A 138,374-nucleotide genomic window follows, 5' to 3' on the forward strand; every position below is an offset into this window, starting at 1 on the left:
GAGTAACCATATCTGCATTTCACTTGCCCTAAATTGCATTATTTGTGAACAAATGTGCATATGGCAGAACAGCACTACTGTCATCCCTAAATATGACTGCTTTATCTGTTAATTATTTTATCTGTTAATTAACGAGCAAAACCATCGGTTAATATCACTCCGGAGCTCTCTCAGGTCTCCAACTCTCTCTCAATATCCCCCCAACTCTCCAATCCTTCCTCAAAAAGATTTAGGAACCAGGAGTTCATTCTGAGCTTTTTAAAAGGCCAAAAGGTTAAAATCCTGTAGCCCTTCCAAAGCTCTCCGTAACGCTGTACTGTCCAGTGAATCAGGAGGGATAAAGCAATCCTGTCACCTAGAACAACGCCAGGAGGGAGGTCCCAGCTATCACCAGAGCTTCGCCGCATCCTTTCCCCGGGCTGTCGCTGGAGCAGGGACCGCCGGAGCACCTCCGGTGGGTGCCAAACCCCCCGGCCCCGCACGGCAGCATCTCCCGCGGCCAAGAGCCGCCCGAGGGTTCCGCCGCCCCCGAGCCCGAGCGGGGAGGCGGTGGCGGGAGCGGCCGCGCTGTGTCGGCCCGGGCCGGGCTGCCCCTCCCCTGCTCCCCGCCCGGAGAACCTGGGGAACCCGTCCGGCCGGTCTGGCGGCGGCTCCCGGGGAGCAGGGGCGGCGCGGGGCCGGCGGGGCGCGGGAGGCGCTGAGCGAGCGGAGACCCGCGGGCACAGGTGGGGACAGGGCTGGGACCGGGGGGCTCCCTTTCGGCGGCGGCTGCGGGGCGAGGGCTGCCGGAGAGGGGCTGCGGGCTGCCAGAGAGGGGCTGCGGGCTGCGGGGCGGGGGACGCGGTGCATCCATCACCGCCAGCTCCGTCCAGCGCCACCTCCGCAGGTGTCGTGCCCGCTGCGGGCCGGGGGTCGGGGCAGAGCTGTGTCCCGGCCCGCCCCGCCGCACAGGAGGGGCCAGCGCTGAACCCGGGCGCACCCGGAACGCCTTCCCTTCCTTTCTCTTCCCTTCTCAGAACATCACCTGCTCCGAGCGGGGAGCCCGACGCGTTGTTTTGGGGGGTTTAAAGCCCGGCGGGACAGCGCGTCCGGCAGCGCCGACCCGAACCCGGCCGGGATCAACGCCCTACTCGCTCCCACCCGCGGGATACGCTGCCAGTGATCGTCGCACTTAGCACAGAGTCCCTCCAGTCTGGAAGTTTAAGGAAAGCGCAGGAGTTTGCCGGGAGGTGAGGTAAGGCAGCCAGCGCAGCTCGGCTGTCTCCTGTCTCCTCGACCCCCCGGGCACTGACTAACTCCCGTGGCCCTGGGCTGGTTGCCCTGCTCTCGGCTTTCCCCCTCGCCCATATCTATAAATGATGAAAACAGCCTTCAGGGCTGCGGGGTGATTATTCCTTAGTCAGTGTTTATACAGCCTTCAGAGCAGCAATAGCTTTCTGCATTAAACAACAATAATTCTGCAACAGAAAATACTGGAAAATTTTCTGAGGCCAGTGACTTGCTTGGAAAACATATTTTGACCTCCAAAAAAAACAAACGGCGTCTCAGTCCTGTTACCTGGTGCTTCATGCCTATAGCTTAAATAGCATCCCTTCTTTGGAGTGGGGATGGAGCTGTGCTAAATGGAGCAGGTAATGGAGCATTTCACCGCTGGCTCGGGTGTCAGCAGGAACGGTTTGAAACCGAAGAGGCCAAACTGCACAGGCAGCTCTGGCAGGGAACGGTGCTGGTAATGAGTAACAGTGCAGGTGTTTGAGCTCCGGGGTGAGGGGGATCTGGGTGCATGGCTGTGGAGAACCAGGGCCGGTGGGACTTGGGGTGGCAGCCTGGCCCTCGAGCAGTCCCCACCTGTGTGGCTGCTGCTGGAGTCCCTGGATTTAACTCCCTGTAAGTGTCTGCTGGCTCAGGCTTGCCCACTGTTTTCTGTTTGGCTGTGGGTTTTTATTTGTCTTTCTCCTCAAAGCCTGGTTCAGAAGTTGAGTGGTATTTGGCCATTTTAAGGTTTTCCTTGTCAGCTCCTGCAGTGGTGTTCATATTAGAGTGTGGTCGCTTTCATACCTGTCCCAGGCCTGTGTTCATCTCTGTGTTAGCTTGTAGGTATTGTAGAGATTATTTTCCGTAACTTCCAAGCTGTTGTCACTTAATTCTGCCATGTGAGACAGCCTGTGAATGTTCTGGACCTTTTCTTTGCAGTTTGGGATGGTGAATTCCAAAAGCCACTTGCACTGAGGCTGTTTTAAAATGAGCTGCAATTTATTTCCCTGCTCTGTTGTCGGTGTAGCTGTTGTTTGAGGGCCGAGTAATGACGTCGGCCTGGGTGTGAAGCGCTGCCTGCTGTTAAACGAGAGGAGGGGATTGGTTGGTGTTTCAGATCTGAGGGGTTTTGATGTTCTTCCTCTGCCATCTGCTTTGTCAGGCCTCTGTTAAATGAGATGCTTTGTGCAGCTGTAATAGAATGCAGGACCTTGGCCAGGAGCTTCTGAAACCCAACCCTGGCTCTGTCAGTGACTTACCCAGTGGCCTTGGGCAAATCACTTAACCTCTCTGTTTCTGTGCTTGTCGGGGTGCAGGGCATGATTCTCATTTGAGACTGATGGTGCAGGAGCTCTGAGCCCTGCTCGGCAGGTGCCGAGCTCTGTGACAGCACTGCTTTTTGGCAAGCTTACAGAACCCCTCAGGAAGATGTGCTGGGTTTTCCCCACGTGTTCTGACATAAACTTGAAATATGTTTTTCATTTGACAATTTGACAATTGATGGTGATAAGAAAGATGTGTTATCATATCTTTATGAGCAATTTGATGGGTGAGGGTATAGGTGTTGATGTCTTTGAAGCCTCAAGTTCATCATGGAGCCCAGACAGTTTGAACTTAAGGGTCATAGGCAAATCAGGCTGCTCAAAGTCTATCGCCTGAGCTTCTGAACCCAGGGGTGAAATGATGTGTTCAAGGTGGTAGGTGCCTGGGGAAGGGTGTACCTTCCTAGTACCTCAGCAGAAGGGGAAAGGAAGAGGGCAACATGCAGCCGGGAGTTTGGGATAAAAGCAGACTTCCTTCTCCAAAACCTCGAGAGAGAAAACCCCACAGGGATATGCCCCAGTGCCATGCCCCCTTTATTTGATTAAAGTTGCAGGACTCCTTTGACTCCTTGGTGGACGTTGGCTTCTCATAGTGTGATTTCTCCTCACAATGGGCAATTTCAGCAAGTTCATGGTGCTCTTTGTTACAAAATGCTGCACAGTGATGCACAGGGAGATGTAGAACAAAAGCATTAAAAGAAAACAGAGGGGTGAGGAAGAGCAGCATAAGGAAAACAGGAACCAAATCAAGGGAAGAACCATTTGCCAAAGCGACTTTGTCCCTGAGAGGAGGGAGAGTAGCAGCATGGAAAGGTTTAGAGAACTAACCAGAAATCTCTCTTTTTCATAAGAAACTTTGCAAGATGAATTAATTCCATGGTTTGCCTAAAGAATATTTTTTTGTTATTGCGTGCACACGAGGTGGAAGTCAGCCAAGAAACCATTTTGTGCATTGTTTCCTTGCAGATGGAGCCTGATTCAAAGCTGAACACAGCGGAGCCTCAGTGAGCAGCAGCTGCCAGCGTCTGTGATGCAGTCTGGGCTTCAGTCACACACCACACTGGATAAAGGTCAGTTCCGGGAAATGGCTTCAGCATCCATTGTAGATGCTGCCAGGAGAGGTGTATTCCTGGAATCTCCAACCTGGGTAGCAGGAAGTAACCTTTATTTTGCCTGCTTAAAAGCACCTGCTGGTTTTGGTTGTGGGGATATCTAGGAAGAGAACTCTCTATAAAGTTCCAAAAGTCTTCTATGCCAAACAATGCGGTTTAAACGTGCACAAAAGTAATTCGTTTCTCCTCTACTAACCCTAAGATGGGCTGACATATAACAGGAACCTTGAGAGCAAGGTAACAGTGTCTAAAAGGCAGGTTGAAACCCCTTCAGATTGCACTGAAACCTGCAGCTTGGGCAAAGGTTACCAGCCCTCTTATCTTCTGCAAAGATAGCTTGCCCTGCCTTGGACTTTAAATGATGGAACTCTGCAGATCTGTTAATGAGAAATCCTAGGGCAGATAATGGGGATGATTTTGTTTCTGCAAGGGCCCGTCTTCAACCATTTTTGCATAGCCTCAGGCAGCTGGGCCTGTAGACTGTGAGTCTCTCTTTCTTGGGGTGATTTTCTGTTAAATTCTTGGTGTCTAGTTAATCTCTTCCTTGTGTCAAAATCCTGTTGGCTCATCGGGATAAATAAATTATATTGGAATGTCCTTCATACTTATTTTCATACAAGTTTTAATAACTAGCTATACTGGGGAGAACACAATAGTCTCTGCTTTTTTTTTTTTTCCCCAAGATGGGACTTGAACATTTGTCAGCAACACAAAACTGTACTCCCTCTCCTCTCTCCAGAGGATTTCAGCTTGCTTTGGTGTCTCAGCTTGCTTGAACAGGCCTGCAGTGTGTTCAGGGGAGGAACAGTCACCTCCCTGCAGCCAGGTTTGGCAAGAGCAGCTTTTATAAGATTTTTGGAGCTTGGTGGTGCCACAGTGTTACAGTTTTACAGGGCTGTTTGCCTCCTGGTGGTGCAGGTAATCGGGTCATTATGGCATCAGAGGAAGCACTGGGGTTGGTTGCTTGCAAAAGAAAGATCTGTGGGTGTTACAAGGTTGGCTGCGCACAATAGCAATTAAAAAGTCTCTTGGAGGTGGAATTAGTCCTTAATCCTCACAGTTTGTAAAACCTCCAGAGCAGTAGTGGGTGTCTGTGTTAAGGTGAGTCGAACTAGGTACACTTTGTATTTAAAAAAGTGTGTGTAAAACATGTGTCAAACAGGCTGGGTGCACGGCAGCACTCGAATGTGCAGCCAGGCTGACTCACCTGGGACCTGTTGTTTGTGTAACAGGATCCCCAGAGATTTCTCACTGGAATCTTTGGTGGTTCTGGTGTGTGGAGATCTCGGGTGTGACATGTGGTGTCCTGAGATGTGTGGGTGCATGACTCCCCCGTGAGCATTTTAGCTGCAGCCCTACTGGAATTACTCTGATTTGAACCTTTTGGGGATGATTCTGAGTCACCTCATGTTAGGCATGTGTTGGCAGGTTCCAGTGGGAACTTCTGCCAGGGTCACAGTGCAGGGAAGGTGTGTAGGGTCAAGAGCTGGGTTTGATTACCTTACACTCTGGAGACTCAGCTGGCTCAAAGTAGACACCTGAACTCCTGAGGTTGCCTTTCTCTGGGGCATTCTAGGAGCTGGGCTTTACCTCTCTTAGGGTGCAAGCCAGTGTGTTTCAGAACAAATGGCTGAGGGGAATCATCCCCTTCAAGGTATAATTTTGGGTGTTCAATTACTGTAAAGTAGTCTTTCAGGGAAGTGACTTGAGCTGTTGTGTGTGAAGTAGCTCTATAAATTGATCTGTTTTAAGCATGTAATTTGCATGGCAATCTACCTGAAGCTCTGTAGTGTTTGGAGTGAAGGTTATTTCCTTGGCCTGTTCCTGCTGATTCATGCTATTTTGAGCAACTGCTGTTTTCTTTTCCTCTCCAAATGTCATAAAGATTAGCTGGAAGCTTTGAGTTGTTCAGAAGATCTTTCTATCTGCCTGTCCAAGCACTTTTTACCAGTAATGTTTCATATCTGCTTTGAGTAATCAGTGATCCATCTCTTCTACTGGAAGCAAATCCAGTTTATGATTTGCCCATTTCCCTGCAGCAGCTCTGGTTGCAGTGAGATCAGTTGCTGAATACATTTTTAATGGAGGCCAATACTCTGTGAAAGCCTTTGGTTGGGATCCCTGAGTGGGGAGCAGAATGCAATATCCTGCTGCCAAAGGCCTTGGCTTCCAACTGTGCTTTGAGAGGGTTAAAAATAGTTGTGGGAACATTAATTGGTACCAATTGGGTGATTATTGGACTGGAGGGTGGATCATGACCCAAGAGTGGATCCTTGCAATTCCAAACTTCGGGTCTCAAGTGCTGTTAGAGCCTTTCCTTAAACCTGTGCCCATGGATGAACAATCACTCTGAAACCTCTCAGGGTCTGAGCTGGGGTGTGGACTTGATCCCCTTGGATACAGGGGTCTGGTCTGGTGGAGCTGCCCGAGTGCTCTGTGGGCTCTGATTTCTCCTTTGGGTGCAGCCTGGCAGCATCTGCTTGGTTGCTGTTCCCCACCAGGCTGTCTTTGTCTGCTCTCCCTTTTTGCCTCAGCCTCTCCGTTACTGGTGAGGTGAGCAGTGTGTCACAGCTAAAGATGGCAGAATAATTACTGCTGTCTCTGAGGGAAAACATAATTGGAGTGATCATGCATCAGCCAGCAGGTCCTTGTGGGATCCCCACCCCAGAGGCTGAGGTCAGACATGGTTTTCTAGTGCACTTTTGAGAGTGTGTGTTCAGCCCTCCTGTAAGCAGGTTTTGTTTTGCAATGCTGGATGCTCCAGTAACATGTAGTAAAGAAATAAATCTCATATGTATGAGGATCAGGCTTCGCACTTAAGGATTTTTTTTAATGGCAAGTTAAATTGGTGAAACATCTTGCTGTAGCCTTTTTTGTCCTATTATAACTCCAGAGACTTGAAGTAGTTCAGAAGGGCCTCTCTGAGTTACTTTTTGTACTATTGGAGTTTGCTTTATGACTTAAAATACTGATGTTGTTGTGTTCTGAAAGAGCAGTGTGTGGCCAGGTTTGAGCAGCTGTGGAACTTGGCACTGCCAGAGGGTGTGAGGTTGTGCAGAACAGGGTGCCAAGGACAGGAACATGCAGGATGTGAGCTGTGCACAGGCTGTGGTGGCCAGCAGGTGTGTAATGGGGAGGCTTGTTGTGCTTCACATCGTAGGTCTTTATATCCACAATAAACACAAATGACAGCTTTAGTGGCATTTTAATCCTTTAGCTGTACATGTCCCTTGTTCTAGATGGATCTGTTAACTTTCAGGGCACTTTTGAGTGATGATCTGATTTGCAGGAAGTGACCCTGGGTTCTTGCAGCAGTGTCACATGCAGTGACTCTCCAGAGAAGAATTTACAGTAAGATTGGTTTTGGTTGTTGTTTACTGCCTCGAAAGAAGTGCAGTAAGTGGTGGTTTTTACAAGGTTTTAATTTATTCCAAATTATCTGGTGCTTGCCGTGAGGTAGGAGTAGACACAAGACCTGGGTGACTGAAGCACTGTGCAATTTGCCCTTTTAGTAAATAAACTGGGGGAGATATACTTAAACCTGTGCATAATACAATCTTGATCTCCTTTCCTCTCCATCTATCCATACTGCTGTTGGATCAGCAGGATTTTCCGAGGTAGGAGGCAGAGCTGGAGCTGGATGTTGCTCCCCACCAGCCTGGGCAGCGTGAGCTGATGCTTCCTCTAGAGTGAAGGGGTTAATGTAAGGTTTTCTGCTGTGTTACTGATCTGAAATGGGGTGAAAGCCCCTGTTGTCAAGTCAGGAACTAGAAAATGAGGACCATGCACCCAAGAACCTTTTTTTTTTTTTAACGTGTTCTCTGTTCTCTGAGTATTTTATCCAGCAGTATTTAACAGCTGTGTTGTTCCATCTCAGGCCCTCTATGAACTGTTTCCACAGTCCTCAGAATAGTGACCACATCAGAGGCAGCACTGGCCACCTCTCTTCTTGCCATGTTTGCTCTTTAGTTTCTGCAGTGTGCTTCCTGCATCCAGGTGCTGCTGGGTGTGTGGTCACCTCTCCTGCTGCCTCAGGATTAGCTAGCAGGATTATTTGGAGTTCTGCTGCTCCGTGCTATTGGTTCCTCCCATCTCCCCTTTCACACCGTGATCACTCCCCACCTTCCTCTGAACTCCTGACACGGCTCTGCCATCCCAGGCAGCCCTTTTCTTCCAGACTAGGTGTCAAGAAACTTAATTCTAAACCAATTTGTCAGCCTGTCACTGGAGGACTCCTTTGCCCTGGGTCCCACAGCAGCTGTGGGCTCTCTCCTGACTGCAGGATCTTTTCCACGGGCTCCCAGCCAGCCCCATGGGCACGATCCCATTGCCTCCTGCAGAATGCTAATGGTGTGCCCGCAGCACAGAGCTCTTGTGCTGCCTGCAGGGGTAACACTTAAACCTCTCTTAACAAGGTTTTCCAGTTTGCAGTTTTCCCTCTTTGAGGAGGGAAAGTGACTACAGCTAATTTAACCTTACCCTGGCAGTCCGCTGCACTGGTGTCCATTCCCAGTCTGTTCCCAGTCTGTTCCCAGTGGCATTGTAGGAATTTCCATGTAGCCATGCATCTGTAATGGAAAACAAAAGCAGTATGTTTTTGACATCTCATCTAACCCTTTGCATGACTAATTAGTTCATTAATCATTAAGCAGTTAATCAGTAAAGATTAATAGACTAACAGCTGAATCTCTGTGTGCCAGGAATATGAGCTTGTTTTAGTTGTCGTAGACTGAGAGTCAGTCAGAGATCTGGTGGCATTTTGTGTTCTAGGGACTGTGTGTGTGAGGAATTTGAACTCATCCCCCCAGCAGACCCCACATGAGGACAGAAAGAACTGTAGCACCAAAAAGAGGAGAAATAAACCATAATATCACAGTGAGGTATTTGGAGCTTGAGGTGTATTCCCTAACTCCAAGGCTGTTTAGGAAAACATGATCTTTCACAGAAGTCTCAGGTTCCACATCTGTGACAGTGACCAGCTGTCACATTCCTGGCTCATGCCATTGGGGAGCAGCCTTGGACAGCTTGGGTGGGTCTTGGGGGAAGTTGTGTTGATTCTTGTTAACCCATCCTGGCAGGTTTGGTGTATTTTGTGGACTGGCAGTCTGTGCTGAGCCCTGCAGTGCTGCAGCTCCAGAGCATGGCCTGCCTTGGGCTCCCTGCCAGCAGCCTGTCACTGGAGTAGCACAGTCAGTGCTCATGGAATATTTATCTTACTCTTCTAGGAGAAATTTGGGAGGGGAGATGATTCAGCTTTGCAAAACCAGAAGCTGAGGGGGCTGTCAGCAGGTTTGGTGTTGGCTACGCTGGCTGCTGGGTTTGTTGACAAAGGCAATGCCATGGTGGTGAAGCAGTCCAGGGGAAAGCTGGGAAGCTGATGTGTAGCTCAGGACTAGGATCACACCCAGCAATGGCTGCAGACATCCAGAGATGAAGGGGACATGGGCATGGCCACAGCTCAGCTGGACCAGCCCTCCTCTAATACAGCTGAGGGCTGAGCTGAAATGTGTCCCATGGTGTCCTCAGGTGTTTGGACACCAAGATGTGGGATCTTGCAGTGAAAACACTGACGTTCAGCCCATGGGAAGAGAGAGGAAGTGAGGCTGGTTTGTGTGAGGCTGGGCAGGCTGGGATGGAGCACCAGCTCTGTGACCCAAACCCTGGATGTCTGACCTGGCACTTGGTGCCTGGTTGTGTCCCACTGTGGCCAAGCAGGGCTCCAGCTCCTGTGGCTCCTCAGGGCACGATGTAATGGCCACTGTGTAATGGCCCACGTGTTTGTGGGTTCCCCAATTCCTATGTCCTGCATCGGGAGCACAGGGTGTTCCTGAGGCTGCTGTGTGTCATTACACATAGCAGAACAGTAATGAAGGGCTGGCTGGAACAAGAACTGCCCTCTGACTCTGGTCTGTGCTGGAAAACAGAGCCCATACCCGGCGCTGTTCCAAGGAAACTAGTTTCAGGTGTGGGGTTTGGTGACAAGCACCAGCAGACTAAAATTAGAGATGTGGTTTCCAGCACTTGCTAGGTGAGCTCCTTTCTCTAACTTGTCCAAAATGCTGGCAGGGTGCTAGCAGCATGATCTCGGAACGGGATTCAGAGACCACCTTCGAGGAGGATTCGCAGCCCAACGATGAGGTGGTGCCGTACAGTGACGATGAAACGGAGGATGAGTTGGACAGTCGGCAGCCTGGGGCTGAGCCAGGACCAAACCAAACCGGCAGGGATGCTGAGGAGAGCCGAGATCCCGGAAAAAAAGGTAACATCATGAATGTTAGAACATAGCTACACAATCCTGGATGCAGAGGCTGAGCCTCAGGGACCAGTTGGATTTCTGTGCTTATTTGTAAGGTAGGGTTTGGAATGGCTTATCTAACTCTGGAGGAGTAATTGACTGCAATTCAGTTTAACAAATGTCAGAACGAAACTCAGCTTCATTCCAACCTGCAGCCCAGTTCTGTGCCACAGCTCCTTGCGTAAAGATAATGAGCTGCTTGGTGACCTCCTCTTAATTAAGGCAGGCCCTGGATGTCCATGGTCTGTGCTCTGGGAAATGTTCAGACAGACCTTCAGATACTTTTCCGAATCCGCTGGTAATGGGCTCCAGCATAAGCTCCAGCATGTGCTCAGTCAGTGCTCTCCCTGAATTTCTGCTTGTGCATAGCAGATTTCCACCTCACTGCTCCTTTTGTAGCCTCATGAGCTTCCTGAAAGGTAAAAGGTGAGTAGGAGGAGTTCAAAGGAGCCGGCAGGTACAGCCTGTGGCTGCTGCCAGCATAGGAACATCAGTGGGAGGAACCTTTCTGGTATCCCTTTCTGAACCTCTGCCCAAGGCACATCTGTAGCTCCCCTAAATTCCCTTTTCTCAGTGCTGTAAGGCAAGTATTTTCAATTTAACCAAAGCCTGTTTAATTTATACAGGTTTCTTCCTGTTTGTGTGGGGACAGCTGATCACCTCTCATTTCATAGCCACCTGTTATGTGTTTTCATTTTACAAGCACCTATCACATGTTTGGTTTGGGATTTTTTTTTTTTTATGATGACATCCTTTAAAGTTGATGAATTACCAAAGCAGCTTGCCAAATATTAGGTGTTAGTACCAAAGTTTAAAGTAATTTTTGAGGAGCTTCCTTCCTGCAGGTTTTACTTCAGACCTAATTTGCCAGTTTTCCATCATCTTTGGAATGTCAGAAAGAAATGTTTATGGTTTTCTTCAGTCCTGTCGTGACAAAATTTGGTAACTTTCTCAATTCATGCTTATAATCCTCTAACTCAAAACCTGGTCCTTTAAGATAAATATTTCTCTATTATCTTCTGGGCTTGTAGCCAAGTTGCTGGAAATGAAAGTTGTGTAGTCACAGGAAAAGTCCAGATATGTCAGTCCAGATTTTGCTGTATGGTGGGTGGAAAAGAAAGGAGTCTTTGTGCTTGGATTTGGGTTTTGAAGTGTTAGTCACAGCCATGCCAGGCCCCACGCCTCTGCCGCTGGGAGTTTCACCCCATCCATGGGTGAAGAGGATCCCATGAAACCAGGAAGAGCTCCCTTTAAGGACAGTCACTGTGGGCTGAAGGAAAGGGGGGGATGCTTGGCCGATGAGTCAGGAAAGCTGCATTTCAAAATCCTGCCTGCGTCATCCTTCCCAGGCAGGCAGGTCACTGGAGTCAGCTTCAGAACCTGGGGAATGAGTTCCCTTGATGTGGGCAGAGCAAGGTGTGTGGCTGAGGGTAGCAAGGTGTCTGTGCTGCAGGCACAGGGAATGGGAGCTGAAGGATCTGGGAGGGAAAGGGGTGGCCTGTGAAAGAAAATTACTTGATGTAATTCCTGTTCTTGAGTTTTCAACACAATCAAACAAAACTGATGGCTGGAGAAATAAAATGAGCACTTCAGATTTGTACTTTTTAATGGGTGTAAATGAAAACCATGGCACAGTGTGGTTAAATTGAATAACTGCTTTCAAAAGGTGACCTGACCTCTTCATTTCTAGAAAGACAGACTCCTGGTTTGGAGTGCTTAGTGCTTCACAGGTGCCACAGAAGCAAATCAAAAGAGGGTAGAGTAGGGAATTCAGCATGAATAAATGTCACTCTGCAGGTTTCCCACAGAACTTTCAAATGTTAAGCAACACTTCTTCCTACCTCTGAATATACTTGAATTGCTAATAAAGACAAACAACCTGGAAATGTCTCAACAACTTTTTTATCATATGTACTATAAAGCAGATACCGGCCTTGCTTCAGTTGAAAGTACCTTTAAAAGATGGATTAGAAAAAAACCCTGAAAGTGGCAGATTTGTTCCCTCATGTTTATAACAATTTTTGATCCCTTTTGTCACTTCCAGACTGCAGCTGGCAAGTTAAAGCAAACGATCAACGCTTCTATGACCAGCCAAGCTTTAAGAGAACAATCTTTCTGTGCTTCAAAAAGAGCAAATATGCTGTAAGTTATTTTATCCCAATGAGGTGCTAATTGTCAGGTGAATGCTTCCTTAATCCCAGTAAGATCTTTGGAATGACTGGTGAGTGGAGTAAAAGCCACTGCTCACAATTCCTCAGTGTTTCCAGCAGAGAGGGGGAAGAATAACTGGGCTGGGGTTTGGGAATGGAAAATCAAGGTATCAAGAGACATATTTTAGGTGAGATGGAGAATTAGAAGCTTAAATATATGCACTGTACATTTATGTTGGAAGGAGAAGCTCTGCTGTGTGACTGATGTTTGGTTGCTTCCACAGGGAAATGCAATTAAGACATACAAGTACAACCCCATCACTTTTTTACCTCTGAATCTATTTGAACAATTTAAGAGAGCAGCCAACTTCTATTTCCTTGTTCTTCTCATATTGCAGGTAAGAAAGATGGAGAATACTCCCTGTGAAGGGAATTTGAGCTCAATAATATTTATGACACAATTCAGTGCTGTCCTGTCAGGGAATTGAGGAGCTCTGTCTGAGCTGCTGCAGAGACCAACCCCATCATAACAGAAACCTGCAACAAATCTGGACTAGCTGGGATGAGCCTTGGCAGAGCTCTGGGATGTGCTAGTTGCACAGTATTAGGATGAGCTACTTGCAGAGCTCATGAATTTCATGAGGAAAAGACGTTTCCTCATCTCATAAATCAACAGACTATATGAGCAAGTGCAATTGTTAAAGGGAAGCTGATTCCAAAGCAGGGTAACACAGCCAAACTCTTCCCACAGAGTTTTGTTTATTTTCACAACCTGACTTAAAATTCTCTCTGATGTGTTGGTTTTTGGGGCTTTTTTTAGTCAGATCACTGTGAAATATCTCTGAATTAAGTTTGATTAATGATCCTGTGCTGAAGTGATTTTATTGGTCTTTTGTAGTCGATTCCCCAAATATCTACCCTGTCATGGTACACAACACTGGTGCCCTTGCTCTTGGTGCTGGGAATAACTGCAGTCAAAGACCTGGTGGATGACATTGTAAGAACCATGTTCTGTTAATATAAAAAGCAAAACCCACCCAGTGTAGCTCATTTCCCCTGTTGTGGCACAGAGCAGGGAGTACATTCTTTGCTCTGGTTTCAGGCTCGTCACAGGATGGACAATGAGGTCAATAACAGGACATGTGAGGTCATCAAGGATGGAAGGTTTGTATGTTCCCTTCTGAGTTCTGTAAGTAATAATTGTTGCCCTGTTGCTAAGCCTTGTCACAGATCTGATGCTGTAGATGACAGGAAAGATTCAGCTCTGTTCTCTGCTGCCTCTCTGAAAATATAATTGAAGCTGGAAGAGAATTGCCCAAAGGAGTAATTTAAACTAAATTCTCTGGGACTCAATCTGTGCCAAGAGTAACTGCTTTGGAGAAAAGGACAGGAATTCATAACTAGGTGAAGTGGGAAGAAGAGAGGTACATTGACTTCTGAGCTGTAGACCCTCAACTAAATTTCAGTTCCTGAAAAGCAAACCCACAGCATACCAAGAGGTCATTTTTTTCTCCTAAGGAAAGTTCAGTATTTCAAGATTTTTAGAGTGCATAGTGCTCTAGATTAAAGAGTAATAATTATTAAACTATCTTGATATTAGGTTCAAAAACACAAAATGGAAAGATATTAAAGTTGGTGATATCATTCGTCTGAAGAAAAATACTTTCATTCCTGTAAGTGCTTCAGATACATTTCTTTTATGTTTCTAGAGAGTTCTGTGGGAATCTTGACTGGGTTTATTTGATGTCTATTCATTTGTTTTCTAGGCTGATATTTTGCTGCTGTCCAGCTCAGAACCAAACAGTCTGTGCTATGTGGAGACAGCTGAACTGGATGGGTAAGGCTCTACTTGAGGATGTCTGGAGTTAATTTGGGCTGAGGGGTAAAAGAGCAAGGAGTGTGTATATCAGAGTCTGCTTGTTAAGCCACACCCAGGGAGCTGTATCCAGCTGCTGATTCCCACAATTCAAGAATCATTAAAAATTGTCCACTGGAGTGCTGCAGAAACATCAAAAGTATTGGAGAATGTGACATAGGAAGAAAGGGGGAAGGACATGGATTTATTTTTTACTTTAGGAGAGGTTGCCCAGAGAAATAGTGGTACATTACTTTAATTGTGTAACTTCTCTCCTGTATCCATGGTTTTAAAAAACTCACCTTTTTATCCTTTCTTCTTAGTGAGACTAACTTAAAATTCAAAATGGCCCTAGAGGTGACACACAGATACCTTCAGGAAGAAAGTGCACTGGCAGACTTTGATGGTTGGTACAAGTTCTACCCTTAATGCTATTAAAATGTAGCTCAACTAGTTTGCAAGTCAATCAAAGTACAGTAAAGCCACTTCTATGGTTATGGTGGGTACCAATCAGTGCATCTGGATTTAACTTGTACATTAAACATATTCTCCTCCAAATTTTCTAGGTCTGGTTGAATGTGAAGAACCGAATAACCGACTGGATAAGTTTACAGGAACATTATCCTGGAGAAACTCAAATTATTCTCTGGATGCAGATAAGATTTTGTTGCGTGGATGTAAGATCAGGAATACAGACTTCTGCCACGGAATGGTCATATTTGCAGGTGTGCAATATTTCCTCACTAAAAGCACACCTGCAGAGTGAAAAAGAATCTTCATCCTGTAGACATCAACTATATTTCATTTTGTAAAGTTTGGTAAAACAGTAATACTGACATGTGTTTGCTTATTACAGCTTTCCCATTTTAAAATTTTTTACTCTTTATATTTAGGTGCTGACACAAAAATAATGAAGAATAGTGGAAAGACAAGATTTAAAAGGACAAAAATTGACTCCCTTATGAACTACATGGTTTATACTGTAAGCCTTTTTGTTTAAAATTCAGATTATACGTGAATAGTGAATGCAAAGTTAGGCAGCTTTTTCTTGTGTGTGTGTAATAAATATGTTTCCACTTGTTCTGGCCTGCTGAGCTGGGATGGAGTAGGAGGAAATCTAAAAAGTGCCTTTGTAGGAAAGGTTTGCTCCATTTCTCCTCACAAATACCTGTTATATTCCATTTGGAAGATGGGGATTTGGGATTTGAGTTGAGCAAATGTTTCTGAAGTGTGAGAAGCCTCTCTGTGCCCTGTAGATCATCGTGGTCCTTATCCTGCTGTCAGCTGGGCTGGCCATCGGACACACCTACTGGGAGCAGCAAATTGGCAACTCTTCCTGGTACCTCTACGACGCACAGGACTTCAGCCCTGCCTACCGGGGCTTCCTCAACTTCTGGGGATACATCATTGTCCTCAACACCATGGTTCCCATTTCCCTCTACGTGAGGTAGGGCAATACCTGAGCAGGTGTCGCTGTGTGGAAATGGGAGCTGCAGCTGGGAGTGAGAGCATTCCTTCTCTTTTGTGTAGCGTGGAAGTGATTCGCTTTGGCCAAAGCTATTTCATCAACTGGGACCTGCAGATGTACTACCCCGAGAAGGACACGGCTGCCAAGGCCAGGACCACCACGCTGAACGAGCAGCTGGGGCAGATCCAGTACATCTTCTCTGATAAGACTGGAACCCTGACACAGAACATCATGACCTTTAAAAAGTGTTGCATAAATGGGCAAAGATATGGTAAGCCTGTGCAAAGCCTGTGCAAAGCCTGTGCAAAGGAGGAGGAGTTTTAATGCCTGTTGGAGGTCAGGTGCATACAAGTTCTCCTAGTTCCAACTGAACTTCCACAGTTTATACCTGGCATTGGGTAAAGCATAAGGTTGAATTGTTGGGGTTTTCCCACTTACAAAGTGGAAATTGAGGAACTTCCTAACTTTCAGAAAACCAGAGAATTGGCAATTTGCACAATTAATTACTTTCACTAGAAATGCTTTGGGGGGCAAAATCTAGAAAGAGACAAGGAAATTTTAATAAGAGCAGCAGTTTATCCTTTTCCTTTCCTTCTAGTCCTAGGACAGTGCACGTTCTAGCTATGTTTTACTTTGTGGTGGGTTGTAAAAGCTTTGTTCCTTGCAGGAGACTGCCGGGACGCAGCGGGGCAGCTCCAGAGCCACCCAGAGGTAGGTTTGTGTGAGCCACCGCTGTATCCTGGTCTGTGAAATGGAAACACTCCCTTGCCAAAGCACAGATTGATGGAGGTGGGCACAAAGCAATGGCACCTATGGTAACTCAGACTCTCTTCCTCTGTTTTTTAAGCAGCAAGTGGATTTCAGCTGGAATGTGTATGCAGATGGAAAGTTCTTATTCTATGATCACTATCTGATAGAGCAAATAAAGTCTGGAAAGCAGCCAGAAATTCAGAAATTCTTTTTTCTGCTTGCTATATGTCACACAGTCATGGCTGACACTTCTGATGGTGAGTATGGCTTTTTGTTGGTTTGTTTTCCTTGTGTAGCAGGAAGCAATAATTCAAATCCACTTGCACAAGGGAGAGATCAACAACTAATGCTGATCCCATAAGGAAGGAGTGTTAGGCTGCCCTTTTAAATGAAAAAACTAAATGTAGAGGTGATCAGCTATTGAATTCGTGGATATGAAACACAGGGTTGGAAGATTCAATTAAAACCTGGACGATTAATATTACTTTACTCCCATCTTTGTGAAATCTCCATGAAACCAACAGTGTCCTGTCCTTTCTTGCTCCTAATGCTTTTGGGGTTGTTTCCACTCATTGTATTGGTGTCTGTGGCCAAGGATTTGCCTTTTGGAGCTCCTTTGGAAAATGTTTACGTGACTGCATTGAGAAATTAAGATATTGAGGCAGAAAACTTGGAGTTTCTGCTTTGATACTTAGCAGGAAGCAGGCTCAGGACTGATCACACTTGGGAAGAACATGTTCAGAATGCGGGGTTCCATGGTCCCTGTTCTCTGTGTGCACTGCTGTCAGGTGCTGCAGCATGTCCAGCTGTACCTCAGGTGTGTCCTGGCTTTCTCTCCCCTCTGCTGCAACGCTGCAGGTCAGCTCAATTACCAGGCAGCTTCCCCGGACGAGGGGGCGCTGGTGACAGCCGCCCGGAACTTCGGCTACGTTTTCCTCTCCCGAACACAGAACACCATCACCATCAGTGAGATGGGCGTCGAGAGGACCTACGACGTCCTGGCCATCCTGGATTTCAACAGCGACAGGAAGAGGATGTCTGTCATTGGTGAGCTGATTGCCACCAGCCTTCATGGAGGAGGTCACTTGTTTTTCATGGGTGAAAAGGGATGTGCAAGGGAAGCTGGGGTCAAGACCTAACAGCTGTGTGACAGTCCTGGGACACATTTGAGTCCACTGAAGAGGAAATGCCACCTTGTACTTTCAGTACTTGGCAGTAGGCTGAAAAATCCCATCTGAAACTATTGCTTTATGTAAGTGTGCCACCTGTGCTCTTTTCCTCCACAGTAAGAGAGTCCAGTGGGAATATCAGGCTGTATTGCAAAGGGGCTGATACAGTGATCTATGAGCGGCTGCACCCCAGGAATCTAAAAAGAGAAGCCACAGAAGAGGCACTCGATGTATGTTTGAATTTTATATGTTGTTTTTAAAACAAAAATGGTTTTTCTCTGACAATAGTGTTACTAATTTCCCTTTCCTAAGCTATTAACACAAATGAAGACCTGCAGTTGGTTCTGAAAGTTGGACTTGTTCTGTCAAACTTGTCAATTGCTCATGTTCTTACCCTCATGTTTGGATTGCAAATGAAGAGTTTTCTTTTGTGGATATATGTGGGTTTAATTATTTTCCAGGTCTTTGCAAATGAAACTCTCAGGACACTCTGCCTGTGCTATAGAGACATAAGCCAAGATGAATTTGAAGTGTGGAATAAAAAGTTTGTGGAGGCCAGTTTAGCTACAAGTCACCGAGATGAAGCTCTGGACAAAGTGTATGAGGAAATAGAAAAAAACTTGATTGTAAGGAGCTGTACATTTTTAGTATACTTCAATTCTTGTATATATTGAAACATATTTCAATTCTGCTAAAAACCTGTATTTCAAATCCCCTCCAGCTGCTTGGTGCGACAGCTATTGAAGACAAACTGCAGGATGGAGTTCCAGAAACTATCTCCAGACTCTCCAAAGCAGACATTAAAATCTGGGTGCTTACTGGTGACAAAAAAGGTGGGGTTGCTTACATCCAAACAGCTAAAAACAGGAGGAATTTTTCCTGTTCATCTTCACTGTGGCATTGAAAGGGAATTCTCATAAACTGAAATACAAATTAAAAATTACTTAAGAGCACTTCAGGTGCTTCTGGCTGCTACCAACAATTACTTGTGACAGAAAACTTTCAGTAAATGCTTTCCTCTCTTAATTATTTTTTTAGAAACTGCTGAAAATATTGGATTTTCTTGTGAACTCTTAACAGAGGAAACAGCCATCTGCTATGGAGAAGATACCAGGCAAGTGAAAACACAGAGGAGTTCTTTTTCAGGATTTTCAGTCTGGGACTGACCTAGCTTAAAGTTTATCTTTGACTTTTCTGTAATAGTTTCCCCCTCTCTTTCCAGTGCTCTCCTTCAGACGAGGCTGGAAAACCAGAAGAACAGGGCTGGATCCAGTCCACACTCCTCTCTCAGAATGAACGAGCCCTTCTTCCAGGGCAGTAGAGATCGGGCTCTAATCATCACTGGCTCCTGGCTGGTAGGTGCAAAGGCTGTTCTCCTGGGTGTTTGGGATTTTGGGGGCACCACAGTGTAACTCACCAAGGACTCTGTTCCTTTGTCTGCACCAGCAGTTCATTAACATGCCAGAAATGGATGCTGGGAGCATAATGACCTCAGGTGTGTTGTTAGGCAGTGCCTGGAGTGGGACTGGAAATGATGCAGAAAGGAACAGAATAAGCTTTATTGTTTTCACAGAATGAAATCCTGCTGGAGAAGAAAAAGAAGAAAAAGAAACTTAAACTGAAATTTCCCAGAACAGCAGAAGAGAAGAAAAACCAAACTGAGAAGAGGAGAAGGGCAGAGGTCTACAAGGAGCAGCAGCAGAAGAACTTTGTTGATCTGGCCTGTGAGTGCAGGGCTGTGATCTGCTGCCGTGTGACACCCAAGCAGAAGGCCATGGTGGTGGACCTGGTGAAGAAGTACAAGAAGGCCATCACCCTGGCCATCGGGGACGGGGCCAATGACGTGAACATGATCAAAAGTAAGGCAGCTGTCGAGCTCTCTCACTAGGACAGATCTCCTCTGGCCTGCTCCTGCGGTCTCTCCACTGTCCCTCTCTGTCAGAAGACTCTTCCATCTGTTTTGCTGCCATGGGGCTTTTAGCTTCTGTGCCTGTTTCCCTTTTTGAGGAAGCACTTTAGGAAATGGTTAGTGGTTTTTCCTGATCTATTTTATTTTTTTCTGTAGACATTCCCTGAGCAGACACTCAAATCTCATCTGTTCTGACTGTGGGTTTCAAAAGTGTAATATAAAGATCAAAGCAATAGTTTGGCTACCCCTTGCCTGGCAGCATTAGCCATCCCAGATTGTACCTTCTACTCTTTGAACAGTTTCCTGAGAGATCCCACTAAGAAAAAGACTTCTGGGATAGTGTTTTTGTCCCAAAGGTGTTTGTAAACTGCCTGCCCAGTTTGTTCAGCACTTTGCTCGCTCTCTCTCATTGCTTGGTTCTCCCTTGGTCAAATTTCCCAGGTACATTCTGACAGAACAAGCACTGAGAGAATCCAGGTGACAGTAGAGACGTCCCCCGGTCATGTTCCTGTCCTTTTGTCCAACCTAGTGTGTGGTGTTTGTCTCCTTCACCCAGCTGCCCACATTGGAGTTGGGATCAGTGGCCAGGAGGGGATGCAGGCTGTCATGTCAAGTGACTACTCCTTCGGACAGTTCCGCTACCTCCAGCGGCTGCTGCTGGTCCACGGGCGCTGGTCATACATCAGGATGTGCAAGTTTCTGAGATACTTCTTCTACAAAAACTTCGCTTTCACACTAGTCCACATCTGGTACTCGTTCTTCAATGGCTTCTCTGCCCAGGTAGGAAGGTGTGCTTGTGTGGGATAACAGCAAGCAGATGCTTTTGTCACTGTGGATCAGCAAAGGCTGAACCTGGGAACTGATGAGAATGGGAAGATCTCACCAGAGATTTCTGCAGGAGGATGTGATGAGTCCTGAGTGAGTTAGTTACAAGCAGTTGGGTATGATTCCAGAGCACAAGGTTGGACAAGCAGGAAGGTTTGGAAGGAGTGGGGCAGCTTAACACAGAGTAAAGAGTTTCAGCAGAGCCTTGAGCCTTTGTGTGAACACTGAGACAGGGAACTTCAAGCTGTAGCAGAGCACATGTGAGTTTTCTCAGGAACTGGGGGAGAAGGATGAAATAAAATGAAATCACTAAGTCCTGCAATTCCCCCTCTGTTGCAGACAGCCTATGAGGACTGGTTCATCACACTGTACAATGTGCTGTATTCCAGTCTCCCCGTCCTGCTCGTCGGCTTGCTCGACCAGGTATCCCCATGTTGTTACAACAGATGAATCCAAAAGCATTTACCATCAGGTCCTTAAGTTACACTGGTTGCCTTGTCCATAAAACAAGAGGGGTTTGTCTCTGCAGATCCCTGCTATTGGAAATAAAGGGATCTGCTGTCCCCTTTGGGACACAGTACAGTTCAGCTTCTCACTCTTCAAAGCTCATGCTGAGAACAACAACTCACAACAACTTTCTTTTTCTTTTTCCCCTTTATTAAGGACGTGAGTGACAAACTGAGCCTTCGGTTCCCCAAACTGTATATTTTGGGGCAGAGAGATTTACTTTTCAACTACAAGAAGTTCTTTTTAAGTTTGCTCCATGGAGCTGTAACTTCACTGATCATCTTCTTCATCCCATACGGAGCCTACCTTAAATCTATGGGACAAGACGGAGAAGCCCCTGCAGATTACCAGTCCTTTGCTGTCACAGCAGCATCCTCTCTGATATTTGTTGTCAATTTTCAGGCAAGTAAGCTTGGCTACCTGAGCTCTGGTGCTCTGAGAACACTTTCAGCTCAGTGTTCTAAATTTCTCTGCTGAAAAGGTAACAATATGCAAAAAGCAGTTGACATTATTTGGAATTAATAACCTCATTTGGCACTTCTTTGTTTTTGCTTTTAGATTGGCCTAGATACATCTTACTGGACTTTTGTTAATGCTTTTTCAGTATTTGGGAGTATTGCACTTTACTTTGGGATCACATTTGACTTGCACAGTGCTGGAATCCACGTTCTCTTCCCTTCTGCCTTTCAGTTCACAGGTCAGTCCTGGTGGTTTGTGGTTCTCAGTCCTGTCTTGTGTAGCTTTGTCCCAAACTAATTTTTACTCTTTTCATTCCCAGGAACTGCTCCTAATGCTCTGAGACAGCCATACCTCTGGCTTACCATGATTTTATCCATTGCTATTTGCTTACTGCCTGTAGTGGCACAGCGCTTCTTATCCATGACAGTCTGGCCTTCGGAAAGTGATAAAGTGAGTGAAATCTGTGTTATTTGGGTGTGTATGGCAGGTATTTACTTATGGGGCTGATGCTGGTGCTGAGGCATGAGCTAATGGAAGGTACCCCTGCCCATGGCAGGAGGTGGAATGAGATGGGCTTTAAGGTCCCTTCCAACCCAAGCCATTCTGGGATTCCGTGATAATATTAGCGATAAGTAAGTGATGATGCCCTCGGGGGAGCGACGCAAGCCTGCAGCTCCGGTCCCATAGGCAGGGGAGTGGCCACAGGGCTGGCCAGAGGCCAGCTCAGTGCAGGCTGGCTCCTCGTGTGCTTGGCTGAGACCTGGTGAGCCCACCGAGACCCCGTGAGGCTGCCGAGGTCCCCAGTTTGGGTTTAATTCAGGCTGGGCTGGGGGTGCCAGGGTTACATGTCAGAGCGTAGGAGGCAGGTTTGGCTGCTCCTGCTCTGCCTTGAGCCAGCACACAGCACAGAGGTAAGAAAACAGTTCAAGGTGCGGTGATGTTGTCCTAACCCATGAGCCGCCGTGTGTTTGCGTGCAGATCCAGAGGAACCGTCGGAAGTACCTGCTGGAAGAGCAGCAGTGGAAGCGGCGGCAGAGCGCGTTCCGCCGCGGTGTCTCCGCTCGCCGCTCTGCCTACGCCTTCTCCCACCAGCGCGGCTACGCTGACCTGATCGCCTCGGGGCGCAGCATCCGCAAACGGCGCGCCCCGCTGGACGCCGTGCTGGCCGGCAGCGGCACTGGCTCCGGGGACACGCGGGACACGAGCTGATGGACCGCGAGTATCCCAGTGATTGCACAAAACTGCTCTAAACCACCTCAGGATCTTTTTAGCCACGTGGCATAAGGATGTGAGGATTTTTATGTCTAATCACCGAAGTTTCTGGGTTTGGATTCCTGGGAACGCAGAATGGCCAGGAGTTCTCCATGGAGTTACTGATCTTTGTGTGACTGCTCTGTGTGACAGTGAAGGATACATGTGCTGGGAACGGAAACCCAGCAGTGTCAGTTTTTAGTGATGCCTGGAATTGCAGACTTTTCACTTTTTAATACTATGGTGGTATAAAACTGCCTCTACATTTCATATTTGTCTTTGAAAGCAATTTCTCTTGTGTGCTCCATTTCATTAACTGCTCAGACATCATGGCACATGGGGTGCTCAGCCCTGGAGAGGGCTCTGGATGCTCCCATTGGAGCTGGTGCAGCTGAGCTGAGGATATCTCTGGTGATAAACTTCAACCAGTGTCAGATTGGATTAGGAATTAGGATTCTGAGCTCTGGAAGCTGCCCCTGGATCTGGCACAAACTATTCATTTCAGTTCTGGATACAGCCAGTGATGGATAACTAGAAACCAGTCAGTTTAATTGGAATGTATTTCACTTGCTGATGCCTCAATTCTTACAGTATAAAAACTGTTTTTATGAGTCTCTTTGCATTTGCACATTCTTTACTCAAATTGAGATGTTTGAATGTTTCCACTTTTATCTACTTCCCCCTCCCGAACTAAAGTTAAGTACTGAAATAGTTTTATAGTAAAAATCATGACCTACAGCTCTCGCTCAATGGAATGTACATTTCAAACGTGTAATGCAAATAAATCTCCCAAAGTTTACGGCTTTCCTTGAACTGAGTGCGGCGCTAGACTCGAACGCGCCGGCGTATCAGCACCCTGTCACAGGGGGGAATTCCCCGGCGTGTCCCGCCCCGTGTGCGCGGAAGGGAAGGGGAGAGAAGGGGAGGGGAGGGAAGGAAGGGCGGGTTGGCTGACGCAAGGCGGCGGTGGGTTGGCTCAGCACGCCCGTGATGCAGTTCCTGCTTCGCGGCCATGGCGGCGGACGTGCTGGGCAGGACGGCGGCGCTGGCGCTCGGTGAGACCCGGGCAGCCCCGGTACCCGCACCCGACATTCCCCTCATCCCCGCACCCCCGGTCTGTGCCGGTGCTCCGGTGGGCCGTACGGGCAGGGTTGGGCCCGGCAGAGCCGCGGCTCGCACCGGGAGCGGCCGCAGCGCCGGGCCCGCCGGGCCGCTCCGTCCCTGGGCACGGCAGGGATCGCTACGCTTCTCTTTTCGGTTCGGCCGTGGCCGAGCCGAGCGCTGCCCTGGCTGATCCCCAGGCCCTTCTCCCTGCTTCCCTGCGCAAAGCTGTTCCCGGGAACCACATTTGGCTCCCGATGTGCAGCGTTTGGTACCTCGGGAGCCCTTAAGGCTTTAGTGAACACACTGCATGGATTGATTTTTTAAAAATGAAATGTATGAAATAATTCTTATCCTGACTGACCTGGTGGTGCCTTTGAAGGTTTATCACTGCTTATAACCATCAAGATCTGGTATAATAGAAAGGTTTGGGTTGGGAGGTTTGGAGGGGCTTTTAAAGGTCACCTCATCCAGCCCCCTGCAGTGAGCAGGGACACATCCGTGTGTGTCCAGTTTCTTTCTCATGATTTCTTTTGAGTAATTGCCCATATTTGTCATGTATCCCAGAAGAGTTGTATGTGTCTGAACGGGAGGGCAATGACTCCACCGGTGATGGGACGCAAAAGAAACCCTTCAAGACTGTGTTGAAGGTGAGTGTGAAAAACCCCTGCTTTGGTTGGAAGAGTGTGAAATGTGAGTTGGGGCAAGTGATGGCTCTTGTATTTTTAAATGTGAATTTCATACCTGTTTTTGCAACCTGAGCAGAAGCTAGGTGCCTGCTCACCTCTGTAAGGATGACTGTGGTTCACTTTGGTTATTTTCTCCCCCTTTCTAGGCATTGATGACAGCAGGAAAAGAGCCATTTCCTACAATTTATGTGGATTCCCAAAAAGAAAACGAGGTGCTGTGGCATTGAAGGGTTTTCTAGTGGGAATTATTTTACTGCTTTGGGATGTGAAGGGACACAATGTAATCTGCTGTCTTTTGCTCCCACCTTGAATTTAGAGATGGGCCATCATTTCCAAATCACAGATGAAGAATGTCAAAAAGCTGTGGCACAGGGAGCAGATGAAGAATGAAGCTAAGGAGAAGAAGGAGGTAGGCTGCAGAAAGAACAGAGCACCTTTGTTTTTTAAAAACCTTACAGTGTCATAATTCCTGTCCCTTCAAAAAAGCTGCACGTTTTTTCTCACTGGTGCCATTGTTTCACATGTTATTTACAACTGGCCTGGTTACAGCTATTTAATAAGTTAATTTTTTTCAAACCAGGCAGAAGATCTCTTGAGAAGAGAGAAGAACTTGGAGGAAGCCAAGAAGGTTGTTATCAAGAATGATCCCAGTCTTCCAGAGCCCAAATGTGTGAGTATGATCCTTTGCCTTGGCACATGGCCTGTGCTAGGGCATCTGGTCAGCACAGAGATTGTTTGTGCTGCTCTGATATGGGGGTCTGGGTGAGCCCTGTGTCTAAGAGGTGGTAAACCCTTCCCCTATTTGATGGCTTTTATTCCCTGCCTGACAGGTGAAGATCAATGCTCTGGAGGCTTACAGAGGGCAGAGAGTAAAGATTTTTGGCTGGATCCACAGGTTGCGGAGGCAAGGTAAAGCACAAGCATTGTTGAGCCTCTGCAGGGAGATAGAACAAGAGCAGTAGCCTTCAAATGTTGGACACAGAATGAGTCTGACAGCACCTGGTCTCAAATTTTTAAATCATCAGTTAGGTGCCCTCTTTGGTTTATTGCTATGGTCACTGCAACACTGACAATTCCCCCTGATGTGTGGGCATACAGACATTTCTTAGTTCAAATCGTACAGAATTGTCAGTTTGGAGGCTGGTCCTGCAGAATTTCCTCAAGACTTGTTCTGTGTTTTAAGCTAATCCTACCAAGGGAGGAGCTAACCAGCACCTGCTTAGTGAAACCAAATTTCTTCTCTTTTTAACTAGGGAAAAATCTGATGTTTATTGTCTTGAGGGATGGCACAGGGTTCCTTCAGTGTGTCCTTTCCGATGAGCTGGTAAGTTGTGATGCATCTATTCTGTCATTAATTGAAGAGTTCATACCTCACCTGTTGTTCTTTTATGTAGGTGTTATTAAGTTCTTCTCAACATACTGAGTCAATTGTGTTACTGCTAAATTTTATGTCCTACCACTGCAGTGTGTCAGTGTGAGAACTGTTTAGAAGTGAGAGTGAGCTAATCCACTTCCTACAGATGCTGTAGCAAGGTTAGGAATAAAAACTGGCTTACCTGTGCCTTTGTCTGTCTCGCTGCAGTGCCAGTGTTACAACGGGCTGGTGCTGTCCACGGAGAGCAGCGTGGTGGTGTACGGCACACTGAACCTTCTGCCCCAGGGCAAGCAGGTACAGGAGCTCCTTCAGCTTCTCCTCCTCCTCACAGGTCATTGGTGTCCTGAGGGAAGCACAGAGGTGGAAAAAATCAGAGGGAACTGGGGCTGGAGAATGAGCAAACCTCCCAAAGCTATGCTATCACCCACTGTTCAGTGTGAGACAGGTTAACTGTGTGACTGTTCTGCTTCTGCCTAAAATGATTTTCCACTGATAGATGATTCCTTGAGTATAGCAGTGGAGAACTATGTTAAATAAATGACATGGCATCATTTTCCCTAACAGGTTTATTCAGTTTTTATTTTGTGAGGCTAAGAATTTGGCCTGATCTCTTTTACTGAGATTGACCCGAGGTTAGGTTGTGTGAGCCCACAGTGTTGCATTTTGGTAAAAATCTGTGGGTTAGCCTTTGAAAATCTGCATTTCTACCCTGAAGATGCTGCGGTTGAATTAAAAATGCCATTTGTCTGGGACAGAAGGCGGCTGTGACCACACGGGGGAGCTGGTGAGAGCAGAACTCAGTCAGACTGGTTGGGTTGGAAGGACCTTAAGGCTCACCCAGTGCCACCCTCTGCCGAGGGCAGAGACACCTTCCACTGTCCCAGGTTGCTCCAAACCCCGTCCAACCTGGCCTTGGACACTGCCAGGGGTGAGGCAGCTACAGTTTCTTTGGACAGCCTGTGCCAGGGCCTCACCACCTCCACTGGGAAGAACTTCCCAATATCCCATTTAACCCTACCCTCTGTCCATGGGAAGCCTTTCCCCCTTGTCCCATCATTCCAGGCCCTTGTAAAAAGACATCCAAGGGGCAAACAGTGGATATTCTCCCCAGTGTTTGTTTCTCTCTGACTGGCAGGCTCCGGGAGGCCACGAGCTGAGCTGTGATTACTGGGAGCTCATTGGCCTGGCCCCAGCAGGAGGGGCTGACAATCTCCTCAATGAGGACTCGGAGGTTGATGTGCAGCTCAACAACAGGCACATGATGATTCGAGGCGAGAACATGTCCAAAATCTTCAAGGTGCGCTCCATGGTCGTGCAGGCCTTCAGGGATCACTTCTTTGCCAACGGATACTATGAAGTAAGTGCATGTTCCCTGGTCAGCAAGTGACTGCTCTAATGCCATGACTCTTATCCATGTCCTCAGTTCTTCACTTGAGCAGTGACAGCCCTGTTCTCCAACAGGTCACTCCACCAACCTTAGTGCAGACGCAGGTGGAAGGAGGCTCCACCCTGTTCAAGCTGGATTACTTTGGTGAAGAGGCATACTTGACCCAGTCATCCCAGCTCTACCTGGAGACCTGTCTGCCAGCTCTAGGAGATGTCTTTTGTATTGCTCAGTCCTACAGAGCTGAGCAGTCCAGGACCCGCAGGCACTTGGCAGAGTATGGACTGTTGTCCTCCTTTTATTTTTTTAAACAGCTTGATTTCCTTTACAGTGTGGGAGTAAAAGGGGGACAAAAGTGTGTGTTTGGATTGTAGGGTTTTCTATGAGTTTGTTTCATAGCTAAAGATGTACTGCTTGTATGTGACTTTGTAATGGTGTGACTCTGTTTCAGGTACACTCACATTGAAGCTGAATGTCCTTTTATAAGTTTTGAGGATTTGTTGGACCGTCTGGAGAACTTGGTGTGTGATGTTGTAGACAGAGTCTTGAAATCACCTGCAGCGAGCTTACTGTATGACCTCAACCCGGTAGGCAGCAATGGCAATAGCCAAGAAAATGGGATCTTAAGCCTTTCCTATTCAGCATATTACTTTGTGGTGCTTGAGTCTGGACAAGGTGATTACCTAGAAAAGTATCCCTTTTAATATGATGTTCCTCCACCTGTCTGCTCTCGTCCACAGGGTTTCCAGCCCCCTAAACGTCCCTTCCGACGCATGAACTACTCCGAAGCCATCGAGTGGCTGAGGGAACATGATGTGAAGAAGGAGGATGGCACTTACTATGAGTTTGGGGAGGTATGTCCTACTGGGAGGTGGAGTAATGTCATGTAGGAATGCAGGTGTGTGTTGGGAATTGACCCGGTATCGGTGAATGTTGGAATCAAAACCTGTGTTGTCACCTGTCATCAGTTCCCTGGCCACACTTCTCCAGCATGTGACAGATGTTTGAAGGAGCTCAAGAGAGCTTCACAGCATAGCCAGGATTTTTTCCCCCCAGTTTTCTGTCTGATATATTGGAAAGACTTAGATTTTAATTGAACAGATTTTTTTTTACCCCAAACATGAGTGTTTTTATATATAAATGTATTTCTTCTGGGATAAGTTTAAGAATTTAGGTACATTAGAATGAAAGTGTGGACACATGTGGTCTGAAACTGTCTTCATTTCATGCCTGATTCATGTGGGACTTATGTGGGGAATACTTGTGGTGCTGAATGTTAATAAAGCCTTCTCTAACCATAGGATATTCCCGAAGCTCCCGAGAGACTGATGACAGACACCATTAATGAGCCCATCCTGCTGTGCCGGTTTCCTGCAGAGATCAAGTCTTTCTACATGCAGCGCTGCAGTGATGACTCGCGCCTCACCGAGTCTGTGAGTTGTTTTACCTGCTGGGGTAGCTTTGAGCAGTGGGGATATCAGTGGGCATGAGTGCTGCAGGAAAATCCTTGGAGAATCCTTGCCAGGTTTTGTTCCACGTGCCTTGGCGTGGCTGGCTTGGGCTGTGGGAGCTCCCCTGCTCTAAGGGGGATGTGCTGTGGTGCCTTGCAGGTGGATGTGCTGATGCCCAACGTGGGTGAGATCGTCGGGGGCTCCATGCGCATCTGGGACAGCGAGGAGCTGCTTGAGGGCTACAAGAGGGAGGGCATCGATCCCACACCCTACTACTGGTACACAGATCAGGTCAGTACAGCACACAGTGTGTGCTGCTTGGCTGAGACCAGCGCTGGGGATTTTCCCCTCTTGGAAGGCTTGGTTAGTTTGTTTCTGGTGGTATTACTGCAGCTATAAATTAGAAGAAAGTGTGTAATATCCCCTCTCTGAATTTCACAGAGAAAATATGGTACATGCCCTCATGGAGGATACGGTTTGGGATTGGAGCGGTTCCTGACCTGGATTCTGAACAGACACCATATCCGAGATGTCTGTCTCTATCCACGCTTTGTCCAGCGCTGCAAACCTTAGCCATCCTTGGGAAAAACTCCTGGAAAACTGAGCAGCTTATGCTTGGGAAAGAACGATACACACTGCTGTACTACAGCCTGTCTGACAACAAGAGTTCCTGCAACCTGTTGCTAATTCAAATTCCAATTTAGGATGTGAAAAGGAAAAAAACCAACTGTCTTTTTTTTTTTTTTTTAAATACTAGTAATTAGCTGGAAGAAGCCTTAGCAAAATTGTTTAGGTGCATTTATTCTCTTGAGTCATCACAAAACAAAGGTCCCGATAAGTTGTCATTTGAAAACCAAGATACGCTTCTGCTTTTAATTTCTGTGACTTAAAATACGCTGGGCATTTGATTTTTTTGTTTTTAAATTTGCTTTAATCTCTTTTCTCTTGGGATTTCTTGTTGGGGAGGTCAGGAGTTCAAGCTCTTGAAATTCCCTAAGAGTTCCCTCTGAGAATTGTATGGAGAGATATGAACAGAGGATAAAAATGGGAATAGTTGAGCACTGTGCATTTTTAGTTCCTGCTGATTCTAATGGGGGTTCTCTGAGCTGATTCAGTAGCAAGGTGTGTAGTACAGTGCACAGAATTCCATTGCGAAAGGGGTGGGTTTGGCCTGGGGGTTTGGGGTTTTTTGTGGGTTATTTATTTCTCAGCAGTGCTGAGGCTGCTGGCGAGGCAGGCTTTGCTCCCTTTTCCCAAGAACTGTGGATGAAACGCTGCTGTGGGTCCCTGCACACCCAGCTGGATGTGTCTGATGGCTCCTGGGCACAGGAGAGTTGTGGTGCCTTTTGCTCCTTTCAAACCAAGACAGTTTCCAACCACAAATGACTGACTGAGACCCAAAGGAATGGTAACTGAAACACTTTGGATTTGCCAACACTAGTTCCAGCAGTGCTTTCTCATGTCATGCTGAGGTATGTTCATAGAGCAGCTCCCTGTTCCCTTGTGCTACTGCAGCTGAGCAGCTTCCTTGGCTGTAATCAACTTATCAAATAGGAATAATGAAATACTTCATGTGTTGTATGGTTTCTAGTCATAAACAAAGCAATTCCTTTTACCAGAGAGGAAAAAAAAAACAGTAGATGCATCATTTGCCACATGCATTGAGACTTGAGCTGGATTTACCATTCACTCCTGGAATTGCTGAGCTGTGGATATCCATATTTTTTGTAAAAAGTGATTGGTTTTCTTCATCTTGCATGTTATAGAAACTGGTCTAAATCAGCAACCAATAAATTATGGCAACAGCAGCTGGTGTGCAAGACAGTACTTGACATAAATGCCTGTTCCTTTTACTAAATCCTTGGAGTTTATTGCTTAATATGATGTGGACAAAAGTCCAGGAAAGGAATTTTCAAGTACACTAAACACATATCCCAAGAACTGGCATGAGCATTTTTTCCCTATCTAAACTATATCCCCATCAATTAGCCTTAACTAAAAGCATGATTTTTTGTAGTTTTGAGGGACCACCTCAGCTGCCCAGTGAAACATCCTAGAGAGAATAAATGTTCTTAGTAAGATATTGCTGGGTCAGCAGTGCTGGGGGGAGTAGCCTGGACTTCTGGCATGAGGTAAAAACTTTATAAAATACTTCCTTCTAGTGTCTGAAGTGAGGAGAAAGGAGAAGTGTCAGGAAAAGATGCTTCTAGAAAAACATCACTTGTTTGGGCTGAGTTTTCGGTCCTTAAACCTGACAGGGTTGAGCTGCTTTGTAAAGGTTAAAGGCCTCCTTATCAGGGGAGCTACTAGAGGAAGGACTGAGGACTTAAGTGCTCATGGAAGAGGCAGATCAGATAAGGAGCTTAAAAGGTGACTGGGATGAACGATGCTGTGGAACTTAGCAGAGACTGCTGTGCAATTCCCTCAGCAGCTGGTGGAGGGAGGTGGGATGGGATCTGGGAAAGATGCTGTAACTGCTTGGATCACAAGAGTACTTGGGTTTATTTTTATTAGAAAGGGAAAACAAGCCTGCAGATGAGAGAACTTGGATTTCTCATCCTCACTTTCATTTCCCTTCACAGTGTCTCCATGCATTTAGGTTGGTAATGGGATTGGGTACTGGTAAACTGGGCTGCCAGCACTGGCTCCAGGACTTTTCAGCCTTGCCCCTGGCAGCTTTGGGATGACTGTCCTGTTGCTTTGATTAGATTACCTCTCCTTACATGTACTATTTTATATTTATCTATGTTCAAGCTTACCTGGCTCCTCTTTGTTAGGCCCTTTTGAGGAGAACACGGTGCTGGCAGTCTGCAGCCCTGAGAGCTGGCTCTGCCCTTGGCCCTTCCATGAGCTGCCCAAAACCGCTGCTGAGGAGACACGGGATGCAAGCCACCCACATGTGCAGGATAGGTGCTGTGGTGTTCGTTCTGTTGTGTTTAAATTACAGAAACATTATCATTATCGTAGAATTATTATCATAGAATCATTAAGTCTAAACACCAACACAGCACTACCTCTGGAAGTCCTAAACCACTAAACCACATTACCCGATGCCAGATGCAGATACCTCCTAAACACCTCCGGTGATGGTGACTCCACCACCACCCTGGGCAAGCCTTAACAATGTCTGAATACCAGCGCCTGAATTTCTGCCGGGAAGGGAGGTTGCCTGGCGAGCTCTGTACTCCTGGACCAATGGGTCTGACAGGGTGCACAAGTCAAGCCCTCATCTCTCACGAGACACCCGCTGAGAAAGTCCCCCAGCACCCTTTTAAAAAGATTTTGCCCTTTTAAAACGTTTTGCGGTTTAGAGCGTCACTGTGCGAACCGGGGATCGCTCGCCCTCGCTCTGTGGGAGTCCACAGGGACTACGGAGGGGAGCCGGGGCAGCGCCGCTTGCGGGACAGCCGCCTCGGGCCCGCCGCCGCCTCTCCCCGGAGCGTCCCCGCTGTGCGCGGTACCGGGGCGGGGCCGGGGTGGTACCGGGGAGGTGCCGGGGGTGGTACCGGGGAGGTGCCGGGGGTGGTACCGGGGCGGTGCCGGGGCTGTGTGGGGCGGTACCGCGGAGATGCCGGGGGTGGTACCGGGGCGGTGTGGGGTGGTACCGGGGCGGTACCGGGGCGGTACCGGGGAGGTGCTACGCGAGGGGCGGTGCCGGGGCTGTCTGAGGGAATGCGGGCGGCCAAGATGGCTGCTGCCGCCGCCGCTGCCGGACGTCACCGTGAGTATGAGGGCGCCGTGCCGATGGCGGGAACGGGAGGCCGGGGGCTGTGGGCGGCCTGAGGGCTGCCCGGACGCCGCGGGCGCTGTGCGGGCGGGAGCGTGGCGGCACTGCCGGCACCGCGTTACACAACGCCCGAGAGGCGCCTTTCGTAACGCTGACCCGCGCTGGGGCCGGCGGGGCTGCTGCGGCTGCCGCCGCGGGGGCCGTGGGGCCGACTGGCTTACCGGGGCGTGCGGGAGGGGCTGGGCAGGATGATGGCTGTTTCCCGCCCAGTGGCCTGAGGGGGTCTCCTTACCTGAGGGGATCTCCTCACCGCGTGGTCTCCTCACCCGCAGGGTCTCCTCACACTCGGGGTCCCCTCACACTCGAGGTCTCCTCACACTCGAGGTCTCCTCACACTCGAGGTCTCCTCACACTCGGGGTCCCCTCACACTCGAGGTCTCCTCACACTCGGAGTCTCCTCACCTGAGGGGATCTACTCACTACGGGGTCTCCTCACCAGGGGTCTCCTCACTACGGGGTCTCCTCACCTGAGCAGATCTCACCAGGGGTCTCCCCGCCACGGGGTCTCCTCCCGGCGGGCCGCAGGGCGCAGGCGGGCCTTGGCTGCTGTCCGGCGCAGCTCCTCGCTGCAGGTGCGGCGCGGTGTGACCAGTGCGCTCCGGGCTGGCTCAGGTCACCGCTGTCCGGCGCAGCTCCTCGCTGCAGGTGCGGCGCGGTGTGACCAGTGCGCTCCGGGCTGGCTCAGGTCACCGCTGTCCGGCGCAGCTCCTCGCTGCAGGTGCGGCGCGGTGTGACCAGTGCGCTCCGGGCTGGCTCAGGTCACCGCTGTCCGGCGCAGCTCCTCGCTGCAGGTGCGGCGCGGTGTGACCAGTGCGCTCCGGGCTGGCTCAGGTCACCGCTGTCCGGCGCAGCTCCTCGCTGCAGGTGCGGCGCGGTGTGACCAGTGCGCTCCGGGCTGGCTCAGGTCACCGCTGTCCGGCGCAGCTCCTCGCTGCAGGTGCGGCGCGGTGTGACCAGTGCGCTCCGGGCTGGCTCAGGTCACCGCTGTCCGGCGCAGCTCCTCGCTGCAGGTGCGGCGCGGTGTGACCAGTGCGCTCCGGGCTGGCTCAGGTCACCGCTGTCCTCCCTGCCTGTGCAGCGCTCGCTTCGTGTCCCCACCGAGAGGCACCTGTGTGCTTACCCACCCCAGTTTTTGCTCCAGGGTTTAATACCGTAATGCCACTTCCAAAATATACGGAAGAACACTTTTACCAATATTCCATCAAGCTGGGATCATGCTCGGTGAGCATCCCGTTCTGTGCTGTGTCCATGATGCAGATGGAAAGGTGTGTAAACTTCACCTTAAATCAGACAGCTGCAGAATGTCCCGAGATGGAAGGGACTCCCAGTCGTTGATCCAACTCCTGGCTCTGCACAGACACCCCAGCAATCCCACCCTGTGCCTGAGAGCATTATCCAAATGCTCCTGGAGCTCTGGCAGCCTTCGGGCTGTGACCATTCCCTGGGGAGCCTGGGCAGTGCCCCTCTGGGGGAAGAACAAACGTGTTACAGTGTAGAAGGAGCAACACAGCCATTGAAACTTCTCTTTTTGTTGCTCTCTATAATTAGCATACAGTGTCAGCGCCCCGGAAAGTAGCAACCTAAGAACTGGAAGTAAAATAAAAATATTTGAAAAGACCTTTTCAGGCATCAGTGTTGCTTGAAGTTCTTTAGTGTGCAGCCTTTTGTATCAGTGCAGAGCCAGGCATCCACAGCTACGCACTCGTAATCCTGAGTAAGAGGCTGGATTTGCAGGATGTGTTTTGTTGCCATTGTTTTCAGCAGGTTTTGAGGCCGTTCAGCATCTGTTCAGGAGGTTATTAGGGAGCTGTGAGCTGTGAGATGCTCTTCCCAGCGGGTGGGTTGGCTCCCAATAGGAGCTCTGTGCTATTGGGGCTCAATTGCTGCTGAGCTCCTGTGGTCTGACAGGGGAAATGTCGTACCAAACAATTGCCAGAGAGACGGGCATGCAGAATTTAACCTTTTTTTTTCATCATGAGCAATTCACACTATTTTTGCACTAAAGGAATACCATGCAATGACTATGAATTCCCGTGGAGAATGAAGTGTGCCTTTTAAAAGGCAGGCTGTAACCAGCATGGAATTGTATGGAACAGGTTGGGAGGAACCTTGAAGATAATCTAGTTGTGTTCAGCTGCAGGGCCCTTGACATAAGAAGGACATGGAGCTGCTGGAGTGACTCCAGAGGAGGCTATGTAGATGCTCCGAGGGCTGGAGCCTCTCCTCTCTTGGCCAGGCTGGGAGAGCTGGGGGTGTCTAGAAGAGAGGGAAAAGAGGAGGATCCAGGGAGACCTTAGAGCCCTTTCCCGTGGCTAAAGGGGCTCCGGGAGAGCTGGAAAGGGAGGTGGATGTTTATCAGTGCTGTTGTCTCTCTGCAGTGCTGAGGAGCTGCAGCCAGCTGCGGGTGCCAGTGCGATGGAGAGGCCAAGCCACGGCCGCCGTGGTGACCCAGAGCACCAAGCCCCAGATCCAGCCCCAGGAGCGGTAGGTGTGCACGGTGGGGTGGGGGCTCTGTGCCCTCTGCCTCGCCCTGATACGTGTCCTGCTTCCCCCACAGGGGCTGGGTCTGCTTTGTGTGTGTGAGATTGTTTATCTGCCTGGCTGCACTCACCCGGCCTCGTGTTCTCTGTTCTACAGGGCAAGGACAGCCTTGTTCCTGCAGAGCTTGGTGAGCCTGGGGCCCACCTTCCATTGCAGGAGCAATGGAAGAATATTAATGATTATTCAAAGTTCTGGTTCCTGCTTCCTGAGTTTTATTCAGCAGCCTGCTGATAGGCACCCTAGCAGGAGGGGAATGGAAGCTGAGGTCCTGGACCACTGGGGCAGGCCTGGGCTCCTCTCAATGCCCTGCTGTAAGATTTTGGCTTTTTAAAGGAGGAGAGCAAATTGGGTGTGAGTTGTGATCAGCAGCTGTTCTGTAAATGCTGATATCACCATCTATGCTACTGTGCCATGTGGAATGTTATACATACAACAGTGTGCCAGACCTGCACCTGGATAGAAAATCCATTATGGAAAAACCCAACCCAAACTGAACTGGCCTTGCAATGAATTTATGTGTAGAAAGGCTCCTTGCTGCTGTCACTGCTGCAGGAGATGAGATGTGTCCCCACAGTAATGAAGACTTGTGTGAGTCGCTCATCTTTTTCCGGCAAAGCTGCCCCTTGGTTTGGTTGGAATCCACAGCTGGGAGCCTGGTTTAAAACCTCCCTTAGAGCCTGCAGCTTCTAGAAAGCTTTCTCAGTGTGTTTCCAGATAAAATCTGTGTTACAAAGTGGTTACTTTTTAAAAAGCAAAGATCGTGTAGATACTTGTGTCTGGCCATTCCTGCTGGTAGCCCAAGTGTTTACATAAGCCGGAGGAGCCTCTGAATAGGAGCTGCCCGTGCAGAAGGCAAATGCAGGAGGATAAACTGGTTGTTCTCTCATAGTAATAAAAATAAAAGCAGTAGGTCACTAGGATTTGACAGATCTCTTGCTTCCACAGGAAACCTAAAACAGGAATCTTGATGTTGAACATGGGAGGCCCAGAGCGACTGGATGATGTCCATGATTTCTTGCTGCGTCTCTTCCTGGACAGAGATCTAATGACACTTCCGGCTCAAAAGTGAGGAGCACTGGGATCTCCTGTGGTACAGGCGGTGTTGGGTGTTGCTGTCTGAGCTCTAGGCTCTGACATTTTCGTTCTGTAGAGAGCAGCATTTCCTAAGACTGTTTCATCCTGTGAGCAGTCTGTGCAAAAGACAGTGCTAGAAACCTCTGGAAGTAGGTGTGCCAAGGTCGTTCTCTTCTAATTGGAGATTGAGGTGTGGGAAGGGTGGTGGAACATCAAACAAACCATGCTGGTTTGCTGTAATTTGCGGAGATTGCCATGGAAAACCTGCTGCAGCAGAGCTCTGGGGAAGGGCTGGTGGTTTGGGTTGTGCTATTAACACATATCCCTCTCAAATACTCCAGTAAGTTAGCACCGCTCATCGCCAAGCGCCGCACCCCGAAAATCCAGGAGCAGTACAGCAGGATCGGCGGCGGCTCCCCCATCAAGAAGTGGACAGCAGTGCAGGGAGAGGGCATGGTGAAGCTGCTGGACAGCATGTCTCCTCGCACTGGTACTGCTCTGCTCAGCCTCCTATGGGCTGCTTTTGCTCTGTCTTGGAACTGTTTGCTTGCAAAGCAGCTTTGGCTTACTGGTTTTCATTATGGGGTTGTGTGGATCTCAGCCCTGCTGGGAAGTCATGGCAAAGATAGTGCAGAAGAGATTCAATTCTTCATAATGTTGTTATCAAAGACTGGGCTCAGGGAGTCACCTCTCTCTCTCCTGTGATCATGGGAAGATGACTGTGATAAAGTGTGTTATTTTCAGGTGTCCAAAGGCAGGTGCCAGGAGTCCCCCTTGGTGTGTGCCACTGCAAGGCATTGTACCTTGCCCTGTAAGCCCTGCTTGAGCTTGAGGAAGCCTGCACTGAAGACAAGTGGTTGAGGCTTAGATGGGAAGAAAGGAAAATGTATTTCATGTGAGCAACTAAGGCAAGTGTAGGAGGAGGGGTTCAGACTGGTGTTCTCAGCAGCTGTTTCAGTGCTGAAAGGAGGACAGTTGGAGAAGAGACAAGGCTTTGTAGATAAGCACTGCAGGGCCAGGCTGAGTGATAGCAGTGAGCCCTGCCTGGGAACCCAGCAGGAGATAGAGCTGGACGGTTTGATTGGGGTGGAAGTGCTCTCTTTGCCAGTCCTTCATGATGAGAAAGCTTCAAGCATGACTACAATCTCCCTTCCCTCTCTCTGGTTTACAGAATCCCTCTGAACCTCACTCCCTCCCAGCAAGAAGTGCTTACTGGTAATGGGATAGCCTGTGCCATGCTACCTGGTAGCATGAGTGTGATGGGAAATGGGTGCAGATGCTTCTGTGAATGTCCTTTCATGCAGGACTGTTTTGTAGCTCTTTGTGGCACCTTCCTCAGGCTTGGCTAGAAATTCAATCCTTGAATATCCTGGTGATATGCAATCCTTTTTTCCACAGATGTGACTCCCTAGCTTAATTCCAGCTGTGGTCCCTGCAAGTGCAGTCAGAGCCTGAGACCTGCTGTGTCATCTAAGGCAGGATTGTTCTTTGAGCAGAAGCCCCTGAAGGGTCAGGCTTGCAGCAGGTTCTGCAGATAAAGCTTGGAAGGCTTATCTGCTTTTCCCAGTGTCCCCCTCCTGCTTGCTTTTGTTTGGTGACCACTCTCTGTGCAGCCACACCCTACTCTGGGCACCTCTCCCACCTGATAAGTCCTTTGGAGACTCCTTTTTTTACTAGACAGCTGCTGCAGTTTAACAGCAGAATGTGCTGAGCACTGCCAACCATTTTCTTCAGCATCCCAAGTGACCTTGCAGAGCACTTGTGTTCCTTCAGAATAGCTTGGAACAGCTGGATGTGCTTCCAGACAGCATTTGGGAGTATGGTGTGCTTACAGGTAGCACTGTGGGAGTGCTGAGCCCTCGTAATGAGTAACTGGCAGGAGGTGAAACATGTGGCAAAAAAAGAAATACTTTTAGGGTCATTTTGCCTTGATCTGGTCTGGGCAACAGCTGAAACCTCAGTGTGTCAGCAGCACTGCTCTCATCCTAAATCCAGACACAGCACTGTACCAGCTGCTAGGAAGGGAGCTAGCTCTGTCCAAGCCCAAATCAGGACATGATGTCACTCTTATTTAACCTGGCAGTATCCAGACACCATCATCTCTCTTTTGCTGCCCATGGTCCTGAACAAAACCTGACACTGCCAGAGTATTGTTTCCAGGTTGGCCATGTTTCTTCCCAGAATGTCCTTTCCCAGGTTAAACTCCTACACTCCCTGCTGTGGTTAGTCAGACTTCTGTCTTTAATGCTATTCAAAGATGTTAATGAGGTTACTGGCTCAAGGGCTCCCCAAGTTGGGTCATTATCTGCTGCTGCTCCCAGCTGGGAGCTCTCCTGCCTCCTGCAGAGAACTGGGGCTGGCTAAACCTGTTTTCTGAATCCTGCATAAATGTATGGAGTGGAGCCCAAGCACGGGACATCTGCTTCCTTCAGAAAGCTGCTAAATGTTATTTCAGAGCCAGTGACCCGGAAATCCTGAAAAAGAAACTTTGCTTTTGTTCTCCTAAGAACCTCTGTCCTCCACTTAAAAAACCAAAACAGCAAACCTCCCCTGCCTGCCTCCCTTCCCCTAACCAAGCCATGCTCCCAAAGCTGACACCCAAAAGATTAGAAAATGAAGAAATCTGAGATGCCCTTTGGGAGAATCACATTGCCTCCAAAATTAGGTGTTAAAGCTATGAAGCTTTCTATGAACCCCCCCGAAGCCAGAATGGGAGAGCATGTGTCCCTGATTCACTGCTCTCCTGCCCCAGACAATGGTGCTGGTCCTTGGGGTTTTGGTGCCATTGGAGCAGGTGTGCTGGGCAGGGAAGGCAGCTGGAGCTGTGGGCTGTGAGGACATCAGTGTCCATTTAGCTTCTTGTAGTGACACTTTGTTTCCATTTACATTCTTAAAGTCGGGACTTGCCCAGTGAGACATCAGGGCTCTCTCTAGGCTGGGAACCATGCCTCTGCTAAATGCAGGAGAAGCAGGCAAGTGATGTTCCTGCAGAAGCAAACTGTAATGTAAGTCACTTTTAGATTCTAATCACAGCCAAGTGAGGCACCAGACCAAAGAAAGACGGTGCTTTAGAAAAGCAGCCAGAAAATTATCAGCAAGTTTGTTTCAGCTGTTTCAGCCTGCCTGTTCTTGTATATTTTACATACTAATGATGTGCTACTGTGAGTTCTCACTTTTCCCTGCAATTTGTCTCCCCGTGCTCGGGCTGGCAGCGCCTCACAAGTACTACATCGGTTTCCGGTACGTGCATCCCCTGACGGAGGAGGCGATCGAGGAGATGGAGAGGGATGGCATCGAGAGGGCTGTTGCCTTCACCCAGTACCCCCAGTACAGCTGCTCCACCACAGGTGAGCACCTGAGCAGGGCAGAGGCTGTGAACATGGATAAATCATGTGGACTTTGATCAGGCTGGTGCATGGTATGATCTTGGATATAATCGTTCCCTTTGGAGACTCTCCGCTCTGATTTATGGCTGCAGTTTCATTATGTAGCATTTTAAAATATGATAATAGGTTGCTGCCAAGCTGTTTGAATCTGACAGGTTGCTGATGGCCTGGCTGAACTTGTGCTGTTAATTCTCCCTGTTTCAGGAAGCAGTTTAAATGCCATTTATCGCTACTATAATGAGAAAGGGGAGAAGCCAAAGATGAAGTGGAGCATAATTGACCGATGGCCCACACATCCCCTTCTCATCCAGGTATGGCTTTGAAGCCTATAAGGTTTATATTTTTTTCTTTTAAAATACAGGAAAAAGTATTGAGGAAGGATAACTGGAAGGCATCAGTTTGAGGGTGTATTTTAGCTTAGGAGCTGCCTGTCTGGGTCACTCAGAGCAGGAATGCCTCCCAGTGTTCCTAATTCAGCTCTCTGTTTTTGTTTCTCTGAGCAGTGCTTTGCTGATCACATCCAGAAGGAGCTGAACCTCTTCCCACCAGACAAAAGGAAAGATGTGGTCATCCTCTTCTCGGCCCACTCACTGCCCATGTCTGTGAGTTACCTCAGGGAAGGCTGTGGGGACACAGCTGTGGAAGTGCCAGGCAGATCTGGTCCTTCCCCAGGGTGTTCACTGGGTGACAGAGGTGTGGGGTGTGTGTGGTGCAGGTGGTGAACCGTGGTGATCCATATCCTCAAGAAGTGGGAGCTACTGTCCAGAGAGTCATGGAGAAGCTCAACTACTCCAACCCTTACAGGCTCGTGTGGCAGTCCAAGGTATGTGCTCAGGGAAGCTGTGCATGTAAACCTTGTGCAGGGTTTTATTGAACTGAAAAAAATACATCTTTATTTACATTTGCAGTTATTTGAATCATCCTTGTCAAGGCTGGCCCAGGTTTTGTTCCTTTGAGATTTAATGTTGGGAAGTGTGTCTTTATTAAACATTCAGTGGAGAAAGTGAGAAGTACAACCTAAAGCAGGGAAATACAAATAGCTGTCTCTATCCCATCCCATCCATAATCTGGTCTGTGTCATCCTGCTTAAGGAAATGTGGGTGCTCTTTGTAAGAATGATTTAATGAGTGTTTTTCCCTTATTTCCCCTTTTTTGTTCCAGGTTGGACCAATGCCTTGGCTTGGTCCCCAGACAGATGAGACCATTAAAGGACTGTGCCAGCGAGGAAAGAAGAACATGTTGCTGGTCCCAATAGCATTTACAAGTGACCACATTGAAACACTCTATGAACTGGATATTGAGTATTCCCAGGTTTTAGCCAACGAGGTGAATTCTTTATGGGTTTGGTACCTGTTTGGGTAGTGCTGCTCCGAAGTTACTTCTCCTGGGTTCCAATTTGCTTTGTAGCTGCTTTCTGCAGTGTGATTTGGGATGAGCTTTATTTTCCTGTAAATTGAAAATTAATCTGAAAAACAGGTGGGAATTCATCTTTCTAGGTTTACATTTTTAAACCATTACTATTATTGCTAAAAAACAATGATTGATTTTTGCCAGCAAAGTGAAACCTTGCCCCATAGTTCTTTTTGCTGTACTAAAACCCATGATACTGCATTTAATTCTGTCATTTTGGGGCAACTTCTGAATGAAGCAGGAAGATTTTGAAGGCTACCCAGTGCAGTATCTAGCAGATTTAACCTTTTCCCTCCATTTTTTTTTGGTTCAGTGTGGAGTTGAAAACATCAGAAGAGCAGAGTCTCTCAATGGAAATCCACTGTTCTCCAAGGTATCTGCTTTGTTGCAGTGTCTGTGTAGGTTTGTGTCTGTATAGGCAGTTGTGTTTCCTGCTGGGTATGGATGTTTTCAGGTAGTTTTAATGTATTTTAAGAGCAGAAATGGAGCTCTGTGCACCTGATCTGTCTAGCACAGAGGGGTTTATTGTGTGGTTTTGTTAGAGGGGGGCACAGGGTTGCTCAGCCCCGTGCCAGGTGAGGGTGGGTGGGATCCCACCGCTGGATTTGCTCCCTCTGACCATTCCCCCCTGCCCTGCAGGCCTTGGCAGACCTGGTGTGCTCCCACCTGCAGTCCAACGAGGTGTGCTCCCGCCAGCTGACCCTGTGCTGCCCGCTCTGCGTCAACCCCGTGTGCAGGGAGAGCAAGGCGTTCTTCACCAGCCAGCCGCTGTGAGAGGGGAGCTGCCGCCTCCCACTGGGCCCTGCCGAGGGACAGCAGCCCCTCCCAACACTCCCACAGGCTGGTGAACTTGACTTTGGTTTCGTTTTTCTTTTGTTTTCTTTGTCTGAGGAGAGTTGTAGAAAGTAGGGGAATAAGGGCATTTATCCTGTCAGGTGTGAGGAGATCTCGTGTCATCCAATCCTGATTGGACTTAGCATGAGCCCAGCAGTATGCACTGAAAAACTAACGTAACTTTTTTACAATTAGCTTCTATTTCTATGCAGGGATTTATTTGTATGCAGGGTGGTCAAGAGTGTATTAACTTGTCAGGTCAAATGTACAGTTATTTTGATCTTGCTTAAGCTGCAGTCTGACCAGTACAGTCTGTTGTCTCTTCTGAGAGGGACTTTGCAGCTGGCTTTGGAGACTTTGGAGATCAAGTGGCTTCTAAATCTTTTTAATAATGTGTATATATACTTCTTTTTTTTTTTCTTTTTCTTTTTTTTTTTTTTGTTTTTTGGTTTTTTTTCTTTTTGTTGTTTAGAACATAAAGATAAGGCTTTGTTTTGTTCTGGTTTTCACCTGCCAGAAACTTCCGGTGAAAGCTTAGCTGGGATAGTAGAACGCACAAAACTTGTTTACATTTTCTAGAAAAACATTTTCATGATCTGCAGGAAAGTATTTGAAGAGCATAAATTGAAAGGAATTCGCCTGCTTGAGTGATACTGGAGAACTTGCTCCATTGAAACTGCTTGTTTCAAGTCTAACAGGAGCATGTGTGGAAACATGTTGGCTTATCTGTTAAGCAGAATGGCTTTTTAAATTCTTATTATTTTTATTAGAAAGGGCTTTCTCTGTTTGGTGAAGTAAATTTAGAAAGTCAGGCTTGTTCTCCAGGAGGTTTATAGATCCACTCCGTGCTTTCTACTGTGCCACAGTGCTGTGGTTTTGTGGGATACCTATGGAGTGCCATAGGTAGGATTGATCTGGTTTAATTGCTGTTACTTAAACAGAGATGATCAGTCAGGAGCAATTTACAGTTTCACATTGCAGATGCCTGAGAACAGGCAGCCCCGGGCTGGGGCTCTCCTGACAGGCTGCCAGCACCCAGCAGGGCCCCCAGCACTGAGTGTCCCCTGGAGGCACAGGGGCCCTCCTGCCACAGGGGGCAGGAGCTAAGCTGTGACTGTCCCATGGCACTGAGCCATCCCTGTGGTGGGCCAGCTGGCACCTCCTTCGGGCACATGTTTACTTGATGTCCTTAGCACTGAAATGCCAGGAGCTGGGCACTGCAGGCTGGTTCCTGGGAATGGCTGGTGGCTGGGAAGCAGATGCCATGCTGCTTGGCCAGGTTGGTCTGCTCAGGTAATAATGAGGCACGAGCAGTCCGGACCTCTGGTCTTTTGAAAACAGGGTATTTAAAGAGAGAAGAGGCCACTCGTGGTATGTCGGGTTTGTCCTGTTCTGTTTGGATGGAAGAATTAAAGATGAGGTACTCAAGGAACAGATGGATGCTTTGTTGAGCAGTCCAGGAGCCAAGTGCTGCCATGGAGTGGTATAAATCCCTAATACCTCTGGAGAGTTCTTGCTCCACTGCCATACCTGCTTCCCAGGGTGAGACAGACTGAGATTCCTTCAGTGCCAGAACCTCCTGCAGCACCCTGTCCCTTGCAGAAAGAAGTCTTCCTTGACCCTTCATGCCTGTGCCTGTTTCAGTGGCAGGGAGCCAGAAGCTTCTCTTCCCCCTCTCTTGCTCCACCCTTGGTCTCTGCTCGCTGCCTCGGCAGGATGAAGGAGCACAAATGTCCAGTATGTCTGGGAACACTGGCCTTATGTCTCTCGTTGGACAAAGAACTTTCTCTGCTCCACTTCTCTGGGTGACACTTAGGGGTCAGTGGAAAACAATCTGGTGTGTCAAATCTTCCTATTCACTGCTGTTTTCCCCCAGCTGGAGGGGACATGGACCTTCAGGTGGTCCAGGCTGCAGCCACCACATTTACAAGTGTGGAAAGCAAAGGTTAACTTCATATGAACCTTGTGGTACTATAAATACAGATGGCTTTTCATTTCCATACTGGAGAGAGTCCTGAAAATACTAGCTGGCACTGATTCTGAGGCATTACATTTGTCCCCAGTAATAAAAGGTACTTAAAATTTATTTTTGAGTGTTCTAACCACAAGTGGCATAATTAGTCTGTTGCTGCCATCAGACCATCATGTAGAAATCACTTAATTTCCCAGCTTTTAGCAGATGGGGCCTGCCTCTGGTGGTACTGCTTGCTGTCAAAGGGTAGTTCTCATAGAGGTTTTGGAGGAGTTCCTCATCTCTCCTGCCAGTGCCCAGCAGGTTGGGTGAGTCTCTGCCCTGAGGAGAGATGAATCCCATGGTGCCTTCCTGAGCCTCCTCAGTGCTGTGTCCAGCTGAGTTTGCAGCTCACTCCACGCCACGGGTGTTCTGAGTGCCCCTTGGGCAGGCAGGGAACCTCTGGTGCTACTGACTGGGGCTGGGAGCCTCTGGTGCCCAGACAGCAATCCAGCTGGATTGCTCTTATCGGTGACACTTCTGCAGCACTTCAGCCACGAGTGTTGCTGTATGTCCCTGACAAAAAGCAGGCAGTGGGAAGTCAGGGATGCAGGAGGCAGTGCTGCAACCCAAGGTTTCTTTGGTGAGAGCTGAGCCCTTGGACTGGGCTGGAGCAGTGGGGGGCTTTGGGGACAGCACGGGGTCACTGTCCCCCTGCCCCAGCTGGGGTGGCACCTGGCTGCAGGAGTGAGCTGGGCAGGGGATCTTCCCAGCAGAGCTCCCAGCATTGTGGAGGATATTGACTGGAAATTGAGGGGTTAGGAACAGCCCGTGTTGTCCTGAGGGGAGAAATGGGAAGTAGTGGGGATGAGGTTTTTTTCCTGCTTTCACACTCCACAGTTTGGCTCTTGTTTTCATTACTGAGTGAGTTTTTCCTCTTTCGAGTTTCTTTCTAACCTGTCACTCGGTCCTGGCTGCATTTCAGAGAAGGTGGAAGCTTCCAAAAGGTGCTGTGACACCAAAAGGTGTGTGGATGGTGTCTGAGCTGGCCTGCCCTTCCCTGGAGAAGAGGGTGGCACAGCTGAGTTCAGTGGGGCCAGGGTTTCCCTAGGAACCTAAAAGCTCAGTGAATTCTCCCTTTCCACCACCCCCAGAGAGCTGGGAATCACCATGAAGTGTAAGCTGCAAGAGAGTGCAGCTCCTTTGATTTTGTTAAAGCCAGATGTGTACAGATACTTGCTTTTAGCCCAACATATGCATTTCAGATTGACCAAGGACTTCCATTTGATGTAACACAGCAAATTTGGATAATCCTACTGTGTGTTGTTTGCTGTAAGGATGCAATTTCAATTAAAGTTTTTTTTTGAAGAAATAATGGAGCCATGTGTCTTTGTAAGAGCCCTTTATGCTGGTGTTTGGGTTCTCTCTGCACCTCTGGTGTCAGGCTGGGGTGAGTTACACTCCCCACAGAGGCTGGAGAAGACAGTGAATCAGGGATGTGCGCTGGTTTGGGATCCCACCTGTGATGGATAATTTATTCCATTCCCTGTTAGCTGTCTCTGGGCAGCTCCTTGCCGATGTTACAAATTAAGTGCTTGATTGATTATTTTCTAGAGCAGGGATTGGAGCTGTTGGATACTTAAGCTGATCCATTAGTGAGCTCTTGTGACTGGGTTGTGACAGGGGAGAGAGTGGGAGGGATGGAAGGTGGCAAAAATGAAGGAGAGCAGTGATGGTCCTTCTTTTCCTCTGGAATCTCAGTCCAAGCTTGGCTGTTTTACCTTTGACAGGGGATTTGGCTGTGTGAATGCAGCAGAACTTTAGCAATATCATATTTGAATCCAAAGCACTCTCTGACATTGTGGAGGCACTTCTCCTTCCCTCCTTTCCAAAAAGCTCACCCTCCACCTGCTCTCCTTCTTGGCCATGTTTTTTCTCATGTTTCCTTGACCAAATTCCCAAGCATGTATGGCCTGTGCTGTGTCTCTCATCCTGTGTGGATGTATTCGTCTCCAGCAGCACAAGCTGGGGTGTGCTGGGCAAGGGATTTATTTGTAAATCAGCATTTCGAGCCCTGAGGAACAGATTCTGCTTGTGCCCGTAGAGCACAGGGATTTGCAAATTTGAACCAGGTCTGAAACCTGCCTTTTGTCTTCCTGCTAAATTAGTGCTCAGCAGTGAGTGCCAGGAAAAGGTAATTTAATTTGGGTCCATTGGCCTTGCCTGATGGGCATCCTTTCCATGAGTGCAGGGAGATGGATTGTCTGTCCAGAGAGGCATCATCTCCAAGATGTGTGGCCTTTGATCCCCTGTGCTCAGAGGCTGCTCCAGGAGCTGTTGCCCGGTGACATCTGAGTCCCAAAGGCCAACAGAGGCCACAAAGTGAGGAGGAAGTGCTCCTTCCCGTCCCTGGAGCTGTTCAGGACCAGGCTGGAGGGGCTTGGAGCACTGATGTAGTGGAAAGTGTCCCTGCTGTGCAACTGGATGGTCTTTAGGCTCCTTTCCAACCTAAACCAGTCTGGAATTCTGTGATTCACTAAAGGTGTTGCCTGCAAATCCCATCGCTCACAGGGATGTGGCACTGAAGCCTGGCAGTTCCCGGAATGATGGAGAGGGAGCTGTCATGCGAAATCCAGAGCACTCCATTCTTCTCCTGTCATTTTTAAGGATGATCCATAACGTGTGAACATCACCCACAATCGAGGCCTAATTGCCTTTCTCCAGCGAGCGGGCAGCACTTCCAAGGAAGCTTAAACGAGCACTTAAAGGATAATGCTCGCAGTGAGGCCCGGGGGGGCTCTGTGCCCAGGCTGGGCTCCTCACAGCCAACTCCCCCAGCGCTTTTATCCCGGAGCTATTGGGCCATTATGGCCTATGGTTGTCTTTTACTGCCTTGGATTTCTTGTGCTGTCGGGCGGGAGGGAAGGGCTGTGTAACATGACCCAAAGTGGTCTTGTTTGTTTTAATCTGCTGGTTTAATATCTTATGGCTTCCTGCCATTATCCCTTTCTGAGCTGGACCCTGGAGTCACTCCCGGAGGTTTGCTGTGTGCAGAGGCTGAAGGCAGCTTCCAGTGGGTGCAGCTTGGAGCAGGCAGAGCTGGTCTTGGCTTGTTCTCGGTGTGTGGGGGCATTGGTGACAGCTGTTCCCACCTGATGATCCCACCGTGGTGTCCTGCCACACTGCTCATCCCAAGGTTTTTTCCTCCTGCTCGTTTTCCTTCAGCACCTCCATCCCACGTACTGAAAATCAGTGGCATTGGAAAAGCTGCTGCTGTTTTTCTCCGAAAGAAATCCACTTCCCTCACCCCGACTCTTGCTGTTGGTGTGCAGCTTTCCCTGCAGGCTGCCTCCCAGGCTGTTTCCCGAGGGAATTCTTGCAGGGTTTCAAGTGGTGCAGAGTTGTTTGGATCACAAGAGCTGCCAGCACTTCATCTGCAGTCAGGAGGGACTCGTGCCGCGATCACTGCGGGTCCCACACGGCACATCATTACTGTCAAGTTCATCCTGACGGATGCACTGCCGTTCCCAGCACTGCCGGAGGAGGAGGAGGAGGATGATGTCTGCTCCTTCAGCCTGCTTTGAGGGTGAGTGGTCCCTCCGGGGAGCAGGGACACCATCCAGCCTGGCTGCCACGGGGTGTCCCTGCATCCCTGGGATGGAAGGGCTGTTTCAGTGCTTTGGTTTTTATCATTGCTGACAAAACAGAAGGGTTTTTATACAGCATTTTAACCGGGAATAATTGTGTGTATGATTCCTGACAGGGTTAGGAAACAGTGAGTTGAGGGGAATTCACAGGAATGAGCTGCACAGGTACAAAGTCAACCCTGGACCCAAGCACAGGGGGCACAGTCTGGCACTGGGAAAAACTGCTGCTGATACAACATCCCAGCCCAGCTGCAATCCTGCCACACACCCAGCTCATCCTTCAGCTTTTCGGCAGCTTAATGAAATGGTCCCATTTCCTTCATCCAGCTGTGCCCACAGCTAAGTGCCTGGAAAATGCATTCTCAGGGGAACAATCCTGCAAGTGAAATGGGAATGACCTGCCGTGGGCTGCATTAGTCTCAGTGTCATCGCTTTTGCCTCTTTGCTGTTAAAGTGTTTTTACCCTTCCTGGGGCCAGCAGCCACCCTGGTGGCACTGGCTCCTGCTGTCCTCGCCACCTCCTTGCTTGGGAAAACACTCCTCACCCAGCGTGTTGCCATGGCTCAGCCCCATGCCCGGGGGTGCTCAGGGGGCACACAGGGCTCAGGGCTCCCCTCCTGTTCCGTGGGAGTCTCCTGCACACCCCAGCCAGAGGGAGAAGGGAAGGAGGCTGGAAGAGCCACGTTCTGGGCTCTGTGACACAAAGTGCTGAGGAGGCAGCTCTGCCTTTATCTGCACCCGTTGCCACTCAGCAAAGTGAAATGAAGCAGTGTAAATTTAATTAATGGCAGAATCTGGCTCAGTGTCGAGAGAGGGACACGAGGAGAATGAGCATGAAAACAAAATTTTCAGTGAGTTTATTAACCCCAAGGTTAGACACTGGTGCCAAGGTTAGATCCCAGACAATAAACCCTGTGGTGCTGGTTGCTGTTCTGGGGCTGGGACACAGCAGTGCTGGGGGCTCTGGGGTCCCTCCTGTGCCCTCCCCAGGCTGACCCTGCTCCACGTGGGCAGAGAGGGATGGCAGATGGAGAGAGTGAGGGCAGAAAGGGCTGGTTTTGTTTGGTTTTTTTAGAGAGAAGCACAGGAAAGTGCTTTTTCTTGTGCACTTTGTTTTGCCTTTTTTTTGAGGAGACAAAGCAAACCAGACTTGCCCTCAGCTGGGTAAGTGATTGAATGAATGAATGAAGACAAACCTGCTACATCCTCCTCGTCATGGAATTTCAGCTCCAGGAACCTCCTGCGTCCTCCTGTGGAGCTGCTTCAGGGAATGAATGCAATAAACTTACATAATTTTATGGTAATTAAATTGCATCACGTAATTCTATGACTTACATAAATATAAAGCAATTTCTCCTTTAATATCACTACACATACATAAGCTGTGCTTGTGGCAGAAGGTGCCAGAACTTTTACCAGGTACTTTTTGTTCACACTTAGCCAGGCCCTCCATCCCAAGTAGCATTTTTTGGGTGAGATCTTACACTGGGTGCTGCATTAGTCTGTCTGTGCTCAGCTCTCCTCACCCCTCCACATCCCCAGAGCTGTAGCAGCCAGAGCCCCTGTTTGGCTCCACTCCACCCCTTGGTATGGGATTGGGCTGTGGTGGAAAAAACCTGGGAAAAAAACCAGGAACTTTTGATCGCACAAGGAAGCAAAAACATTGTTTTCCTCCTTTATTGAACTTTGGCAAATAATATGTGTGTGGGGGTTTTACATCAATAGCTATAAATAAAGCTTTGAAAGCAATGTAATACTTGTCATTGAGATAAAGGACATCTATTGGCACAAATCAGTGAGTAAAAACCCTTTAATGATAAAATAACATTCACTCTTTAGCTACTTTATTTGTCTGAAAAACTCAGCTTACACTCAGTTCAACATATCACCTTCCACAAAGTTAAAAAATGACATAAAATGACATAATAAAATAGACCTTAAATTTCATAATACAAGTACCTTGGCAAATTCCAGCCAGCTGGAGCAGCTCGTGCCGACCCTGCTGTGCCCTTGCCATGGCCTCACCTACCCCTTGTTGCCTCTGGACTGAGGAATGCAGGTGTACTCAGAGCCTGGTTTTAGAACAACTGCGTGTTGGTGAGGAGTGGTGGCATCTGCCAGCAGGGCTCTGCCTAAACATCCCAGCTCTGCTTATTGCGGAAGAACGTGGAAAGCTTTCTGGAAGATTAACCACTGTTACAATCATCAACTGTCTTACAAAAACCCCTATTTAAAGTTCTTGTATCCATTACTGTCTTTGGCAGAGAAATCAGGAAAAAAATAACCCGATTATATTACACAGCTTTCATTCTTATCACAACCTACCGAGTAAGGCCAAATAAAAATGTCTCCTTGCACTAATGAAAGCACATCTCTAATATACCCTTAATGACAGACGATACCAACACTCTACTGACGGGACTCAGACGCCTCCTCAGAAGACTGTGACTCCCCCCTGCCCAACCACCTCTTCCACGCAGAGTAAAGGGTACGGAGCAGTTGGTTTGGCTTTATGTCCAGTACAACCCGGGGTCAGGGGGACAGCAGGGCTCCCCAGCTGGACCCGCAGAGAAAACACAACCCATTCTTAAATGGGGGGCTTGAGTGTGAATCTGGCTTGTGGCACGAGGGACAAACCAAAGGGGGGATAAAGCACCTTAACAAACCTGGCCCTGGGGCACGGGGTGGGCGAGGGGCTGCCAGAGCCAGGGGACACAGCTGGGGGACACAGATGGACCCCCCGGCCGGGTGACACAGCTGGGAGAGCACTGCTGACCCCAGGCTCGTGTGTCCTGCCCGTGGTGGCACAACAGCCGGGCTGGTTGGGTCGGGCAGGATCTCAGGTGCCACCCGCCCCGGCCGGTCCCTGCTGGGCCCACGGGCTGCCATAAAGCCAAAGAACTCCTGATCCTGGGAAAAAATGCACAGTTGGCTCTGCAGGGAGCAGGACGTGTATTGCCACGTGACTGAACGAATTGAACCACTGGGAAGAAGCTGCCAGTTGGCCAAACTTCTCCTCAAATGGCAATTTAATTGGAATTGAATTTGGGTCTGTTTAACACAGGGACAGACCAGAGCTGATCTGGACAGCTGCCCTGAGCGGTGCTGAGCTGCACGGGATGAAACTGGGTGTGATTTCACAGCGTAAATGCAAACACAACTGTGCCACGACTGCGAACAGCTAACAGGCTCCATGCATAAATAAATACCATCAAGCCAAAGAACTCGTCCCAAACCCAAAGGAAGAAGTTGCCATTAAGAACCACGATGCATCACACTGCTAAGGGTTTGCCTCATGCATAAACATGGGAGCGCTGATTGGCAGTTGCTAATTATAATACTACACCGTCACACAGGACAATCAGCTCTTCAGACCAAGTAGCACAAATGTAGAAAATAATCTTTTTTTTTCTCTTTTTTTTTCTTTTTTTTTTTTCTTTTTTTCCAACAGAGCAAATGAACACAGATTGTTTCTTCAGCAAAATATGAAACTGTAAACTTTGGGCTCATTCTGCAACTTTTCCCCAATCCATAAGAACAAAAAAAACCCAACAGGAAGAAAGACTGACGTACATTTTTAAGCGCACCTTCTCTGTCTAGTACAAAAGCACAACCTAAAACGTATAAAGCTTCTTCTTCTTCTTTTTTTTTCTTTTAAATCACAGTTACCAAAAAGAAACAGTGAATAATTTATTACATACGCTATAATAACATTACGCTAAACAGCTATTCTCTATGAGGTATATCTGAGAAAATTCAGTAAGGGATTGCACGGTCTGCGTTGCCAACATGCCCAGTTCGTAATAAAGCTTTGGAACCATGGAGAAAGAGAGACTGGGGAGAGGAGGAGAGGAGGAGGAGAAAGAGAGCCTTTGGTATTATCAGGAGTTTGTTCTTTGCAGGGCTGCATTGCAAAGCACCACAGTACAAAAGCCCACCAGGTACAACTCGGCAGCCCAGTCGAAGCTGAGGTATTCACAGGAAGAATAAAAAAAAGCACAGAGAGGTCTAGACTGGCAAAATCGTTGCTTTGGTTCAAGCAAGGCACTCGTCCCGTGGTAACGTCACTCTTTGCAAGTGAAGCAGGAGTCGGGGGGGCCGCGGGGACCCTGCCAGCTCTGGGGACTGTCTGTGTCCGAGGGCACAGGGACAATCGGCTCCCCCCGCCCGGAAGGCATCCTGAGAATTATTACAGCTTTGTGTTGAAGGAACACAGAGAGAGAGAGAGAGAGAGAAAAGCACACTTGTCAAGTCCTACCGTTTCCAACACGGACTTAAACCCCCAAAGAAATACAAAAGAAAAGGCAACGCTTAATTGAAGCGGAGCGTTTGTGCTGAGCTGTTGTCACCTCTGTGAATCCAAGGGCATGGCTCAGGCAGATTCCTCGGGGAAAGAAAGGGCTGGGCTCTGCAGCAGCTGTCCCAGGGGTGGATTCAGCTCCTCAGAGCATCGCTTCAGTCCTACAAACAGGGTTAAACAGCCTCAAAACCCAAGTGCCAAAGGGCGCTGCTAATTCCCCGACTGAACAACCTAACAACTCGGAAGTAATCACTCAGGAGCGCAATGCTAATGGAGCTTAATGTAGCCTCGCTTCATTGCTAACTTGAGAAAAGTAATTAATTGATTTGGATCTGAAAACTGTGATTGTAAACAACAACCAAAGGTGAGGAGGCCCCGGATCTGTGGGAGTTTGGCTGCACACGGGCAGGAGAACTCCTCCCTGGCCCCGCACCAAACCCTGGGCTCTGCTCAAGAATAATAATAATTAGCAATGCTAATTGCTGCTGCAAACAAACCCCATCCCGGCCCAGGCGGAGCCTTTCCCCAGGGAATCTGCGGATGGACAGACCTCGGATCCACCTCCAGGTCCTCACAACGGGACCTGGCTGGGGATTGGCTCCACATCTCCAGGCGGTTGTTGCTGGCAGGAAGGAGTAAGCAACACAGAAAAGGGCGTCACCAGAACTGGCAGCTTCCAGGGAAGCGTTTCTTTGGGAATCTGGGCTCTGCTGGGCGTTTCTGGGTGTAGGAAGGAGCGGTGGGAGTTACCAGAGAGCACAAGCAGAATGCAGACCGCACAGAGAAAGAAATCTTTGGTATCTTTGGTATCATCAACACGATTAAAATTACAAATGGAAAAGTCAGTGAGGTAGCCTCTTTGGTTCTCACTAGAAATAGAAAGGTTTTTTTCCTAGGTTTTTTTTTCCTTTTTTTTTTTTTCCTTTTTCTTTTTTTTTTTCCACACACAGAAGTTCATTCTTGGAAGCAGCTAGTTTAAGGGTTTCTCTCTTTTTGCTTGGCATGGATTATTTCCCCCCCAGTTTAAGTTTTAAGAAGCCACAAAGTTCAGGCAAAGTATCCCACTGTCTTTTTTTTTTTTTTTCCCATTTTTCTGAATGCACAGTTTTAGGTTGAATATTCATTGCTTGTCCTCAAAGTTCACTCTGCTGTTCTTACAGGAAATCAGCTGTAGTGCTTTATAGATAATTCTAAATAAAAAATAAAAACTCTATAAGGGCATCCCTGGGTGACGATGAATAAGTTAAATAAATAAGTTATATTATGAAGGCTTTATATGCCATAATAAAGGTACGTCGCACTTTTTAATCAGGTGGGAAGAGATTAACTTAAATAATTTAAACATTGATATTTAAAATTAATTAGAAGAAGGAATTAAAACTAGACCCCTGTTTTATGGAATGAGTTGTTCTTCCCTGTCTGACAGAACCTGGCTGCTCTACAAAGCAATACCAACTTTTAAGTGTATTTCCTAACAAGCTTCGCATCCCTGATGCACTACAACAGTCCTATGGATAAATAGGCAAAATCACTCCCAAATGAATTCATAAATGGCTGAATTAAATAGATACAAATAGCTAACATCGGAGCCTGACCCTGCAGTCTGCATTCAGGCACAACTCCCACTGAATTCAAAAACCGAACTGAAACACAATGGGATTCAGACTGAAGAGAGATCTCAGGACCTGCCCTAAGACTAAATTAAATAAATTACATTATCCATAGATAATATATCGCGTTAAAACCCACAAGTGTCTGGAAAAAAAATAAAACCATTTTAAGCTTTGCCTTCTTAAAAAATTTAAACAATAAAAATTCCCCATAATAAATATAAAGGAGGCCAAGTAGAAAGTTTCCCCATGTCTTAAAAATACTTTGGAATTGTGACAAGCAAGGGAAGCATTGGCCATGTCCAAAGCCAGCACACTCTTAGCAATACCATGTCATTCCCGTGCCTTCCTTTGGGAGAGGAGATTCCCTTCCTCCCGTGGGGCTCAGCAAGGTTTGCTGGTCAAGTCCTTTGCAGCTCTTTGGATTCAGCTGTAGGTAAGAGAGATCCACAATAAAGCTTTGCAACCGAAATCAGTGAGCACATTCTTTGTTCCTGCACGGGACACCCAGCAATATCCAAGGTTTCTTGAAAGTTGAATTCATCTCGGCTGTGCCCAAGGGTGTGACTCCAAGTTCCCGGTCCGGAAGATGCTGGGATACTCTCTGTACACATGAGTCTTTCGCAGCACAATAAATAAAGCGACAAGTTACGTTGCACAGGTCTGTAGATTCCTAAATGCAGGGTACAGAGGAGGAACACAGCTGTTTGGGTTTTGGGTGTGGGCAGAGCACAGCACACACTCTGCCCCTGTGGGCAAAGATCTCCACCACAGTCTTTGGCTCCCACGCTCCTCGTCTGAGGGAGCTGCTACATTAAAGCCAACAAGAGTGGACAGTGAAATGGAAGACGTCACACAGGGCCATGAGAGATGCAGGGATAAAAAATGCAGCAGGATTTTTGAGTGAAAATGGTTTGTGACCGTTGATAGATTTGAAGCCCCAGCCCAGAGAAGGCTGTAATGTTGTGTAACAAACACTTGCACAATTTGGAGAGAATTTCACTGAGGAGAAATTTGTAAGTAATTCAGTAGCTGATCTAAACTCCCTTTGTTGGGGCTATCGGATGAGCTCTGAGCAGGAGCAAAAAGCCTTTGCTCCCAGGCTTTGCCAGAAGCTGTGCTCAGCTCCCTTCTGCCTCTGAGGAAAGTGGAAGGCCAGAGCTGTGGGGCTCTGGATGTCCCTCAGGGGAGTGAGTGTCCCCCAGTGAGGTGTCCCTCAGTGAGGTGTCCCACAGCCAAGCTCAGCCTCAGAGGATGCCTGGGGCTCATTCCCTGTGGGATACAATGCTCTTCCCTGCCCTGGCACTGCAGGAAGGGGAGCTGAGCAATGAGCACTGGGGTTTCCACCAGTCCTATGTCACCCCCTGACACTGCAGATTGCAGGGAACACTTCCAGCATGAGACACCTCCCCTGAGGAGCTGGTTTGATGGACACTTGGGTGGGAATGAGAGTGAAATTTCAACATGAGCATACCACCTCAGCTGGGCTCTGCTCCACAGCCTGCTGGCTCCAAACTCCACACTCAACCACCTGGCATTTAGGCCTCAGAACATGTCAGCCCCGATCAGAACAATTTTTTGGCAGCTTTATTCTGTGTCTGGCTATGAGGATTCTCCAAATCTCTTTTGAATCTGCCTAGAAATCTCTGCTGTAGGATGCTTTGATGCCCACAGCAGGCACATCCTGTCAATTCAGCTGTGAGGATCTTGATTTTGCTTTCCAGAACCTTTTCCTGTCCTGAGCAGACAAGCCTTCTTGATTTTTTTTTTCTATTTTAAGTGAAGTCATTGGAAAATGACTGCAGCAGTTCTGTGAAGCAACTAAACAGAAGCCCTTGTTTAAAGGCAGAGAGGAGCAAGATGTGCTCTGGCTCTGAGGATAAATTTGGACATGTCATGATTTGGATCATACAACATTACAAGGCTAACAATTCAGAACCACCTCCTGAACTGCCCCAAGAACAGCTGAACACCTGGGTTTGGTTCAGGTAGAAGTTTGGAGCTGAGCTGTGGTGCTGCTCAGCACTCACACTGACACAGATGGGAACACACATATTGCAAGTTTTATCCCTGGGGAAGAGAAAGAAGGGTGGAGGTCACTCGACTGATGTCACGTGCAGGAAGGTGGCTGCTAACAGCTCCAGACACAAGGGACACCAACGCACAAGTCACACCCAACCCATGAGTGTTTCCTGGAGGGAGGAGATGTATCAGCACAGTATCCCAACATCTTGGAGTCTGTGCAGCTCTTGGAAAGATGCCATGTGGGGCAGAAACAGGGAAAACATAAATAAACCCACCCTTTTGGTCACTCAAGGACCCACGAGTGGTTACCTGCCCAGAGATCAGTGGGGTTATGTGCATTAGTCGTGCAAGAAGAGAAACAAACTGAAACACAAGTAGTGAGAATCCTCATCTTTGGTATTGTAGCTGTTGAGGTTTTGGTTGCTCTGTTCCTTGTTCTTTTGAAAAATCTGCATAGGCACAAATTAAAGACAATCTTCAACTTTAAGATGACTTGAGTTGTCAAATGAAGCAGCAATCGTACTGGCTTTGCTTTGTTCTTGTTCTTGTCAACCCTTTCTTTGAGATCTGCTTCCGAAAATGTCCAAGATGTCTGTAGAACACAGTGTGGTACTCGTTTGTTTCCTGACATGCTTCCTTGGTTTTGTTTTTTTTTTAATTTTTATTTTATCTTTCAATGGAACAGTTTGTTGCAGAAGAAGTAGGTGCAGAAAACGTTTCTTTGGTTTCGATTAAGTAGTACATAAAAAAAGTCTCAAGTGTCTCTAGCAGGTCACCAGCCAGGGGTGGCTCTGCTGCACGGAGCTGGAGAGAGGGCTCGGAGCTTGCCAGGCTTCCCCAGCGCTGGCCAACCACCCGCACCAGCCACGACCAAGAGAAATGGCAAGTTATAAATATCTTTGGCTTGCAGAAATCCTGTCTCTTTGGTGTGCTGTGTTCCTGCCGGCTCAGGGAGCCGGGGAGGAAAAGGAACTTAGGGATGCAATAGAGCTAAATGCGGCACGTCTGAAACAGTTGGTGGCATCTGAAGGGTTTGCTTCTGTTTCTTTTCCTGCTTGAAAGTACCATAAAATACTGAAAAAATGAACAAAAATACATTGAAAACCAAAAAGGTTTCGGTAACATGGCCATTGCCGAAGAGAAACCAGATTCCCGGAAACTAAAAAGGATGTAATAAAGTAAATAAACCTAGATCTTCCAAAAATTGTGTTTGCTCCATGAACTGTAGCAGTTCCATCAACCTCCTGAGTGTGCATTAGATACAAACACAGAGTTTGTGAGGAGCTGCCAGCTGTGCTTGAGGCTCGTGCTGTCTCCACGGTGTTCCTGGGATGTCAGGCTGCAGCTGGACAGCCCAGGGCTGGACCATGGCTGCAGCTACCGGCTTTGTGCTTGATACTTTGAGCTCAAGAGAACTGAACTTTTCCTATCCAATAACAAGCTGAGTAAATTAAACTGAAAAACCAAACGAAAAAAACCCTAAATCTGATTTCTTTGTTCCCCTAAAACACTTAACAAAACCATGCCTGAGTTTAAAAACGGGGTCTTGGGTTTTCAGCGTCCGACTTTGTGCTCCGTTGTCGTGTGGCTGCAGGGTGGTGTGGCCAGCACACAGCAGGCACCGGGCACGGGAGGCCACGGCAACCTGGGGCTCGGGAGAAACCTGCCTCAAGAAAAACTCCCCTGTGTTTCAGACCTCCTTTGCCTGTCCTGAGCATAGTATTGTTTGGAGAGAGGTTAAAGTGGAACCTGCGCCTGCTGAGACTGATGAGAAGCTGTAGGAAGGTCCTCGGGGACAGCTGGGCTGGGGTTGGTTGCGGGGGGATTGTGCTTTAGGTCACCAGCGAGGGGCCCTGCTGCCAAGCCGCTGTCCTGGCAGTGCCAGCCGTGCCCGCCGTGCCCACCACTCATGCCTTGGTGCAGCTGCTGGGCGCCGATGAGGAGCCCCCGGAGCTCAGGTCATCCTGCCACTTCTCCAGGCTGCGCCGGCGGGCGTTCATGAAGAAGTTGCTGACGGTGGTGAGCTCCAGGCCCAGCTGCTGGGAGATGGTGATCTGCATTTCTTTGGAGGGACGCTTGTTCTCCTTGAAGATGGCGAAAAGTGTTCGGCGCTGGAGGTCGGTGAAAACCAGGCGGGATTTCTTCTGGGAGTTGTTCCGCTCTTTGTTGGGCTCTTGCTCTTTGCGTTTGCAGGCTGGGAGGGGGTGGCAGAGACAGAGAGAAAGTGTCAGGGTGGTGCCCACAGACCCCGCCAGCTACCCTGACCATGGCACTGTCACATGTTGGGCACGAGTGTCACCGGCCAAACCAGCACCGCTCTGGCCTGTGGGATCCAGGGGCTCCCAGAGGAATCCAGCAGGCTGCACTTGTTCTCACATCCCCAGCATCTCTCACCAGCCAGGGATAACACTGTACAGAAGTTTCATCCCTCTGAACAGCCCAAAGCAAACTCCAGTCACAGCCCTGGTGGCAGCAGCTTTGTGTGACTGCCAAGGGGAAAAGCTGCCACGTTCCTGCCTGGCCTCCCAGCACAAGGCTCACCTGGTTCCTCCCCACTCATCCCCTCCAGCCTGACTCTTGTAGTGCCACCACCCCAGGGCACAGTTTCCATCATCTGTGCCCTTCCTGGGGCATGTCCCGAGGGTGAAACCAGGCAGAAGTGCCTGTCAGAGCTCAGGTCTGGCAGGGCAGCAGTGCAGGACCAGCACTGAGCGATGCTAATGGATCCTAAACCCATCCGTATTAATAGCTGCTCTGTATTTATTAGCAGAGAGAGAACAGCAAGTGCTGAAACCAATCCTGCTGCCGGAGCACACCCACACTTAAAAATAGCCTGCCCAGGCTGTCTGCTGGGCACAGGGAGAAAATCCATATGTTGACATGGTTAGGTAATGTGCTGGGACAAAATGAGCCCAGAGAATTGATAAGTGGGAGGGTTTTAAGCAGCCCTGTTAAATAATTCTGCAGGTCTGGAATGTGAAATGAAGCTGGCCCAAAAGTAAAAGTCAGACGGTGGAGATGTCTGTAATTAACCCAGTCAGGGCTGTAGCTGTGTGGAGCTTGGCTCAGCCGGTGTGGTACTGACTGCCTCTTCCTATGCCAGGGCAGCATCTCACAGCATTTCTGCAGGAAATTGGAGTATTCTGTGTGAGTGCCTCACCCTGACCCCTCCCAGCTGCCAAATTCCGATGGCTGCAGCAAAGCCGTCAAGGTCAGAGCTCCAAATATATCCAAAAATGAAGTCCCCAATGCTGGGGATGTGAAGAGCACCAGCATCTCTGCTGCAGCCTCTAATCGGTTCCGGGACACTGGGACGAGTGGAGTGTTTCCTACCATCACTAATTTATGTCCTGAGATACTCTGCGTTTTACTGTTATTGGTATCTGATAATAAATAATGCAGAGGTATGTGCTTTTCGATGCATTCAGTAAATACTTTCCTTGAACTGTTGAGTTTGCTCTTGAAAAGGCCCCACAAAGGCAAACGCTGCGCCTGACGAGCATCTCTCAGCAGAGAAAAATGGGGTGAGCACTCTAATAAAATCAAGTGATTTTCCAGGAAGAAAGAGAAAGGTTTTAACAGGGGAGGGAAGGGAAGAGACCATCTGGATTCTAAGCACAATTTGATTTATTAGCTGCGGTTAAACCTGAGCATATCCTATGGAAGAAAATGGACAACCGGCGAGAACCAAAAGCCATAACTATGGGGGGGGAAAGAAAAAAAGCTTCCTTTTTATTTTGCATTGGACTAAAGATGCTCTTCCACAGAAACAATATTGGAACTGTTCAGAAATGGGGTCAGTGCTGCCTCCCTATCATGGACCAAAGTGGAGCCCCACAACTTGAATAAGAGGGTGCAGGAGGGTCTTTGCTAATGGCAAAAGTGACTCTCCACCCATGAAACAAAAGGTGTTAAGAAGGAGTGAAGCAGAGACCAATATTCCCTTAATCCAGCAGTAAAGTCCTCACTCTCCATCGTTGCTGAGGACAAGCTGCGAATATTGATCCCACCTATGTGGTTTCTGTGGGTGCAGAGTCACCCAAACGCAGTTATCTGTCTGAGGGAACTGAAACTGCTCCTCAATTCGATTTTGAAGAGGACTCAATGTGAGGGAAATGTAATTACTCTGGTAATGCTGAACACAATGAAATGACTATCAAAACGTTTCCAAAGATTTAAAATGTTTTTCTTGCGCTGTGATTCACTTAAAGCAACCCCTTGTATATCCCTGTTACTACAATCTCTTAAAAACTAGGCCTCAGAAATCAATTTGATTACCTCTCTGAATTAAGTATGCACGAATGAGAGCGATTGAGATCAATACAAATTAGGTTAAGTACTCCGCTGTGTACAAAATCATTATGGAACAAGGAGCAATCGGAATGAAGATGCAAATAATCACATTGTCAGGATGGGCAGCCAGTGCTGCTCATCCTAGCTGCTGCACACACACACCAAACTCCTCATTTTTGGAACCCTAGGAATGCCCTTGATGGCATTTATCCAGAAGAACAGATTGAATGTGTAGCACAAAGTTAATTCTGCTTGCTCATCCATTGTAATAGTGAGATGTTCCCTGTTTGGAGAGCCACGGATTCCTACAATGCTCCAAAAAGCAGCTCACAGCCTGGCTGTTTTCAGCCAGCAAGATGTTTTCTTGGCACCCTCCCTGATTTTTCCCTTTAAATCCTGTCACAATCCCCAGGGAATGCCACCCCTCTCCAGGCTCTGCAACCTGCAGCTCTCTGAGAAGAGAAGATGTATGGTTTTGGGGACATGGCTCCTTTATGTTTCTTCCTGGCAAGCCACAGCTCTGAGGCTGTTTGTGTCCAGTCTCCTGTAAATCTGCAGGATGGCTGGAATTGGGCTGTAAATTCTGCTTCCTCCCTGCAGTGCTGCAGCACCCACCTCAGCACAGGAGCCTCTGAGTATCATGGAACCTTCCAGCACAGCACAATTCTGGATCCCTCCAGCTGCACTCAGAGTCCTTCACATTTAACACCCAGGAGATTTACGCTTCCTCTTTTTCTGGAAATTCCTCCTTTTGAACCTGCAATTTCCAGCTGAATTATAACACTTTTCATTGACAAAGACTTATATTGCCCTGGTCAGAGCCCAGGGATGAAGCCAGGCCTTCCCCATGCCTGTCAGAGCAGCATCTCCAGGTGATGTGCCAGCACTTCCCTGGAAGTACCAGAGCACCTGTGGAGAAAGGGAAGGGCTTCAGGCACCTTTTCCAAGAAATCTGGGAATTTAAAGCTGAGGTGGGTAAGAAAGAGCTGAATAAGAGCCTGAGTGCTTACTGCAAGGGATCTAGGCAGATCTAGTGAGACCTTGCTGTGTGCTTCTGTTTTCAGGAATTCTGACCCATGGGAGATTCTAGCAGGACATGAGTATTTCCTTTTCCTGCCTGTTACAGATAGGCTGGGATTAGGAAGAACAGGAGAGGACAGGAGCAAAGCTCTGCCATCTTATGTGGGAAAGCCAGACCTGTGCTGCTCTCCGAGGAAGACTTCCTCCTGCTCTTCCTTCACCTCCTGCAGCTGAGTGCAGCTTGCCAAAGCTTAATGCCTCGGCTCCCATCCTATTATGAGGGGATGAGAACTGCTGGAAAATCACCACTGCTCATAAATATGTTCCCTGCTTACTGAGAGATATTTTGGTCTTGGAGACAATTTGCGTTTTGGGAACCTGCCAGCCTCTATCGCCTGGCTAATAATTCCTCTGTGCAGCATTTACCAGTGGTTTGAGTCCCTTTTTTCACAATGGAGCAGTTTGATTTTATAGCTCAAAAACCCCAAACAACCCCAAAACACTCCAATTTCTTTTTTGATTGCATTTCTCTCTGCCATCAGTGAGTTGCCTGGCTGATGTTATCACCAAACCCATTTCAGATTAGTCTGTTTGGTATGATTTCTGCGTGCAAAACCCTCTGTAAATCAGAGAGCCTTTTATGCAAAAGTCTGCAAGATTGATAGAGCTGGATACAAAATCTTTTACCTTGGAAAAAGAGATGTATTATCTGTCCTGTTGGATACAGTGCTTTCCCTGCATATTCATTGCCCAAGTATGATGGGCTTTTCCCAGAGCAGAGAGAAGACAAGATGGGAGCCTTAAATACCAACAGATTGCTATCAGAAGGAAGGGATTGCTTTTTTTTGCTGTGTCTAGCGGGGATAAGATGAGAAGCAAAGGATTTAAAAGACAAAAAGTGAGATTAAGGCCAGTCATTAAGGATTTTTTTGTACCTGTAAGCCCTGGAAGCAATCGCCTAGGTAAAAAAACCCCTCTGGAGATCCCTGAAAAAAGGGGCAGACTGTCAGGACAAGTGATGCCTGCAGTCCTTTTCAGCTCCGCTTTCCCTCTCAGAGCCATTCTCCACACACCTGCAGAGCTCCAGGGGAGCTGCTCTGATGAGAGGAGTCTGCTGCCTTTAGTGCTCGGAGGCTCGGCACAGCCAGCAGTGTTGGCTCCTGCAGGAAGCTTGTCATCTCCCAGAAATGGCTAATTGGAAGGGAAGGAAGAGCCCCTGCAGCTGCTGGATGGCAGCAACATCCAGGACAAGGTTTAGTGAATAATATCAGGGAAGAGCACTGAGCGCAAGCAGCCGGAGTCACAGCGCGGAGCCAAAATGCCCTACAAAGTGTGGGAAGAACCAACACCAGTTACTGGGAAATAATCCTGTTAGCAAAAATGTTCTTCCCTTTATGCATTCTGAGCCACAAATAAATGGTGGCAGTTCTCAGCTACAGAGAACTTGAATTTGGGATATTTCAGTTCAAATAGTGATGGGGAAGAGATACAGGAATAGAAAAAAATGCTGGGGAAAAAATCTTGAAAGGAAATAGTGAAGAACAGCTTCAGAATGAGTAACACATGGTGATCAATTAATAGTTCCTTTAAAAAAGTGAGGGAGAAATATAGAAATGTATTTAATCACAAATGTGCTCAGATTTAACTTTATCAAATAACCAAGAAACTGATAAAACTCATCTGCTTCACAAAAACAGGATTCAGATCTCTGCGTGGCAGAAAAGCCTTCAGAAATGATGTGGAACAAAGAGCTGGGGCAGGATATTATTTCAGAAAGTTGGTACACGAGAAATATAATTTATCAGCCAGCACCACAATTTACCGCATGGATTGTTCAAACACAACCACTAATCTATAGCTGAAGAGAGCACCAATATTTCAAGCCGCTAAGCACCTTTCAAAGAACCTTTATGCACCTGTATATTTAGCTCAACGCTAAGAAATGGTTTTATATATAGATATATATATAGATAACAGGCTTGATACAGATGTTCCCATGCCTTAATTTTTAACTGGAGATACAGACAAGAGAATCGTCTCCAAGCCCAGTGAAGGAGCATTTAGTGGGGCACAAAAGGCAGAGGACGGGCGGCTGACTGCCTCTGCTCGGCCAGGGGCACTCGGGGTGTCACCGCCAGCCCCGCGGGTCTCATCTCGCTCCTGCTGCCTTCCCTCCTCCTCCTCCCTTCGCTCCATCCCTGCTCATCGCTCCCCGCCGCTCTCCGTGGTGCTTACGGCTCTGAGCACCGAGCGGGGCTCGGGCTGCTCTGCACCAATGAATCATTGATGGTGTTTAGGTACACAAGAGTTTAATCATCGATACGGCGATCCGGCGCCGGGGAAGGTAAACAGGAGGCGGAGCGCTCTTCTAACCTCACAGAAATTTAGGGACTGGCCACCGGGGCCGTTTATTCTATCATAACAATAAAAAAATACTAAGCACACCCACTCTGCTACTACTTCCACAGGGAGAGAGGGATTTCCCTCCAAGGATGGCAGATTTTCGTCCCATTTGGGAAAAAAATCCAGGATTATGGGGCAAATAGCTTATGGGGTTTTCTTTGTTTGTTTTTAAAAATCTGAAATACTTGTGGCTTTTCCCCCATGCTCAAAGGGATTTAAGCAAGCGAGTGAAGGGGGCGAAGGAAGCACTGAGGCAATGGGGCCACATATTCACACGTGGTAATAAAAGAAAATTAAAATAATCGATTTAGTGAAGGGAAAGGTAATTTGCAAAGGTCTTTCCCGCTCCATGGGGAATCCATACCCACTCAGCACCTGAGCTCTCTCCAAACTTTACTCCTGGATGGAGAGGCATTCAGGGGGACTGCAAAAGCAGAGATCCAGAATTATGCAGGCATAACTCTGCATGCAGCTGTGATTCCTGATTTTCTGCTCTGTATGTAGGGCTCCACGGGGAAACCCACCCGGGCCCGGTGCTGGGAAGGAAAAGCACCAGCCACATTACTGGAAACGAGCTGGCTCAGGTTCCAGATCAATGAAAACTGGGTCCACGCGTTGATGCTCCTGTTGCCAGCATTAATGCTCTTTTAATCTTCTCAACATTATCAGCATCGATTTCCCTCCCGATACACGTTTGTTTGTGAAGGCGACATCACCGCGTGCTCGGCGAAAACCCCAAACCCCTTCAGCCCCTCTGTCTCAGGCAGACCTCGGCACCTTCCTTTGGCTGCAAACAGAGAGCAGCCGGATGCCCGCGGGTGCTGGAAGGGACGGGAGGAGCTGGCGGTCGCCGTTCGAGCCTAGGAGGGGATCAGCATCCCTCTCCCGACGGGCAGAACAGCCGGGACAGCCCCGCGCCTCAGCAAAGCCCGAGTGGGGATTCTGCAGAGCCCAGGCCGTGGGTGTTTAACCCTCAGCACCTCTCGTAGGGGTCGGGCAGGGATTACGGCCATCGATCACCCACGGCTCCTCTCTGCCCCGCTCGGCAGCTGCCCCTCGTGCGGGGACGCTCTGCAAACATCTCCCCAGCGCAGAGACCGCCGTGTCCCCTCAGCCCCGCTCCGGGTGTACCAGCAGAGCAGGCAGCCCTGGGGACAGCTCGCTGTGTCTCTGCCCGCTGGGGACCGACCTGGGATCAATCGAAATAACAGAAGGACTGTGCCGGCGGCACAAACATCCCCGGATTTTCGTCGCTGTCAGAGCAGAGAGCCCCGGACTCGGCCCCCGCCCCACGCTGCGGTCTGTCCCACGCGCGCCTGCCCGCGCCACAGCCCCCGTGTCCTTCTGCACCCACATGCTCGGCCGCGCGGCTCCCGGGGAGGCAGCCCCGGGGGTCGGTACCGGCGGTCGGTACCGGGGGTCTGTACCGGGGGTCTGTACCGGGGTCAGTACCGGGGGTCAGTACCGGGGGTCGGTACCGGGGGTCAGTACCGGCGGTCGGTACCGGGGTCATTACCGGGGTCAGTACCGGGGGCCGCTGCCCGCCCCCCCCCGCGGCCCCCGCAGAACAATGGGGGCTGCGGAGCTCCGCGGCCGCGCCAGGGGGCGCTGGCGCGCTCTCCGCGGACAATGCGGCCGGGCCGGGGCTGCGGGGCTGTCGGGCTGCGGAGGCTGAGCGGGTTCGGCCCCCGCCCGCTCCCACCGATCCCCGCCTGTCCCGGGACGCGGGGCTCCCGCAGGGCCCCTCCCGCTGCGCTCGGTAGCGCCGGCAGGGATGCTCGCAGAGAGCGCAGTGCGGTGCGGTGAGCGCACCTTCAGCACCCTGGAGGCCCTGGAGAGCAGCTCCGCAAAACCCCGCCGCCCGGCAGAGGAGCGCGCCCCTCCGCCGGCCCCGAGCCCCGCATAGCCCCACACAACCCCGCCGGACCGAGCTGGGCTGCGCGGTGCCAGCGCTGAGAGAGGCGGGCACCGGCCGGCCCCGCAAAGCCCTGGGGTTCACGGCGGAGAGGGGAAGCGGCCGGGACAGGCCGGCAGACGAACGCACCGCGGGGCCGGCCGGGCGCCTCTGGGCTCCGGGGGTCGCGCTCAGGCACTTACCTGCCAGCCGCAGGGCCGACATCCTCTGGAACTCCGGCTCCTGCAGCCACTTCCACATCCTGCGGAACGTCTCCCGGCCGGACTTGAGTTTACTCCAAGGCTTGGGGTTCCGCAGCAAGTCCGAAAGGGTCCCCTGGGAGCGGCACAGCACCCGCTGGGCGAAGATGGCCTGTGGGATGCTGTAGCGCTTCAGCTCCGCCGTGATCCTTTGTGCCACCTCCTTGGTGTTGATCTCCTCCAGCTGCCCCGCGCCGCTCCCCTGCGGGCCGGAGGCGGGGGGCGGCCGCTCCCGGCCGGCGGGCAGCGCGGGGCCGTGAGGCGGCGGCGGCCCGGGGGGCGCGGGGTGGTGCGCGCCGTTCAGGGGCGGCAGCATGGCTGGCGGCGTCCCTAGCCCCCGGGGCAGGTGCTGCTCTCCTCGCGCCAGCATCGCAGCGTGCGCCTCGAAGTTGGGGCTCAGCATCTTGTCGTGGCCGGGCGGCCCGTAGCCGTGCAGGCCCTGCTGGGCGCCAGGGAGCGGGCCCAGCCCGTTGCCCAGCGGCGAGAGGCTCTGCCCCACGGCCGGCACCTCCTTGTAGGGCCCGTAGAGGCTGTTCACGGCCGGCAACCCGCGCTCGTCCCGCATGAGCGCGAAGCCGCCGCCGGCGCTGCCCGGCAGGCGCTGGTGGTGGTGGTGATGGTGGTGGTGGGCGTGCGGGTGGGCGTGCGGGTGGTGGAACTTGTCGGAGACGGCGGAGATGGGCGGCAGGGGCTGGAGCGGCGTCAGCGTGGTGTAGGTGCCACTCATGCCCATGCCGGGCGGCGAGGCCTCGCAGGGCACGCTCATGGCGTGGTGCAGCGGGATGGAGAGCTCGGGCCGGTACTCGGCGGCGCCGTCCAGCAGCGAGGCCATGCTGGGTACCATGGCGGGCCGGGCGGCGGGGGGCAGCTCCTGGTGAGGCGGCGGCGGCGGCGGCGGCGGCGGCGGGGGGGGCGGCACCCGGAGCGGCCCCGCGCCTCGGCCGCCGTGGTGCGGGCTGGGGCTGCCCATCAGCTCCGGTTCGTGCCCCGCCGCCCCGTGCAGGCTGCCCAGCGGCTCCATCGCAAGCTCGGGGTTCATGGCGCACGCAGCCGGCTCCCCGCCCAGGCACCGCCGGCCGCCGCTCCCGCTCCTCATCCGGTCATCGGGGCGGCGGCCGCCGCGGCCCGGGGCCGCCCGCTCCGCCGGCCCCGCGGGCAGCGGCGGCTCAGCCGGGTCCGCCGCGCCGGCCCCGCGCCATGTCCTCGCCTCGCCGCCGCCGCCGCCGTCTGAGGGCGGTGGGAGCTGTCCGGGGCCGCCCCGCCCCTGCCGCGCCCGCGGGGCCGGGCCTGCGCCTCGAGCGGGCGCGCGGGCGGCGTGAGGGCTGAGGGGTGGACGGCGCGCGCCGGGGAATCCAATGGCGAAGCGGCGCGAGCCGAGGGGTGGGAAAGCCGTGAGGGGAGCGCGAGGCGGGAAAGCCGTGAGGGGAGCGCGAGGCGGGAAAGCCGTGAGGGGAGCGCGAGGCGGGAAAGCCGTGAGGGGAGCGCGGGGCTCTCAAAGATGCCGCGGCTTTTGTAGCGCGCGGAGCTGCCGAGAACGGCACCGGAACCGGCCAGGGAGCGGCCCCGGGAGCGGCCGGTGCTCCTCCCGCACAGCCGCACCGGGATCCGCGGCTCTCCGCCCGGGAGGCGGTTCCGCAGCCCAGCCCCGCTGCCCCGGGTCCCTCAGCCCACAGCCAGCGCTGCTGCCTCCCTATTGTCGGCTGCAAACCGAGGCACAGCACTGATCTGTGCCGGTGGTTATCGGTTATTAGCAGCTAATAAAGGTTGAATTCCGGCTCGTTAACAAGGTGTGATGGATGCACGTCACCCGGGGCTGGATGGTGCAGCCCCAGGAACCCTGAGACCCCGCGTCCCGCCCAGCGCTGCACTCACGGACAGGCGTTCCCTCCTCTTCCCCAGGCCGTCCCTGAGCCCCGCGGCTGGCAGGGGCAGCGTTGGCACGGAGCTGCCGAGGGCGGACTTGCCTGCTGTGGCACAGGGCACCCGCGCCAGCACACATCTGGTCGGGCCGTGCCAGCTGCTCCCAGCCGTGCAGCTCAGCACTTCTCCCCGCTCCTTCAATCAGTAACTCAGCAGCCGCGTCCTTGCTGCTTGTGTCGTCCTTACCTGGGCCCTGATAACCATCTCTGTGTTTGTGAATGCCCCGCTGGGTCTTTCCAGTAACTAAACGGGGGAAAATGGGGAGAAATGTCACTTCTTGGACCCTCCATTATCAGGCCACTGTCCAGAATACCTGGAACCTTCTTGCAAACAGGCTGTGTATGGGAGCACCCAGTTTCCTACAGATTGGATCCCAAAGGATAGCGATTAATTTCTCTCCGTGCCTCTGGAGCTCACAGTGTTTTCCGAGCTGCTTTTTGGCACTAATCAGGCTGGTAGAAAATGGAACTCCCCCCGCCCCAGCTACTCCTGCCGCTGTCAGCTTGTGGTGAAGAAGGAAAAAGAAGGGAAGATGGCAAAGAAAGCCATGGCGTGAGGTACCTTTGTTCAGGGCAAGTTATGCGTGAAATCTTTTTGTCCTTCCTAAAGGAAGGCAAAAGTTGCAGTTGATTTGGGGAAAAGAGAGGCGAGTGCAGCGCTCCGGAGACGGAGGTGCCGCTGTGGGCAGGCAGGAGGGGGGCGTGGGCAGACCCTGATGGGAATCTGGTGCCGCAGATGTGCTGTGTCCACGTCCTCCTTTTTCCTCCCTTTTGCTCTCTTTTCCTCTTTCTTTTCCTTGCCTTGCCTTACCTTGTCCTTCTCCAACAAATTCATCAGGCCTGACTGACTTTTTCTTTCCAAGCCTGCACCTGATGGCTGCAGGATGTTTTGTTACACACCATAGTGCCTAATTCTGCTGTCTTTCCAAACCGATGTCAACCTGCCAAGGTGTAAATACCCACTTAGTAATCAGGTGTAAATATCCACCGAAGCAGAGGGTCCACCCTGATGGGGCTGTGGCTGTCCCCGGAGGCAGCAGGGTTCTGGGTGTCCCTTGTCACCCACGCAGGACAATGTCCAGCCGAGCTGGGCACGGTGGGCAGGAGCAGTGCCGGGAGCAGGGCGGCTGCTGCCGCTTCCAGCTCAGCGAGCTTCGGCTGCCCAGCGGGACGGCGTTCTCTGCCTGCATGGCTGCCTTCGCCAGAGGCTTTCTCTCTGCTCTTGGGGGAGGGAGGAGGCAGCTTCTTTGTTAGCTTTCGTCCTCCCGCCTGCCTGCAGCCGGGGCTCCCCGTGCCGAGGCCAGGTGCCCTCGCTGTTCCCAAAGAGGCAGTGGTGGGGTGGCCAGGGATGGCAGAGTGGCATGGAACTGGGGGCTGACCTGGCCTGGCTGAGCTTTCTCGCCCAGCATCCTTCTGGTTTGGGCTGTGACTCCCTCGGGAGTATGAGATTTAATTCCCCACCTCTTTTGTTCTCCACGGGTTCATCTCTGTAGTGTCCTGCAGCACCCACAGCTGGCACCTGACCCAAGCCATGCGGGAAAGGGTGGCTCCAGGGTGACATCTCAGTGCAGGAAATGCAGTTCTCTCAAACAGCCATCCCCAGCTGGCCAGGGCCTGCACGTGTCATATTCACCTGCTTTTAAACAAACATTGCAAGTGTTTTCCTTGGCATTTTGAAACTGCTGTCGCAAGCCTGTTCTCTGCAGCTCTGGCCCCTCGGGACACTTTCCCAGGGATGGAGGCACAGCTGGGCACAGGGCTGGGGGGTTCAACCCACACTGGCACCCTCCAGGCCTGGCACCAATGGCCAGCAGAGCCTTCCTCATCTTTACCAGTGGGAGAGGAAGGAAAGGATTTTTCCTATCCCATCCCTGTATAAACTGGGCTCTGGGACAATAAATCCCTACCTCGCTGCCAGGATGATGTCAAGGATAAATACATGAGCTGTAGTGGATATCAGTGGTGGGAAACATGCAGGTAGAACAGAGAGAGCATCTGGAATGGCTCTGCTCCTGCCCCTGCCAGCCTGAGGGACTCAGTCCTGGGAGTTCAAAACACATGGCATAATTCCTGCTTGGAGCTACCGGGGACACTGCCCGGTGCTGGAGCAAGCAGCAACTCACCTGGATGAGTTGGGTTGTAAGATGTTCAGGGGGATGTAATTCACCTTAATGAGCAAATTCCCTGAGCCAGTCAGTGTCCAGATTCCCATGCTTTTTATCTCCACGTTTTCCAGCGGAGTGCAGAATTTGATCCATTGCACCAAGCTTGTTGCACTGCATAATGAAAGAGAGGCAGTATTAAGCAACACCTTTGGCAACTCCTCTGGTGGAGTTTTCCAGTAAAACCTATCAGTGGCTCTGAGCAGTTCGGGAAACAATAATAAGGAAGAAGCCAAGGCAGCAGAGTTTTACAGACTCCCAATGCACAAGAAACCATTTTATTTAAAAACAATGCATTCAATATTGGGGTATGGCACATGAGTCAATGCTGCAGGCACATCACACTGCAGGATCACACTGAGAGCTCCTGACGCTCCCAACGAGGACACCGCACTGTCACAAGGGGAGCCAGGGCACAATGTGCTGGGGACATGCCTGGTGCCAACCCCCAGGGCCAGTCCCGAGACTCTCTGTGGCTCTCTTCCTTCCCACAGCTTTGCTGCTCACCTGAGACATGCCCTGGCCCTTTTGGAACATTGGCCGTTGAATAATATACAATCCTTTTAGCATGGCCCTTAGCAATGAAACCTTTATTACAATCATGGCATTATTTTCTTTTTTTTTTTTTTAATGTTTATCTTTTTTTATCGAAAACAACTCTATCAGGCATTGAACTGTAGAGCCATTGGAATAGACACATTCATTTACCGAAAACCTGCTTTTTCCTCTTTGCCCTGTTTTTGCAGCCTCTCTTCACAGTCAGTTCTGTTTCACAAATACTTGCTTTTTGTGGAATTACTCCACAATTCAACCCAGCAGCCAAATGCCTGTTTTCACGTGCCTTGTTACCATTCACCAAGGAGATGCAAGCAACGAAAATACAGACCCCAGATGTATAAAAGAAGAAAGGAACCACATATTCCCAATGCTATGTACACCCCCAGCACCTCGGCACCCACCCTGTTGGCAGAGGGGCTGGAGTGGGATGTAGCTGACACTGGACACTGTCCTGGCAGCCCAGGGCTGAGCAGGAGGAGCTGCTTGGGAGGATTTCTCTGGGTTTTGGAACCTAAAATGCTTCGTACTTACAGCCCCCAGCACCTTCTAAATAACAAATAAATAATTAAAAGTCTCGCTCATTAAAGCAAAGGCTGCCGAGGAGAGGCAGCCCCAGAGAGCCTCTCTGTCTTCTCCATTCCCTGCCATCCTCACCTCTCCCTCAGACCCCACCAGGCAAAATGAAAGCTGCACACTTTGAGATGGTTTTCCACATTACAAGAGCTTGGGCAAAAAAATATTGATACGAAGAAGCAATTTAGTTTGGGCTGTGCTGTGCCATTGATTGCGGGGCAGAACTCCCCATTAAAATCAATGATTCTGAAATGTTCAATGTGGGTCTGGAGCATCGATGGGGAGTTTTGCTTAAAAATCAATGATGTAATATGGAGCTCTGTCAATAATTTTTCTGTATTCCCATTTCCAAATCTTGCTGTTTTCTGCTTCCTTCTCTGCATTTGGTGTCTCTTTGTGCCTCTGGAAAGTTCTGGTGGTGATGGCAGGGCTGTCCCCAGGACTGACAGGGGGTTCTGTCCCTCTTCAAGACCATGAGAGGTTCAAGAAACTGTATGGAGTACATTGCCAATATAATGATAAAAGCTCACATTTCTTTAATTTGCTAATGAGAAATTATGAGTCCCTACAGGAAATTGATAAAATGCCTCTTGATAAAAATACCTGGCATTAAAACAATCCCACAAGTGTCACTTGGGGTTTGGGGTGACCCTTCTGCCTCACTGGGCTCTTTGCCATTAGGATTAGGGTCGCTGGGCACCCCTTTATCAGGGACCCCAGAGACCAGCAGAACTGCTGTACAGCTCCATAGGTAACAAAATCAGAAATTATCCATTCCTGCACTTCATTAATTACCTGTGCAGAGCTCTTCCTTCCCTGTGCAATTTCTAAGGGCTGGACAAGCCTCAGGCTGCTCGGGTTGTGTGTTATACTCAAGATCTCCTTCCTCACCTCCTACATCTGCTTGTAGGTAAAGAGGCTGAGAAAAATCAACATGTGCCATTTTAAATATTGGATTTTACATCTTCTTTGAGTGTAGGGTCAGTTCTCACCCAGAATAGTAAAAAATGGTTAAATACTTGTCAACATACTCAGAAGAAACACAGTTATTTCCCAGGCTTCTTTCTCCTGAGGCAGAATGGCCAACACTTCCCAGCTCTAGGTGACCCTATGGTTTGTCCTGTCCCCTAACAGCCACATTTCCCATGGTGCCAAGGAAGCCTCTGCCCTGTCTGCCTCAGAGTGCTGCTGGTGACCAGAAAATGGGGTCACTGCTGCAGCTGTCTGGCTGGGGAGTTAGAGACACAGATGGGGAGATCTGGTAATGGCATTTCCTCTTCCCTGCACTCCTGGCCTGCTCACTTCCCTACCAAAACCAGTTTGAAAAATCCTAGTGCCTGGCTTCCATTGCTGTCCCCTGCCCAAGCAGAGGGATGAGGTTTGGGGCTCTTCTCACCCAACATGTCTCCAGAGGAGCCTAGTTCCATTTATGGTGGTGGTTTAACTTTGGAATCAAATGATGGAATAGTACTGGATGGATGGGAATGAACATGCTTCAGCCTGTCTGGTCTGGGCTAGGATCTGTCCCCAATGGAATTAAAACACTTAAGTATTCCAAGAGTGATATGAACACCTAGCTAAGGTATGAGCCACTTTGTGACCTTTTTCTTGTTGTTCTTTAAAAAATGTAAAATTCAGTAAATATGAAAACACCCAAGCAGTGGAAATCAGGATCCACACCGAGGAGCTTGTGCGTGACGATGCACTGGAATTCTGAGTGGCTTCCTCCACCTGCCACGGCAAGCTGAGCTAGCGAGAGCAACAGATACAAAAGAAGCAAAACCTTTTAAAAGTAGCATTTCTAGATCTAATGGGAAGGAACAATAAAATGAAGAGCTTTAGGGCATTTATGAAATATGAAGAGATATTAAAACATACTGAGTGGCTTATCTAGAAATGCAAAATGTTTCAACTTTGCAGCTGCACAAATCACATCCACAGAACGTGATAAAAGCTTCTGCACTGCTAAATATGCTGACACCCTTGGATGGGCAGTGGCTAAAAAGCATCTTTAAGTTATGGAAAAGATTTTAGGGTGGGTTGGTTTCCTTTTTTAGAATTCTATCTGAAGAATGTTTAATTTGGTTTTGGGCACTTTTTTTTAGACAATTGTTTGGCACTTCAAGATTGAGGTTCTTAGGCACAATGCGACAAGGTGAGTTTGGCCAGTCCTTCACCGTGCATCCTGTAGAGCAGCTGGAACTCCGCAGGCAGCTGGTGGGACTCCTGCCACTTGGTGGTGAACTTGGTTCCCTTCTTGTCGTAGTAGTGGTACGGGAGGTCCTCCCGTGTGTTGGGGTCGAAGCCGAAGGGCCAGAAGCCGTACAGGTGGATCTCATCGCATATGGCTGAAGCCAGGGTGTACATGAGGATGCCTGTGCTCAGCCGCTTCGGGGACAAGTGCTTGTTCCTCCAGTACCTGGGGACACAAAGGGTGTGTCACAATCAACCAAGGCACACATAACCCGAGGAGCAACCACAAAACTGCAGTGGCTCCAAAAACAAGCACTCCTACCACATCAGGCATGAGGGGAAAAATCAGTGAAGAAATTGTACAAAGAGATGTATTTGGCAGGTTAAATGCGAGGCAAACCCACCCACCTGTTCACATGCTGCATGATATTTCCAGGCCAAGCCAGCTGGACCTTCAGCTGCCCTCTGTGCTCAACAAAGAAGTCAACCAGTGTTCTCGTGACCGTCGCTGATGTGTGGAAGAAAAAAGCAGGGATCCAAAGAATGGCCCCGTCGAGCTTTTTCAAACTTAAAAAGAAGTTGTTGCGATCCTGAATGGTCAGGAGGTTGTTGTAATACTTCTCCAGGATGCTGGGGTTGAAGGTGGTAAGGTTGGTTTTCCTTCCAACATCTTTCTGGAAAGCCTCAGTCGGAGCAAAATTGCACCGAAAGACAAAATCTGATTTATCAATTTCCTGGCCACACTGGCTCCCAGTCAGGATGCCGCTGTTGCCCACCACGGCACAGATGTTGTAGTGCTTGTTCAGGATGGGAGACACGTCGGGAAGCAGAGACCTGAAGTTGTTGCTGATGGAGAAAACATACTTATGGCTGGAATAATCGTAATGCATCAGCTGCCCAATCCGAACACTGCTCTTGGTCAGAGAAAAGTTTTTGATGACATCGACATGCTGAAGGATTTCTTGCCTAAAACAAAAGCAGAACAGAAAACATGGAGTTCTGTTTCCCCTCTTTTTGCAGTGGATTTGCTTTCCACCTAGATTTATATTTTTCTTTTTTAAAAAAAGTATAATAAAGTAGTTTCCTGAGCAACATGGTGCAATGGCTTTCAAATTAATATAAATAGGAATATAAATAGCTGGCTCCTCACCTAGACCTCTTCTTGGCTTTACCAGCTGGTCCCTACTGACACCAGCTAAGGCTGTGCCTGTGCCTCTTGCACATGAAGCAAATCCAGAATATCAAATAGAATTAACAGGAGACAATTTATAAATATATGAGAACATATATATATATATGTTCTCATTAACAAGCTTAGAATCAAAAACCCAAGCGACAGCTGCTGTCTCCATCTATGCAAATATAATTCCTTGATTCATATTTGGGCAAGCACAGCAGCACTTTTACCAGGGTTATTAGGGAAACTTACAAAGCAAACAAAACCAACCCTGCTTGGGAATTTCCCTTGCAGGGCATAAAATTAGAAACCCGATAGGACTTTATTTGCTTATGTTTATGGAAAACAAACAACCATTCCTCCAGCTCACATCCTCCAATGTCTGAGCATTAATGGAGTCCCACTGGGTGCCCTAATTATGGGTTCTGGCTGACAGACAAGTGCAAAGGCAGCTCCTGAGGCATCAGCTAAAACCATCAGAGGGGTGGCACAGGGACAGGCTTATGGGGCTGCTGGTGCCAGGGATGGAGGGTGGCCACTGTCACATAGCCTGGCAGGTCATGGGGAAAGGATGGGACAAAGAGCCACCTCCTCTCTGTAGCCGTGGCTCCTGAGGGCAGCATGTGGCAGCACTGGAAGGGAATTACTTGTCCTGCTGTCCTTGGCCAGAGGCCTGAAGGGAGGAGAGAAGCCCAAACCCTGCACCCCTCAGGGTGCAGCAGCCCCATCTTGCCTGGCTGCAGAGCCAAATTCCTGCTCCCCAGGTGGGATGTGAGCAGAGCCACGAGGCAGTCCCTATACCAGCAGGACAAAATTTGTCAGGACAAAATTACAGTCCAAGATGACAGTAACTGTCTTAAACGGCTACATGGTTTCATTTTCTTTCACAGCAATGTTCAATATATGTAACCAGCAGACAGATGTATGGATAAAGAGCACAAAGCTCTGCTCTGCCCCCGCAGCCGGAGCAGAGCAGGAGGCAGGAGGCAGGAGCAGCACTGCACTTGCTCAGAACTGCCGGCAGCTGGGAAGTTTCTCTGGGTGTGCTTTAGCCTCCATGAACACGGCGTTTCATGGCTGGTATAGCCCTATGTGTTTGCAGTCTGAAACCACACTATTTATCCCGGAGTAAGGACAATTCCATTTGCACACCAGGAAACTGGGTCACATTCTGGTACAATAATGTGTGCTGCAGCCTGGTGTCCTGCTCTGAAATAATCAAGTCTTCCAGGAGAGCTGCAACTGTCTGGGGAAAAGCTCTGATTCAGCCTTTGTCTCTCGCCGCTGGCAAATTCCTCAGAACTCAGAGTACTTAGCAGAGTACTGCATTCCCTTAACTCCCGGTGGGAAGGGGCACAGACTGGGCTGAGCCCAGGTGCTTGCTCACCTCTGGTGGGCAAAGGCCGTCCGGTTGAACACCCACTTGGAGGGCTTTTCCTGCAGCTCCTGGCCCAGGGAGTTGGTGATGGGGACGAAGGAGGGGTCCAGGAACTTCAGTGCAAACTGGGACCTGGAGATGGGCACAGACACCGAACCACACACCCATGGAGCCACATGGAGCCACATGGACATACATGGAGACACATGGAGGCATGTGGAGACACATGGAGACACCCACACAGCACACATGGAGACACCCAGAAAACACATATGGAGGCACATGGAGACACCCACACAGCACACATGGAGACACCCATGCACACCCATGGAGACATATAGAAATCCAGAGACAGCCATGTACACGCATGGAGACACCCATATAACACACATGGAGACACATGAAGACACCCACGCAGCACACATGGGGACACATGGAGACACACGGAGACAGCCATGCAGCACACATAGGGACACCCACGCACACACCCCACACACACACACCCCCCACACCCCCCACGCGCACCCACGCCCGCCGCTCGTTACCGGCCGTGCCCGAGCCTTCCCCGCAGCCGCCGCCATCAGCACCAAGGAGAGCGGCCGGCCCTGCCGTGCCAACCCCGCCCGCCCCTCCGCAGCCCGGCCGATGCTCTGCCGGCGCCGCTGCCGCTGCCGGTGCCGCTACCGGTGCCGCTGCCGGTGCCGCTGCCGGTTCCTCTCCCTCCCCGCCGTTGCCCCGGCAGCCCGGCCCTGTCCTGCCGCCATGGCGGGCCCGGCTCACCTGAAGCCCGCGTGGAACATGTACATGCGGGGCCCGGCGGCGCCGGCGGCGCGGGGCGCCCCGAAGATGTTGTCCTTCTTGAGCGACACGTAGCTGATGAGGGACAGGATGAGCAGCGCCACGCTGAGCATGACGAGCCCCAGCACGCTGGCCACCCGCACCATCTTGCAGCTCCGCATGCCGAGGCGGCCCGGCGGCTGGGCGGTGCGGCGCTACATCGGGGGCGGTGTGGGGCCGGGGCCGGGCCGGCTCCGCCGCTCTCGCTCGCTCGCTCTCTCTCTCGCAGGAAAATGGAGGGACGGGGCGGTGAAATGGCAGCCGGGAGCTCCCGCACGGCTCCGCACGGCCCCGCACCGCCCCCCGCACCCGCGGCAGGCAGCCCGGGCGGCACGGCTCCGGGCTCGGCCCAGCGCTCCCAGCAGCACCGGCGAGCCCCCTCGGCGTCTGTGCCACCCCGGCAGCGCCAGGGTGCCCCAAACATCCCCAGCGTGCCCCAAAAAGCCCCGGGCTCTCCTCCACAGCACTCCACTCCCCACTGTGCCCACCTGACGTCCCCCCTGAGGGGCCCAGGTGCCCTGCCGCTGCCTTAGGGTGCCCAAGTGATCCCCCTAAAAGCCTGGCGTGGCCCACCCTGGCAGCCCCCGGAGACCTGGGTACACTTTGGGGGCTGAGTGTGGCTCAGCCACGGGGCCCAAGCTGCTGGGGACCCTGTGCCTCTGCTGGGGACCTCTGTCTGGTGGGTGCACAGTGTCCCCAGCTCCCGTTTCCCTGTGACACCGTATATCATGGTGGCACTGCGCTGGCTCAGAAGACCCCTCGCTCTTTAAAAGCCTGCTGTTTGGAGCACGGGTCATTAAACTGCCCCCTAAACCATAAAGCAAACCCCACGTGAACTCCGAGAGAGCTTTCTGCACTCCCAGGGATGTCTGTCATGAGCAAGACCCTGCATCACTTGCAGTGCTTCTTCAAACTCCATTTTTCCCCTCACAAGGCTCCCCCCAGCCCACTCTGCCTCCGAGCCCCGAGTTCACTGAAATGCCTCATAAATAATAGATCCTGTCTTTGTAGCCCCGTCCTTGCTCTGGGCTATTTCCTACCCTCTCTCCATGCACGGAGCTCTCTTTGAAGAGCAGGAGCATGAGGAGCTCACAGGGCTGGGGTTTGCAGCACAGTGTGGCTCTTCAGCCTGCAGTGGGAGTTGGGCTGGAGCACAGCCTGAGGTCTATATCCCACTCCTGTGGCTTTGGTGGAGAGAGAGAAAAGGCTAGAAATGTAGGAAACAGCAGTGCTTTGGTGCAGGACATATTATGCAGGACATTTCCACCTGATGTTTGTTAATGTCCACCCAGAGCATGGTGTCCCCAGCTTCAACACAGATAGTGTTGTCCCAGTGAAATCCTGGGCTTCCCAGGATAAAACAACAGCAGAATTTTGCTTTAAATATTTTAGAAATCAGTTCTATTACATTTAACATTGTCTCCTGTAGTTTCTGACCTTGAGTCCTGGGGCTGGGAATAAATCCCGGAGTGAGACTGTGCAGCCCTGGTGTCACAGTCCTGTCCCCTCTCCTGGCTCTCCTCTAGTAGGAGAGCTCCCAGCTGCCAGACTGGAAAAGACCATTCAGTTCCAAGCCCTGCCATGGACACCTTCCACTGGACCAGGTTGCTCCAAGCTCCATCCAACCCGACTAGCAGCAGAAGTAGCCCTCCTGCAGTGTCACTTCTTTTGGGGACAGCTCAGCTAGAGCAGCCTGGAGCTGGAGCAAAGACAATGACGGCACTCTGGTCCCATGTTTGGACCCATTTTCCCCCTGATTCTGCCCATGAAAAAGAGATTTGGGTTGCCCTTGGGAAGGTGCTTTGGTAAAAAATGTTTAAACCCTGCCGTGTACTACAGCCTCTCCCCTGACCCTCTGTGAGCCCCAACCCCTCCAACAAGTTGCAGTGGAAACAAAGGCAGTTCTTGCTTCAGATTCTTCAGAGATAGCAATATGTCAGGAGCCCCTGGAGAGACTGAAAGTAAATGAATCAGTGCTAGAAAGTGAAGGATATCATCCGTGCTGAATGGTGAAAAGGAGTCCTGAACAGTATCTTCATTGATTTTCCTGTAATTGACACCGAGCTCGGCTCGCCGGAGGCTGCGGCAGGAGTGGGGAGGCCCAGGTAGCTCTCCTGCCTCAATTAGGCAGCTCGGGGCTGTGGGCTGCGAGTTTCACTGCTCACAGGGTGCTCGGCAAGCTGCCTTGGGCACAAGGGGTAGCTTGGGAGGATGTGTCCCAGGCTGCCAGCAGCTTCCCGCCGTCCCTGGGACAGCCCCGGGTGCACCGAGCCCTCAGCCGGTGACAAACCAGCCCTGCAGGCAGGAAAATGCAGCTCTTAAATCAGGAAAGGTGCTTAGCTGAGATCTGAGGCTGTCCGAGGAGGAATGTGCCTTCTGTGTGGAAGCTCTCAGCTGGGCAGTGTGACAGAGCCCTTGGACAGCCTGCCCTGCAGGAATCACCTGTCAGGCTGGCTGTGCACCTAGGAAAGGTTCCTACTTTTTGACTTATTCATGGAAATGGCATACAGTGTTTATAGCAGCACAGGAAAGCTGCGCTTTGAAGATTTGCCCCCACTGAATTCCACTTGTCCAGGCTACCTTTGCAATTTCCCTCCCTCCTTTGAAGCTATGTTTGGGGTCTCCAGGCATAAGGGGGTCTCAGGCTGCCTCACCATGCTCCAAGCAGTTTTAAAGTCTCTTTAAAACCAGGTGCTTGTCAGCCCGCTGGGGTGTGAAGATCCATGAATTTATTACCCCAAACCATGAATTTATTCTCCCTCAGAGGCTGCTGGATTGCAGCTGCTCTGCTCGGGCTGCACAGGCATTCCCGGGGGAAGGCTGGGCAGGATTCGGACTGGAACCAGGTGGGATCCCAAAAATGCACGGGCAGGTGTGACCCCAGTGGGATCCAGACAGGATCCAGGCGGGACCCGGGTGGAATCCCGGCCGCCCCCGGTGGGACCTCATCCGCCCGGTTTCCCTGAGTCACTCCCAGCCCGGAGCCCCGCGTTCCTGCTGATGCAGCGCCGGGGTCACTAAATGCTTTGTTGAACGCCTGCCCGCGTGTGCCTAAGTGCTTTCAGCCTGGGTGGCTGCTGAATCGGGTTTCCTGGGACAATTATTTTGAACATAAGTACCCAAAGTCTGCTCGAGTCCTTTTTCTAAGTGCTTACGTTATTTTGTTTTTAAAACCTGGCATTGCTTCCTCATCCCTGTGGTCAGAGCGGTCCCAGAGATGTACTTATTTTAATTATATTTGGAAAAATGCTTGCTGGGCACAACGGGCACGTCTCTCCTCCTGACTCTAAAACGTGCAGTGTTTTGTCTACGGGGTCACAACCCATCAGGAATATTTGGGAATTCAGTCCCAAGCCTCAGCGGGAAACAATGGGAATTATCCTGATGTGCCCATAAGGAGTGTGTGTTGTTACCTCCTCTGTTTGCTGCTGTTCCCAGTGCAGGACCAGGCTTAGTTAAGCCAGGCTTGGCAAGGCTGGCAGCTGCCCCTGGAATGGGGAAATTGCCAGTTCCCAGATTATTATTCACTCTTCACCTAGTTAAACCACCAGGAATTTACTAAAAGCTTCAGAACTTAAGCTCATCATCTCTTTTAACAGTTTATTAAGTTTTAAAACCATCCCACCAGCTGCATTAGATATTTCCTGTGCCAATTGCTTCACCTCCTTCCCAAGGAAAGTGGAGAGATCCCAGAGTGAAGAGTTGTGTCCCTGGCACTGCAGTGGCACCACAGGGATGCATGGCACTGCAGGGATTCACGGCACCACAGAGATTCACGGCACTGAAGGGATTCATGGCACCACAGGGATTCATGGCACCACAGAGATTCACGGCACTGAAGGGATTCACGGCACTGAAGGGATGCATGGCACTGAAGGGATTCACGGCACTGAAGGGATGCATGGCACTGAAGGGATTCACGGCACTGAAGGGATTCATGGCACCACAGAGATTCACGGCACTGAAGGGATGCATGGCACTGAAGGGATTCACGGCACTGAAGGGATGCATGGCACTGCAGGGGTTCATGGCACCACAGGGATTCATGGCACCACAGGGATTCATGGCACCACAGAGATTCACGGCACTGAAGGGATTCATGGCACCACAGGGATTCATGGCATTGCAGGGATTTGTGGCACTGCAGGGATCCATGGCACTGCCACTCACCCAAGCTGCTGCTGTGGCCCCCAGTGGGTTGGCACAAGGCCGGATCCCTCGGGATGTGTCTGCCTGTCTGTCAGCAAGGACAGCCAACCCCACTGTGGAAAATCCTAATGAAAGGGCTAAAGCTGGGAAGAATATGGAGCGATTAGTGGTGTGCATGCAGCTGAGCTTCCTGCAGATTACTTGTCTTTAGACCTAATCCTCTGCACTGGAAAAAATCCCAAATCTCTTCATTTTTTTATGGAGTGATTATCATAGGCTGTGGAATGATTGTGTAAAAATTAATCCTGGGGGACGAGATCAGGTTTGGAGCAGCAGCGTGGTGCTGGCCAGGAGCTGGTAAACAAACCTTTCCTGGAGTGAGGGAATTAAACTCCAGTGGGCTGAGGGGGCTTTACCCAGTGCTCCAGCCGGGATGCCCACACAGGTCCCAAAAGGCTTTCAGAGCTCCAGGTGCTCCTCCCTCCTCAGGGTTTGGGTTCAAAAAGGTGCTCAAGCCCCACAGCAGGAGCCAAGCCCATCCCGCTGCCAAGTGTGATGGATCTGTAACTATTCTGAAGCCACCCATGAATATTGCATGTGGATCCACTTATCAGAGCCTCCCCTGTGCTGCTGCCTGGATCTGGGTTGATGTTGAGCTGTCAGGAAATGCAAGGCAGGGAGGAATATTTGGGGATCAGCCCTTTCAGTGCCAGACCCTAGGGTGTGGGGGAGAGGCAGGGAGTGAGCCGGGGAGGCTCTTGGCTGGTTTAAATCCTCCTCCTCCCCACAGTGCTTGATCCCTGGAGGGAGAGGTGACAGTGATTGGAGCCTTGCTGCCAATCTCTGCCATGTTTCCAACGCCTAAAAGCAGAGCCAGGGCGCCCAGGACCTGCTGGGTGGCAAAGCCCTGCTGGAATGCACAGGGGACAAGCAAGGTCTGAACTGCCCCTGGAAAAGCCACCCCGAGAGGGAGCTCTGCAGTGATTACCTCAGTCAGGAGTTGGAGATGAGGCCTGGGTTAATTTTATGCATTAATCAACAAGAGAGGGAACATTTTATTTTTACTGGACGTCCCTCCCTTTTACACCGCACGGCTCCATTGATTTCATTAGGATCTGCCAGGCAGCAAGGAGAGCGGAACTTGGCCCCCTTAATTAAGACAACTGTTGCTAAAGGCAGAATGATGGAAAATAATTAACCCTGTGAAAAAAACCCACACGATGCTGAGAAGGAGAAATACATAATTTAGGAATCAGGAGGCCATTATGCAATATTAATTGCAGACAGCATGTCTGAACAGCACGACACACCGTGAGTCGTGGAGCTGCTGGAGAGACAAATCTGGCTCTTGATGTTCAACCAAGAGCCCCAAACTTGCATCTCTGCAATAAATGTCCTCCCCGCCAGGGCCTGGGTGCATTCTGGGGGCTCAGGAGAGCTGGTAGCACAGGGAGCTGCTTCCTCCACTCCCAGAGCTCCACAAATATGCCACTCTTGCTGCTGGAGGCTCCACCAATTCCATTAATTAAAGTTCTAACTGTGCTAAGGGAGCTTTGACCTCCTAGGAGGACCCTTGCCCTTCTTGGCCAAGAAAATTGGATTATTTCTCCTAGTGCTGATTGGGAGAGCCTTCTCTGCTGCTAAAGTATTCTCCCCATTTCCTAATCAAATGACTTAAAAAGGCCAAACACAAAACTTCCAACAGCAATGGCAAACACACTCATTTAGTGAAACAGACACAAGAAATGGGAATTCTGTGGGCAATTTCTGGGGAAGGCTATAAATGGATGCACAGGGAAGGTCCACATGTCCCTGCTGACGATTTAGGGGTAAATACTAGTCTGTGAAGCTCCTTTTTAACACCAAAGCATTGCTCAGGAAGCAGAGAAATGTCCTGGAGATTAGGATGTTGGTCACCCCCAGGCTGGGATAGCAGCTGGAACAGCTGGATCGTTTCAGGATGAGGACATTGCCACAGCTGCATTTTATTTCACCAGAGGTAAACTTTTTTACCCCACTGATCCCAGTATTTTGTACTCAAAGGCGGCTCCATAATCATGGCAGGGAAAGATGGTGGTGAAAAATCAATTAATGCTCATTTCCTGTATAACTGTCATTAGTGGCAAAGCTGATCAGACCCATCTTGTTTAACTCTTGGCAGGAGAATATGATTTTCCAGGGATCCCAGTTGCCTCCTGCTTGCAGGGGAATGGTGGAGCTTGTGGGTAGTGCATACAAACCAGCAAGAAAATTTTGTTTGGCTCCAGATCTCACCCCTGTTTACAAAACTAAGTATTTTTCTTTATCTCTGTTATTTTGATACTTTCCATTTTTCATTCAACCTTCTCCTTCCAGGTCATCCTCCTTGGTCCTCACTGCAGAACAGACCCCCCCAAGCCCCCTCCTCTGCCCTTCAGTCTCCTCTCCTCACGCACTCAATCAAGGAATTATTTCCTAACTGACTGTAATTTTATTTTGGAGCCCTCGCTAATGAGCTCTTTGTGTAATGCATCATAAATTACTTACAGCAAGATTTTTCTTTTACTTAGAATGGGTAAAAAATCAGCGTTGCCCACACCACACTGGATTTTTCCAGCCGAAGCTCAGCTATGCTCAAGCCCTAATTTTGCAGATAAACAGCTTCTATTTCATTAAATGAGCTCTGCGCAGAATGTTTGTCTTAGTTATTTCCAGAAAATTAATTCATAGGGTTTAATCTGTTTAGCATCTGATTAATGGGATTTTTAATCACCCATAATAATGATAATAAAAGGCTTAAAGTAATAACCGAGGCAAAGGTGTGTATTTGTCTTTGCTCTCGGCATCGTCCTGACAGCCATCAGTGCTGCACAATAACTCCAGATATTTGGCATCGTTCCTCTCAGAGCTATTGATCAGGTGGGAAAAGCAGTCCGAGTTGGACTCCACCTCATTTAACAATGTTGTAAAAGCACCTGTTGGCAGAGAGGGAGCTTGGGAAGCAGCAAGGGACGCTCCTGATGCATCCAAACCACTCCTTCCCGGGACGTGAATGTCATTAAACCCCTATCTCTGATAATGAAACACCTGCTGCGTGGCACCTAAAACCAGATTTGTTACCTGGCATGCTGCAGGGCACAACAGGGATGAGATGGGAGTGTGGATTTAGTGACTGTGCTGTGGAAAAAACGTTTAGCTCTACAGTGTTTCATGGTGGTGTCTGAATTTTGTTTTTTATCCAAGTGCCACATTCCTCCCAGCTACCCCCTGGGTCCCACAGAGCTGCACAGAGCAAACACAACTCCTTTCGGGATTTATCCCCAACTCCTTCCTGTGCTGCTGCAGAACTGCTGCTGTCCTGCCTGGGATAACCTTTACCTTTTTGAGGGGAAAAACTCCATTTTCTGCCTGGCAGAGCTCTGGAGCTGAGTGGTTTTGGCTCTGGCAGGTGAGCAGGAGGTCAGGGAGGAGGCACAGGCTGCAGCACTTCCCAGGCAGGGATCAATAGCCAGCCAGCCAGCTCCAAACAGGGAGGAACACGGACAGACACGTGCTGGGAGAGGCCAAAGCCATCCTCTGCCTCTCCCCGGGCTCATTCCCTCTCCCCGGGCTCATTCCCTCTCCCCGGCTGAAATTGGAAAGAAACGGATCGATCTGTGACTCTTTTCGGGGCGAGGGGAAATTGCGGAATGAAGATGACTTGAAAGAATGAGATGGATGGGAGTAACTGGAGCTCATCCTCCACGGGGGAGGAAAATGCAGCACAAATGATGATGTTAGCCATCCATCCATCCATCCATTGGTCAGTCAGGGGTTTTATCCTGAGGTCCATCGTGGAAGGGTTGGAGTATGGGGTCAGTTCACCAGCTGGGCTTTAAGGTCCCTTCCAAACCAGGCCACTCTGGGATTCTGTGGTTTGCCACACCTGGAAATCCTCCTTCAGCACCGGAGGCAAAGCCCAGGGGTGAAGCAAACCCTCTCTCCCTTTCCCCTGCTTTTTTCCATGAGAATTCCCTCCTGCCCACCAAGCCAGGTGTGAATATTCCTAACAGAGATGCCCAGCTGTGCACAGATGTGTCTCCCTGTCACCATTTCCCTCTCCACAGTTCTCAGAGGGGCATGTTGGGCAATGTTCCCTGTGGGGTTCCCTGTGGGAGTAAAACTCCAATTCCTGGGGCTCCTGAGGTGGGGAGGATGAGCTCTCCGTGGCAGAGCAGTTATAAATTCCCAGCACAGCAGGTTCTGGGCTGATTGCCTTTCCTGACGGAGTCCCTCTGTAAATGAGGCTTTTCACAGATGACAGATAGAGCTGCTTCTCTGCAGCATAAATCCTGGAGGCCCCAAGTGCCGCCACAGCCTGTTTAACAGCCCTGCTCCCCCAGCCCCGAGCGCAGCTCCTGGGATGACACAGCGCTCCGGGGGCAATTCCTCATCAATTAGCCCTGTCGGCACCGCTGAGCCGGGAACTGACCCTGCCCCGGGATAAACCTCGGGAATAAACCTCCTCCGAGCATGGCCTGATGCCCTGGGGCAGGAATCAGCACAGGGATCAGGAACCAGGAATCAGCACAGGGATCAGGAATCAGCACAGGGATCAAGAATACACAACAAACCACAACACACAACCCACAAACAACAACAAAAAAACACACAAGAATCAGCACAGGGATGTCCCGGCGCAGGAATCAGCACAGGAATCAGGAATCACGAATCAGCAGGAATGCTCCATGGAGAAACTCAAAGTTTCCAAAGGAAGACAAACATTGAGGCGATCCTGTCCCTTTTCCAAGGCAATCCTGTCCCTTTCCCAAGGCAATCCTGTCCCTTTTCCAAGGCAGTGGCTCCACTGGTGAGCCATTGGCATTCGGACCGAGGCAGGAGCCGCAGCCCGGTGCTCATTACTCCACTCCCAGATGAACAGTAAGTCTCTGGAACAGTACTTACAGCCTGTAATAATATTACTGCTCGCTCTGCTACATGGTCCCTCAGTCATTTTTTCAATTAAAAAAGGCCCAATGCTCTATTAACCTTTTGCCTGCTCCTCCATCCTTCATCCGCCGGCGGCGGCGATTGCAGCCGTGTGGTAAAGAAGGCATAGATTACTGTAAAGCAGCACCGAGCCCTCTGTCATGGCCACGATGAAGTGTCATTTGTTCATTTAAAAATATGAGCCGGTTTATCAAATTCCCCACCTCTGAACTGGCGCTGGAATCTCTTTGTTACCCGGGCGGGAGGCAGGCAGAGCGAAGCCAGCTGGGCTGGAGAGCTGGGAGTTGGGGTTGGCAGAGCTCCTGACCTCCCTGCTGCCACAGACAGGTGTGCTCTGCCCCCAAATCCTGGCAGCTCGGGGAAATATCAGAAATAAATACAACTATTTTCATGTATTTGATGGCAGGGAGGAGCTGCAGTTCCCAGCTGTGGCAGTGTGTCCCATCCCACCTGGAAACCCAGAAACACCAGGTTTCGTTTTATTCCCATTTATTTCTCATTTGTTGCACTTATTCCTCTCTCAAGCCACCAGCCCCTGGCTGTAGCTGCAGGGACTTGTTAGACAAGAGCCCGGGATGCTCCAGTTGGATTTCCAGGATCCACAAATAGCAGTGTACAACACGTTATTTGCTAGAAATTACCTGAAGCTCAGCCTTTGGAGCTCAGTGTGCAGTGCAGAAAAGAGACTCTGCTCCAATCAATATCCTCTCCACGCTCCCTGCCTGTCCACTGGCCATTATTTCGCTGGGTTTATTTTGCTTACAGTCCCAGCTGCATCAATAGAAGTGTTCCAAGTGGTTGGGAGGTGGGTTTGGAGGTCTAACCCTCTCCCCGGCAAGGTTGCAGGTGCTGGAAAAAGATATCTGAAAACTGCTTCAGAAAGGCCCAGCAAAATGCCTGTTTGTCCCAGCAGTGGAGAGAGCAAAGGAGCAGAGGGTTTGCAGCATCACCTGCAGTTTGGGCAGCGTCCATCCCCTGCCAAGGATGTGGGAAATGGCTCGGATTAGCTGGGAGTCAAACCAGTCAGTGTAAATGGGGACATAACTCCATATGAATATTGTTACAGAGCCTTTATCCTACACTGATTCACAGATTGCTCATTTACCAAAGGCCTCGGAATTTCACTCATTAATGCCACTTTGGCTTTTGCAGGTAATTTCCATGGCTATCTTCCTTCCTCCCCCCAGCTCCCAGCATCCTCTTGAGCCCCGAGTACCACACTATCTCCCCTCTGCCTCCCCCACATTTACCCAGAGTTTCCATTATTCCATTTCCCCACACCAGCTTTTTAGGCCTTGCGTTCCATTATTGGAGGATAAACACCTAAAAGCTGGATGTTTTTCAGAGCTGGATCTGCTCCTCCACTCTCTCCTGCTCCTCCTACTGCTGATCCAGATGTCCCTCCTGTCTCTGGGACAGCCTGGCAGATCTTTTCCCTCTTCCCATGTTGATTGCCCTCCTTCCCCCTCTTGGCCCCCAGATTTATTATCCTACAGCGATTGTGTTGAATTGCATTTGAAATCAATTAGCACAGGTACTCGGAGATGAATGTCTGCGCTCAGAAAAAAGGTGATGAAAACATACCATTTAAATAGAAATCAATTTCCCTTTCATGTATTTCTTCCTAGCTGCTGCCCGAAATTAATAGTTTTTAGATATTTGCGCTCGGAGAGGAGAGGCTCCCCTCATAAAGCACTTCCCTCTCCTCCTCCTCCTCCTCCTCCTCCTCCTCCTCCCAGGATCTCTCCAGGGCTGAGCTGGGTGACTCCACACCTCCTGCCCTTCCAGCTGCTCCACTAGGATGTCCCCAAAACTCTGTCCCACTAAAATGTCACAACTTTCCCAAACAGTGCATGAGACAGGCAGAAAGAAGGAAAAAATGGCATTTTTTTGGCTAAACTTTCCTGGAAAGTTGTGACCAAAGGATCCCCCGAAGAAGGAATTTTCCCTGGGCTAAAGCAGCTCTCGGAAAGCAGGGGATGACCTTTGACAGGGTGCCCCAAAACTGACCTGTCCCCCCATCCCTGCCTCTTAATGCCAAGCCTCTTCCCAACCTGCTTGTCCCCAGGGAGCAGCGCTTTAATGCCATAATCATTTCATTTATTATATTCTTGAGGCTACACACTCTAATCCCCAAATTTAGGCAAGCATCTGTCCTCCTCGTTTCCCACAAGGCACCAAATTATTGCTACGCCCTGATCCCTTCGATCTGGTTTCCTATCGGTGCCATTATTAATCTCCTCCTCCAATCATTTTTCCTTGCCATCTGTTTTCCAGCAGGGGAAGAACCCTGAACCCCCCTGGCTCTAATCCTGGAGGATCCCAAACCACTCCCTTGACCTCCTCGTGTCCCAGATGGAGCTGCTGTGGAAATAGGGCAGCAGGAAAGCTGAGGTGCTGAGCTGCTGGGCTCTCGTGGGGAAATCTGAATGAGGTGAGTATTTTTAGGAAACGGAGGGAGTTTTCTGGTGAAGTGTCCTGGAGAGGCTGTGAGGCTCTAGAAGCAGCTCAGAAGGGCTAAAGGACACCTTGCACTCCATGCCCTCATTTGCACCTTTCATTTTTAGACATTTTTTAACTACACCCATGATTTCTCTGACAGAAATCAGGTTTTCAGCTCAGTCCCTGCTCGCACAGGTTGGGAATAAAAACTGTTCACATCCTCTGTGTTTCTGGTCTCCAGGTATTGATCGCTGTCTCCATTTTCCCCACTCTCGCCTTGATTCCTGCCACTGCCTATTTTTGGTTGATGCTTCCTGCCAGCAGATCCTTCTGGAGCTTTTCTCAGGCTCCTGCTTTGCCTCCCACCAGCACTGCAGCATCTCCAGCCCTTCCCAGGCCCTCCTGCCTGCCTCCCAGCCCTGCTCTGTGCCCGTGGAGTGGCTTTGGGAGGTCGGCCTGGGCTTTGTAATTACAGCACATGTTCATTTTTCATTCTGAGATCTGATTCACCTTCCAGCTGACCCCTCCGTGCTGCTAGGATTTGTATCCCCCTTTTATTTTTAGGTCTAGACATTTGCAGAAAGTATGGATTTTCACCTTTCTCCCGGACTGGCAATCCCTCTGTGTGGCTAGGACTGCAAATCCGAGTTATTAAACCTTTATATATCCATGACACCATGCTGGAGGTTTATTTTGGGCACTCAGCCAGGTTCTGTTTGGGTGTAAATCCAGTGTGGGGTACCCAAATCCCTGCCCTCCTGCGCTCGATCCATTTTGCTGCGATCTATTTGATTCCCCAATTTTTCCCTCCCTGAGTTATTTGTTCTTCACTCCAGCCGAGCTCAGGCTGGCAGGCTCAGAAATCAATTCAGTGCTGGAGTTTCAGTCTCACAAGAGCCGTGTGGGGACGGCTGCCACCTTGCCGGGATGGTTGGTGACAGAAGATAAATCGCCACGGATTTTTTGCCAACGTGCCATATTTCAAACTCATAATCAGCCCAGCATCACCCTCGGCTTCCTTCAGCATCTCCTGGTGATTTATGGCCCCAGGGAACGACACCAATTGGACATTTCTAATCCTCTCTTGTATAATTTCTCTTTGCTGCATTTCCTTAATTACCCTCTTTCTGACCTTCCCTTTCCTTCCTCACCCCTCCTTCCAGCTCTGGGATGCTGGAACATGGAAGGCATGGAAGAATCATGGAATCTCCAGGGCTGGAAAAGTCCTGCAAGTCCATTGAGACCAAATGTTCCCCCAGCACTGCCAAGGCCACCACTGCCCCATGTCCCCAAGTGCCACATCTTTAGATCCCTCCAGGGCTGGGGACTTCACTCTGTGGGGCACAGGGAAAGCACAACACTTAACTTTCAGGAATCACTGGGATATCTTCTTCATAATTAATAAATGGGCAACGTTCCTGCAGCTAATCAATAAAGTTGTTAGAAGGAATTGATCGCGGGGGGGAACTCTTTTTGTGGGTACGATTTTTCACCTCTGCGGAACAAAGGGCTCCCCGGGGTGCTCTCACCGCGCCCAACCCAACAGCCAGCAAGGGAGAGACAATTAATTAATTAATTCGTTAATACCCCATGAGAGAGCGACACCCCGGAGAGCCGGGAGTTTATAGGGTGATAATTGGCAGCAAAAAACCCTGGGACTGAGGCTTGGCATTAAAGGATTTACCTTGGGAGAGGAAAATTTAGAGTTTGCTCGGGGTTTTTAATTTGTTTGGGTTTTCTTAAGTGGTTTGTTTAGCACTTGGAGAAGTTGTTTGGCTCCTGCCGTGCTTGGGTCCCAAACAAATCAATTTCAGGGGCCTGGGAAAAGCAGGGACACCCTGGCAATGCTGCCCCGGCCAGGGCAGAGGGTGGATTTGATCACCCAGGGAAGCCATGAGGCAGTTTTTTCCCTTTTTGCCTCCCTTTTCCAGGGCAGGGAGAACTCCCAGGCTCTGCAGGGACCAGGGATGGGACACTGATCAAATCAAGGCGATTTTTGCTGGCTTTTTCTGCCTCAAATAGCAGATCCCAAACCACGGACACATCCAGGATGTCCCTGGAGCAGCAGCGAGGCTTCCCGCGCAGCTGGTTATTGCTTGTAATTAACTCCAGCGAGCAAATCTCCTCTAAATCAATCACGGCTTGGCTAATAAATAAATCTTGGCTCAAGCACTACCTGCAGAATGTGTCTCTGATTTGCCACTTCCTTGTGTTGAACTGGGGATCATGGATTGCCGGCAGGAGGGACACCGGCATCCGAATGGGATGCATTATTTAAAACTTGAGGGATAATAAAACTTTGGAGGATGCTGCCCCATTAGCTCCGTGTCCCCACCGACATTTAGGAGCTGCGTTAATGATTTTATATTCCCTGCTGGCTCCCCACTCATTTTTCTTTGTCTTTTTGTCATTTTAACGGGGAAGAGGGACAATTTTGTGGCCCCTTGGAGCAGAGCACCCAGCCCTGGTTTGACTCAGCTCCTCTGGACCCCTCAATTCAGCATCACACCTTTGTGATGTAATTTGCTAATTCCAGGGGCACGTGCCTTAATCTAATGACAAATTCCAGGAATCTGCCCCTCCCTGTGCCCTCCTGGGATGAGCCAGGGAGGCTGTGCTGGGTCTGACAGGCAGAGCAGGGAGGATCCTGGGGGGTCTCAGATGAAACTGGCTAGAATTCCCTCATTAGCTCGTTAATTCACTAATTGTGGGGTATTTGTCAAACGCAGAGAATTGCCTAGGAAATGGATGAAAAGGAGGGAGCAGCCCAGCCAGCAGCAGCGACATCCAACGGGAGGTGGCACTTGGTACCCAAACCCATGGATCTGCTGCTATCTTTCCTCCCAGGCAGGGATGCTGGCAGTGCCATCCTCCAAATTGCCTTGCCTGGGCTGCCGGATGCTCCTGGAGGGATAAATCCTTGTTTTCCCCATCCAGGGAATGCCAGGGCTCGGCTGGCACAGGGCGGGAGGGCAGAGAGCCGTTGGAAGGCTCTGTCCCCCCTCCGAACAATGCAGCCTCGGCTCATATATTTTTCATCCCAGCCAAGGGTACAGTGTCAGCCGATGACCTTTGTCACACCCCAGCGCTTTCTGCGATGTAAATTAGGGCCTTTTTTCCCCCCCATCTGGACAGATAAGACGGACTCTGCCTTGCCCGTCTTGCAAGCCGATATTTATTGTGAGCCCACCGCTCCTCTCAGCAGGTGGACAAAGATAATACTGTCATTATGTGCTCAGAAAATGCTTTGTAAAATTTGGTAAAGTCCGCGAGATAACATCTGCCTCGAGCACCGGCTCGGCTGTAAACAGGGGCTTGAAAAAAAATAGCACCCACTGCTTCTCCCCGGGAATATCGATTTTTTTGGCGCTGGAAAGGGTCAAATTCAAATCGGCGGCACAAAGAGCTCCCGCTTTTCACAAAGAACAAAGTGCTGCGGCGGGGACAGGGACAGGGACAGCGACAGGGACAGGGACAGCGACAGGGACAGGGCTGGCAGTTCCCACGGGAGCCGCCAGCTGCTGCCCGCGGGGATCGCCCGTCCTGCCGGGAGCGTCCTGCCGGGAGCTCGCAGGGAACGCCAGAGCCACACCTGAGCCTCCAGCCGGACACACCGAGCTCCGCTCCCGGGGCGGGAAGGGATGGCATGGGATAATGGGACGGGATGGGAAGGACGAGGGAGATCTGCCCCAGCTGCTCCTGCAGGTGACAGCGACATTTGGCAGCGAGGGGCTTTCCCTGTCCGTGCAGGGCGAGGAGTTCAGCACTGCAGGGAACGTGAGAGTGATGTGTCCCAGATGTGCCCCAACCTCTGGCACCCGGATTGGACACAGTTATCCATCCCAAGCAGCACCCCTGGTGCATCCCAGGTGCAAATCTCAAAATCTCTGCTTGCTGGCTGCAAACCCCACAGCAGCCCCACCCCTCAGCAAAGGGTCCTGCGGCGCTGGCAGCATCCTGTCAGCCCTGGAAATTCACCGTCCAAGTTCTCATCCCGCAGGAATGCCTTGGACACGATTCCCGGGCTGACGGGAAGCAAAAGCCTCGGCAGCAGAAAAGAGAATGCAGAAGTGGCACAGGCGACGGCTGCTGGTTAAAGGAAAGGATTTCACCCCAAGAGCTCCAAATCCCCTCCATCCCCGCGGCATTATTTATTCATATTGTACAGGCTGGGGGCTCGCAGCAGCCGCAATCGATCGCTCCTGCTCCGAGTACAAAAAAGGGAACCTGGGCTGGGAACGGAGGGGAAAACGGCGGAGGGGTCTGGCAGAGAAGGATGTGGGAACATCCAGCAGGGCAGGGATGGCATGGCCAGCAGGGCAAGTGGCATGGCACTTTGTGGTTACACACTGGGGGGAGCTGGCATCTCTGCAGGGAAAAATAAATGCCTTTCCCACTCAATTAAATGTAGCCCAAGGCTTTGGAAAAGCCAGTGGGCTCCAATTATGGCTTTGGGATGGCAGGAGGGCGAGGCTTGGACAACCAAATTGTGCTGGGAGCCCATTTGGGGGAGAGCTGTTTGTTCAGCACACAGCTGAACAAAGAGCTTGTTAATTGTGAGAGCAATTAACACTCAGAGCCCACGTTTTCAAGAGCAAACTGCCCCGGGTGATGTTTTCCAGGGATGGAAAGACATGAAGGCAGGATGAGGACAGTGAGGACATGGCAGGGTGTGCTCTGTCCCCAGTGGATTTAGCTTTCACCTCCAAATCTGCCCCAGAGTCTGAGGAAAGAGTTTCAGCTCCTCCAAAATCCATCTCCTGGCTCATTATTATGCCGGGCAATTTTTCATTCATCGGGAATCTACGGCAGCATTTTAATGTGAGAAGCTCCCTGCTCTGTTTCTCTTCCCCTGAAGAAAAATAGCTTAATTTCTGCAGTTTGATAGATTTTCCTGAGCCTTCAAAAGGTAGAGAAAGACTCTTGAAAATCGGTCGTTGAACTATCCACAGGCATTTTATAATGGCCGTAAATAGGCCTGGACTGAATAGCTCTCCAGGCATCAGCCTGAATGGTGTCCTTGACACTGTTATTATTATCCCCACGGAGAGAAAAAGGGAAAAAAGAAAGGGAAAGAAAGTCTGGGAGCCTCTCCACACTGCGGTTGGTGTGTCTCGAGGCTGGAAGAGCTAAATTCCCCCCAACTGGATCTACAACCTCAGAGATGCACCAGTTTTCTCTCCCCAGAATTGTCATAAATTTCGTGGAATTTCTTGCACAAAAATAAAATTATGAACTTGAGAGATTTTGCAAACTCTGAAGCAAATGAAGCACAGGAAGTTTGGGGGAATTTATTTCCTGTTTTTCTGCCCCTTTGCCCACCTAAATCTGTGGTTGTTTTCCATCCGGGAATTACTTTTGCAACTTCCAAGCTGCTCTTGGCTGAGGAGTGAAGTTTTTTTTGGGTTTATTTTTCAGGGTAATCATTTCCAGCACCCCAACACATCACCACGGAGCAGCACCAGAGGTTTCCAGCTCCAACCCCCCTTGGATCCTCCACCACTGCATAGTCCAGGACTAAACCAGTCCTTTTCACCCGAGATCCTGTCACCAGAGATAAAGCTCGAGGTTAATCAGCAAGAACAATTTTCTCAGCTTAAATAAGGTGCTTTCATTTCTTGAAAACTACTCTGATTTTTTTCTCCAGCCCCCTCACAAGGCAAAAATAGCATGCCCTAGAAATGTCACCAGCGTATGGATTTCTCCCTGTGGAAAACGAGTGCAACCATCAGCCGTGTCTCTCCTGGATGTGGAGAGATGTCTCAGCCAGGCTGTGAGCTGAGCTAAAAGTCAGACAATTCCAGCTTTGGGGTCAGAAAAGATCATCCAGTGGATGCCACCATGGGCAGGGACACTTTGCACTGCCCCAGGGTGCTCCAAGCTCCATCCAACCTGACCTTGGGCACTTCCAGGGCTTCCCCACCCTCACTGTAAGGAATTTCTTCCCCAATATCCAAGGGGAAATCACTGAGCACTGCTGGCTCCGCCTTCCTCCACCCCTCAGCACCCTCTGGGAGCTTCAGGATGCTGTCGGGGTCACAGCATTGCTTCCCTCTCCCGAAAAACTGCGGGCACTTGGCAGAGCTCTGCCGCCCTTCCCGGCATTGCCAGCGCTAATTGCTCGGGCTCGTTAGCGAGTGACAGCCTCCCTGCCTGCCTCCCCTCGCTCCCCAGGGGCTCCAGGGCTGATTTTCCTGGAAGTGTTTCCTCCCCGGGCCGCTGCAGTTCCGCCCCGATCCATAATTGATGCCGGGCTGGGATTTCTCACCCCACTGGAGGGATTTGGGGCCGGAAAGTTGGATGGTGTTGGTTTTAGGGGTTCATTTGGGTGGAAATCTGCTCTCTGCCCTCTCTCAGAGCTGTCTGTCAGCACTGGAGCTTCCCTCCCCTTCCCAAATCCATTGGCTGTCCCTGGAAGGTGGCTTGGGACAGATTTTCAGTGCTGCCAACCCCCTGGCTCACTCGGAAACCTAAAATCCCTGACCCAAAGTCGGTATTTAACACCCCCGGCCCACCCAGCAGTTACATAACTCCCAGCTCCGGGCTTGGTGCAGTAATGAGCACTCGCAGTTTTTAACTCTCAGTTAATTGTCTCCCTCCTCCCCAGCAGTGCAGGAGAACAGAGAGCAGGCACAAAACGAATCCCACAAAACCGCAGCTGACAGGTTTAAAAATCTATTTTCCTGCGAGGAGCTACGGGAAGGACGGGTGATTAATGAGGACTATGAAGAAAAGGTTTTATCCAGCAGACTAATTCCTACGGGTGTTTAAATCCTTAGTGGAGTCGGACAAGATGCTCCAAGGAAGAGCTGGGGGGGCTGGCTGGGCACTCGGTATTCCCAATCAGCCAAAATTCCTGTATCCCAAAACTCCTTTCCCCCTCCAGCAATGGCTGCTGGCCCTTGTGCCCCTCAGGCACCTGTGGCCACTCCAAGCTGTTTGGAAAAAAATAGTAGGAATTCTTCAAGCATTGATTCACCTGGAAAACTGAGTAAGGGCAATTAGGAATGGAGTTGTTCTGAATAATGCTGTGTTTTACCAAAAAAGGGAGTATCTGTTACCCTCCATGGGTGTTTTCCCCTGCAGAGACAATCACGCAGAGCAGGAGAAGGAATCTGGTGTGGATGGAGGGTGACCATTGTTAATGGCAATTATCCAGTTTGGGAGAAGAAGATACAGAATCTCTTTTAATCCCTCAGGAATTGGAATCCACTCTGCATCCTGCTGAGTCCCTGCAGGGTTTGGCTTGGAAAGGACCTTAAAGACATCAAAGCCAGGGAGGTCTGGAGCTGGAGCTCCACAGAGAATAATTCCCAGGAGCTGCAGAGGGAATGAATCTGGAGAATGAATTCAGGTCTCTTGCAAGCCAAACCACTCCAGGACTCAAGGATTCCATAAGCTCCCCCCAGGAGCAGGTGCATGGCTGTGGGAAATGGAAAACTAGGGCAAATTGCCACTGCAAGGAGCAATCACAGCTCTCCCCATTTCCCATGGCCAAGCTTCCCCCGGGATTGTGTGCTCCTGACCCCAAACCTTCCCCATTTTCCAAGCCAGTGCACTTGATGGGAACTCATCCCTGTGCTCCCCGTGGATCCCCAGGCTGGGACATGGATTTTAACTCATTTTCTGCCCAAATCCATTGTTTTATAAAAAAGGCCTTGCAAGTTGTGCAGATTCCAGCATCACTTCCCCGCTGAAAGCATCATTTCACTGTGTTGTAAACTGTGAGTAGCTCTGCAGGAGTGAGTAAATGCCTGTTTAAGGTTATTTACATCAATAAATAAATATTTACCCCTTTTTAAGCGACTCGAGTCCTCTGCAAACAGGTTTCCAATTTACAAAAATCAATTAAAATCTGATATTAGAATGCACCAGCCCACGGTGATGTTCCCGGAGATGTCACTCAGCCTCCCTTCCAAGCCCCACATCAGCATTCCAAAAGCTCTGCTGCTGAAAGAGCAGAAAGTTTCACCTTTTAATTTTTCATAGCAGATTAATTTTTAATTTTCAGACATCAGAGAGAGGGGGAAGTTCCCCAGGAGTCTCTCCTGCTTCAAAGCGCGCTCCAGGCAACCGCTGGATCGAGTGTCAATTTATCACACTGGAGGCTCTGATCCAGATTTTTCCCAATTTTTTTTTGTTGTTGTTCAGACAAAAGTATGGATGCTGGTGAAGTTTTTCAAAAGCTGGGAACAGCCTGGACAGCAGCAAAACCTCTTTTCCTGCCTGCTCAGCTCCCTGACTACAGTTGGTTTGTTCACTGCAATTAATTCCTTGGGGGATTCAGTTCTGCTCAGAGCCAGGCTGGGAGAACTGGGATTGTTCACCTGGAGAAGGACTTGGGAGAAGGCAGGGAATGACATGATCCTTAATATCCTCCCAACCCAAACCATTCCAGGGTTCGGCTGTCACTCCAAAGGGAAAGGGAGGAATTTCTGCTGCCTGGGCAATGAATCAGCAGCAGGGAGTCACAGCCAGCCACGAAAACCAACACATTTCAGTCCAGTTTTATTCCACAAGCATATTTACACCAGGAATTCGAGTCCACAGAGGGCAGAGAGGAGTGGAGAAGCAGCTACTGGAAGCACCACACGGAGACTTCCATCATCCAGGTGTCCCACTGTGCCACTGGGAAGCCACAGACACTAGCAGGGATAAGCCAAACACAGCGGCAGGGATACACTGGGATTGGGAATAACCACCGGGAAAGAACTTCCCAGCAGCTTGTGTTCAACATTCCTAATGCTCTGAGCTTCCTGCTTATGAACTGAATTGGAACAGCACATAGATATGGAGCTCCTGGGCTGCAAGTCCCACCTGGGCACTACACAGATAACCCAAATTGGGATAAAAGAAATGCGTTTTCTAGTTAGGAGCCGTGGGAGAAATTAATTCCTTCATTTTTTGGTCTCCAAGTACCATTGTTAGCTTAGCAGGTAGCGCCGGCCTCAGGTCTGAGCTCTGCAGCCAAGGAAAGCTGGACAAACCGAGATATTGAAACAAAGGAGGATTTGAGAGATTTTTTTTTTTTCTCTCTCCCGTGAGCAGAAACCAGCAAATTTCACACAAAATATTCCACAAAATTAGATATGTAAGAAGGAAACACAGTCACAGAGAGTGTCACACAGGAATATTCCTACTGAAGGAAATATTTCAGTACATCCAGTCAATAATTCATTTTTCCCACAGTTTTGATCATTTTTCCATTCAAAACATTTCCCCTTTGTCCTTTATTTAAATAAATACCCGCACTGGTGGCAAAAACCACCTTTCTATACAAATACTGCTTTCTTCCAAGTTTGCCATTTCCCACGATTTTTTAAATTATTTACTTACACGTGGACTGTCACTTTTCCTTCCGACCTGGGCACAGCGGCACTTCCAATCCTCTTCAGGAATGAAGGCTTTATCCCCTCAGGATCAGCTGTGCCCCCCACATTCCAGCCCCCCATTCCCAGGAGGGTACCTGACATTCCATGGTCCATGTAAACACGAGCCTTTTTTGGTAAACACACATCCTGGGAGGCTGCAGAGGGAAAAGGGGTTGGGATCAGGCTGGGATCACCATGAGGTGCTCCTGATCCTGCTCTGCCAGGCCACATGTGGAGCAGCTCCCTGGGCCGGAGCCTTCTTCCTCCTGGATGCAAGGAAAAGCTGTTAGAGATGGGATGAGTCCCTCAGATCCCAGGAGGATCCTCTCAGATCCCAGCTGAGCTCCCCAGTACCACTCCCTGCATTGTTCCCCCACGGTGCCCACAGAATTCCCGGGAATCCCGCAGCCTCACCTAGACCATGAAGCAGAATTCCCTCAGCCTCACCTATCCCACAAAGCCCAATTCCCAGGAATCCCAGCACACTCACCTAGACCATGAAGCGATGCTCCTTGCCGTCGTGGGCCATGAGGATGACGTTGCGGTTGGAGGTCCAGATGAGCCTGGCCAGCCGCAGGGCATTGTGGGACCCAGGGGACGCCGGCTGCACCGGTGGCACCTGGTAGGTCTTGACACAGCGGAGCTGAGGAGCCGAGTTGAGCATTCCGATGCTTCCCAGGAGGGAGGTGTTCATCTGTGGGGATGTCCTGCTCAGCCTGGGGCTCCTGAACTCCCACATGGCTGAGAGCAGTGGGAGCCTCAGCCAGTCCCACCCATCTATTCCCGCTCCCCTCTGGGCTCTCCAAGCCTGTCCAACCAGGCCTTGGACACTTCCCGGCATCTGCTGGGCTCTGCTCTCCAGAAAACAGGCTGTAAACACCCAGCTCCAAATTCTGAAACCCGAGATTCCTCAACCCAACCCACTGGGATATTACTCTGCTCCCAGGATTTCTGTCCCTGGGAAACCTTGGCAAAGCCAGGGATATTTTATTGCTGTTGCCACGTCCTGAATTCTGAGCAGCTCGATGTTCAAGCCATCCCTTCTTCCGGCTCACCTCGGCAGCAGAGAGGTGTCAGGGGTGTAAATCACGGCATCCGGAGCCGGGAGCGCACCAGCCCCACTGACATTTTCACAATTTAAATCATCTTGAGTAATAACCCTTTTAGGATGACTAATGTCCCTGATTTTCCTGCATTAATAATTGTGCCAAACGGGACACGGAAGGGAAAAATCACCAGCGCAACGAGGTCACATTTGAGAGCTCCATGTTTAACTCCTTATGTTTGGGGTGGGAGGGATTTTGAGGATCATCTCATTCCACACATTTTAGGGACATCCTAGTGGCACTGAGGGAGGGCAGGAATGTGTCCTTACCTGCCAGAAGCACAGGTGGCTGTCCGAGTTGGAATACGTGGCCAGGTAACGGCCATCAGGGGCAAACGCCACGGCTGTGATGGGTCCTTTATGGCCATGGATAGTCTGGGAAAAGAGAAGACAACAGGAATGAGGGAGATCCATGACCTGGAATCCCATAAAAATGCCTCACCAGCTGGGATTTAAGGACAGACCAGCACAATTCCTTTGAAGTGTCCATAAAACTGAATGAAATCATCCCAGGAATGCATTCTCTGCCAAATCCTGTTTCTCAGCCAAAGGAATATTCCCAAGTCTCTGAACAATTAATGGGAATTTTTAAAACACAGAAGCCTTGCACTGCCCAGTGAGCTCCTCTCCCATAGCAGTACCCCCAAAAAAGATCAAAAATGTACTAAATCCAAGATGCCACATGAGTTTCTCCTGGAAAATCCCATTTCCTACTGTATCAGCATTAGGAAAACCCTGTGCCCCAGGTTCTTAAAAGCCCTGCTCAGTGTGGTGCACCTGGAACGAGCCTGCTACATTAAGAAGCCATGAATACATTCATTTATTCCTCGTGGAAAAGGTGAGTGAACCCCAAATCTCTCTTTAATGGGATCCCCACAGTTCATTAGATGATCCCACTCTTTAGCACTTAACAAGCACAGAATCCTTGTCAATAAAACATGTTTTGGTGAGACAAAGGTAGAAAATCAATAGGAGCAGCACACTTGTTGCTCTTTTTACTCCTGGAATACGTTCCAAGAAGTACAAATCCTTCAGGGAATCCAGCTGCTTTGTTATTTAAAGGAAGTGCTTCTCTAATTGATGCTAATCCTCTCCAGCCAGGATTTTTGTGCTGTTTAGCTGTGAAGCAAACCCAGATCAGTGCTACTCATCCCAAATATTCCACATTAACCCACAGAATGTTCAGCTTTGGGAGCTCACTGTGCCTCTGTACCATTCAAGCTATTCCAACAGCCTAATTCCAGGTCTAATATTTGGGAAAATCTCCACTGAAAGGCAATATTCCACTGAAGGTGACATAAAAAAGAAATGCCTGTTTTTGCAGCAATTTAATGGAAATCTCTATTTAAACTCACACCAGTTTCAGCACTTTTAATCATTTCATTTAATACAGAAATTAATAAAATCTCTGAACTCTGTAATTGGGCATGTTTAGAAAATGCCTTTGGCCTATCCAATGAAGGTTATAGTCAATAATTACCTTTTCTCTGAAATTTAGAGATGTGGGTTTCCAGTGTCAGGTTTTCCTGCCTCACCTGGATTTGGAAATGCAGGTGTGGATTGCAGGAGAAACCTTTAAAACACTGTTTTAGAGAAAAGCAGCTTTTCCTCTGTAATTAATTAAGCTAAGCCACGATTCATTCCAAATGGAATATTAAATCCTTTTCTGCCTTCCATATAAATCAAACTTTGCCAAGGCATCCAGGACTGAAATAAAATCAGCCCTGCACAATCCAATTAATGCTCAGATTCCTGGGATTTTAATTCTGGAAGGACCCAGGACCAAACATTATCGATTTCAGCCCAGGCTTAAAAGCAGCTTTTGCTTTGAAATAAACCCAAAATAACTCATGTTTCTCTTTAATCTGCCGGTGCAAATGACCCAGGTTTTAGGCACAAAAATTACAAGTATTTCTGAAATGCAGCTCTAAATATTTATGATGAATCCCAAGATTTAATCAATAAAAACGGAATATTTCAATATCTCTCCTTATACACCCAAATATGTTCCTAGAGGAAAAGAAGATAATTAAATAACCCAAACTGAGGAATTAATTGGGTGGGCTTGGGCCAGACTCTGGAACCCAGCAAAAATTTACATGGGAAAGTATTAGTATTTTCCCATCGTACCAAAATCAGCAATCAGGTATTCTAAAATTCAGTTACCTGCAATCTCTCTCCAGTCTGATTTTAGTGTTTAATTTTATATAAAATAGCAGAATATCAGTATTTTCTTGTGCTACTGCACCTCTAAGTGCAGGATTTTTAATTGTGTGTTGATAATTAGGAATCTTACAAGAAATAGTAATGACTGGGTTAAAATTTAATATTATTTCAGTGTTTAATTGGGCAAACAGAGCTTGTGCTGAGTGATACCTTAATCCTGTTGCCTAATCCTTTTAATATTGTTATAAATTAATTATAATTGTAATTATTAATCCGAGCGGTTTATTTTGGGATTAATCCCATGTGTTTGGCTCGTGGGGTTTAAAGCTGGGAAAACAAAAGGCACATTTCCAGGTGGAGCCGCTGCTTTCAGAACCATTTTCCAATTCCCCGTGAACCATCAATTATCTTTATCAAATCCCAGGATCTCATCTCGGCCCCTGATCAAGATGGAGCCTTATTTGAGCAAGACTGTGTGCTATCCGTACATCAAGGCCAGAGCCAGAAGAGGCAGGGAGGAAGGATCAATAGTCATCATCGGATCGTGCTCGGCAGGCTGCCAGCGGGGAAGGTGCTGATGGAAGCTCCACCTTGTTTTTTGGGAAGCTGGTAAAGTTTAACCTTTGCAATCCCTGAGATCCTGGACTCTGCATTCCAGAGTGCTCCGAATCCTGCTGGAATGGCTGGGAGAGCCTTCATCCCAGCCAACTTCCCAATGGGATTAGGCTCAGGACACCACAAACCTGTTCCCACCACAGCCCCTCGAGGATTTGGCTGTTTAAGGGCAAGCAGCGTACCATGATCCAGGATAAAAGCAGGATGAGATCCCACACATGCAGGAAAAACCAGGATAAAAGCATACATGAATCTTGTGGGGCACTGGTGTGGAGGGGGATCAGCATTTTCACACACCATCCACCTGGGAAATCTCTGTACACAGCCCTCCCCTCCCGCTTATCCAACAGGAATGTCATGTTTTTAAGGATTTCAAATAACCTGGTCACAACCCCCCTGCTCCTCCAGCAACAGAAAGCACTGGCAAAAATTACAGCTATTTATTGCCAAAATTCTGATGGAGTTTAGCTGGCTTTTTAAGGAATTCTGAGCTTCAGAACAGAGTTCCTGGAATATGTAATGGTGAATATGGAGAGGGAATATAGGCTGTTGCTCCCGTGTGGGACAGAACTGAGTGCAGGGCACAGATCCTCCTTGCAAAGGGGCACAAAGCCATCCCCAAAGTGTCCCCAGGAGGGAAAAGCTGCGGTGAGGATGAGCTGCCTTGCAGAGGCACAGAGCACTCAGGCAGTTTATTCCGAGTGTCATGGAGACGGGGTGAGAGATCCGGAGCTGTCGGCAGCCAGCGGCTCCGGGTCAATAGCTCTCCCGAGATGTTGTGGGAATAATCAACACCCAGCCCTGGGATCGCTGGGAGCTGCCAGCAGCTGAAGGACAGATCAATAGCGGCATGGGAAGGGCGCTGCCCGGCTCCCGGTGCCACCAAAAACCCCACGGAGCCCGTGTGACACACCGGGGATGGCAGCAACACCCAGACAGGGTTTAATACAGTCATTTGATAGGAGAGGAGAAAGAACCTGGCTTTGATATTGAATTATGGAAAAACAGATTAAAAATGTTTGTGTTTCGAGTAGACATAATACAAACTAACAGAGTGTATTTTACTGGGAAAAAACACATCCTAGATATATGTTGATTTATTTTTTGTGGAAAAGGAGGATTTGTGATATCCATCCATATCTATTGATCATTCCAAGTAATTTCTCAGTCAGTTCCTATAACCACCTTTCTAAAAAACAAAATTAAAATTACATGGAAGGGGGGTAAAAAACCCAAACCCAAAATGCTTTTAAGGATCCCAAAAGCCCTCACAGGAACTCAAGAACCTGAGCTTTTCTCCAATGACACAACTTTTTCAGCTACACCATCCTCAAGTTATGGCATGTTTTTGAGCAGCCTGAAAAATCTGCAGCTGTGAGAAATAAAGTATAAAATCGGATTTTTAAGCAGGAATCTGTATCCAATAGATGGCATTGCCCCACAGTAATTTATCCAGAAAATTTTCGTATCTCATGAATAGTAACTAAACCTGCAAACAACCTGCCCTAATTACCCTGGGAGTCCCTTCAGTCACCCCCAGCTCTGTTTTCCTCGGTTTACGTGGAAGATTTTTACAAAAAGTAAGGAACCAAGTGCTGTGAATATTCCCCAGCATGAAGTAAATAATCCCAAATTTTTGGGGGAATAACTGTCAAACTTTCTGATCAGGAAATGCAGCTTGAGGTTTTCGTTATCAATCCAATGGCAGCAGAAAGCCAGAAGGACTTGATATCTGTAAATCCTTCATTAAACCATTGATCCCCAGGGTGTTGCAGCAGACGCAGAGCTTGCTGTTCATCGTTCCCAGATGTTCCCAGGATTTTCCAGGAAGAATTCCCGGGGAGTTCCTTACCTGGCACTTGCCGGTGCGGATGTCGTAGAGTGCCACGGAGCCGTGCCGAGCTCCCACTGCAATCCGGTGGCTGCGCTCGTAGTAGCTCACCATGTAGAACCTGGGGGAGCAGGCAAACCAGGAATAATTAAATATAATTATTAATTAAATAATTAATTTTAAAATCCACTCGCCGGTTTAACACTCGGCATCCCACAAAACCAACACGATATGTTACCAAGGGAACTGATGAGATTTATCTATCGGATTTATTTATTCATTTGGGAATAATCCATGGGATTATAGTCCCAAATCTCTGAGTTCCTGGGTGTATCTCCTTCATGCTGGAACACCTCAATAAAGCTGGAAGTCAAACGGTTAAGTGACCATACAACACCCTGTGTGACTTCAGGGCATTTCCCCTGAAAGTCAAATGAAAAGGAAGGGAAGTGGAAGGGAAAATAAGCAAACTCATCAATTTTTGATGGGCATAAAGCACAAGGAAGAGGGAAATTCACCATCAAACACTCCCTACTCCAGTAACATCCTTGGGGTGAAGCCTGTGATACTCCTTAACACCCAGTGTGACCATGTGGCATTTACTGGAATTCCAACAGCTGCAAAATCCAAGGAATTTCAACACCTTGAAACCCAAGAGAGCCTAAATCCTTATTGCAAATTCAAATCCTTGGGGATATCACTGTGCCTTATCACAGGGAGAGCAGACCTGTGAAAGTGCCAGCTGCATTCTGAATTATGTTGGAATTTTACAGTCAGATTTTCCTCTACCAAAATCTGCCAGAAATATCTGGAATCACTCTCAAAAAAACATGTCACCAAACATATTTAAGGCTTCAAACAACCCATCTTGCAGACTCCTCTCCTGGTTCCTTGGGATTCCCAGTGCCATAGCAACTGCTTGCATGCAGGTATGAGACATGTTCTGCACTGCAGATGGCAGCTGGCAAGAAAAGCAGGGTGAAACATGGAAAAAACCCAGTAAAGAATAAAAGAGAAGAATCATTTTTACACTGGCTATAACCAGGAAATATTACCAGTAATTGCAAAGAATTTAAAAATACTGGATCGCTATAAATACGCAGAGGAATAGGGAGATTGGGCACTAATTCCCATTTATCCTTCCCTTTATGCTTTAAGGAAAGCCACTTAAAGCATCAGGAAGGAGGAAGATCATCTCCATCAGTATCCAACCTGGCAACAGGATAATTGTTCTTTCCTTGAAACTATTCAATATTTTAATAGGTTATTAAATTAAAACGTAATGGTCGACAGGTGATTATTAGAATTTATTGGCTGGACCAGTTTAAGAGGATAACTGGGATATTATCCATGTTTAAGGATACTGGAAATGCTCCCATTTTATAAATCATCTTTTACTCTTATGTCACCTAAAAGATTGTTTCACTCTTGATTAGGAAACACATCCTGCTGGTGATCCTATCATTTACTTCACAGCATTCCCAGAGGAAGAGCTCACCTGCAGATGGCTGGAAAACATTCCTGAAGACCCTTTTTCTTAACTAAAGATCCTTCCAGGCAGTACATGATGATGTCCATCACCTTGGAAACAAAAATTACCATTAGTTGACAATTTGTGGTTTATGTTCCACAATTAAAGCTCTGAAGGTCATCCCATTCCAGGGACACCTTGGGATAGATCAGGTTCCCAGCTGTGTCCAACCTGGCTTGGACCCTCTTTTGTCTGTGATATTTTCCCCAGCAATGTGATTTAATGCAATTTAAAGTTTAAGGAATGAATTTGGTGTAAAGCAAATCCTCTGCATCACACAGAAAGGGAGTCCAGGCTGCTCCCAGATCCCTGGCATGGAGCCCAGGCCAGAGGTGGCCTCACCTCCACCAGCAGGTCCACGACATCCGTGGGCATCTTCTCGATGAGGATCTCGATGACCCTGAGGATCTCACCCTTGGCCCTGGCCAGCGTGGTGGTGTGGATGTTCTGCTGTGACTGCGTGTTGGCTGCCAGCGCCGTGTGCCTGTGCACCTGCAAGGAACAGGGACAAACCTGGTCACAAACCCACTGCAGGGACAAACCTGGTCACAAACCCCACTGCAGGGACTAACCTGGTCACAAACCCACTGCAGGGATAAACCTGGTCACAAACCCACTGCAGGGACAAACCTGGTCACAAACCCACTGCAGGGACAAACCTGGTCACAAACCCACTGCAGGGATAAACCTGGTCACAAACCCTCTGTTCTCCAGCAACCAAATGTACATTCAACAGCAAAAAATTACAGCTATTTAGTGCCAAAATCATGATGGAGTTTAGCTGTTTCTTTAAGGAATTCTGAGCTTCAGAATGGAGTTCCTGGAATATGTGAGGGGGAATGAGTGAGGGGAAATATGGAGGAGGAATGTGTGAGGGGCAATATGGAGGGGGAACATGGAGGAGGCAATACAGAAGGCTGTTGCTGCCACGTGGACAGAACCAAGTGCAGGGCACGGATCCTCCTTGCAATGGGGCACAAAGCCATCCCCAACGTGGCTCCCAGTGGCTCCAGCTGTCTGCCATCGCTCACACAGCTCTCAGACAGGCCATGCCTGGTGCTCCCCAACCTCCTCAGCCCCAAACCCACGGAAAACCCTCTTTGAACACCTGAAGCTCACCTCCTTGGCGATGGTGGTGATGAAGGCAGGCGGGCGGGCGGTGGCGATGAGGGACAGCGCGTGGCGAGCGGAGCGCGCCGAGTCGGCCGCCGGGCTCAGGGGCAGCCCCATTGTGATGCTAAACGGCAGCCGCACAAAGGCGTTGGAAATATAGAGTGAAAAGATTAGAACCAGCTTATAATGTCAGTTCAAGGTCACTGGGAGCACTCCGGCAGTTCCAATATAATGGACTCCCAACAAAGAGCGGTGATTAGGAGTCAGGGTGTTCCAGCATCAACCCCAAATCGAATAATTAACCATGAAGATTGAAAACAGTAAGTGCATCTGTCCAAAGTGGGCAAAAGGCCTTGTTAACAAATTATCTGTATGTGCTGAATACATATCACCCCACGGAGGGCCAGGCGAGCCCCAAGCGTCTTCCCAAGGATTTATGGTTTGGTCTTTTACAGCACTTTAAACACAGGCTGAAAAATCCCCTGGCCAGAGTTATTCTCTTTAATTCAAGGCTTTTACTTGCTGTGACAAGATAAAAGCAAAATGCAATAAGGTGCTAAGTACCAAGTAACTGCATTTAGCAAAAATAAAATTTCTAGGTGCCCTGCACATTATCCAAAAATTCCCCAAAATGTAGAAACATAGGATCACAGACTGGTTTGGGTTAGAAGGGCTTCTAAAGATCACCTATTCCACCCCCTGCCATGGCAGGAACACCTTCCACTAAACCAGGCTGCTCCAAGCCGTGTCCAACCTGGCCTGGAACGCCTCCAGGGATGGAGCACCCACATATTTTTCTGGACAACCTGTGGAAAGGGTTCCTCCTTCTTCCCTGGGCTCTTTGACTGATTTTTTTTAGGGAGGAGAATAGCAGGAGTTTACAAACCCAACCAGTTAATTTTCCTTTCCCATCCCTCACCATTATTGTACGAATTAAAACTCCCATGCCTGAAACCAAATGAAGTCTCTGCCACAGGGTGATGTCCCCCTTGGCCTTCTCCCCAGAAAACCACATTTAAATGTAACTTCCAAACTCCTGTCCAGGTGTTCCATGAAAAGGGATGAGCCAGGGGAAAGTCATCCCAGTCAGACAGAGCCAGCAAACCCCAAGTGCCTCTCTGCCAATTTTCAAAGGCTCTGTGTCATGCCAGCAATGTTTTTCCTTACAGGATGCTTGGCAAAGTGTGGATTTTCCCCAAAAGCAACAGGCTTTTTGTGAATTCCTTTGCCTGGGAGGACATGGGCACAGCTCAGCCCCATGAGGTGATGGAATGGCATATTCCAACCAGGACAGAAACACCTTCCACTAGGTCAGGTGGCTCCAGGGCACAGACAAAAATGCATGGATTGATTAGAATGGGATTTGCTAATTCTGGTGGTTTGGATCATAATGGTGCCCAGAGAAGCTGTGGCTGCCCCTGGATCCCTGGAATTGCTCCAGGCCAGGTTGGATGGGACTCAGAATAACCTGGGTTAGTGGAAGGTGTTGCTGCCCATGGCCAGGGGTGGAATGGATCCTTAAAATACGCCCCAACCCAAACCACTCCATGAAAATCTACCTGAAATGTAGCTTAATTCAAAAAGCAAAACTACAGCCAAAAATGATTCCTACCATCATCCAAGACAAAATCAAAGCCTAAAAATGCTGGGAAAACACTCTCTATCCTCACAACTGAGCAGCTTCCCTTGGCACAGCCTAACTTTGGGGAACTGGGATGAGCTGGGCAAGCAGAGGAGTTCCAAACACCTGAGTTTTGCCTAACAGCTTGGATATTCCCTTGATTCAGCAGGGAAAAAAGAAACCCACTCGTTTTCCTGGTCAATAAATGTGATTTTTCTTTTCTATCTAAAGGCAGAAGCTTGACATAAAAGCTCTTTGATAAAACCTCCGGGAGAGGCGCCGGCAGCTGTGTGCCGTTATTGTGTCCACGGCAAATCCGGCACAAAGCGGGAGCTCAGCGGGGCTCCGGCAGGGTGAGATCCACACTTAACCCCCTGCACACATTGTTGCTCCATTTCTTTCCATCTCCCTCCATCCTGGATCTGTCAGCAATGTAACAGGCCGTTTTCAATCTAAATCTTGTTATGGATTAATAAGCAAACGCTTTCGCGCTTATTATGCAATTTATCATGAGGAAAATTGTGCCGGGCTCCTCAAGGCTCCACGCTGATCCCTTCATTTATTCCCTGCTCCGTGCAGGGAGAGCCAGACTAATCTTCCTGACAGCTAAGGATGGAATCACACGAGCAAAAGGACTTGCTGAAGAACTGTAGTCACTTGGATCCTGGAAGTTGGGATTTACATACAACGGGGCTTTGGGAAAGGAAAATGTGGTGGTGTCTCCTGTCACACTACAAGGAGTAACTGGAATTCAGACAAAAAACAATGGTAATCCAATTTGCCTGAATTTCTTCTGCCAACACATGGCAAGGATTCACTCTTTCTATGGTGAGGAAATTAAAACTAACATAAAATGGGCAATATCTACCTTAGAATAACATCAGAACCATCAATGTAGATGGATGTGGAAACACATTCCTGGGATGAAAACAGCCCAGGGCAGCTCCTTACTGCAGGTGCCATTTAAATTCTGTGTGCTGTCAACAAATATATTTCATGGAATCATGGAATGGCCTGGGTTAGAAGGAACCTTAAGGATCAAGCCATGGGCAGGGACACCTTCCATTATCCCAAGGTGCTCCAACCTGGTCTTGGGCATTTCCAGGAGCAACCACAGCTTCTCTGGGAATTCCATTCCAGAGCCTCCTGACCCTGACAGCCACGAATTCATTTCCTAACCCTGCTCTCCACCCTCACTGCCCATCCCACCGCCCCAGCATGATTCCCATGGGTGGGAATTCCCACCCAGGAGCCCAGCAGGGATTTTAGAGGTACCCACTTGGCCAGCTGCTTCTCGGCGTCGGCGCAGAGCTCCAGCAGCCCCATGAGCACGGCCGACACGTCCATGTAGGGCTCCCAGACGGTGAAGCCGCGGCCGATGAGGTCGATGGCAGTTCTGCGGATGGTGCTGTGCGCAGGGAGCCGAGAGCTGGGAGGCTGCAGCAGCAGGAATGTCAGAGCCTTGCCTGGAGGGGGACAGCAGGGCAGGGTCAGAGCAGTGACCTTGAAGGTGCCCAGTGCCACCCCTGCCACCTTCAGCTCTGTCCAACCTGCCCTGGGACACTCCAGGGAGTGAATCCACAATCTGTGCCACTGCTGACTCCCAACACAATATTGTAAGAAATAGCAGGAAGTGGATTTGGGGGGCAAAAATAGAAGCCAACAGTATTGTTGAAAAATAGAGCTTAAGAGGGGAGAGAAACAGCCCAAACAACTTCACCCATCCTGAACTGCGATCCGGGTTCTGCAATTTTATTACTATTGCTGCACATTTATTACTATTTCCTCTAATGGCCTACTTTAAATTAATACACAGTAATTCCTATTATTCAAATAATGATGCATATTATTATTCATAAAATGAATTCTGTACACATAAATGGAGGAGGGCTAAGCCAAGCAGTGCTTCCTGATGATTTATCATTATCTCTTCATCGTTATTTATTACCCCTTGTGGTAAAGATAATTACAGATTTTATCAGGTTTTTCTTGAACTGTCCTCAACAAGTTGCTTGTTTTGTTTATTAAATAAGCCTCCTGCTGCTTTCAGGATTGGGAAAAGCCAGGTTTGTCCAGTTGATTCACACCAACCAACCCCCAAAATTCCTTCCTGTCGTGCCACAAAGGGTTGATTTGATGCCTCAAATACAAAACCTTATTAAAAACGTGATTCCTCAAGCATTACTCCAATGAAATATTCCCACCTTTTCCCTCAGAATCCTGCAACAGCCAGACTGACCCAAAATCCTGGTACCGGTGGGTCCCTGGCTGGGACATCTTTGTTTAAAGCTCTGCCTGGGCTTAAACGAAGGAATTAATATTGACAAAAACATCCAGGCGCTAATGAGTTGTTCGTTAGGGCAATAAACATGTCACATTAGAGTCAGCGCAGCAACGAGGTAATTAGCCCTGGGAAAGCTCGGCATGGTGGGGCTGGAATACCCTGGGATGATGTGCATCTCTGGCCTTGTAATTTTGCTAGTTCTCATTAATATTTGGGCATAAAAAGTCATCAAGCACCAAATCCAAAATTCCCTGAGACAGAAAGTCAGGTGTGACTCACTGGACATAATCCCTCAGGTATTCCTCAGCCATTCCTACGTAAATCAGTATTAAAATATAATTTTATTCCAGCTCTGCATCGGCACATTTGCTCCTTAAATCACTTTATTAACACAAATGTGCCCAAATCCTAAAGCTCATCACTTATTTTCACTGCACAGAAGCCCCCGGATTCCCAACATGCCTTTCCTTGTGGAATCTCTCTGAGCACACAGCTCCAGGTAGCCTTGTTATCCCCAGTCTGGCAATGGATTTTAAAAAATGAAATTATTTGCTTGGGAAAAATCAATAGCCTGAGGCAGGAATGAGACACTGAGAACTCCGACCAAGATCCAACTAAATCCAAATGATGGACTCCAAGAATAGGATTTAACTCAATTGTGACCATTTCTGGATGACTTTTTTCCCTCACTGTACACAGAGAGATCAAAAGTAGGAGAGCTGGGTTACAATTCTCTATTCCTTCATCCCTTCCTGCTCATTCCTGTCTTATTTAATCCAGATTCCAGCAAACCCAGAGTGACTCCACGGATCTGGGAGAATGGAAAACCTGCTCCTTTTGCTGTTTTTCCTTTGGAATTTTTCCCTTTGGAATTTTCCTTTGGAAAGAGGCCCAATTCAGAGTCCAGGAGATCTCAATAACTCCATACTCACAGCGTCACCAGAGCTAAAGGGCAAAGAGCTGCTCATTAATAACTCCACGGATGGCAGCTGCCTGGAAAACCCCCTGAATTATCCATGGAATTTGGCATTTCCATATCCCAGCCACAATTTGCCAGCCCATTAACTCTGTAAACACAGCACGAGTTTTGGGGGGATGTGAGGTGTGTGCAGCCAGCAATTCCTCGGGTGCCATTTTATCAGGGAATAGCTGAGTTGTGAGGAATCCAGGAGTGAATGCAGGCAGCAGGCAAGGTGGGAATTTCTGGAAAATTCCACCCTCCGCAAAAGGCACAAAATCATAGTTCTGTGTCACTGGAAGACAGCGAGATACCCTGGATTTGATGGGTATTTGATGGGATTACAGGTTGCCCAGAGAAGCTGTGGATTCACCATCTCTGGAAGTGTTCAGGGCTGGGCTGGAAGGGGCTTGGAGCAGCCTGGGCTAGCAGAAGGAAAACAATCCAGAATAAATCCATCAAACACAGTGTGAGTGCTCTGCCTTACCTGGGAGCAGAAGGAGGGACGTCACAATTCCACCAGCACCTCAGTGAATATTCCCAACCCCTAACCACACCCTCAGGTACTCACAGGTGTGCCTGGCCAGGGAATAGTTGGATCCAGCGCTGGTGAGGCCAAATCCCTCGGGAATCTGGCTGGAGCTGCGGGGTCGAGTGAGGAGCTTGGGTGGTTCAATCTCAGCTCCAAACTCAGCGCCGATGACACCCAGCAGGACGATGGCTGTGGCTTGTTTGCGCCTCTCCTCGTAGGACGTGGATGCCTTCTTGGGCTGGGGGAGGCCAGAGAGGCAGCCTGGAGGGGGAAAATACAAAAAAGGGGTGGATTTGATATTCCAAACTGGGCAAAATCCATGAGTAAAGAACATCAGTCACGTCTTTGGGATTTGCAGGCGTGGAGGTGACTCCTCAAAAAACTCCAAAACCTGCCAAGAACTCATGGGAGAAAAAAAAGTCACCAGAAAACTCCCTAATCCCCAGAATTTTTTGCTCAGTGAGAAAAGATCTGTGGAATTCTATGTTTAGTGATTTTTGGGTTGCTTCTCGTTCATTTGTTTTTAAAAGATGGATTTTGTTCAGGGTAAGCTCTTTGCATTATACAAAAGCATTTTTTGGATACAGCATCCATTGCCATGCCCAGCTTTCCTCCTAAATTTGAGGGTAACAGGACACACCATGAAAAACTAATATTAAAAACAGTGACATGTTATATGTGGGATTTCAACAGTGGGCAAAAATCATAATTATGAATTTTTTTCAAAACTGAAATACGTGTTATTAGCTTAATGTAGTCCACAGACTCTGAATTCCACTAAGCACAAGAGACTTTTTTATTTGGAGTAAAATCCCAAAATCTTAGAAGAAATTATTGAAGTGAAACTGCCGCACTCACTTATTGTAACAAATAAAATCCATTTTTACCTAGCTATCAATTCCCAGCATCCTGGGAAATTCCCTACCACCTGTTCTATAAAATTAAGGAAGTTCGAATCCCAAGGAGTTGGGAGGCTTCACCTGACACGGGATGAAGCCTGCAGATTAATGAAGGGTGGATTAACAAAGGGTGGATTAATGAGGTGTGCAGGATGTTAATGACATCCACGAGGAAAACAAGGAAGCTCCCCAAATTTTAGGTGCTCTGGCTGGGCAACCCCAAAAGGAGAGAGAAAAACAAGGGAAAAGCTTAACAATGGGAAGGGAGGGAAAGAAAAGGGAAAAAAAATCAATAGCATTGCCTTTAGAGGAAGGAGGATGAAAACAGGGGAAGAGAAGGGCGAGAAAGGAAAAGCCAACACATGTGCTGCTTCCAGGAGGAAATTAAACACTGCAGGGCCTCCCCTGCATCCAGGGATTTCAGCACCGAGGGTTAACCCTTCACTGCACCCTGCAGGGATGCTTTGGGAGCATCCTGGGTGTTACAGGGAATTCTGGAATTGTGGTGGTTTGGGCAGGAAGGGATTTGAAGGATCATCCCTTCCATGCTGCTCCAAGCATTGTCCAACCTGGCTTTGGACACTGCCAGGGATGGGGAATCCACAGAACCTGTATGAACACAGTTTCCACGAATGGCAGAAAAAAATCCTACAGGGAATTCCCAAGTTCCACCTCGAGCTGATCCTCACTTTCCACCAGGAAAGCTGCCAGTCCAAGAGCTGAGCTCCTTCCTGCTGCTCCCCCTGTGCCTCCAGCCCCCAGTCTTCTTGGTTAACCCCACAGAAAATCCCAACCAGGACAGGCTGGGAGAGATCCATGGTGTTCCATTACCAGTTTGATCCTCACGGTTGCAGGGGAGGATTTTCTACCTCAAAAAATCCCCCAAAACTCCCAGAAATTAAAAACTAACCAACCAAGCCCTCCAAATGCAACAAAATCCCAACTGTCCCCTCTGGATGGGGAAAAAGCTACTTAAAACCAGGAGGAAAAAACTCCCTAATACTTGCATATTTTTTAATTATGACAGGAAGCCCCCAATTAATAGGAATGATTTCCCCCAGATGAAATTCCTGCTGGAATAACACCTGGATGAGGAGCCCTTGCATTTGGCCACGAAAATTTGGTATTTTCTCCCTGCGCCGCGTCTCCCTTTAATCACGGCAAGGCTTGACACACAGATCCATTTTCCTGACAGGACGCTTGATCACCCTATCACTGGGAGAAAATTAATAACCTCCAAGAGGTCTGGGTGGAAAACAGAGGGACAAAAACCTTCGGGATTTTAGCTGGGAAAAAAATCCTGGTTTTAAATGAAGACAAACCAATGGCACCCAGGACAAAGATAATCCAAAATATTCCTGGTTATCTCCATTTTTCAGCATTACCAGCCCACAAATGCTTGAAGCAGCATGGTGAAGGGTTGGAAATGTTGGAAAACATTCCCAAATTTCCCTGGTTTCCGAGGCTGCTGGCTATCGATCGCTCTGCCAGCAGTGCAGCCATGAGGTCAGGCTGCATTTAACACTTTGGAGCTCCTGAACTCCGAGCTCCCATTAATTGGCTTTGCACACTTCTGGGGGAAAATTAATTTCAGCCCAGCTTACAATAAAAGGATTAAAGGCCGAGCAAGTTGTCCAGGTTGAACTGGGAGAGGAATCGATGGGTTGGAGTTAAGAGGAACTCTGGATTTGCCAGAGTAGCCTCATGCTGCAGCATTCAAACCTACCCAAACCTACCCCAGCAGCATTCACAGCATTCACCCCAGGCATTCACAGCACTGGGATTTACTCACGGTGTTCCATGTGTGTGAAATAACACAGAAATACTGGAAATTGAGATTTCAAATGGATACAACTGTTTGCTTAACACACCAAGAGTCTTGAGGACTCTTTCAAAAAAAAAGCTGAAGTGAAAATATTTTTCTGTTTTAAATTACAGTGATAAATAAATTTATATTTGAAGTTCCAGTGAGCACAAGGAAAAGGCAAGAAACCAGGAAAATATTTGGTGGTTACTCATCAGCAACCTCTGTTCCTAAAAGCATTGCCTGGAAGTTGAGCCATTCCTACACCCACAGCTCCCTCAGCTGGCACAGCACAGAAGGGACCTGCAGAGCTGAAATTCCTGCCTGGAAGAGAAGGAATTTTGGGAATTTCTCCCTGGCAGCCCATCCTGGACACACAGGGAAATATGGGAAGATAAGGAGTTAATTCCCTGCCTGGGAATTCTGACATGCAGGAGTTACCCTTTGGATGAGGGAGAATCAAACCTGCATTTCAAACAAGACACAGCATTTTCTAATCCACCTTTTCCCTGCTCCCAGAATTGGAAAATATCCACACTAAACCACTGCAGATAATCCAAAATGCTGGAATTCCATTTGCCCAGGAGAAGCTGACTGGAAATATGAGATCTCCTGACCTCAGCTGCTGATCCCTAAGGGTTTAAATTGCTTTTACTCTTCAGTCTCTTGGAATAAAAAAATCACCATAATTCCGAATGGGAAATCCAGATTTGGACTGGTTTGACTGGAGTGGTCCCTGTATCTAGAGAGAACTGGAATTCAGCATGGAATTTCTTATTAATTAATTATTAATCCTCATTAAATCCTCTTAAAAATATGTTTGCCATAATACTTCAGTGCCAGTTACTCATTTCTAATACAAATGGTGTCAATACAATCAGTCCTCTGGAACATCTGGAATTCTAAACTGGGAATAATTTAATGGCAGAGCTCTTTAAGTGCTGCTAGCCATGCATTAGAAATTACAACTTAGGTTCTTTAATTGCAGGTAGAAAATGTGCTTTTCCACCCATAAAATGAGTCTTTTTGCAGCCATTGCCATCTCTTGCAGTTTCACTGCAATTTTCTGCTGGGCTGTGCCTTTTAGGAGGGAATATTTCACTGTGCTGCAGCATCTGGGAACACAAAATGGGTGAGGATGCTGCAGCCTTTTCCAGGGAAATAGGCAGAGACAAAATGGATTCTGTGCTGTTCGGATGGGGAATATCAGGAATTTATTCAGATTTTAAAGCACTGGGTTCACCCATCAGAATTTCCCTTACAGGGGACACTGAAGGGAAGACAATCTCATTCTTTTAGAGTTTGCAGAGAGTGGTTAAAGGAGATCAATACTATTAAAAATCAATAGTATTAACAGCTCAGCTTGAAAAACGAAAATTAGAAAAGCACAGGATGGCCACGACTTGCTGCTTCCTGCAAGGTTTTCTTCTGAAATATTTGATTTCTTCAATTGTGGTGATTAAAAAAGAATTGTAATGACACATAGGAAAAAAAAATCCCTTTGCAATTCATTTTAGATTACTTTAGTCAGGAGGAACCAAAATCACAAAGTCTATAAATGACACAATAACAAATAATTCAAAATACACTTGGAATAAGCCAATCAACCGAATTCCCAAATTCTGACCACTGGAGCCAGGAGAATTGGTGCCTAACTGGGGAAAAATGCTGCTGTTCACGTGTGAATTACTTCAGCAAAACATTTGTCCTATTTTTAGTTACCCAAAAAAGTCCTTCAGGCATGAAAAGGAGATTTGAAGACAAAATAACCTTTGAAATGTTTAAGAAATACTGCAGTGCATTAAGGATTTCCTACCAGTGTTTCAGCCAGCTCAGCTAAAATATTTCAATTTCCCAAAGTTTTGAGGTGCAAGGGATCGTTTTAAGAAATTAAATCCAATCAATAATTATTGGTCTTCATGGGAGAAAGAAGCTGAGGTGAAATCATCTCCAAATTCTTATTCTTCCCTCTGTTCTCCCACTACAAACCCAATTGCATCCCATTGAAACCAAAATCCAGGATGCAATTAAATAGGATTAAATTGGATGTTCCACCAGAATACATTATTTATGTGATAAAGAATTCCAAAGAATCCCAGAAAAATCTTTATTTCTGAAAAACTAATATGGGTTGTGGGTAGATTGAAGAGCTTTGAAGGTATTAAAATAGAAACATATTAATTATTTTGATGATGCTAACGAAGTGAATGCTCACCTGCTGTGATGTCATCATCAACCAGGTCATGCTCCTCCTCCTGGATTTTGGCTTCTGTTCCCGAGGGCTCTGGGGCAGCAGTCCCACTCTGAAGGGCTTCTGTGGTCACCCCAGCTGGAGGAACAACCCAACACCCCAAAATCAGGGATTGGGGCAAAGAATTCCCTGTTTCCTGCAGCAGCTAAACTTCATTCCTTCAGCTCCTTCCAACTCCAACCTCGGCTAGAAACAGCAAGAAATCTAGAAATGAATGAGCTAAAATAGGAGTTTGGTTATTCAGGAATAACATATCAATCAAACATTTTATATCAAATATAAAGGAGAATTTTGCCTGCAGAATGTGACACTGATTTGAGTCTGCTGGACCCAAAAATTGGCTGATTTCTGCCCCCATATCAACAGTTATCAATTTATTACTTGTAATTTATGTCCCAAAGTTGGGAGGAGTAGAGCATGTAGGAAAAACAGAGTATTTCCTTATCTTCCCTATTCTCCTCCCCCTCTTTCTAGCAGAAAATGAGACTTTTCCCAAGTCTATTCTATCCCAAATAATCCTCATTCCATTCAATTCCTCCAACTCTCTATCCTTAATTCCAGGAGTTTCAACACTCACCATAAAAACTTCACCAAAATTTGCTAGTTTTGATCCACTGGAAAGCTTTCCAGTCTACCTGAGCTCAGAGCAATTCCAACCACATCCTACCAATTCAAACCATCCCACCACATCCCATCCACGGAATTCCTGCATTCCATTTCCATCAAACACCACTCTGAAATCAGCTGGTGTTTCAGAGATATTTTTAGGGAGGGGAAAAAGCTCATTTTAAGGAAGATGAGATGTTTTTATTGAGGCAATAAGTGAGAATTGAGGGCAGTTTGGGGCAGCCTTTGTGGGAATTGAAGGGGAGTGGATGGGATTGGCTGGATTTTTGGGAATTTGGAGTTCCCCAAGCCTTTTCCCCCCAGTTTTCCTACAGATTGGGGTGTTCCTTACGGGAGATGACGCTGTCCATGTATTGAGGGAGGTAAGGAGCCCAAGCATCGATGGTTTCCTTGCGTCCTGCCTGCTCGATTCTCCTCAGTTCAGCCAGCAGCAGAGCCTGTGCTGCTTCCCTCACCTGTGTGGGGTGAGATGGACTTGATCAGAGAGATAAAACACAAAAATAGCTCCTGGACGCTGTGGTTACTTTCCTGGGAATTGAGTGAAAGGATTCCAAAGTATTTTCCACCACCCATTGGCTGGTAAGGTACATGTGGCTCCTAATCTTATTATTCTCGCTAGCTATTAATAAGTACCTTTTCATGATTGCAGTTTTTAGCTCTGCGTAGTTTTTGCAATAATTTAATTCCATAATTGCAGTGTGGAATAAAAAAAAACTGTTTTATAGTTTGCAATTATGCCATTCCTGTGTAAGTATGGAAATTTTTCCTAAGTCTTTATGTCTTTTTCTGTGCCTAATAAATGGTAATTTATATCATATTAGACTAATTGGCCATTATTAAACAACTTTGTGAACGAGACTGAGTATTTTATTAGCCACCCTAATAAAAGTTACTGCCTGTTGCAAACTCATCAAACTCCTGTCTCCCCACACAGGGCAAAAAAAAGCAAAAAATCTATCTATTTATGTGTCATTTTGGACAGGGTTAAACTAGGGTTTAGTGAGAAAATAGTCCTGAATTGGGAATAAAATTGGTGGCAGGAAAGAACAATGTGGGGTTTTGTATATGAAGAACTGAATATACATAGAAGAATTTTGTATAGGGAGAATTGAAGCACTTTGATATGAAGGCAGAATTGAAGCACTTTGACAGGAAGGGAGAATTGAATCCCAAAATCTGAGGGTAAACTCACCTCCAGGCAGCGATCCTGCCAGCGCCGTGCCAGCATCTCCAGGAGGGGAGGTCGGAATTTCTCCAGCCCCAGCAGGTCTGGGAGCATCACACAGTGCATGGCAGCCAGTTGGCTCCAGCCTGGAAAATATAGCAGGAATCAACACAGCTGAGCTTCAGGTGAAGCTATCTGGGGTGATGCTTCAGAAATAAATTACAGCAAACTCCTAGGAGTTACCCCTGCAAGGATCACATGGAATTTTCTGTGCTCAGTTTGCCTGCTATCCTGATTTTTCCACCTGAATTGTTGTTTTAACACACTTAATCCAGGTGAATTCTTACTGTGCAGGTAAAACCAGGAGAGAAATACACTGAGTTCCAACAACACAGCGTATAAAAATGCTTGTGAAATACCCCATGTAATATTGTATTTAATATATCCAATATTATATTCAATATGCCATTAACTTGAAAAGCACTTCAGGTGAACACACAGATCCAGATTTTTAATTTCTCAGCAATCCTGAGCATAAAAATCTAAATATTTTCATCAGACAAACTCCTCAAGGTGCTAAAGAAAGGATGATGGCAATTTCCCCACAAGAAACAAGGATTAAAAAGAAGAATCTCCAGTGCAGGAATTTACACCTCAGTGTTAAAAATTCTGATTTCAAGCAACTTTGTACAGAAAGACATTTTTAACACTTTTAACATTTTTAACAATAAATCTTTATGGGACCAAACTCACTCCCACCACCAACCCCAAGTAATTTAAATAAACCCCAAATCTTCATCAACACCAAAAATCAGATTTAAGTGGCGTGAAACTGCCTTTTTTTTTTTTTAAAGCCAAAGAAAAATTCCTTTCAAAATCAAATGAAAATAACAATGAGAAAAGATTTCAGCTGGAAGTAAAGGATAAGTAGAAAAGTGAGGAAGGAATACCTTCGTTGACTAAGAAACAGGAATGGAAAGCAGAAGTGTCAGAGTGCCCAGAATCCGTGCTGGAAGCAGCAGCAGGAGCAACTTGCAGAGGAAAGAAGAAGAAACAAAAAGAGAGAGAGAAAAAAAAGAGGGAAGTGAGGAGAGCAGTAGCAGAAAAACAGATTAATATCAATGGAGAATGGAAAATGAGATGATCTTCAACTTAAAAATAATACTCAAAAGCTTCAAAATAATCTTCAACTGAATGAGAATTTCAGGTTGAGGCAGACATGCAGCTGCAGAGGAACATGGAGACAGTGAGAGAAACTGGGATGTTTTAGAAAGACCAAAGTACATCTAAATCAAGTGATTTTTAAGTATGTTTTCAGGCAAGGTGGGTTTGGTTTGACTCTGTGGTTGACTGTAAATTAGAAACCCAAGAATTTTGCTGCTTCTTCTCATGCTTTTCCCATGTTTCCATAGATTTAGAAATTGTGCTATGCATTAAAAGCAAAAAAAATAAGCCTTAATCAGCCTGAGCTGCCCCATCTGTCACCCCAAGATGTCCCAGAAAGAATTCCTGAGGGTTGGCTGGAATTTAAGTGCATTTTAAATGGGCCTCCAGATGAGCAAATATAACTTTTTACCCCAGCAATGCCATAAAGCCTAAAAGAGAAGGATACCAATCCAGACCTGGAACCAAACTAGAGCCTTTAGTTACACAGGCTTTACCTCCTCAACACCAGAATGTCGGGGAGCACTTGAAACAGGTGAAAATTCCTTGTCAGGGAATGATTTCAGGGCAGAATCAGCATCTTGTATTGATCCTTAAACAGCTCCTAATCCTCAATTTAATCTAGATTATTGGATAATACAATACTACTTTTTCCTGCCATGCAATGATTTTCTCTCTGGATAAAAAGGTGTTAAGAGAGCTGGAATATCAGATCTGAGGGGTTTGCAAAGGAACTGGTTTTTACCTTGTTTGATTTGCCCTTGTCCTGCATGGCTGGACACTGGTGGGGGGGGTGGCTTCACCTTGGCCATCTCAGGGGTGCCTGGCCTGGGTGGCCTGAACACAAAATATCCACAGAGACACATCAGCATCCCAAGGGAAAACTACACCAAATCCAAGGACAAAATGAAGTGGAGAGTGCCACCAGCCGTGCTTTGCCATACCTGCTGGGCCCTTTCTTCATGTGCTCCCCGATGAAGGTGGCATTGGTCATGCTCATCAGCGTGTTGGCCAGCGAGATGACAGACAGCAGATGCTGTGTGGTGACAGCCCGTGACACTCCGTACGTCCCTTTGCCCAAACCCTCTGTCACGGACATTTTCCTGCCCAGCTCCTGCAGGGCTGCTTTGCCCACGGGCTGGTTGTAGCCGGGCAGCATCAGGGACATGTGGCCACCTCGGGATAGGAGGCCAAAGGACACTGAGCAGTGAGGTTTCAGCATGCCCAGGCGATCCAGGCACAGCTCATCCAGCACTGAGTTCAACCCCCAGGCATGCAGGCACGACATGAACAGCTTGGCTGTATCCATGGTGAGGTTATACTCCAGCAGAGTCAGCGGTTTGGATTTGCTGGAGCGATATTCGGGGTCACCGTCCTCTCTCCTCTGCCTCATGGCTTCTTCATCCTCATCCTCATCGTCCAGGAGGTGCTCCTTGATGTTCTCCTTGATGGTTTCCTTGACCTGCTGGAAGAGCACGGCTGCCCGTTTGCCAGTGAGGAAGGAGCCGCCCTTGTCAGCACCGCCAGAGGATTTCTGCAAATTCTCTGGAGAAACCAGGGCAGTGTTGGGTCTGGAGGCCTCCTCGGTCAGCAGCTGGATGATCAGAGCCTCCACGTCAAAGAACAGCACGTGGATGTCTGGGTCTGTTAGGTTGGTCTTGATGGCTTGAACCATCAGGGAGTTGTGGGAGTATTTGGGTAAATTCCCCTGGAAAAACAAGAGGGTGAATTGGGATTTCCATTAGGGGAGATGTGGATTAGCCCAGTTTGAAACTCACACCCATAAGACACAACAATTTACAGATGTTTGCAGATAAACTGAGCTCTCCGGGTGAGGCTTTCCAGGATTCCTTCTCCTGAATCCTACAAGATCACAGTTATATTCCAAGGAACAGCAAAATCCCAATCTTTTGTTATTAAGCTTAAAACACATCAAATATTTCATATTTGGAGGATGAACTATAGAATCAATATATGCCATTGGAAAAGAAGCTGCTCAAATTCACCTGACCTGCAATTACTGCCACTTAAGCCCATCTTCCTCCTCCTTCCCTCCCTGCTGAGGGGGGGAAAAAGGGAGCAGGGAGGGAATGAAGGAGGAAAAAAAGGACGGATAAAAGCTGAACAATGCTCTCACCATGGCAGATTTCTCTCCAAACAGAAGGTGACAGCAGAAGGCAAGAGATAAATGGGAGAAGCTGGGAACGAAGCACTGCTGCACTCTGCTGACCACAAACTGTGCCAGGGGAGGTTTAGCCTGGAGATGGGGAATAATTCCTCAAGGAAAGGGCTGGAGGGATTTAAAGCTGGGTGAAGGTGGCACTTGGGGATATGGGAAAGGGATGGAGAATGCTTGGAGTCGATCTTGGAGAGCTTTTCCAGCCTAAACCATTCCATGACTCCAAAATCTGATTATAGACTGCAACAGAAACTGGGGAACAACCACATGTAGGTTTTGGGGAGCTGCAGCTGACAACCTGCTGATTACAACAACAGAAACTTCCCACATTTCCCTCCTTGCTGGAAATCCAAAGCACACTCACCTTGTCAGAGGCCTCTGAGGCCAGCAGGTTGGTGGCCAAGGTCTGGAGTTTCTGGTGAGCCACGTTTTTGAGAGCAGCCAGGCTGCGGCGAGTCATGGCTTGTTTGAGGTTCACTGCAGGGTGGCTCAGCGAGTCCACGGCTGCTGGAACAGCTTCATCACAGGCATTCAGGATCTCCACTGCTGTGATTCCCATCACACATCTGTCCAGAGCCCCTGAAATGGTGGGAGATAGGGAGAGACAGCTCAGCAGCCCGAAAATCACACAGCAAAAAGAGCTGCGTGTGGTGAACTTAGTGTGTTTTAACAGCTGGGGTTGAACTAACATTCCTCAAAGGAACACATTTTTATCCAGAGAGAATATCATTGCATGGCAGGAAAAAGTAGTGTAGAATAGTAATATTCATCTGTAGTGTTGTAATATTAATATAGATTAAATTATTGAGGATTAGGAGCAGTTTAAAGATCAATAGAAGATGCTGATACTGCATTCAGGAAATCATTCCCTGACAAGGAATTTTTCCCTGTTTCAAGTGCTCCCAAACATTCTGGTGTTGAGGAGGTAAAGTCTGCAACTAAAGGCTTTAATTGGGTTCCAGGGCTGGATTGCTGTCCTTCAAACCCCCCCAGTGTGATTCTGCACTGATCCCTGGTTTGGGGAACACCTGGAGTGATAAGCTCCAAAAACAAACATGCAAAAGTGTTTTAATTCTCCCCTCAGACACAGCACTCAATCAAATCTCTCTCAGCAAATTGCCAAATCTCTATTTCTATCCACTAAAAATGCATAAATCAACACGTCAGAGCTCACCAGTGTCCATCTGCCAGACGTACACAGAGCCATCTGAACATCCCACCACCAGGTAGTCATCAGAAGGCCTCCACTTGATCACTTGGATGGGGAAGAGGTGGCGAGACGCCAGCATGATGCATTTCTTCTCCCTCAGACTCAGCAGACCCACCGAGTGATCACTGGCAACGGAGCAAACGCAGTGCTGGACTCTTGCCTGATCAAGGGAAAAAGGGAAAAAGCTTCATCATAATGCAGAGAGCTGGTGTTAAAAAACTTTCCACATCGGGCCAACCAGAGTGACCAAAAATCCCTTTTATGAACAAAACTGTAGCATCTACACCACTGTTCAAACTCACTGAGGTCACTGGGAACAGGTCTCTGAGTAGAAATTGCCTTTAATCCATCCTTCGCACATCATAAAGAGCAAATGGGTTTTAAACCCCATTTTGCTGAGCAAACCCCAGAGTTTTCAATCAATGTCATTTTGTTCATTAAATTCTATTTATTCAGCCAAGTTCCAAGTGGCACAATTGTCTCTAAATCCTATTTTCAATAGGCTTAATAAGCCCCCTATTTTCAACCCTTTATACAATTAAAATATAACGAAACAAACCGTAATTAACAGAATAATCAAGTTATTTTTGTTGTTGGGGTTACATCTCCAACATTCCCATTCTCAAAGAGCACTGAGGTGCTGCAAAGGTTATCCCAGAGAACTTACACTGCAGTTTTCTGGTGGAACAAGCAGCTGGGTGATTTCTCCCCCGTGGACACAGAAGATATGTTTCATCTCTCCCGAGAAGATATCCCAGATGATGACAGAGAAATCCACCCCTCCTGAGATCAGATACCTCTGGTCATAGCGGGAGGACACCTGGTGAGGGTACAGCAAACAGGTGACCTTGTTCCGGTGGCCTCGGAGCGTCCGGTGAGGTGGCCAGCCTGGAAAATGGAAAAATAAAAATGCAACACGACAATTGAGTGCTTGCTCTGCAACAAACATCCCAAAAATAATGTTATATGGAGCCACATATCCAACAGCAACCCAAATGCAGCACACAGAATCTAACGGGAATCCTGGAAGGTTTTTCAAGGAGATTTCTCAGTTCTGGAGGAGACCTCCTGCATCCCCAAACCTCCAGTGAAATATCCAAGAAATACCCAACTCCAAGTGGGATTCCCAGCAGGTTTTTTGGGATTTCTCCGTACCTCTGCGCAGCATGTGCTCCCCCTGCAGCAGCTGCACGATGGCAGTCTGTGTGGCAGGCACGATGACAATGCTGCCATCCTCACGACCGCACACCAGCCGCCCATGTGCTGGGATGTAGACACTGGCTGTCACCCGCAGCGGCTCGGTGGCATTGGGGACAATGCTCAGCTGGTCGATGATGCCGGCGGGACGGGGGACGAGTTGGTCGAAAGCTTCCTGCAGGGAGATGGAGGTGGTTGTTGGCAGGCCTGGGGAAAAGGAGGGGAGAGATCAGGAGGGATGGCATTGGTTGGAGATGGGTGTTGAAGGTGTCTCTCCCAGCCCAGCTGCTCTGGGATTCTCTGCTGGAAATTAAGTCACTGATTTCAAGCAGATGGGAGAAAATGAAGTCAAAATGAAGTCACTCCAACTCCCACAAGGAGGTAACAATTGAACCACAACTTTGTGATCTGTTCAATTCAGAATAAGATTTTGAGATGTGAGAAAATGAAATTACTACAATTCCCACAAGGAGGTAAGGATTGAACCCCAACTTTGCTCATCAATTCACCCAGCACAAACACAGAAACCACAAATATGAGTATAAATTGGTACCTTTTGCACTCTCCTGCTGCTCAAGGCTGTCAGGCACACTCCAAATGCACAGCCGCCCCGAGGAGTCTCCTTGGATTAAGAGCTTGTAGGGAAACTCTCTCTGGCCACAGAAGAACCGAGTCACGGGAGGACAGATCAGGAGCTGCTCAAAAAATAAGGAACAACCTCAGACCAAGCACAGATCACATGCTCAGCTCCAGCCTTCCTTCCTTTTCAAAGCAGAACAAAACCTAATGCAGCTCAATCAAAAGCTCTTTTTTTCAAAAACACATTTACCTGTTTCTCTGCTCTGTCCAGCACGCTGTACAATAAAGGTGGAATGGAGTTTTCCACCGCTTTCCCCACATCCCTGCGGAACGAGTCGCTGGCTGGGAGGCAGCTGGGTGTAAGAACAGAGAAAGGAGTCAAATTCCTTGAATTCTGAGAGTGATTCCTACAGCAGGACATGGAATCCTCATGCTCTGATGAGGAAGGAGTTCCCACATGATTGATGCAGGAATATTCAAGATAAAACACTATCTCTACCCAGAACAAACATGTTTGCACACTGTGAAGATGTCAGAAGAAAAGTCTTTGATTTTATTCTTATCAGTTTTAACCTCTTTGATGTCCAATTTTGAATTAATTTTATAGTTTTGTATTTACATGCCTTCCCTTACTGGACCAATATTTCAGTAGTTCATCAATTAATTCAGTTCAATTCAAATTAACCCAAAATTAAATAAATGGGGTATTTCTTTGTTGAGTACCTGGCTGGTAATTTATAGATGAAACTTTGTCCATCCTCTGTCCATACAATCACTTTATCAGCTGCCACGAAATCCCCACCAGTCCAGGTCTGCTCATTTTCACTGGGGACTGAACATAACAGGGAATAATCTCCAGCATCAAAAACCTGAGAGGAAATAGCAAAACCTGCTGTTATTAACCAATTAATGACACATCAAAATGCCCAGGCAGCAGCTGATTTTGGGCTCAATATCACAGAATTTGATATTTGATATTGGGTTCAATATCACAGAATCGTGGAATGGTTTGTGCTGGAAAAGACCTTAAGGAACGTCTTGTTCCAAATCCGCACCACGGGCAGATATTTGGATTAAATATACAGAAATAATACAGAAATGTGTGAAAGATATAACACAGACACATGAAAGAGATATGGCCTGTATGTTTTTGTGTCATTTAACTGAGATTCCTGAAGGAGAAGGACACAGGGGTTGTGCTTTACCCTCCAGTACTTGGAGCACACGACCAGCAGCGAGCGCTGGGTGAAGGCGCAGAAGGAAATGCTCTGGCAGTTCTCGCAGTAGATGGGCTTGGATTCCTCCTCAAACACTGGCGTGGTGTCCTGAAACAAACAGAAACAGCATTAAACCAACTTTTTCCTCCTCAAACTAAACTCAGGACTGTGCCAGAGCCCACGAATTTCTCAAGGGAATTTCTCAAGGGCCGATTTCTACAGAAAACCCGGAAGCTCGGAGCAGTTTTTATTCCATGATTCCACCTAAGAAGATCTGCCAAGCACGTGGTGTCCTCTTTGGGCACTTAAGTCTCCCAAATTCCCCAGCAGGACAGATTAGTGGGGCTGACCTTGCAGCCAGGTAGGAAGCTGGAATGAAGCAGATTCCACTCCCATTCCATTCATAGATGAACGTGATTTTTGCTTTTAGTTGATTTACAGCAGGTCTGAGATCTGGGACAAATCTCCTTTAAGAATTTATTCATTAGTACACAGGAAATGCCAAATAACAGGGAGCTGGAGATAATCCTGAATAAGGAATATTCCCAAAAATGTCTGCTGAGAAAAATCCAAATGCAAATCAGTACATGGTACAAATGAAAAATATTTGGGAAAATTGGAGATTATCCTAACTTAATTTGGAAATCAGCTCTCTGAGAAGCATTAGGAGTTCTGCTGGTGATTCGAATTGGTAAAGGAAAATTCAGGAAGCTAATTTTCCACTGGCAAAGAGGAAAAAGAACATCAGGAACAAAAGCAAATGTCCCAAATCCAGCAGCCTTTGCCTACCTGCAGCCGACTGACCTCTGAGGTGATGATCCAGACTTTCAGGATGCCAGTCACAGACACAGCCACCACGGTGTCCTCTGGGAAACACAAAAAACAAGCATTTCCTGAACTCAAGATATCCCTGCAGTGTCCCAGCCCAGCCTGGATTGGGCTTGGAGCAAGCTGGGATAGCAGTAGAAATAATATACCCCAAGAAATAATCACCTTGTGTCCTGTTGGATCGGATGATGGTCATGGAGCTGATCCAGTCAGGAGAAATCTTGGATATCAAGGAGTACAGAACTTCAAGGCTGGCTGCATCCACAACCAGAATTTCAGGATAATGTCCGTGGCACAGGAGTCTCCCTTCCCTCTGAGTGCCGACTGTGAACTGATAGAACTACAAGGATGGGAAAAAAACCAGATCAGAATGGATTTAATCAGGGATTCCTTCCTTGTGGATCTAAAATGTGATTCCCAAATCCACTTCAGCTCTGCCAGGACTCACCTGGATGCCAGTGTGGGCACAGGCCAGCTTGGTGAACTCGATGCACCTCCCATCGTTCACATCCCACAGGCACATCTCCCTGAAACACGGGAAAAACACTTGGTAAAAACCACTCAAAACCCCTTCCCTCTGGCAGGAACTTCATTAGGAATTACGTATCAATTGCATTTAGAGAAACTCAAAATCAGCTGGAATTTCCGAAATCCCCTACAAGGATAAATTACAGAACCTGCAGGAATTCAGATGTGCAGCTATTCCCCCTATTTACAGTGCTTTTTAATTTAAAACATTATATTCAGATTTAATCTGTTGAGGTGTTTTCTCCTTTCCATCAGACAGATAAATCCCCCGTGAAAACACATTTTGGTTTTAAATCCATTGGGAAGAGATTACTCAGCCCTGAAATCAGTCCAAGATGGAAATTCTAAATTTTGACACATTCTCCTCTCAAATTCCTTGCCAAAATGTTATTCAAGCAAATTGTTCTCTGCCTTTTCCAGATTGAAATGTCTCTATTTATTTGGATATCAGTTGCACAAGAAATCCTTCCTGCTTCTCCCTCTAAACTACTGCTCTGATTAATAAATAAAACCAGTCAAAAGAGGAATGTATTTGCTGAGGAATTTGCTCTTGAGGATAAAACTCAAACACCGCGCTGAAATCTGGATAAACTGGGGACAAATCCCCATTATTTCAGTTCTGCACATCAATAAACACTCAGAAACTCACCCACTCTCTGATGCACTCACTATATATTGCTTTTCACTGGAAGCTGAGGCCTTGGACAAACAAGTGACTGAGGCTGTGTGACCAAAGAGCAGAGCTCTGGGATTGATCTGAGATCAGGGAAAGAAAACAGGAAGCCAAAAATCACCGGAATATCCATATGCCAGCTTGCTATTTCATGTGTTATATATCTATTAATACGTTATTAAATTAATATTTCATTAGCACAGCAGTGGATTTGGCAGACTTGGCAGACTTTCTACTTCAGAAATGAAATAGAATCAGAATGAGAATTCAGGGGAAAAATATGCATTTTGCAAACTCCTCACAATATTTACAAATCAGGAGCTGAATTTGGCTCAATTTAACTTGAATTGAATTTGGCTGGCTGAAAATGTGCTGCACATTAGGAGTTCCCCCATTGAATTCCTGTACATCCATAAATAAGGGGAGATTTCCAGTGCCAAAAGGGGCTCCAAGAGATCTGGAGAGGGACTTGGGACAGGGAATGGAATGGCAGGACAAGGGGAAATGGCTTCCCACTGCCAGATGGGATATTGGGAAGGAATTCCTTTCCACAACACAACATTAATCAGCTCAGGTGCAGGACACACAGAATGGGAATGGCAATTTTGGATCCATCACCTGCAGGTCAGCACCAAGGTCCCAGAGGCAGATCTGCCCATCGTGGCAGCCAGTGACAATGACAGAACCATCCACGAGCAGTAGCGAGGACACACAGTGGGTGGGAGCACGGCGGCCCCACAGCACAATGGGCAGCACCAGGCTGTTCCCAGCCATGGCCTTGGGAAACCTGGAATTCCAACAAAATATCCAATGTTAGCACCAGGCTGTTCCCAGCCATGGCCTTGGGAAACCTGGAATTCCAACAAAATATCCAATATTAGCACCAGGCTGTTCCCACAATTCAAAAAAAACCACCAACATCAGCACCAGGCTGTTCCCACCTCATCTTCCACCAGGTTCCTTAACAAATCCCTGAAAAACACACACCTTCACAAGTTTGATTTCTTACACATCTTGCAGGATTTTTGCCCAAATCCCTCTTTTTGGAGTAACTTTGAAGTAAAAAATGTTTTAAGCCCCGAGGTTTTTACATCCCTGATATTATGCTGGCCCTGCTACACAGATAGTGATGCTGGAATATGGAATATCCTGCCTGAGGTGAAATCAGCCTCGTGTAACCCACGGATGAACTGCATCCTGGCCACTCTCCAGCAGGAAACAGGCCCAGCACTATCTTTACAGCAACATTTCTGCATGTATTGACACCAAAAACACTGCAGAACTTCCACTGTAGCAGAGCCAAAATGGTCTGGGTGACTGGGAATAGAAACTCAAGTTGTGGCAATAAAACCCACTTGGATTTGCACAAGATTTAAACCCTCTGTTTGTGGTTGCAACATTTCCAGCTTGCTGAGCATTTCCATCTTTTTACAACTGGCATTTTCTTATCGGTGAAAAGGTTGTGTTAAATAAATAACCAAACACTCCTTGAGGATTATCCTGGGGAGGTTTATGCTCTGAACTTAGCCCAGCTCAAACCAGAGACAGAGCTCTTCTAAACCAGAGCTCTGGCTCTGATTTAGGATTCATGGAAGAAATATTTTAAATTATGTGTGTTTTCTCATTTTTTAAAAATGGCTACATACAGATTCTTCTACCTGGAGGCACCCAGCAATATTTGAATTTCTCACAGGTCTGTGAACCTGTGGAACTCGACTCCTGTGGGGTTCCCACAAAATCCACATCACAAAATCAGTCAGATTACATCAAATGACCCTGCCCAGGAAAGCAGCTCATTGCTGGACCATCTGCACGAAAAACTGTTTAATTAAGAGCTCGAATTTAATGATCAGGATCAATAAAAACCAAAAATCCAGTCCTTCTCCACTCTGCAAACCACACCTGGCCCTGCAGTGTTAATTGTTATGCAATGCTGGATCAATTGCTCTGTCTGGAGCATCACAGCACAGGAAAAGAAATTAATTCAGCATTTGAAACAACACAAGAGAGCTACGATTAAATCAGGCTTGATTTGCAGGGAAATCACTGTAAAAATGGAATAAAACCAGAAATAAAGTGTGCAAATGCAACAGAACAAAATGCAAGTATCAACAGCGAGAACAAAACCACGCAAAGCAAACAGGAATACACACTTGCCTTTTTAACCACTCAATTTTGGTGAGGAAACAACCCAAGAATGACTAAACCAGAGCTGAAAAATGCCAATAAGCAACACAAAAATCCCTTCCCACTGTTCCCAGGTCAGGGACCAAGCCCCATTTTTTAATAAATACAGAAATTTTGCTTGAGATTCTGCATTTAAAGCTACTTTCAAACCCACACCACCCCGAATAAAGGGAATTTTCAAAAGGAACATATAGGATATGACAACACACAAGAGCACTGGCACTTAACTAACCTAAGAGATTCCAGATTTGCCATAAAGAAAACACATTCCCAACCCCCTGATATTCCCACAGTTCCCAGCAGATTTCATAGCAAGGCTCTGGGGGAGAAAGGAAAAAGCAAAACTACCTCTTTCCTTCTAGTTTGGGACTATGGCAGCGCAAGGCCTTCCTCAAAAACTTCCTTTTGAGGAAAAACCACATTTTAATTCCCCAGGAATTCAGATTCCAGAGCTCAGCCCCGGCAAACTGCTGACTGCCAGCACCAAAATCCCTTCTTGTCTGAAAACAATCGATAATTCCATTTTTTGACATCAGTGATGACAAACTACAGGAGCAAATCAACGCTGTCCCAGTGCCATATGAGCCCAAAAGCAGGCAGGGAATCATTCCACACCAATTCCCACATTTAGAATTCCCCAAACTCAGCAATTTCCTGCAGAAAAGAGAACTTGGAAGTGGAAAATGGAGATGCCACAAGTTCTTCCTGTTAATACTTCTGTGTCTCCATGGGGTAAATTTGTCTCTATTGCTTCCACAAGTACCAAAACCCTTATTTTCCTCCCAAAACACAAAAAAGCAGAGTCTCTGTTATTCCAGGCATATAGATATACACATATTTATCTATCTACATATTTATGTATCTATCTATCAATCAATCACATCATCCTTGCATTTATTTTGCTTCCCTTTAAACTCCCTCTATGACATAAAACATGGTAAGCAATAATAAACAGATAATATAAAAATACTTATAATATTATAAATGCAATAAATACAGGCAAAACACCTCCCCGAAAATAGGATTTTAAAAATATTTCAACAGAAAGCAATTATTTCAATGAGGAAATGAACCAAAAAAAAAAAGTGAAATAATGTGTTAATCTGACAGAATAATCCAGTGACTCTTTGAACTGCCCTGCTTAAAGGTGGGATTTAGGCACATTCCATAATCCGGGATCAATTCCTATTCGGGTAAAGCCACTAAACTGATTTTTCAAGTGCAAGTTATTAAATACTGAATCCAAAACTCAACTCAACACCTTTTCAAGTTCAAATCCACAATATGGATTTTTACAGCCAGAAAAAGCCCCCAGACAGAATAAATTCATAGGAGGAAGAGGTAAAACAAAAGCAATCCCACCTTTGCTATACCAGAACATGGCAAAACCCAACAGCTGCTCTTCCCAAACACTTAATTTCTATTAAATAAGGAATTAATCTCAGGATATGTGTGGACACTCCAATAACCTGCCCCCAAAATACTATTAAATAGTGTTAAATGGTATAAAATAGCTATGAATGGGCTGTTTATGCATTTCCGAAAAATCTAATTATGACAAATTTAACTACAGATTACACTTCCCATTTATTCCTTAGGGATGGAGAATAAGAACCACCGAGGGAGGGAGAAGACAATTAAAACACTGGATATGCAGGAGGTTCCAAACCAAGACAGAGCAGGAAATACTAATTTGAGCCTGGAGTTAATTGACACCTTCGGAAGCCACTTGCAGGCTTTCCTGCTCCTTAATTTGATGACAAACTAAACCCACAGTCATTTTTCCTGCTTCAAAATGTCACATCACCAAGGACAGTTATCCAAAGCAGCTGGAGAACTCCAAAGAGCAACGCGTCTGGCACAGGAAAGGGAAATAAAACCGGCGAAGGCTGCGAGGCAGCAGAAAAAATCGGCATTGAAAGGGATTTAAGCCACCCAAGAGGAAGAATTCCGTGTGGGGAATTCCTTAAGTAGCGATGGAAATCTCCAGCCATTAATAACCCGCAGCTCGTTTGGTGGTGAAAATCCCACCTCAATCCTGCCCCGTTAACCGTGTGGGGGTTATCCTGTATCCCGGGATACCTGAGATCCTGGATCCTTGGATTCCTGATTCCTTGGATCCCTGAATTCCTGAATTCCTGCACCTCCCGCCCCCTCAGCGCCCTCAGCCCCCTCAGCAGCCTTCCCGCCCTCAGCGCCCTTCCCGCCCTCAGCGCCCTCAGCCCCCTCAGCGCTCCCGCCGCGGGCCCCGCTGAGGGCCGGGGGCTCACACCGCTCTTCCCGCCGTGAGCGAGCCGTTCTCCCGCCCCCGCCAGGGTCTCACCTGTCCGGTCCCGTTTCCCGGTCCCGTTGCCTGCTCCCGGTCGCTATTCCCGGTCCTTTCCCTCACGAGTCCCGGGCTCCGCGGCCCCGCCGCGCTCGCTGCGGCAGCCGCCGGATGACAGCGCGCGCCGCCACTCTGTCGCAAAGCCCCGGCCGGCGCGCTTGACGGCTTGGCGGTGCCGCCATGGCAACTGCCGGCTTGCCGTCAGGGTGCGCGGAGAAGCGGTGATTGTTCGCTCGCTTAATTAATTAGCGATTACTGTGAGGCTTTAAAGTTACGGCAGGAGGGAGGGAGCGGAATGCTGGGGTATTGCTGGTTTTGAGCGGGAAAAGCGCTAATATGAGACATCTCGAGGTTATGTGGTGTTAATAGAGCGCGTTGTGAGGTCGGCGGCGGTGACACCGCAAAGGCGCGTCTCCCCTCACAGAATTCCCGCGCTTTCCGCTTCCAACATGGCGGCCGGCGCCCTCACGCGCTGCCCTTCCCCAGAGTGGCCGCCGGCCGCCATGTTGGGCGGGAGGGTGTGTGTGTGTGGGGTGATGCCGCCCGCCGCCATGTTGGGAGCGGGCAGAGCGTGAGGGAGCGACGCCCCCGGCAGCCATGTTGGGAGCGGGCAGCGCGTGAGGGAGCGACGCCCCCGGCAGCCTCACTGCGCCCCCTGCCGCCCCGGCCCAAGATGGCGGCGCCGCTCCCGTCCCGCCCCAAGATGGCGGCGGGCGGCCTGGCGGAGCGGCGCGGAGCGGCCGCGCCTGCGCCCGTCCCCTGCCAGCGGTGCATGCCGGGCGCCCTGCCCGCCGTGACGCTGCACATCGCACCGGCGCTCCCACCGGGGCCCCGCGGCCATGGCGGGCGTGAAGGTGATCGCCAACGACACCGAGTTCCAGCCCGAGCTGAGCGCCGCCGGCTCCCGCCTGGCCGTGGTGAAGTTCACCATGAGGGGGTGAGTGAGGGAGGGAGGGAGGGCGGGACGAGGCCGCGCTGCTCCCGGGAAAAGCTCCTCTCTTCCCGGTTTTTATCCGGGCTTCCTGCGAAATCCCCGAGCGCGGTTCCCCCGGCTTCGGTTTAGTCACGGAATCAGCGCCGCGTTCCCAATTTCTGGGATAAATTCCCGCTTTTCCCGCCCGACCCGCCAGCCCTCACCGCTCTGAGGGAGCGGCGGCTTTAAAGCTCCATTAAAGGGCACGAAACTGAGGGAAACAGCACTAAAAACACCTAAGAACCTAGAAAAAACATCTCTCTCCCTCATAAAACTTGGCTGGATCCTCACCCTGTTTGCCCCGGACAAGTGTGGTGCAATCGGAATGAATTTGGCACCAAAGAAACCTGAATTATTCCCGTTAATTTGGGAAATTAGGGAGAATAGCGAGAATCTCGGGTTTTTTGGGCTTCATAAAGCATTCATTATTGTCTGGTTGCTGCTTCTTAATTCTGGGGGATTTTTTACCCGGTTTTCTACTTCGGGGTTTTTTGGTTTCACTTTTCGTTTCCTCTTTCCCAGTAAGAATTTACAGTTTACAATTTACAATTCCCTATACAGGAATTGCTGCAGCTCAGCACTTCCTACACTTTTGCTGGCGCAAAATAAATAAAAAAATACATGTTTTCAACCAAAGCAATGCAGTTAAAAGAAACCTTTTCCTCCCAGGGCCAAATAAATGTCGGAATAAGAGGTTACAGGTGGAAATGAGATTTATTGTGGGAAGAATTTTATGACCCTCGAAGCTTTGATACATTTTGATCATTAACTATTTAAGTTATGTGTAAATACAATTTTTTCCCATGGACTAATGAGAGCATTTTTTTGCTGATTTTGCCCTCCTTTGTAGCACTTTATTGAGCAGGACTGTGGTAAAAATGCTGCAAATAAAGGCAATAAATTGCAAATTCCTAAATGTCATCCTTGTAGTAGGGATGGTACTTTTACACCAGGATATCAGGAAGAGCAGGAATATTCTGATACTGTTTTGGCATTGAAAAAATGAAATAAAAGTGGAATTCAGTGGAAATGTCATTTTTTCCACAGGTGTGGCCCTTGTTTGAGAATTGCACCTGCATTCAACGCCCTGAGCAACAAATACCCACAGGCAACCTTCCTGGAGGTGGATGTGCACCAGTGCCAGGTGGGGGCTCTGAAGTAATCCCAAAATCCCCAAAAAATCCACCTTCTGTCCTGGAGAAGGAGCTGGGAATGGGTTGTGGAGGGAAAAGAGAAATTGGGGAATTAATTGGAAAGCAAAGCCTTCAGGTAGGACATTCAGAGTGATGTCCAAATACTAAATTCTCCCAAAGTGGGAGAATAAAATCCCTGCTTGGAAAACCATTCCTGCTGTGCTGCCCTTCCTCTGAGTGGTGTGAAAACACATTGATTGATTAATTAATTAATTAGCAATACAGGCAGCAGTGGCTGATAACTAAAATAATACTTTTAGATATTGAACGCAATGCTGGTGGGAATTTAAAAGAGCCTTTCCAGGCAAATAGGGAAAATAAATAAATCAAAATAAATAAATCAAAATAGTAAGAACTGAAAACATGAGGGGCTGGCAAGAACTCAATAAATTGATTTATTAGTGGGACTGCTGGCTGTCAGTGGTGTAGAGGACATTGAGCTAAGTGTTAAATGGGCACTTTTAAAATGTCATTTGTTTTCATTTTCGTTTTTTTTAGGGCACAGCTGCCACCAACAACATCTCAGCCACCCCGACGTTCCTTTTCTTCCGAAACAAAGTGCGCATCGACCAGTACCAGGGAGCAGATGCTGTGGGCTTGGAAGATAAAATCAAACAGCACCTGGAGAACGATCCTGGCAACAGTGAAGACACAGACATCCCCAAAGGATATGTGGGTATCTCCCCAGAGTTTGATTGGGATGCTTGTGGAGCTCAGATGGGTGAAATTCTGTGGGTTTCAAAAGTGTTTTGAGTCAAATAATGGGATTTTAGGCAAAGAAGACCACTTGTCCAGAAAAAATTAAGAATATTGACTTGCAGTTTTATTAAGAATGAAAAATCTCTCTAGTTATTAAAATTAATTTCGTGTCCTAGGATGAATTTAGTGCCCTATGTCCTCAGCCATCCCAACCTGTCTTCCAGCCATTCCTTAAAGTGCAAAAAGCATCATTCTTTCTTCCCCCAATATTTTTTGAAGCAAATGACCCTAAAGTGATTCTCTTTATGTTTCTTTTTCCCCACCCAAGATGGATCTGCTGCCCTTTGTGAACAAGGCTGGCTGTGAGTGCCTCAACGAGAGCGACGAGCACGGCTTTGAGAACTGTTTACGCAAGGATTCCTCCTACCTGGAGTCTGACTGTGACGAGCAGGTGAAGCTCCAGCATCACTGGGATCACTGGGATGCACTGGGAGGGTGGGAGAAAAAAAATTCCCCAGCAGGAGCATTTGCTGGGATTTGAAGAGGGAAGCAACACATCCTTTTATTTCAGAGCTCTCTTGTCCCTCTTACCTGTGCTGAGTTGGTTTGAAATGAAGAAATCAACGTTTAATTGTGATTTTTTTTTCTCTGCAGCTGCTTATCACTGTAGCTTTTAGTCAGCCTGTCAAGCTTTACTCTATGAAACTTCAGGGGCCAGACAATGGTGAGTGACATGTGTGGTGCAAATAAATTGATTTAGTGTAGATTGATAGGCAAATATTTTTGTTTGAGACATGAGTCGAAGTATTTATTATAGTTTGATACACAAATAGAAGTGTTTAATACAGTTTGATACACAAATAGAAGTGTTTATTAGAGTTTGATAACACATATAGTTTGATACACAAATAGAAGTGTTTCTTAAAGTTTGATACACAAATAGAAGTATCTCTTATAATAGTATATATAGAATATATATACTGCTAAGACAGATTTCCAGTTCATCCCTGTTTTCTACCAGTAAGGCATTTGGGAATTAAACCTTGGGTCAGGAGTAAGGTGACAAATACTGGGATTTTATTCCCAAATAAAACCCCTGGGAATGTGTTATCAATCTTCAATAAGTATCCCAAAAATCCTTAACTAAAAGTCTATTTTGATGGTTTTAGAAATGCAGAAGTATTTATTATAGTTCTAATCCACGAATTATATTTATAGTTTGATCCCTTGCAAAGAGAGGGTTGGATTTAATTCAAGGCTCAAGATGAGAGCCACTGAAAGATGCACTGAAATTATTATATTTTTTATAATAATTCAGCTTCCACTGCAAAATTCCACACAATTCCATGGACTTCTGAGATCCTCTGTGGAATATAATGCCCACCTGGAATAATTCCTCTCTTCCCTCCCAGGCCAAGGGCCAAAATACATCAAAATCTTCATCAACCTGCCTCGCTCGATGGATTTTGAGGAAGCAGAACGAAGCGAACCAACCCAGGCTCTGGAGCTGAGCCCAGATGACATCAAGGAAGATGGGATCATCCAGCTCCGTTATGTCAAATTCCAGAATGTCAACAGTGTCACTGTGAGTCCCTTTTTCCTGAGGGAAATCCACACAATCCTGGAGCCTGGGAGGCTTGGGGCCTTCAGCAAACATTAAATTGTACTGATTGAATTTCTAGTCAGATCCCAGTGAAGTTGGGACTCCTTGGGTCCTGAATGGGGGAAGTGGAAGCTGGGAAAATCCAGCTTTAACAAACTGCATTCTGCATAGAATTATTGAAATTAAGAGGACAGAGACCTTTACTTTAAAATTAAAAAAGCTTTAATTCACTCAATTCAAACACCTCGAGCATCTGATGCTTTAGGGATTAAGTCACTGAACTCCTTTTTTTGGCTTTTTTCCCTTTCCAGTTGTTTGTCCAGTCCAATCATGGTGATGAAGAGACGACAAGAATCACATATTTCACATTTATTGGCACTCCAGTGCAAGCGACAAACATGAATGACTTCAAACGAGTGAGTCTCTTGCTAAAAAACACCCTTGGAACCTGCTGAGGCCACAATTCCAGATTTTCAGGGTGTTTTGGGCATCCAAGGGGAAATGTGGAGCTTTTTCTTGGGGTTTTTTTGAGCTTTCTATGAGGTTTTGATCCTCAGCTCTCTAAAAATAAATGCTAAGAAATGAAAACATGGGGGGCTGAAAAGTTACAAACACCACAGGCAGTGGTTTTTTTAATAGCTGTGAGATCTCGATTTACATCCTGATTTTGGGATTCCATTTTTTTGGAAACTTTTTTGTGAAGTCTTATTTTAAAATAAACTGCTTCAGCAATGAATTTATGGTACAAATACCCTCTAATTTCAGAAGGTTAAAAGCACTAATATCAACATGGCACCTACTTAATTTTTAGCAGCAAAACTGGGTCTTAACTAAACTTAAAACTCAAACACTTCCCTTTCCCAATTTCTGCCCCATTTTTATCCTGAATTTGCCATTTTAAGGTCAAACCAAGCAGCCTGGATTGAATCCTCTGGAGCTGATGGGAAGCTCTGCTGAGGCTTTCTTTGGAAAGGAAGGGACATGGATCAAAATAGATATATTTTTAATTTTTTTTTTATTATTATTTTTTGAGAAGGGGGATGGATGGGCAGAAAATAGGTGGAGCTGAGCTGAGATGCCAAAATCTGCTGTGTTTTCCAGATAATTCACATGGGCCACTTGTCCCTCTCTGCCTCTGACTGGTATAGACCATTTCTGTTGATATTCCATACTTGCTAACACCTAATCCTTAATTTTTGAACTCTGGTTTTCCTTTTCTCCCTCACTTCTCTGCCTAATCCGTGTGTGAATCGTGCCAGGAGTGAACAAATGCACAGGATTGACCAATTTAACTCCAAATGGGCTTTCAAAATGCTTTTCCTAGCAGCTCTTAATTCTTTTGGGAGAGAGAGCTCAGCTGGACACTGAGAATTCCTGCCCTGCAGGCTGACAGGGAATGAGCAAGGGGAAGGAGCAGGAATTCCTGCCCAAGTTCTAAACTTTATTCCTGGTTTTTCTTCCAGGTAGTTGGCAAGAAAGGAGAGAGCCACTAGGAAGGAAGCCACTGGAAAGGCCTTATCCCGGTCCAAGATTCCCACTTTTCCTGGATAATTGCTTGACCTTAACCAGAGACTGTCAGTTTGATTTACTGCCATTTCCAATAAATCATTGCTTTGAGCTGGAGTGTTTTCCTGGTGTCATCCTCCTCCTCCTCCTCTGTGGATTTGTAAATAAAATTCCTGACTTTTTGCCAAGTTGAATTTTGTTTTTTCCAAGGATTGTGGCTCTTTTTGTTCCATTGAAACTTCCCAACTCTGCTGAGAGTTTCAGATGTCAAATGCAAGTAAAATTTGATTTGTTTTGTATTATTGTTATTCCCACAAAATGCAGATAATTCTTGGACAGGATTAACTTCACCTGTTTGTGACAGGATTCACCTGTTTCTTGGACAGGATTAACTTCACCTGTGTAATTCCCATTTCCCTCCAAAATCAGAGCAGAGGAAACAGATTTTAAAATCATTGTTCCATGAACTTCCACCAAATTCCAAAATTTTCAATATGAGAAATTCCTGACCTTGTTTCCCAGGCAAGCTGGGATTTCAATGTTATTCCTTCCTCCTTTTATTGGATGTTTTTCCTCTCTCTGGTTTCAGTAAGGGAATATTTATTGCAAATGTTAATTTTCCCATCTTAATTGGAATTTTTTTACTACTTAGGGCACATTTCCAAGAAAATTTACCAAATTAATGTTGGTAAATCAGGCATTGATCAGCACCATATCCATTGCATTCTCTAAATTCCCAGGAAAACTTGCTAAGTGTTTAATTGCCATAATTAATCTCTTTGTAAAGTTAAATTTACTGCATTTTTAATTACACAAATCCCATTAAAACTTAAATCCTAGCCTAATTGCTGTTCCTTGGACACAGTGGGGTGGTTCTTTTCTGCCTTGGCATGTTTGGATGTTCATCCCAAGTGAATTTCCTGCTAAAATAGAATTTCTTTTCCAAACAGAAAACTGGGAATTGTCTAGAAAACCTTATTTTCTGAGAGGCATGGGGTTTGTGTTCACTCTCACAGCATAATCCAGGATATTCCCAGAGCTGCATTCATCAATGGCATGTGGTGACAATACATTTCCTCTCCTCATTCCCTACTCCTGTGTTTGGAGGGATGTAAAACACAGAATTACAGATGGAAATAAATAGTTTTTAATACAAAACCTACCTGTTTCTGCTTTTGTCCACTCGTCCTGCCTTGGAATCGTGGCGAAGCACCTCGGGAAAGGATTTCCCCCATTCCTACCTGAGCACTTCGATCGTCCCGTGATGAAAGACTCATTAAACGTGACTCGTTAAATTCATTAATATTTTTATTTATCGAAGG

At 48.3% G+C, this 138,374-nt stretch overlaps 7 protein-coding genes and 1 long non-coding RNA gene across 18 annotated transcripts in view; 4 read left to right on the top strand and 4 right to left on the bottom strand.

Moving 5' to 3' along the window:
• The first annotated feature begins 600 nt into the window (after positions 1-600).
• Positions 601-23,125, top strand: ATP8B1 (ATPase phospholipid transporting 8B1). Of its 3 annotated transcripts, XM_085043221.1 has the most exons (30): positions 601-725; positions 1,017-1,234; positions 3,543-3,646; positions 9,755-9,947; positions 12,028-12,125; positions 12,418-12,531; positions 13,032-13,130; positions 13,236-13,297; positions 13,734-13,806; positions 13,900-13,970; positions 14,312-14,394; positions 14,555-14,713; positions 14,882-14,970; positions 15,245-15,435; positions 15,519-15,727; positions 16,124-16,167; positions 16,307-16,463; positions 17,065-17,253; positions 17,493-17,605; positions 17,837-18,001; positions 18,097-18,208; positions 18,414-18,489; positions 18,598-18,730; positions 18,949-19,234; positions 19,841-20,064; positions 20,449-20,532; positions 20,773-21,018; positions 21,175-21,313; positions 21,395-21,525; positions 22,054-23,125. In XM_085043221.1, the coding sequence occupies exons 4-30, from the start codon at positions 9,767-9,769 to the stop codon at positions 22,282-22,284; spliced, it is 3,759 nt and encodes a 1,252-aa protein (XP_084899347.1). In that variant the 5' UTR covers positions 601-725; positions 1,017-1,234; positions 3,543-3,646; positions 9,755-9,766; the 3' UTR covers positions 22,285-23,125. The 3 variants fall into 3 exon arrangements, with proteins under 3 accessions (XP_084899347.1, XP_084899345.1, XP_084899346.1); XM_085043219.1 differs by lacking the exons at positions 21,395-21,525; positions 22,054-23,125 and having other exon boundaries at positions 1,017-1,229; positions 12,028-12,123; positions 12,416-12,531; positions 20,773-21,271; XM_085043220.1 differs by lacking the exons at positions 20,773-21,018; positions 21,175-21,313; positions 21,395-21,525; positions 22,054-23,125 and having other exon boundaries at positions 12,028-12,123; positions 12,416-12,531; positions 20,449-20,766.
• Positions 23,126-23,253: 128 nt separating this feature from the next.
• On the top strand, positions 23,254-30,132 carry NARS1 (asparaginyl-tRNA synthetase 1). Of its 2 annotated transcripts, none has more exons than XM_085043222.1 (15): positions 23,254-23,381; positions 23,995-24,077; positions 24,263-24,328; positions 24,433-24,525; positions 24,697-24,786; positions 24,947-25,025; positions 25,370-25,440; positions 25,699-25,785; positions 26,627-26,848; positions 26,953-27,152; positions 27,327-27,462; positions 27,616-27,729; positions 28,177-28,308; positions 28,486-28,617; positions 28,768-30,132. In XM_085043222.1, the coding sequence occupies exons 1-15, from the start codon at positions 23,339-23,341 to the stop codon at positions 28,897-28,899; spliced, it is 1,680 nt and encodes a 559-aa protein (XP_084899348.1). In that variant the 5' UTR covers positions 23,254-23,338; the 3' UTR covers positions 28,900-30,132. The 2 variants fall into 2 exon arrangements, with proteins under 2 accessions (XP_084899348.1, XP_084899349.1); XM_085043223.1 differs by having other exon boundaries at positions 23,289-23,381; positions 23,998-24,077.
• A 1,827-nt stretch (positions 30,133-31,959) lies between these two features.
• FECH (ferrochelatase) lies at positions 31,960-44,684 on the top strand. Its single transcript, XM_085043265.1, has 11 exons — positions 31,960-32,047; positions 34,492-34,597; positions 35,600-35,719; positions 36,070-36,218; positions 38,941-39,075; positions 39,319-39,425; positions 39,618-39,716; positions 39,830-39,937; positions 40,276-40,440; positions 40,838-40,897; positions 41,164-44,684. Exons 1-11 carry the CDS (start codon positions 31,999-32,001, stop codon positions 41,296-41,298), a joined length of 1,233 nt encoding a protein of 410 aa, XP_084899391.1. The 5' UTR covers positions 31,960-31,998; the 3' UTR covers positions 41,299-44,684.
• A 3,934-nt stretch (positions 44,685-48,618) lies between these two features.
• ONECUT2 (one cut homeobox 2) lies at positions 48,619-65,906 on the bottom strand. Its single transcript, XM_085043264.1, has 2 exons — positions 64,705-65,906; positions 48,619-57,085 (listed from the first exon to the last, which is right to left on the bottom strand). The coding sequence occupies exons 1-2, from the start codon at positions 65,855-65,857 to the stop codon at positions 56,799-56,801; spliced, it is 1,440 nt and encodes a 479-aa protein (XP_084899390.1). The 5' UTR covers positions 65,858-65,906; the 3' UTR covers positions 48,619-56,798.
• A 3,182-nt stretch (positions 65,907-69,088) lies between these two features.
• On the bottom strand, positions 69,089-75,943 carry ST8SIA3 (ST8 alpha-N-acetyl-neuraminide alpha-2,8-sialyltransferase 3). Of its 2 annotated transcripts, XM_085041934.1 has the most exons (4): positions 75,502-75,943; positions 74,731-74,853; positions 72,575-73,132; positions 69,089-72,392 (listed from the first exon to the last, which is right to left on the bottom strand). In XM_085041934.1, exons 1-4 carry the CDS (start codon positions 75,678-75,680, stop codon positions 72,110-72,112), a joined length of 1,143 nt encoding a protein of 380 aa, XP_084898060.1. In that variant the 5' UTR covers positions 75,681-75,943; the 3' UTR covers positions 69,089-72,109. The 2 variants fall into 2 exon arrangements, with proteins under 2 accessions (XP_084898060.1, XP_084898059.1); XM_085041933.1 differs by lacking the exon at positions 75,502-75,943 and having other exon boundaries at positions 74,731-75,210.
• A 19,665-nt stretch (positions 75,944-95,608) lies between these two features.
• On the bottom strand, positions 95,609-131,402 carry WDR7 (WD repeat domain 7). Of its 6 annotated transcripts, none has more exons than XM_085043306.1 (29): positions 131,076-131,402; positions 127,184-127,352; positions 126,542-126,648; positions 125,813-125,891; positions 125,530-125,704; positions 125,341-125,402; positions 124,525-124,644; positions 124,043-124,188; positions 123,570-123,672; positions 123,294-123,435; positions 122,699-122,947; positions 122,211-122,431; positions 121,508-121,703; positions 120,698-120,912; positions 119,099-119,862; positions 118,900-118,991; positions 117,941-118,021; positions 117,018-117,136; positions 116,157-116,280; positions 115,163-115,276; positions 110,284-110,505; positions 107,750-107,936; positions 104,856-104,973; positions 104,079-104,228; positions 103,704-103,786; positions 102,227-102,326; positions 97,864-97,968; positions 96,979-97,182; positions 95,609-96,754 (listed from the first exon to the last, which is right to left on the bottom strand). In XM_085043306.1, the coding sequence occupies exons 2-28, from the start codon at positions 127,337-127,339 to the stop codon at positions 96,979-96,981; spliced, it is 4,434 nt and encodes a 1,477-aa protein (XP_084899432.1). In that variant the 5' UTR covers positions 127,340-127,352; positions 131,076-131,402; the 3' UTR covers positions 95,609-96,754. The 6 variants fall into 6 exon arrangements, with proteins under 6 accessions (XP_084899432.1, XP_084899430.1, XP_084899429.1 ...); XM_085043304.1 differs by having other exon boundaries at positions 95,609-96,751; positions 125,326-125,402; XM_085043303.1 differs by having other exon boundaries at positions 125,326-125,402.
• A 425-nt stretch (positions 131,403-131,827) lies between these two features.
• Positions 131,828-137,163, top strand: TXNL1 (thioredoxin like 1). Of its 2 annotated transcripts, none has more exons than XM_085042264.1 (8): positions 131,828-132,015; positions 133,099-133,195; positions 133,743-133,916; positions 134,272-134,394; positions 134,598-134,667; positions 135,356-135,528; positions 135,858-135,962; positions 136,648-136,867. In XM_085042264.1, exons 1-8 carry the CDS (start codon positions 131,918-131,920, stop codon positions 136,723-136,725), a joined length of 918 nt encoding a protein of 305 aa, XP_084898390.1. In that variant the 5' UTR covers positions 131,828-131,917; the 3' UTR covers positions 136,726-136,867. The 2 variants fall into 2 exon arrangements, with proteins under 2 accessions (XP_084898390.1, XP_084898391.1); XM_085042265.1 differs by lacking the exon at positions 136,648-136,867 and adding an exon at positions 137,010-137,163 and having other exon boundaries at positions 131,833-132,015.
• Positions 137,164-138,062: 899 nt separating this feature from the next.
• The window catches only part of LOC146425264 (uncharacterized), a 1,677-nt gene continuing 1,365 nt past the window's right edge, over positions 138,063-138,374 (bottom strand). The window contains exon 2 of the long non-coding RNA XR_014846739.1: positions 138,063-138,374. This exon is cut by the window's right edge and continues 129 nt beyond it. This is a non-coding gene — a long non-coding RNA (uncharacterized LOC146425264).

This window comes from Lichenostomus cassidix, chromosome Z, assembly GCF_008360975.1.
Source record: "Lichenostomus cassidix isolate B80296 chromosome Z, HeHo_3.0, whole genome shotgun sequence".
Taxonomy (NCBI): Eukaryota; Metazoa; Chordata; class Aves; order Passeriformes; family Meliphagidae; genus Lichenostomus; species Lichenostomus cassidix.

Bases quoted from the DNA above. Each gene is read 5' to 3' on its own strand.
- FECH (XM_085043265.1), top strand. From the start codon at position 31,999: ATGCGGGCGGCCAAGATGGCTGCTGCCGCCGCCGCTGCCGGACGTCAC. The intron at 35,720-36,069 runs GTGAGGAGCACT...CAAATACTCCAG, and splicing joins ATGACACTTCCGGCTCAAAA to TAAGTTAGCACCGCTCATCG. The intron at 36,219-38,940 runs GTACTGCTCTGC...TCGGGCTGGCAG, and splicing joins CAGCATGTCTCCTCGCACTG to CGCCTCACAAGTACTACATC.
- NARS1 (XM_085043222.1), top strand. From the start codon at position 23,339: ATGGCGGCGGACGTGCTGGGCAGGACGGCGGCGCTGGCGCTCG. The intron at 24,787-24,946 runs GTGAGTATGATC...CCTGCCTGACAG, and splicing joins GTCTTCCAGAGCCCAAATGT to GTGAAGATCAATGCTCTGGA. The intron at 25,786-26,626 runs GTACAGGAGCTC...TCTGACTGGCAG, and splicing joins TTCTGCCCCAGGGCAAGCAG to GCTCCGGGAGGCCACGAGCT.
- TXNL1 (XM_085042264.1), top strand. From the start codon at position 131,918: ATGGCGGGCGTGAAGGTGATCGCCAACGACACCGAGTTCCAGCCCGAG. The intron at 134,395-134,597 runs GTGAAGCTCCAG...TTTTCTCTGCAG, and splicing joins AGTCTGACTGTGACGAGCAG to CTGCTTATCACTGTAGCTTT. The intron at 135,963-136,647 runs GTGAGTCTCTTG...TGTGTTTTCCAG, and splicing joins ACATGAATGACTTCAAACGA to ATAATTCACATGGGCCACTT.
- ONECUT2 (XM_085043264.1), bottom strand. From the start codon at position 65,857: ATGAGGAGCGGGAGCGGCGGCCGGCGGTGCCTGGGCGGGGAGCCGGCT. The intron at 57,086-64,704 runs GTAAGTGCCTGA...ACCCCCTCCCAG, and splicing joins GTCGGCCCTGCGGCTGGCAG to CCTGCAAACGCAAAGAGCAA.
- ST8SIA3 (XM_085041933.1), bottom strand. From the start codon at position 75,146: ATGTGTGCTGCGTGGGTGTCTTCATGTGTCTCCATGTGTGTTATATGG. The intron at 73,133-74,730 runs GTGAGCAAGCAC...CTTTTGTTTTAG, and splicing joins ACGGCCTTTGCCCACCAGAG to GCAAGAAATCCTTCAGCATG. The intron at 72,393-72,574 runs GTGGGTGGGTTT...TTGTGTCCCCAG, and splicing joins ATCATGCAGCATGTGAACAG to GTACTGGAGGAACAAGCACT.
- ATP8B1 (XM_085043221.1), top strand. From the start codon at position 9,767: ATGATCTCGGAACGGGATTCAGAGACCACCTTCGAGGAGGATTCGCAG. The intron at 13,807-13,899 runs GTAAGTGCTTCA...TTTGTTTTCTAG, and splicing joins AGAAAAATACTTTCATTCCT to GCTGATATTTTGCTGCTGTC. The intron at 18,490-18,597 runs GCAAGTGAAAAC...CTCTCTTTCCAG, and splicing joins TGCTATGGAGAAGATACCAG to TGCTCTCCTTCAGACGAGGC.
- WDR7 (XM_085043304.1), bottom strand. From the start codon at position 127,339: ATGGCTGGGAACAGCCTGGTGCTGCCCATTGTGCTGTGGGGCCGCCGT. The intron at 124,645-125,325 runs GTAGGCAAAGGC...TGTTTGTTTCAG, and splicing joins CAGAGGTCAGTCGGCTGCAG to GACACCACGCCAGTGTTTGA. The intron at 120,913-121,507 runs GTGAGCTCTGAC...CCACCATTTCAG, and splicing joins CGTCTGGCAGATGGACACTG to GGGCTCTGGACAGATGTGTG.